The 116,955-nt window shown below is 45.8% G+C and overlaps 2 protein-coding genes across 2 annotated transcripts; one reads left to right on the top strand and one right to left on the bottom strand.

The window, feature by feature from the left end:
• Positions 1-8,704: 8,704 nt before the first annotated feature.
• LOC122924046 (TAR DNA-binding protein 43-like) lies at positions 8,705-55,488 on the bottom strand. Its single transcript, XM_044274962.1, has 6 exons — positions 55,456-55,488; positions 22,209-22,311; positions 21,956-22,098; positions 21,731-21,871; positions 13,328-13,498; positions 8,705-9,157 (listed from the first exon to the last, which is right to left on the bottom strand). The coding sequence occupies exons 1-6, from the start codon at positions 55,486-55,488 to the stop codon at positions 8,705-8,707; spliced, it is 1,044 nt and encodes a 347-aa protein (XP_044130897.1).
• On the top strand, positions 48,334-99,083 carry LOC122924048 (E3 ubiquitin-protein ligase Mdm2-like). Its single transcript, XM_044274963.1, has 11 exons — positions 48,334-48,365; positions 57,020-57,104; positions 60,831-60,905; positions 60,992-61,125; positions 62,418-62,467; positions 76,048-76,178; positions 83,859-83,918; positions 89,769-89,828; positions 96,376-96,498; positions 96,668-96,742; positions 98,565-99,083. The coding sequence occupies exons 2-11, from the start codon at positions 57,033-57,035 to the stop codon at positions 99,081-99,083; spliced, it is 1,299 nt and encodes a 432-aa protein (XP_044130898.1). The 5' UTR covers positions 48,334-48,365; positions 57,020-57,032.
• Positions 99,084-116,955: the final 17,872 nt, after the last annotated feature.

Below are 116,955 nucleotides of genomic sequence, written 5' to 3'. Positions count from 1 at the left end.
CAGTGTCTGTGAGGCCCCTCCCCCTACTGGGGAACAATCAGAGAGCGGTGATAAGTGAGCTCAGTGTACAGAAACATGTGACTGTTTTGCAGTGTGTGTGAGGCCCCTTCCCCTGCTGGGGAATCATCAGAGAGCTGTGATAAGTGAGCTCAGTGTACAGTAACGTGTGGCTGTCCTGCAGTGTGTGAGAGGCCCCTCCCCTTACTGGGGAACAATCAGAGAGCTGTGATAAGTGAGCTCAGTGTACAGGAAAATGTGGCTGTCCTGCAGTGTGTGTGAGGCCCCTCCCCCCCCCTGCTGGGGTATCAGAGAGCGGTGATAAGTGAGCTGTGTACAGGAACATGTGGCTGTCCTACAGTGTGTGTGAGGCCCCTCCCCCTGCTGGGGAATCATCAGAGAGCTGTGATAAGTGAGCTCAGTGTACAGGAACATGTGGCTGTTCTGCAGTGTGTGTGAGGCCCCTCCCCCTGCTGGGGAATCATCAGAGAGCTGTGATAAGTGAGCTCAGTGTACAGGAACATGTGGCTGTTCTGCAGTGTGTGTGAGGCCCCTCCCCTGCTGGGGAATCATCAGAAAACGGTGATAAGTGAGCTCAGTGTTCAGGAACATGTGGCTGTCCTGCAGTGTCTGTGAGGCCCCTCCCCCTGCTGGGGAATCAGAGCTGTGATAAGTGAGCTCAGTGTACAGGAACATGTGGCTGGTCTGCCCTGATTCGACTCTGCATTGTCCCAGTCTGCTGAGTGAGGGAGCGTCTGCCAAGTGCAGGTTCAGCATTTGGTTGTAGGTGGACTGCCAGACTAACTCAGGTACTGACTGGCATGAGGTCAGGTACCTGGTTAGTCTTCCCTGGCAGGGGGAGATGTGTGGCCAAACTAACCTCACCACTGGGTTTTGGAGGGGCCTGTTTGCTAGCCTCTTGCACCAGGATTATGGTCCCTCTCATCAGCCAGGCTTCCTTTGTACACAAAGGACTTGTACTAACTTGAACACCTGGTCTAATTCGTGCCATTTTGGGATGTTAAATGTCTATGTGTATAGTAAAGGGTGGGACATTGTATACGTTGAGTAGTGAGGTCTGTTCCATTGTCCCTCTGGGTGTATTGGCGATGTCCCTTTGTCCTGAGAGATAATTGAATTACAACTTGATTGTCTCCAGGACAGAGGACATTGTGTATTCTCCTGCCTGTGGTGATTATGTTAACCATGGTGTACCATGATTATATCACAGGCAGAGGGGAGGATTCCATGTGGGTTGTAGCCTTTGTGTTATTGGTAATTGTATTTTGTTGATTGCGTCTCAGACAATGCCAGTGTGTTAGTTAATTGCGTCAAAGACAATGCTCATTGTCTTTTGTTGATTGCGTTACAGACAGAGGGAAGGGGGTTTTGTGGACAATTGCTGGGAAGGTTTCAATACTGTAAATGAATGTGATTGGCTGTTTTTACAAAACCCTGTGGGTGGTAACCTTGTTGGAAGATGTGTATAAATCAATGCTGTGTGTTCAAATAAAGAGTTCCTATTTTACATTCAACATAGAGCCTCGTCTCGTGTGTGGGGATTGCTATACGTGTATACTCCCCTGGCTATTACTCCTAGCTCTTGTAAGAGCTGTTCCTGGTTCCTGTGGTGGTATCGGTGTCAAGTGGAGTGCTTGGAGTCCTCGGGAGGCACTGGGAGCATCCATCAACGGAGGTACGCAGTTGGGGTGCCAGGAGATCCTTTACAACGTGTAATCCCAGACGTGCAGTATATCAGAGACTTTTTTCAGCCCAGTAACCAAAAAGCCGTATTTCTGGCCTAAATGTGTCAGTCACTTATGCTTGTCTAATCCAAGATATGCAGTATATTAGAGGGTTTTTTCAGCCCAGTAACCAAAAAGCCGTATTTCTGGCCTAAATGTGACAGTCACTTATGCATGTGTAATCCCAGATGTGCAGTACATTAGAGGGTTTTTTCACCCCAGTAACCAAAAAGCCGTATTTCTGGCCTAAATGTGACAGTCACTTATGCAAGTCTAATTCCAAATGTGCAGTATATTAGAGGGTGTTTTCACCCCAGTAACCAAAAAGCCGTATTTCTGGCCTAAATGTGACAGTCACTTATACCTGTCTAATCTAAGATGTGCAGTATATTAGAGGGTTTTTTCACCCCAGTAACCAAAAAGCCGTATTTCTGTCCTAAATGTGACAGTCACTTATGCATGTGTAATCCCAGATATGCAGTATATTAGAGGGTTTTTTCACCCCAGTAACCAAAAAGCCGTATTTCTGGCCTAAATGTGACAGTCACTTATGCAAGTCTAATTCCAAATGTGCAGTATATTAGAGGGTGTTTTCACCCCAGTAACCAAAAAGCCGTATTTCTGGCCTAAATGTGACAGTCACTTATACCTGTCTAATCTAAGATGTGCAGTATATTAGAGGGTTTTTTCACCCCAGTAACCAAAAAGCCGTATTTCTGTCCTAAATGTGACAGTCACTTATGCTTGTCTAATTCCAAATGTGCAGTATATTAGAGGGTTTTTTCACCCCAGTAACCAAAAAGCCGTATTTCTGGCCTAAATGTGACAGTCACTTATACCTGTCTAATCCCAGATGTGCAGTATATTAGAGGGTTTTTTCACCCCAGTATGCCAAAGCCGTATTTCTGGCCTAAATGTGACAGTCACTTATGCATGTGTAATTCCAGATATGCAGTATATTAGAAGTTTTTTTCACCCCAGTAACCAAAAAGCCATATTTCTGGATGAAATGTGACAGTCACTTATGCTCATGTGTGTAGGGATTGCTATACGTGTATACTCCCCTGGCTATTACTCCTAGCTCTTGTAAGAGCTGTTCCTGTTTCCTGTGGTGGTATCGGTGTCAAGTGGAGTGCTTGGGGTCCTCGGGAGGCACTGAGAGCATCCATCAACAGAGGTACGCAGTCGGATGGTCAGGAGATACTTTACATTGGTGGCAGCAGTGGGATCGTTCCCACAGCCAGAAGGACAGCTACAGGAGACACCATTCCATGGATTTTACAATTTGAGGGCAACGCATGTCCTAGCACAGCGACCCTGACAGCACCAGAATGGAAACAGCAGTGGAGTACGATGAGGGTGTCATGGATGACCGAGATACAGCCCACAAAGGCATGTGGTATCGGGCACTGGGTATTGTGCAGTATCTGGGAAGGAGAGGCTCCCCACGGAAGACCAGCGGTTGCAGAAGCGAGTAGCCCTGCGGATGCCCTTCCTGGGAGAGCAGCCCCGGGAGGAATGGGTAAAGGAATTGGAACTCCTAGCATGGCAGGAGCTGTGGCTGGAAGATGCCTTCCAGGCGCTCTGGTGGTATGGGGCACAGTACCTACCCAGGACAGCTGAGCATGACAAACCAGAGGGAGAGAAGTTTGATGGTCCTGGTTTGTTATGGGAGACTTTTTCAGAGCCGGAGTTTGGGAGCCCTACACAGTAACCAAAAAGCCGTATTTCTGGCCTAAATGTGACAGTCACTTATGCATGTCTAATCCCAGATATGCAGTATATTAGAGGGTTTTTCACCCCAGTAACCAAAAAGCTGTATTTCTGGCCTAAATGTGACAGTCACATATGCACGCCTAATCCCAGATATGCAGTATATTAGAGGGTTTTTCACCCCAGTAACCAAAAAGCCGCATTTCTGGCCTAAATGTGACAGTCACTTATGCACGTCTAATCCCAGAGCTCACTTATCACCGCTATCTGATGATTCCCCAGCAGGGGGAGGGGCCTCACACACACTGCAGGACAGCCACATGTTCCTGTACACTGAGCTCACTTATCACAGCTCTCTGATGATTCCCCAGCAGGGGGAGGGGCCTCACAGACACTGCAGGACAGCCACATGTTCCTGTACACTGAGCTCACTGATCACAGCTCAATGATTCTCAAGCAGGGAGAGGGGCCTCATAGACACTGCAGGACAGCAACATGTTCCTGTACACTAGGCTCACTTATCACAGTTCTCTGATGATTCCCCAAAAGAGGGAAGAACCTCACAGACACTGCAGGACAGCCATATGTTACTGTACACTGAGCTCACTTATCACAGCTCAATGATTCCCCAGCAGGGGGAGGGGCCTCACAGACACTGCAGGACAGCCACATGTTCCTGTACACTGAGCTCACTTATCACAGCTCTCTGATTCCCCAGCAGGGGGAGGAGCCTCACACACACTGCAAGACAGCCACATGTTCCTGTACACTGAGCTCACTGATCACAGCTCAATAATTCTCAAGCAGGGGGAGGGGCCTCATAGACACTGCAGGACAGCAACATGTTCCTGTACACTAGGCTCACTTATCACAGTTCTCTGATGATTCCCCAGCAGGGGGAGAAGCCTCACAGACACTGCAGGACAGCCACATGTTCCTGTACACTGAGCTCACCTATCACAGCTCTCTGATGATTCCCCAGAAGGGGAAGGGGCCTCACAGACACTGCAGGACAGCCACATTTTCCTGTACACTAAGCTCACTTATCAGAGCTCTCTGATGAATCCCCAGCAGGGGAGGGGCCTCACAGACACTGCAGGACAGCCACATGTTCCTGTACACTGAGCTCACTTATCACAGCTCTCTGATGAATCCCCAGCAGGGGGAGGGGCCTCACAGAAACTGCAGGACAGCCAAATGTTACTGTACACTGAGCTCACTTATCACAGCTCTCTGATGATTCCCCAGCAGGAAGGGGGACTCGCAGACACTGTAGGACAGCCACATTTTACTGTACACTGAGCTCACTTATCACAGCTCTCTGATTATTCCCCAGCAGGGGGAGGGGCCTCACAGACACTGCAGGACAGCCATATGTTCCTGTCCACTGAGCTCACTTATCACCTCTCTCTGATACCCTAGCAGGGGGAGGGGCCTCACAGCCACTACAGGACAGCCACTTGTTACTGTACACTGATCTCACTTATCATAGCTCTCTGATTCCCCAGCAGGGGGAGGGGCCTCACAGACACTGCAGGACAGCCACATGTTCCTGTACACTGAGCTCACTTATCACAGCTCTCTGATTCCCCAGCAGGGGGAGGGGCCTCACACACACTGCAGGACAGCCACATGTTCCTGTACACTGAGCTGACTTATCACAGCTCTCTGATTCCCCAGCAGGGAAAGGGGCCTCATAGACACTACAGGACAGCCACATATTCCTGTACATTGAGCTCTGGTGAAATCAGGCGCAGTGAGGAAGCTGGCAGCCTTCAAGCGTCTTTCCCTCACCACGCCTGCGCCAAATGCTGAACGGCGCCAAATTTCACCAGAGCACAGGGCTGGCAGACAGATGTGAGCGCTGCCTGGCCCTGTCAATCATGACTTGGTGGTAGGCAACAAAGGTGGTAGAACGGAGCCTCTAGGAGCAGGAACAACGCCCCCCCCTGCTCCTAGAGGCTAATTAGCATATTATAAAAGTTAGATTTCTGGGGTAACGGGAGCACTGATAAAAGTAGGAATAGGCTAGTTAGGTTTAGCTGACATTAGCACACCGCTAATGTCAGCTAGCTTAATGGGGTTAAATCTGGTGACAGAAACCCTTTAAGTTTGTGTGAATGGGGCCTAAGCAGGGGCATAGCTATAGGGGGTGCAGAGGTAGCAGTCACTACCGGGCCTAGGAGCCTAAGGGGGCCCAAAGACCCTTGTGCCACATAAGACACTGGCATTACAGATGGTGAATACTGGTCAATTTACACCATTGGCTGGAGGGAAGGGGTTAGGTTAAGAATTTGGCATGAGGGGGTGCCCTTTCAATGTTTGCCTCAGGCAGCAGAAAGGCTATGTGCTCCCCTGCCAACAAGCACTGAGGGACGGGGCCCAAGCTAAACTCTTGCACCAGGGCCCATGAGCTTTTAGCTACGCCCCTGGGCCTAAGCCTTTAGCAGCATGCTGTGAGTGGAGGAAGGCATCCATGCACAGCAATGCTCAAGTTATGCAGGCCATTGCACCTACAGATGACTTGGAGGGAATGCATCTTTTCCACTATAAGGCCACGGAAAGAAACCAAAACGCATTTGTTTAAACAGTTTTATTTAAGAATCCATTGACATCCAAACACAGAAGACATGACTGCAGCAAACACCTTCTGGTTATTACTTACAAACCTAAACAGTCCCAACACTATGAACAGGAGCATGTTTCATTTCACTCCAGAGCGTTTACCACCCGCCGCCACCAGCATCATATGCCGTTCACAAGGACTCATTGGCGTTAAACAGAAAAGAACCAGATGTTTGTCCCTATAGGGCCCTCAGGAGATTGTAACAAAAATCAAACCATGGTCGCCTGACCAAAACTCCTTTTAGGAGTCCTATCTATATGTTAAAACTTTAATCTTTATTATTTACTTTTAAAACTAAAATACTCGGAGAAACCAATACTATAAGGCAATTTAAAAATATCAGGCAGCAGTTTCGGGCTAATCAGTTAATTTATGTCTTTTTTGGGGGCGCTGTCATAGATACTCTGTGGCCATGTATCACCGCAGGTTACCAGGTGTGTTTACAATGGTGAATTATTTGGTGTCCCTATAGGTCCTAAGTATAGGAGCTTCTATTGTACACATGTCACATGTCAATCGCAGCAACACAACTCGATTGGTGGAACCCATAGATTGGGAGGGGATAGATAGTTTAGGCAGGCGAAACAGAGCGTGCCACGCTATTACCCCAACTCACCTGATGAAGCCGCATCGCGGGGTAGGGACAATCTACAATTTTTAGACAGGTTGCAGTATAGGGCAAGATCTACAACCAGTAGGGTCGCAATCATTGTCCAGCTCCATAAATATTGTGCGAATGTCTGGAGGCAAACTGCCTGATCTCCCAGCGTGTGAGATGTGTGAATGAATGATGGAGGTCGTATAGGGATATAGGAATACATCTCATCTATTTACAATAGAAACTCCTATACCTAGGACCTATAAGGACACCAAATAATTCACCATTGAAAACACACCTGGTAACCTGCGGTGATACATGGCCACAGAGTATCCATGAGGTAAACCACCTCTTACCTAGAATGTAGAGCGAGCGACAGCGCCCCCAAAGAAGACATAAACTAACTGATTAGCCCGAAACTGCTACCTGATATTTCTAAATGACCTTGTAGTATTGGTTTCTCCGAGTATTTTAGTTTTAAAAGTCAATAATAAAGGTTAAAGTTTTAACATATCGATAGGACCTCTAAAAGGAGTTTTTGGTCAGGACACAGAAAAGAACGCACACCTCATACAGCATTCACAGCAGTAGACATTTCAAGGAGAGGAAAAGTTATTATATTTGTACACAAACGCATTTCAAACAGTTATAGCTTTTAGGCGGGGAATGAAATAAGCTCCAGTCTTCCAAATGTAGAAGAACATTGGTGCGTTACTTGCTCCCACTGCTCTCTGCACGCGCTCACTATGGCCACTGGCTCGAGAGACACATCTCCAACGTTTAGAAAGAAAAAATCCCAAAATGCACCCCCAGGTCACTGCTCGCTCTCTGGATCTCACTCATACCCCAAGCCTCTCCTGCCTTGGTACCAACAATCCCACAGTTCAAACAGCCTTCCGGTTCCAACTCACAGCCGTGCGTACTCAGGGTTTATTCACACATCGGTTTGTGTTTTGCGGATCCACTAAACACGGACACAGGCAATGTGCGTTTCGTATTTTGCGGACCGCACATCGCCAGCACTTAATAGAAAATGCCTATTCTTGTCCGCAATTGCAGACAAGAATAGGACATGTTCTATTTTATTTGGGATTGAAATTGCGGACCCGGAAGTGTGGGTCTCCATTTCCGGATCACATCGTGCGGCCCCATAGAAATGAATGGGTCTGCAATTCCGTTCCACAAAATGCGGAACGCAATTGCGGACGTGTGTATGAAGCCTCAAAGTGCTGGTACGACTTCCACAAATGAAAGTAGTGGCCAAAAATTGGATCACCCACCGTCTTCAGAACTGCTGTGTACAGCAGAAGATTTCTTGATGGGGATTATTAAGAATGGATTCCAGGGCAGGACATAAAACAGAAGTGGGCGCCAGGTCCCAGAGAGACAAATGTGCGGAGCAGAGATCAGTAGTTGAAGCAGTGAACACAATTTAGGAAGACTGTTCTACACAAGATGTGATTCTCATTTACATCAAAGAGAAAAAACCATGAACTATGTCTATATATTTTCTAAGTTAGTCACCGGCCTATGCCAAACAAAATCAAGTAGTTTTCTTCAACGGGCAGGTAGGGTTCATGAGCTACTTAATCATGGGATCACACCATAAGGCTCCATTCACACCTCCGCAATGCCGTTCCGCATTTCTATGGGGCCACACAATGTGCAGCCCGAATCCGGAAATGCGGACCCAGGTCCACAATTCCGATCCCGAAAAAAATAGAACATGTCCTATAAGTGCCGGCGATGTGCGGTCCGCAAAATGCGTAACGCACATTGCCGGTGTCCGTGTTTTGCGGATCCGCGGATCTGAAAAACACACACAGATGTGTGAATGGACCCTAATTCCTTCATAGAAGATATGCAGCTGAACCACCAGCAAGCTTGAAGAAAACCTCTAGAGAAAAAGTCTGTAAATTACATTTTACACTTGTAATTACTATAAAATTAGGAAATGTTGCCTTACCCACCCCCCTCACTAAGCCATACTATCTACATACCCCAACCAGAGGACGTGGACTCGAGCTAAAGCCCCCAATGAACCCAGTAGCCACCATTAGGAGAACCCCAGCCTATAGCAGAGTTCGAGCCATGAGAATTACTACCTGAGCCAAAACTCTGTGGCCGGTCTCTTGGCTGATTCCCTTGCCACTGATTGATACCCTGTGGACCAGGCTGATTCTGCTGACTAGCAAGCATACCCATCATCCCCCAGCTGCTCTGTACGGCTGCCGGAGCAGCAGCCATCATTGTAGGGTAAATGCTGAATGGCCTAAAGTTCATGCCACCACCATCCCCCATGTCATTAGGCTGGTTGTGCGCAAGGCCTCCATTGTTTGGCCTGTTATTAGGATATCCCCAATTCCCAAAGATTCTGCCACCGCTCTCCAAAGGGCTCTTTCTATTGTGTTTAGCTGCCGATACGTGAACACATAATCCTTTGATAATCACATCTTCTCCACACAAAGACTTGGCAACCTTGGGAAAAAAATAAAGACATTCAGTCACCGAGGTGACATCTACAAATCCAATTCTAGCACCAATGACTGGGACACATTGTACTTCATGACAGTGGGAAATTTCAGTCGATATATTTCACCTTTATTTATACAATTATCCCAAATTAGAATTTCTCTACTTTTAAGACATCTAGTGATGCCTCATAAAATGGTTACCAACCAACATTCCCCATATGTCGGCTTTGTGTTGGCATCATTTTGTAAATGTTCCTTTTATTTTTAGGACATTAGAAGACTTTCAACAAAGTTTCCAAAACCATTTTTTAAGCACCAATTCAGTTATACAGTGATTTTGAGGGGCTTACGTAATAGAAACCCCCCATAAATGACCCCATTTTAGAAACTACACCCCTCAAATTATTCAAAACTGATGTTACAAACTTTGTTAACCCTTGAGGTATTCCTCAAGAATTAAAGGAAAATGGAGGTGAAATGTCTAAATTTCTCTTTTTTGGTAGATTTTTTATATTAATCGATTTTTGCTTGCACACAGCAATGGTTAACAGCAAAATAAACATTTTGGAGGCAGATTTCACAAGATTGGTTATTAGGCACCATTTTGTATTTGAAGAGACCCTGACATACCCCTACAGTGGAAACCCTCAAACAGTGACCCCATTTTGGAAACTACACCCCTTAAAGATTATGTTACGGATGGTATTGAGCACTTTGACCCCCTAAGCCTTTTACGGAATTTGGAAACACTTTGCTGTAAAAATGAAGTTTTGTTTCTTCCAATAAAATGTTGCTTTAGCCCCAAATTTTTTATTTTCACAAGGGGTAACGGGAAAAAGCATCAACTAATTTGTTACCCATTTTCTCCTGAATCGGTAACACCCCATATGTGGTGATAAACTGCTGTGGGGGCTCATGGCAGGACTCAGAACAGAAGGAGCGCCATATGGCTTTTGCAGTGCAGATTTTGATGGATTGGTTTACGGGTGCCATTGGTTTTTATTGTCTTACGTGGGGGCTCATTTTTTGCGGGATGAGGTGACGGCTTAATTGGTATTATTTTGATTGCTTGGTATTAAACTTTGTGAGGCAAGGTGAAAAAACATGTCTGTTTTGGCATAGTTTGGCCACCCCGCAGGATACCACGGTCAGCGCTGACCGAGGCAGTGCAAGGGTTAATGCACCGGGCATCAGCGTTTTCTCCGATGCTGGCTCATACAGCAGGGGTCCGACTATCAGTTACTGCCGGACCACTGCGGCTGATCGGACGGGAGCAGCTCCTGCGCCCGCACAGAGCACCGTAGCCGTATGGTGCTGGGATTTGTGACCCTGATACCAGCGCCGCACAGGTACAGTGCTGGTGTCCTACGGGTTAAAGGGCTTGTCCAGGTTCAGGGCTGAAGCCGGATATAAGCTCCCCTTCACTCCATTACCATGTAGGAGTGCAGCATTTCCTTGCTCCGATGCTCCACTTGTGCAGGGCACGATCTGTTTTACTGCCGGTGACAGATCAGGCTTCACATCAGTATGCTAGGCAGAGACTTCCACCTAGCAGTGAGCCTGGTGACGTCACCAACACAAATGGGTAGTGTATAGCAGTGTTCTGGGCATCAGTGGTACTGTCCTCTAAAACCCCCCAGAACAGCTATCTACACGGCCCATTTGTGCCAGTGGCATCATAGGGTTCCCTGCTAGGCACAAGTCTCTGCCTAGCATACTGATGTGAAGCTCGGCACGTCACCAGCTGACAACAAGCTACACGATGCAAGGAAAGGGGAGCTTCTATCAGGTTCAGCTTTGAACGCAGCCACTCCTTTAATGACTTGTATTAGGAATGTAAGTGAGTGCTCTCATCTGGGGATTAAGGGCATAAACTCTTGGACCCACTACTATCTTGAGAACGGGGCCCTACCTTACCCACAGAGGAGGCTGTGATCGCATGGATCTCCATTCACTTCTATGGAAGTTTCAAATATAGCCAAGCATGAGTCCCCTTTTCAAGATTGTTGTGCTGGTCCCACTTCTGAGACCTGCCTCCATCAGACATTTAGGACATACCAGTGGATGTGCCACAAGTATAGATGGGACAACCCCTTTAAATCCAGACAGCCACATGCCAAAAAGGGGAAAGCTAAGAAAACTGGTGGTCCGTCATATCCACAATTGTCAGTGTGAGCACTTTTCAGAACCTACCCAATGCTCAGGCAAGAACTGGATCCATTAGTATTTTCTCCATAGATGTGCTATGGAAGGTCTGATCTGTGGAAGCCAGAGCTATATTGCCCACATACAGGGGATATGTTTATGTGCTTATATAATAGGAAATGATACAATCCTCTAATATGCATGTATATAAAATTCTGCATACATACCTCTCATATCAGACAGCTGAGCCTATATGAAGAAGAATGGTACAGCCCATGTATCAGTCCTGTGTAATGTATCCATGGCCGTCATGCCACACCCTTCACCGTACAATGTATGACATTACTGACGCCATGTTTAGTCCTAACCAGCCCTCCTACGGATGCATTTTACAGGACTACAATGGACTGTGACAAAGGCCCGGATATAAAAAGGTCCATGAACAGAATTTTAAATAGATGTATATTAGAAAATTGCTCCATAAAACGGGAATACCTGGTTAAGAGGAAGTGAGCGCTTGCACTCAGCCCCCCAGACATCACTGCTTAGTTCTGCAGAAGATTTCATCTACTTAAAGGGAGTGCCCCAAGTCCTCCACAGCCCTGACTCTGCATTCACTCTCCATGGGAGCCTCTGAAGACTTAAAGGGAGTGCCCCAAGTCTTCCACAGCCCTGACTCCGCATTCACTCTCCATGGGGGCCTCTGAAGACTTAAAGGTAGTGCCCTAAGTCCTCCACAGCCCTGACTCTGCATTCACTCTCCATGGGGGCCTCTGAAGTCTTAAAGGGAGTGCCCTAAGTCCTCCACAGCCCTGACTCTGCATTCACTCTCCATGGGAGCCTCTGAAGACTTAAAGGGAGTGCCCCAAGTCTTCCACAGCCCTGACTCTGCATTCACTCTCCATGGGAGCCTCTGAAGACTTAAAGGGAGTGCCCCCAATTCTTTCACAGCCCTAACTCTGCATTCACTCTCCATGGGAGCCTCTGAAGACTTAAAGGGAGTGCCCCAAGTCTTCCACAGCTCTGACTCTGCATTCACTCTCCATGGGAGCCTCTGAAGACTTAAAGGGAGTGCCCCAAGTCTTTCACAGCCCTAACTCTGCAGTCACTCTCCATGGGAGCCTCTGAAGACTTAAAGGGAGTGCCCCAAGTCTTCCATAGCCCTGACTCTGCATTCACTCTCCATGGGAGCCTCTGAAGACTTAAAGGGAGTGCACCAAGTCTTCCACAACCCTGACTCTGCATTCATTCTCCATGGGAGCCTCTGAAGACTTAAAGGGAGTGCACCAAGTCTTCCACAGCCCTGACTCTGCATTCACTCTCCATGGGTGCCTCTGAAGACTTAAAGGGAGTGCCCCAAGTCTTCCACAGCCCTGATTCTGCATTCACTCTCCATGGGAGCCTCTGAAGACTTAAAGGGAGTGCCCCAAGTCTTCCACAGCCCTGAGTCTGAATTCACTCTCCATGGGAGCCTCTGAAGACTTAAAGGGAGTGCCCCAAGTCTTCCACAGCCCTGACTCCGCATTCACTCTCCATGGGGGCCTCTGAAGACTTAAAGGGAGTGCCCCAAGTCTTCCACAGCTCTGACTCTGCATTCACTCTCCATGGGAGCCTCTGAAGACTTAAAGGGAGTGCCCCAAGTCTTCCACAGCCCTGACTCTGAATTCACTCTCCATGGGAGTCTCTGAAGACTTAAAGGGAGTGCCCCAAGTCTTCCACAGCCGTGACTCTGCATTCACTCTCCATGGGAGCCTCTGAAGACTTAAAGGGAGTGCCCCAAGTCTTCCACAGCCCTGACTCTGCATTCACTCTCCATGGGAGCCTCTGAAGACTACAGCAGGATGGGCAGGGTGTATGTGGGAAACTGGACCCCCACCAATCAGGTACTTCGTTATCCCTTATCCTGTGGGCAGGGGACAGCTTGAAAACTTGGCACAACCCCTTTAAAATGTATGAATGAACACGTTAAAAACCATTTACTCATGCAGAACAGATGACAGATACAATATATACCTGAGCTGCCTCTTACCTGCTCATCGGCAAAGGTCACAAAGGCAAACGCTCTAAATGGCTTTGGGACAAACACATCTACAACCTCCCCGTACTGCGTGAAGAAATGGCGAAGCTCCTCCGCTGTCATATCCTCAGTGCACCGGCCAACATATACCTTATGGCTGCACACAGGTTCATCCAAGCTTTGCTGTAGAGAAGCCACAATGAGTGAGAGGCCTAGAAGTATGCATCCCAACGTTGTGACGAATAGTAATAAAGTGACATGGCGGTGTCACGTAAATGGGCACAGCAGAGCTTTTACCATTTCCAGAGAACCCTCATCATACAGCTAATAAGAGAATGCGTAAAAAAAATGCAATTGCTGTCAGACCGCTCAGGCAAGATGGCTGCCTCCACAGTGCGGGTCGGAAGATAGAAGGAACAAAGTCTGCCATGAAACTAGATTAGAACCAAAGGACTTGTGTGTCACTGTCTGGTTTTAACGGGCAGTAAAGACTTCTGTGACATATCCCTTTAAAGAGGACCTTTCCTGGGTGTGTAGTAATTGAGATAAATATCTGTGCTGCCACCCTGCCTGGTTTTTAAAATAGCGCTCCTGCGCCCCGTTTTGGCCCCCCACAAATTCCGCACTCAGTATGCTAATACGGAGCAATGAGGAGGAGACGGAGTCTCTCTGTGGACGTCTCCTTCTCCCTGGCGGTAGAGCTGTCCAATCACAGCGCAGAGCGTCACAGCCAGGGAGAAGGAGACGCCCAGAGAGAAAGACTCCGCCTCCTCCTCATTTCTCCGTATTGGAATACTGAGCGCGGAATTTGTGGGGGCCATAACGAGGCACAGGAGTGCTATTTAAAAAAAATATATATATCGCCAAAGCAATCGTATCCCGATAATCAACGATTGTGATATGGCGAGTTGGCCAACCCAAAAATGCTGTGATAACCTACAATGATACACAGCGCGGTCGGCGGTTGTATGAACAGAGGGAGGAGGGGTTGGGGGCCGGCATCTGGATTAGGAATGACAGTGGGGACCGGTGCAGTCCCTGTATCCTATTGCACCATCCCCGCTCACTGTTGTATAATCTTATCTAACCTGCATTGTTAAGATATAATAATCATGTGTAATCCAGCTGTATTACTTACAGCTAGGTTCCGTAGAAGGGAGGAGGCAGGACGGGAGGACGGGCGGGCGACGCGTCACTCACTACGTCATGCACCTGCGCCGCCCACTTTATGAATGAAGCAGGCAGCGTCCTCCCGTCCTCCCTCCTCCCTGCTACGGAACCTAGTTGTAAGTAATACAGCTGGATTACACATGATTATTATATCTTAGCAATGAAGGTTAGATAAGATTATACAACAGTGAGCGGGGCCGGTGCATTAGAATACAGGGACTGCACCGGTCCCCACGGTCATTCCTAATCCAGATGCCGGCCCCCAGCCCCTGTTTTCAGGGTCATTCACACTGCAGGGACACTGTTATGGGGGGGATCTGTGGATGGCACAAAGCATAAGATGCTATAACAGTGCCATCAACAGATCACCCCATAGCAGTGTCATCCACAGATCCCCCCATAACAGTGCCAAACACAGAGCCCCCCATAACAGTGCCAGCCAGAGATCCCCTCCATAGCAGTGTCATCCGCAGATCCCCCCCATAGCAGTGTCATCCACAGATGCCCCATCACAGTGCCATCCAGAGATCCCCATAACAGTGCCATCCACAGATCCCCCCATAACAGTGCCATCCACAGATCCCCCATAATAGTGTCACCCACAGATCTCCTCCATAACAGTGCCATCCACAGATCCCCCCATAACAGTGTCATCCACAGATCCCCCCATAACAGTGCCATCTAGAGATCCCCCATAATAGTGCCATCCACAGACCCCCCATAACAGTGTCATCCACAGATTCCCTATAATAGTGTCATCCACAGATCCCCCATAACAGTGCCATCCACAGATCCCCCGTAATAGTATCATCCACAGATCCCCCATAATAGTGTCATCCACAGATCCCCCATATTAGTGTCTGTAACGGACCGTTTCAGCAGACAAGGGGTTAAAATCCGTCTAGGCGATATGCCCCTTTCTGAGAGACAGGCACAGCTACTGCAGAACACCAACCTCCCGAACTGGATACAAAATAGCACTCCAAACTGGAACCTCGCAAAAAGCTGCCGGCAGACGAACAGGAAAAGCGTACAGTCAGCTTACACTCCTGGCAATCAGTCTCCAACAGCATACAGGGAATCCCCCCAATAACGAGACAAGGCTCCGTCTTGAGGGTCAGCAGTGATCTGATGTGCTGGCACACCCAGCCTGGTTTTTATTACAGTTTTTCAAATACAGAACAGATACAACATATCCCCACAATGCATCATGGTTTCCTCCTCTCTGTCCCGGAGACGACCGAAGGCAATCCAATTATCTCTCAGGACAAAGGGAGATCACCAATACACATGTGGAGACAACAGGACAGACATCACCACCCAAACACACAATGGCACACCCCCACAGCAAACACAGACATGTAACATATCCCCAGATAGCTCAAGTCTGAGTGCATATCATTAGGTGAATGGCACTCAGAATACACGAATACAATAATATTAGCTATCTGGGTGCCCTCACATAACATTCAATTTAACCGAACGCATAACAACATAAAATACAATTCTACAGACAGATTTAAGCTGTGCGGCCGGCCTGTCTTCTCCTTTACAGTTACTATGGGCCATAATCCTGAGGCAAGAGGCTTTTAAACAGCCCTCTCCAAAACCCAGTGGCGAGGTTGGTTTCGCCACAGTGTCATCCACAGATCCCCCATAACAGTGCCATCCACAGATCTCCCATATTAGTGTCACCCACAGATCTCCTCCATAACAGTGCCATCCACAGATCCCCCCATAACAGTGTCATCCACAGATCCCCCATAACAGTGCCATCCACAGATCTCCTCCATAACAGTGCCATCCACAGATCCCCCCATAACAGTGTCATCCACAGACCCCCCCATAACAGTGCCATCCAGAGATCCCCCATAATAGTGCCATCCACAGACCCCCCATAACAGTGTCATCCACAGATCCCCCATATTAGTGTCATCCACAGATCCCCCATAACAGTGTCATCCACAGATCCCCCATAACAGTGCCATCCACAGATCCCCTCCATAGCAGTGTCATCCACAGATCCCCCCCCATAGCAGTGTCATCCACAGATGCCCCATCACAGTGCCATCCAGAGATCCCCATAACAGTGCCATCCACAGATCCCCCCATAACAGTGCCATCCACAGATCCCCCATAATAGTGTCACCCACAGATCTCCTCCATAACAGTGCCATCCACAGATCCCCCCATAACAGTGTCATCCACAGATCCCCCCATAACAGTGCCATCCAGAGATCCCCCATAATGGTGCCATCCACAGTTCCCCCATAACAGTGTCATCCACAGATCCCCTATAATAGTGTCATCCACAGATCCCCCATAACAGTGCCATCCACAGATCCCCCGTAATAGTATCATCCACAGATCCCCCGTAATAGTATCATCCACAGATCCCCCATAATAGTGTCATCCACAGATCCCCCATATTAGTGTCATCCACAGATCCCCCATATTAGTGTCACCCACAGATCTCCTCCATAACAGTGCCATCCACAGATCCCCCCATAACAGTGTCATCCACAGATCCCCCCATAACAGTGCCATCCAGAGATCCCCCATAATAGTGCCATCCACAGACCCCCCATAACAGTGTCATCCACAGATCCCCTATAATAGTGTCATCCACAGATCCCCCATAACAGTGCCATCCACAGATCTCCCGTAATAGTATCATCCACAGATCCCCCATAATAGTGTCATCCACAGATCCCCTATATTAGTGTCATCCACAGATCCCCCATAACAGTGCCATCCACAGATCCCCTCCATAACAGTGCCATCCACAGATCCCCTCCATAACAGTGTTATCCACAGATCCCCCATAACAGTGTCATCCACAGATCCCCCCATAATAGTATAATCCACAGATCCCCCATAACAGTGCCATCCACAGACCCCCCATAACAGTGCCATCCACAGATCCCCCATAACAGTGCCATCCATAGATCCCCCATAATAGTGTCATCCACAGATCTCCTCCATAACAGTGACATCCACAGATCCCCCATAACAGTGTCATTCACAGATCTCCTCGTAGACAGTGTCATTCAGAGATCCCCCATAACAGTGCCATCCACAGATTCCCCCCTAACAGTGCCATCTAGAGATCCGCATAACAGTGCCATCCACAGACCCCCCATAATAGTGTCATCCACAAATCTCCTCCATAACAGTGCCATCCACAGATCCCCCATAACAGTGTAATCCACAGATCCCCCCATAACAGTGCAATCCAGAGATCCCCCATAATAGTTTCATGCACAGACCCCCCATAACAGTGCCATCCACAGATCCCCCATAATAGTATCATCCACAGATCCCCCATAATAGTGTCATCCACAGATCCCCCATAATAGTGTCATCCACAGATCCCCCATAATAGTATCATCCACAGATCCCCTATAATAGTGTCATCCACAGATCCCCCATAATAGTATCATCCACAGACCAATATTAGTTCAAAACCCACCAAAAGCACACCTTTTTCAAAATATAATTTTTCTTATTTTCCTACTCAAAAACCTAGGTGCGTCTAATGGGCAGGTGCGTCTTATAGGGTGATAAATCCGGTATATTCCCTTATATTGCTGCTGCTGACTATGGTGCTCTGTAAAACGTTCCTGTTTGTTCGGTGTTTGGAATGATCACATGTTCTTCTCTCTGTTCTATCGGATTTCTCCGTTCTGTGCAGCGCTAGTAAGAAATGGGAAGTTCTGTATTTCGCACTTTTGCAGTAATGAAATATGTTATTCCCTTTAGTAAGAGATGTTTTAGTGTGTAAAGCGCTGTGCGTTTCAGTTCTGGAGTTGGGCATAACTGCATTTCAGCATTACCAGTAATGTGTGTGTGATTGTACCTAGAAAATCCAAGCAAATAGACCTCTAGCGCAATTCCCTTAAAATATCGCATATCGTTATCGCAATTTCTAGGGCCCTAATCGCAATCGCACAAAATTCCCATTTCGTGCAGCCCTAGTGAGATATTTATCTCAGTTACTACAAACCCAGGAAAGGTCCTCGTTACAAGATAGCCGCTTTCTACAGATCCGATCCAAAGCCCATTTACATCAATCTTCCCATAAGAACCGCTACAGCCATCAAATGCATAATGCCATACACGTCCCGCATTATGTTCCAGGGATTGTATAGAGTGGGCTGCAGTGCCGAGCCCACCCCATATGCAGACGTGACGGCTATATAATAAAGCAGGCACCTGGCCACATTGAGCCCCACGGTACAGCTGTAGTTCTCAAGGAGCCCCACAGGTGGCAGCGCTCCATAACAAATATAGCAAATCTCCCGAACCCTGCAGAGCAAGGAACAGGCGATCTGAAGATCACAGAGTATTTTACACTAAAGTTATCCCTCTTTCCCCATAATGAATTCGCCTTTCACATTCACGTTTTGGCTTCTGTCTGCGAGATCCGTTCAGGGCTCAGCGTCCAAAACGATCAGTTTGCATTCTAATGTATTCTGAATGGAAAAGGATCCGCTGAGAATGCACCAGTTCAGTCTCCGTTCCGCTCTGGAGGCCGCAGCGTCTTGTGTCCGTCTGATGGACTGAGCCAAACGTCCTGGCACACAATGTAAGTCAATGGGACGGATCCGTTTTCACTGACACAATCGGGCACAATAGAAAACGGATCCGTCCTCCATTGACTTACATTGTGTGCCAGGACGGATCCGTTTTCACTGACACAGTCTGGCACAATAGAAAACGGATCCGTCCTCCATTGACTTACATTGTGTGCCAGGACGGATCCGTTTTCACTGACACAATCGGGCACAATAGAAAACGGATCCGTCCTCCATTGACTTACATTGTGTGCCAGGACGGATCCGTTTTCACTGACACAATTGGGCACAATAGAAAACGGGTCCGTCCTCCATTGACTTACATTGTGCGCCAGGACGGATCCGTTTTCACTGACACAGTCTGGCACAATAGAAAACGGATCCGTCCTCCATTGACTTACATTGTGTGCCAGGACGGATCCGTTTTCACTGACACAATCTGGCACAATAGAAAACGGATCCGTCCTCCATTGACTTTCAATGGTGTTGAAGACGGATCCATCTTGGCCATGTTAAAGTAATATAAATGGATCCGTTCTGAACAGATGCAGACGGTTGTATTATCTGAATGGAACCGTCCATGATGGATCCGCACAAAACGCGAGTGTGAAAGTAGCCTTATATGCATAGCCACGCATCAAAATATAGATGCATTTATCCCACACTGAAGACAAAAGAGAAATTCCAGACAGCCGATTTGCCGTTTTTCCTCAGTCCACCTTGCACAAACACGGCCTGGTCAGTGACTAGCGGTGTGACTGACAGCTGCAGGTTGTGCATCCCAAACTCACAGCAGCCTAGGATCACTATGATGCTGCGAGTTCAGCTCACATGGCCTGTAGTCAGGAAAGGCCATGGTCACAGGACACACGCAGCCACGTGGCGTGTTACCGCGGGGCAGCATTGCACTTTTTACACTGCAGGTTGTGTTAGTTTTTGGGGCATATACAGTGGGATGCGAAAGTTTGGGCAACGTTGTTAATGGTCATGATTTTCCTGTATAAATCGCTGGTTGTTACGATGTCAGGTAAATCTATCATATCGGAGACGCACACAGTGATATCTGAGAAGGGAAATGAAGTTTATTGGATTTACAGAAAGTGCTATAATTGTTTAAACACAATGAGGCAGGTGCATAAATTTGGGCACCACAAAAAATAAATGAAATCAATATTTAGTAGATCCTCCTTTTGCAGAAATTCCAGCCTCTAAACGCCTCCTGTAGGTTCCAATGAGAGTCTGGATTCCGGCTGAAGGTATTTTGGACCATTCCTCTTTACAAAACATCTTTAGTTCATTCAGGTTTGATGGCTTCCGAGCATGGACAGCTCTCTGTAAGTCACACCACAGATTTCCCATGATATTCAGGTCTGGGGACTGAGATGGCCATTCCAGAACGTTGTACTTGTTCCTCTGCATAAAGGCCTTAGTGGATTTTGAGCAGTGTTTAGGGTCGTTGTCTTGTTGTAGATCCAGCCCCGGCGCAGCTTCAGCTTTGTCGCTGATTCCTGGACATTGGACTCCAGAATCTGCTGATACTGAGTGGAATCCATGCGTCCCTCAACTTTGACAAGATTCCCAGTCCCTGCACTGGCCACACAGCCCACAGCATGATGGAACCACCACCATATGTTACTGTAGGTAGCAGGTGTTTTTCTTGGAATGCTGTGTTCTTTTTCCTCCATGCATAACGCCCCTTGTTATGGCCAAATAACTCAATTTTAGTTTCATCAGTCCACAGCACCTTATTCCAAAATGAAGCTGGCTTGTCCCAATGTGCTTTAGTCCACCTCAAGCGGCAGTTTTTATGCTGTGGGCGGAGAAAAGGCTTCCTCTGCATCACTCTCACATACAGCATCATCTTCTGTAAAGTGCGCCCAATGGTTGAACGATGCACAGTGACTCCATCTGCAGTAAGAGGATGTTGTAGGTCTTTGGTGCTGGTCTGTGGGTTGACTCTGACTGTTCTCACCATTCGTCTCTTCTCTCTAGCCGAGGTTTTTCTTGGTCGGCCACTTCGAGCCTTAACTTGAACTGAGCCTGTGGTCTTCCATTTCCTCAATATGTTCCTGACTGTGGAGACAGACGGCGGGAATCTCTGAGACAGCTTTCTGTGTCCTTCCCCTAAACCATGAGGGTGGACAATCTGTGTCTTCAGGTCATTTGAGAGTTGTTTTGAGACCCCCATGTTGCTACTCTTCAGAGAAAATTAAAAGAGGAGGAAAACTTACAATTGACCCCCTTAAATACTCTTTCTCATAATTGGATTCACCTGTGTATGTAGGTCAGGGGTCACTGAGCTTACCAAGCCAATTTGAGTTCCAATAATTAGTTCTAAAGGTTTTGGAATCAATAAAATGACAACAACAGAGACCACATGTAGCACCGGCCTGATTGTGTGTAAACAGTTATAGCACTTACTGTAAATCCAATAAACTTCATTTCACTTCTCAGATATCACTGTGTGCGTCTCCGATATTGATAGATTTAACTGACATTTTTTATCGTAACAACCAATGATTTATACAGGAAAATCATGATGATTAACAAGGTTGCCCAAACTTTTGCATCCCACTGTATAATGTCCTAGTGGAGAAGGGTCTTCACTACCGACCACTTCATCATAACAGATGTGAACACATACACCAAAGTCTGAACATGGCTTTACCGTGGAATTAGCCAGCCTACAACGGCACCATCTTCCATCTATCTTGTGACGCAGGGACATCACCTTCACTTGGGTTTCATATTCCGTAAACCTTATGAAGCCAAAACCTCTGGAACTGCCGGTGTGGGCATCTTTTTTAACCTGGCAAAATATTAAGAAAAAGCGTTAAGTGGCAAGAACCATGAAACCACAGCAGGCACTGGGGGACTTTAGCAACATCAATACCTGGGCCTTAATGAGTTCCCCGTAGGTGCTGAAGTAGTCCTTTAGATCCTGCTCTGTTGTTTTCCATGGTAAGCCAAGCACAATGAGATTAGAGGTTTTTGGCGCAGATCGCTTGGTTTTTACAGCAGAAGATGCATCAGTTTCTGCAACATAAAAAATAAAATTTAAAATGAATTAGAAAACTTCCTTAAAACTAGAGGGAGCGGCGGCTGCTGCAGAGCCCAACCAGGAGACTGCTAGGACTGCCTCTCACCGCACAGGGCAGGGGGTCGGGAAGTCTCCAGGTTAGAATCCAACTCAGGACTAAATGTCCTCCCCACAATTGCATAGGTTTCCTCCCACAGTCCAAAGACTCTCTAATAAGGAACTTATACTAGGAATCGTTTTACAAAGCACAACATCCTTGTAAGTAGAGGTAATGTCCCCCCACGCCCCTCTGCTTCCTCTCACACGTCCACCTGGTCAATACACATCAGACAGCCCCTGTAATAGGACAACACGTAAGGGGTATGCTGCACAGTGGCATTTTCAGGTCAGCTGTAAAGTCGTACGGGCTTCTGTTGGAACACCTCACATGATATGTTGAAGTTCACAACATAACCTGTCAGACCATCCTATGGAGGGATGGCACACTGCTCGGACATGGTTCAGGGGCCAAGCAATATGCCATCACTCCATGGGACGGGTGCTTTAACCCCCTCAGCCCCGCTAGCGGAAACCCCCTTAATGACCAGGCCACTTTTTACACTTCTGCACTACACTACTTTCACCGTTTATTGCTCGGTCATACAACTTACCACCCAAATGAATTTTACCTCCTTTTCTTCTCACTAATAGAGCTTTCATTTGGTGGTATTTCATTGCTGCTGACATTTCAACTTTTTTTTATATTAATCGAAAATTACCGAAATTTTTGCAAAAAAACAATTTTTCACTTTCGGTTGTAAAATGTTTCAATTAACCCCTTAAGGACACAGCCTTTTTACACCTTAGGACCAGGCCATTTTTTGCAAATCTGACCAGTGTCACTTTAAGTGCTGATAACTTTAAAACGCTTTGACTTATCCAGGCCATTCTGACATTGTTTTTTCGTCACATATTGTACTTCATGACACTAGTAAAATTAAGTCAAAAAAATATTTTTTTTTGCACCAAAAAATACCAAATTTATCAAAAATTTTGAAAAATTTGCAAATTTCAAAGTTTCAGTTTCTCTACTTCTGTAATACATAGTAATACCCCCAAAAATTGTGATGACTTTACATTCCCCATATGTCTACTTCATGTGTGAATTATTTTGGGAATGATATTTTATTTTTTGGGGATGTTATAAGGCTTAGAAGTTTAGGAGCAAATCTTGAAATTTTTCAGAAATTTACAAAAACTAAATTTTTAGGAACCAGTTCAGGTCTGAAGTCGCTTTGCGAGGCTTACATAATAGAAACCACCCAAAAATGACCCCATCTAAGAAACTACACCCCTCAAGGTATTCAAAAGTGATTTTACATATGTTGTTAACCCTTTAGGTGTTGCACAAGAGTTATTGGCAAATGGGGATGAAATTTGAGAATTTCATTTTTCTGTCTAATATTTCATTTTAACCCATTTTTTCCACTAACAAAGCAAGGGTTAACAGCCAAACAAGACTGTATCTTTATTGCCCTGACTCCGCCGTTTACAGAAACACCCAATATATGGCGGTACACTACTGTACGGCCACACAGCGGGGCGTAGAGTGAAAGGTGCGCCGTTTGGTTTTTGGAGGGCTGATTTTTATGGACCGGTTTATTTACACCGTGTCCTGTTTCAACCCCCCTGATGCACCCCTGCAGTAGAAACTCCCTAAAAGTGACCCCATTTTGGAAACTACGGGATAAGGTGGCATTTTTTGGGGGAGTATTTTTAGGGCAAATATAATTTTTGGTTGCTCTATATTACATTTTTGTGAGGCAAGGTTACCAAAAATTGAAATTCTGATATTTCATCTCCATTTGCCATTAACTGTTGAGGAACACCTAAAGGGTTAATAAAGTTTGTATAATCAGTTTTGAATACCTTGGGGGGTGTAGTTTCTTAGATGGGGTCACTTTTAGGGAGTTTTTACTCTAGGGGGGCATCAGGGGGGGCTTCAAAAGGGATATGGTGTCAATAAAAAAGGCCATCAAAATCGGCCTTCCAGAAACCATGTCGGTCCTTTCCTTTTGCGGCCTCCCTTTTACGGATACAGCAGTTTACGACCACAAATGTGGCGTTTCTGTAAACTGCAGTATCAGGGTAATAAATTTAAACTTTTGTTTGGTTGTTAACCCTTGTTTTGTTACCGGAAAAAACGGACTGAAATGGAAAAGTGCCAAAAATAGCGGTTTTGGCACTGTTTTTTTTTGTTTTTTTTTTAACCGTGTTAATCTGGGTAGTTAGGTCATGGGATATTGTTATAGAGGAGATTCTTACGGACGCGGCAATATCTAATAAGTCTACTTTTTTTTTAACAATTATTTAGGTTTTTGACTATATTATCTTTTTTGATACAACATTTTTTTTGGGTATCTCTAAAGTCTAAGTGTCATTTTTTTTATTTTCTTTTAGCCAATTATCTTATGTGGGGGCTCATTTTTTGCGGGATGAGCGGACGGTTTTATTGGCACTATTTTGGGGGCTATATGACTTTTTGATCGCTTGCTATTAAACTTTTTGTTATGTAAGGTGACAAAAAAAATATTTTTTTGCACCTTTTTTTTTTTTTTTTACTGTGTTAATCTGGGGGGTTGGGTCATGGGGTATTTTTATAGAGGAGATTCTTACGGACGCGGCGATACCTAATAAGTCAACTTTTTTTTTACAATTATTTAGGTTTTAGACTATATTATCCTTTTTGATACCCTAAAAAAAAAAATTGTATCTCTAAAGTCTAAGAGTCATTTTCTATTTTTTTTTTTATCTGATTATCTTATGTGGGGGCTCATTTTTTGCGGGATGAGATGACGGTTTTATTGGCACTAATTTGGGGGCTATATGACTTTTTGATCGCTTGCTATTAAACTTTTTATTATGTAAGGTGACAAAAAAAACTTTTTTTGCACCTTTTTTTTTTTTTTCTGGACCGTGTTAATCTGGGGGGTTAGGTCATGGGGCATTTTTATAGAGGAGATTATTACCGACGCGGCAATACCTATGTCTACTTTTAATAAATTATTTTAGTTTTTTTGGGTGTCTCAAGTCTGAGAACCATTTTTTTTTATCCGATGTCAGTGCTAAATTGGGATATAAATTTAGTACTCCATGGAAGTGCGATACTCCCTGAAGTAATCGATAATGCAGAGGCCCGGATGATCGGGGCACGTGTCACATTGAGTGGTGGTGTCCTTCCGTATCCCCCTCTTGTGACACACTCTGCATCTTTTTTGGGTTCGTCCCTTCTTTCCAGTATGGGGGACCACACCTGGAAAGTGTTGGCCAGGGACGATCCGGGCGCCTCCAGTTCCCGAGGTACTCCGGCCTGCTCTTTCCCGGTCAGAAAAGATCAGGGCCTTGAGGACTGCCTCATAGAACTGGAGGAATGTCCCTGTGCTGCCAGCGCTTCTGGATAGTACAAAAGAGTTGTACATGGCAACCTGTACCAAGTAGACCGCAACTTTTTTGTACCATGCCCGGGTTTTGCGCATGGCATTATATGGCTTGAGGACTTGATCCGAGAGATCAACTCCTCCCATATACCGATTGTAGTCGACGATACAATCGGGCTTGAGGACCGTTGCCGCGGTACCTCGCACAGGGACAGGGGTGATGCCGTTACCATGAATTGTGGACAGCATAAGGACATCCCTCTTGTCCTTATACCTGACCAGCAACAGGTTTCCAGTGGTAAGGGCACGGGTCTCACCCCTGGGGATAGGTACCTGGAGGGGGTGGGCAGGGAGGCTGCGTTGATTTTTCCGCACGGTCCCACAAGCGGACGTGGATCTGGCGGCAAGGGACTGGAACAAGGGGATACTGGTATAAAAGTTATCCACGTAAAAGGTGGTAACCCTTATCCAGCAGTGGGTACATAAGGTCCCACACAAGTTTCCCGGTAACACCCAGAGTGGGGGGACATTCTGGGGGTTGAATCCGGGAATCTCGCCCCTCGTATACACGAAATTTGTAAGTGTACCCTGAGGTACTCTCACAAATTTTGTATAGCTTCACGCCATACCTCGCCCGCTTGGAAGGCACATACTGGCGGAAAATGAGTCTCCCCTTGAACGCAATGAGAGACTCATCAACCACGACCTCCCTTCCAGGTACATAGGCCTCCATGAATTTGGCCCCAAAGTGATCGATGACCGGCCGTATCTTGTACAGACGGTCATGGGCAGGATCACCTTGGGGTGGACATGCTGCATTATCGGAATAATGCTGACATTTCCGGATGGCCTCAAACCGGGAGCGTGTCATAACCGTACTGTAAAGTGGGGTCTGATATAGGACGTCCCCACTCCAGTACAGCCTGGCACTGGGTTTCTTGACCAGGCCCATATGCAGCACGAGGCCCCAAAATGTCCTCATTTCGGCTGCACTGACCGGCGTCCAGCCACCGGGCCTGGCCGAAAAGGAGCCCGGGTGTTGAGCGACGAACTGTTGGGCGTACAGATTCGTCTGCTCCACCATCAGATTTACCAGTGGGTCACTGAAAAAATGACAAAAAAAGTCATATTCAGTGTAGCCCACTGTGGAAATCTGGATTCCTGATTGGCCTACGAAATCGGGAATCACGGGCTCGTATCGCTCTGGGCTACACCAGACAAGTTCACCGGCAGGGTGCTCCGGTGGATTTAACTGGTGGGCCGGGAAACCAGTACGAGCCCCAGAGCTGCTCGTACTAGTGTGGGCCACAGGGTCCCTAACATGGCGGTCCCCTTGCTCCGCCTGGCGGCGTCTCCGCCGCCTTGGGGGCTCATCATCATCGCTAGATGATGAGGAGGATGCGGATGATAACAGGAATGTGGGATCATCCTCATCCTCACTGGGACTCTCTGACTCGGAGGCAAGCTGGGCGTATGCCTCCTCGGCCGAGAACGTCCGGCGGGCCATAGGGGAGTGTGTGTCTGCGTGTATATGTGCGTGTGTGTAACTCTTTATTTGGTGTGCGTGTGTGAGGGGGCACGGGTGTTCACGAACTCACCCTAAAACGAACAGAAAAAATAAATAAACTAACTAAAAAAAGGGCAAAAAATGTGGGGAAAAAAAAATTCAAAACTGCTGATCAACCGTCCGAAGTTGATCAGCGGTGGGGTGTGCGATGCGCTAACAGTGGCAGGGGGAGGGGGGCAAGTGGCAGCACCCCTGGGGGGTCTAGGGTCACACAGCTGTGCTGTGGACCCCAGACACCCTAACTGGGGTGATGCAATAAAAGTTCAAAAAAACTACCTTTCCCTTTTTTTTTCCCTGCCTAAGGCCCCATGCACACGGCCGTTGTTCACGGCCGTGTGCGGGCCGTGGAACCGCGGCCTGGATCCCTTCCTGAGAGCAGGAGCGCACGGCGTCACTGGTTGCTATGACGCCGTGCGCTCCCTGCTGCCGGCACAGAACAGTAATACACTGGTACGATCTATACCAGTGTATTACTGTACTGTGCCGGCAGCAGGGGGCGCACGGCGTCCTAGCAACCAGTGACGCCGTGCGCTCCAGCTCACAGGAAGGGATCCAGGCCGCGGTTCCACGGCCCGCACACGGCCGTGAACAACGGCCGTGTGCATGGGGCCTTAACCAAACTTTCCCTAGCTGTCCCTATGTACCTGATGGGGTGCTGGGGGCAGAGATCGGGTCCTGGGGGGGCACAGATCGGGTGCAGGCAGCGGTGCAGCGGTGGCAGCAGACACGTGCAGGCAGCTCCTCTCTCCTCCGGCTCCGGAACACAAAAGGAGGAGGAGAGGAGCGCCTGCCTCTTTTGAATCTGCCGCCGGACCGCCCACAGACCAATCAGAAAGCGATCCTGAGTGGTGATGTCACCATCACCACTCAGGATCGCTGGATGGTGATTGGTGGAGTGAAATCACACCACCATCACCATCCTGTTCCGGGTTATCGGGTCTTCAGAGACCCGAATAACCCGGAAACGCAGAAAACCGCAGGTCTGAATTGACCTGCGGTTTTCTGCGATCGCATACATGGGGGGGTCACCGGACCCCCCGACGCATTTGCCCCAAGTGCCTGCTCAATGATTTGAGCAGGCACGGGGTTCCGATCGCCGCCGGCCGCGCGGCGGTGATTGAAAATGCACAGGGCGTACATGTACGCCCTGTGTCCTTAAGTACCAGGGCACAAGGGCGTACCTGTACGCCCTGTGTCCTTAAGGGGTTAAAACTACATTTCTATATACATTTTTCTCTAAATTTATTGTTCTACATGTCTTTGTTTAAAAAAATGCAATAAGTGTATATTTATTGGTTTGGGTAAAAGTTATAGCGTTTACAAACTATGGTGCAAAAATGTGAATTTCTGCATTTTGAAGCAGCTCTGACTTTCTGAGCACCTGTCATGTTTCCTGAGGTTCTACAATGCCCAGACAGTAGAAACACCCCACAAATGACCCCATTTCGGAAAGTAGACACCCTAAGGTATTCGCTGATGGGCATAGTGAGTTCATGGCAGTTTTTATTTTTTGTCACAAGTTAGCGGAAAATTATTATTATTATTTTTTTTTTACAAAGTCTCATATTCCACTAACTTGTGACAAAAAATAAAATTTAACATGAATTAAACATACCCCTCATGGAATACCTTGGGGTGTCTTCTTTCCAAAATGGGGTCACATGTGGGGTATTTATACTTCCCTGGCATTTTAGGGTCCCTAAAGCGTAAGAAGTAGAATGCCCTGTGAAATCCTGAAAGTACTCATTGGAATTTGGGCCCCTTTGCGCATCTTGGCTGCAAAAAAGGTGTGACACATCTGGTATCGCCGTACTCAGGAGAAGTTGGGCAATGTGTTTTGGGGTGTCTTTTTACATATACCCATGCTGGGTGAGAGAAATATCTCTCTAAAAGACAACTTTTCCCCTTTGTATAAAAAAATAAAATAAAAAAAAAGTTGTCATTTTACAGAGATATTTTTCTCACCCAGCATGGGTATATGTAAAATGACACCGCAAAACACATTCCCCAGCTTCTCCTGAGTACGGCAATACCACATGTGTGACACTTTTTTTGCAGCCAAGATGCGCAAAGGGGCCCAAATTCTATTATGGTATCTATTAAGGCCTCATGCACGACCGTTGTGTTCATCCGTGGCCGTTGTGCCGTTTTCCTTTTTTTTCGCGGACCCATTGAATTTCAATGGGTCCGTGGAAAAATCGGAAAATGCACTGTTTTGCAGCCGAGACCGTGATCCGTGTTTCCTGTCCGTCAAAAAAATAAGACCTGTCCTATTTTTTTTGACGAACAACGGTTCACGGACCCATTCAAGTCAATGGGTCCGTGAAAGAACACGGATGCACACAAGATTGGCATCCGTGTCCGTGATCCGTGGCCGTAGGTTGCTTTCATACAGACGGATCCGAAGATCCGTCTGCATAAAAGCTTTTTCAGAGGCGAGTTTTCACTTCTGAAAACTCAGATCCGACAGTATATTCTAACACAGAGGCGTTCCCATGGTGATGGGGACGCTTCAGGTTAGAATATACTGAAAAACTGTGTACATGACTGCCCCCTGCTGCCTGGCAGACCCCCCCCCCCCCCGTTTTTAACTCATTGGTGGCCAGTGGGGCCGCCCTCCCCTGTAGTTAACTCATTGGTGTCCAGTGGGCCCCCCCCCTCCCTCCCCTGTAGTTAACTCATTGGTGTCCAGTGATCCCCCCCTCCCTCCCCTGTAGTTAACTCATTGGTGTCCCGGTTGCCATGGTTACCGATCGGAGCCCCAGCGATTACACTGGGACTCCGATCGGTACTCTCCACTGCCACCAATGATAGGGGGGGCGATTTTAATTAGGAGGGGGAGGGAGGGGAGAGGGCCCACTGGCCACCAATGAGTTATCTACAGGGGAGGGAGGGGGGCCCACTGGACACCAATGAGTTAAAAACAGGGGGGAGGGGGGGGTCTGCCCCCTGCTGCCTGGCAGCACCTGTCAGGCAGCAAGGGGCAGTCATGTACACAGTTTTTCAGTATATTCTAACCTGAAGCGTCCCCATCACCATGGGAACGCCTCTGTGTTAGAATATACTGTTGGATCTGAGTTTCACGATCTAGCTCATATCCGACAGTATATTCTAACATAGAGGCGTTCCCATGGTGATGGGGACGCTTCAAGTTAAAATATACCATCGGATTGGAGAAAACTCCAATCCGATGGTATAAAAGAACTCCAGACTTTACAGTGAAAGTCAATGGGGACGGATCCGTTTGGAAATGCACCATATTGTGTCAACGTCAAACGGATCCGTCCCCATTGACTTGCATTGTAATTCAGGACGGATCCGTTTGGCTCCGCACGGCCAGGCGGACACCAAAACGACTTTTTTGTCATGTCCGTGGATCCTCCAAAAATCAAGGAAGACCCACGGACGAAAAAACGGTCACGGATCACGGACCTACGGACCCCGTTTTTGCGGACCATGAAAAAAAAATGTTGTGTGCATGAGGCCTAAGAGGGCATTTTTAGGCATTTGGATTCTCACGCTTTAGGGCCCCTAAAATGCCAGGGTAGTATAAATACCCCACAAGTGACCCCATTTTGGAAAGAAGACACCCCAAGGTATTCCGTGAGGGACATGGCGAGTTCCTAGATAAAAATATTTTTTTATTTTTTTTTGGGCACAAGTTAATGGAAAATGATTTTGTAAGAGAAAAAAACAAAAAAATTATTCTATGAACTCGCCATGCCCCTCAAAAGTGATCTTTTTATAGCGCCACAGCGATTTTACGGTGTTTTTGCAGTGATCAGAATAAAAAAATTCAGTCACTGCGGTGGGGCTGAACTGAATAATTTAGGAGCCAAATCAAATTTTTAGTCACCGAATCAAAATGTTGGTATCGTGACAAAGCTACGCCGATCAGATCGGCATAGGGTTGTTTTGATACCAAAATTTTGATTCGCTTTCGTCACCATAAAAAAAGTATTGTGATACTCAAGACCGCGCAAAAAAAAACACCAAAAAAAGCCGCGTGCATTTCGCATTTTATAAAACATTCGGCCCATAATAGAACAGTCCTATCCTATTTTTTGGGGTGACAAGGTGACTAAAAAATGGCGATTGCTCACCGCATAGGAGATATTTTTTAATAATTTAATAGTTTGGACTTTTCGGATGCAGCGCTATGTAATATGTTTATTTATTTATTGTTTATATATTTTATATGTAAAATTGGGAAAGGGGGGATTTAACCTTAATATTTTAGGGTACTTTCACACTAGTGTTTTTCTTTTCCGGCATAGAGTTCCGTCCTAGGGGCTCAATATCAGAAAAGAACTGATCAGGCATATCCCCATGGATTCTGACTGGAGAGCGATCCGTTCAGGATGCATCAGGACGTCTTCAGTTCAGTCATTAGGACTGTTCAGGTAAAATATAAAAACGCAGCATGCTACGGTTTTATCTCCGGCGGAAAAAAACCTGAAGATTTGCCTGAATGCCGGAACCAGCATTTTTTCCCATAGGAATGTATTAGTGCCGGATCTGGCATTCAAAATACCGGAATGCACCCGCACTGAATCCGGACCCATTCACTTCTATGAGGCTGTGCACATGAGCGGTGATTTTCACACATCACTTGTGCGTTGCGTGAAAATCGCAGCATGCTCTATGTTGTGCGTTTTTCACGCAATGCAGGCCCCATAGAAGCTAATGGGGCTGCGTGAAAATCGCAAGCAAGTGCGGATGCGGTACGATTTTCACTCATGGTTGCTAGGAGACAGTCTATTCACTGTGTTATTTTCCCTTATAACAGGGTTATGAATACAGACTGCAAAGTAGAAGGTCAATATAATAAACATTGGCGCAGTGCGCCCCCCAACACCCCAGTATGATAACCATTGGTGGCGCAGTGTGCTCCCCCAATATAATTAACATTGGCGCAGTGCGCCCCCCCATCACCCCAGTATGATAAGCATTGGTGGCGCAGTGTGCCCCCCAATATAATAAACATTGGTGGCGTAGTGCGCCCCCAACACCCCAGTATAATAAACATTGGTGGCGCAGTGTGCCCCCCTCAATATAATAAACATTGGTGGCGCAGTGTGCCCCCTCAATATAATAAACATTGGTGGCGTAATGCGCCCCCCCAACACCCCAGTTTGATAAACATTGGTGGCGCAGTGCGCCCCCCTCAATATAATAAACATTGGTGGCGCAGTGCGCACCCCTCAATATAATAAACATTGGTGGCGCAGTGCGCCCCCCTCAATATAATAAACATTGGTGGCGCAGTGCACCCCCCTCAATATAATAAACATTGGTGGCGCAGTGCGCCCCCCTCAATATAATAAACATTGGTGGCGCAGTGCACCCCCCTCAATATAATAAACATTGGTGGCGCAGTGCGCCCCCCTCAATATAATAAACATTGGTGGCGCAGTGCGCCCCCCTCAATATAATAAACATTGGTGGCGCAGTGTGCCCCCCTCAATATAATAAACATTGGTGGCACAGTGTGCCCCCCTCAATATAATAAACATTGGTGGCGCAGTGTGCCCCCTCAATATAATAAACATTGGTGGCGCAGTGTGCCCCCTCAATATAATAAACATTGGTGGCGCAGTGTGCCCCCCTCAATATAATAAACATTGGTGGCGCAGTGCGCCCCCCTCAATATAATAAACATTGGTGGCGCAGTGCGCCCCCCTCAATATAATAAACATTGGTGGCGCAGTGTGCCCCCCTCAATATAATAAACATTGGTGGCGCAGTGCGCCCCCCTCAATATAATAAACATTGGTGGCGCAGTGCCCCCCCCCTCAATATAATAAACATTGGTGGCGCAGTGTGCCCCCCTCAATATAATAAAGTAGATCCGGCAGCACTACTATTTTTCAAAGAGAAAGCCAATTTGGAAAGTCCATATATTGTACCTTGTATCCCGGCAATGTTGGTGCCAGCAGATCGGGATCCTGGCCGATGATCCACAGTCAAAATAGTAAAATATAAAGAAATCCGCAGCACTCTTCAGATAATGGTGAATAAAGTGGATTTATTCCATACAACAGCAAGGACTTGCGACGTTTCGACCGCTGAGAAGGACTTGCTTGAGAAAGACCGGGAGCGGTCGAAACGTCGCAAGTCCTTGCTGTTGTATGGAATAAATCCACTTTATTCACCATTATCTGAAGAGTGCTGCGGATTTCTTTATATTTTACCCCCTCAATATAATAAACATTGGTGGCGCAGTGTGCCCCCCTCAATATAATAAACATTGGTGGCGCAGTGTGCCCCCCTCAATATAATAAACATTGGTGGCGCAGTGTGCCCCCCTCAATATAATAAACATTGGTGGCGCAGTGTGCCCCCCTCAATATAATAAACATTGGTGGCGCAGTGTGCCCCCTCAATATAATAAACATTGGTGGCGCAGTGTGCCCCCCTCAATATAATAAACATTGGTGGCGCAGTGTGCCCCCCTCAATATAATAAACATTGGTGGCGCAATGCGCCCCCCCCTCAATATAATGAACATTGGTGGCGTAGTGGGCAGTGCCAATGAGGGTTAAAAAAAATAATAATAATTAACTCACCTCCTCCAATTGATCGTCTCCTGTTCTTTCTTCGGGACCTGTCAAAGGACCTGTGGTGACATCACTGTGCTCATCACATGATACATCACATGATTCATCACCATGGTAATGGACCATGTGATGAGCTCAGTGACATCACCACAGGTCCTGAAGAAAGAACAGGAGACCGGCAGCTACGCAATCAACTGGAGGAGGTGAGTTAATTTAAAAAAAAAAAAATGTAACCCTCATTGGCACTTCCCACTGAGCCACCAATGTTTCTTATACTGGGGGGGGGCACACTGTGCCACCAATGTTTCTTATACTGGGGTGTGGGGGGCACACTGTGCCACCAATGTTTCTTATACTGGGGTGTGGGGGGCACACTGTGCCACCAATGTTTCTTATACTGGGGTGTGGGGGGCACACTGTGCCACCAATGTTTCTTATACTGGGGTGTTGGGGGGCACACTGTGCCACCAATGTTTCTTATACTGGGGTGTTGGGGGGGCGGCACTGCGCCACCAATGTTTCTTATACTGGGGTGTTGGGGGGGGCACACTGTACAGGGAGTCTAAGAAAGAATCGAATGAGTCACTAACTAAGTCGGATCTTTAGATTCTTTTCACCTGCGACTCATTCGATTCTTTCATCCTGTACTTGTCAGTGACTCAGAGCTGCTAGTGCTTGCCTTGCCTCAGCTCTGATTGGTTGGTGGGGCGGGAAGGGGAGGGGCTGGCAGCAGCAGCTTCCACTCTAGGATCAGATTACACTCCTCCCGAGCCCCTCCCCTCCCTGCTGCCAGCGGCTCTGCTATTGTGTGCTGTGACTCACTGCCTCGGCTCTGATTGGTTGGTGGGGTGGAGGGGCTGGCAGCAGCAGCTTCCACTCTAGGACCAGATTACACTCCTCCCGAGCCCCTCCCCTCCTTGCTGCCAGCGGCTCTGCTATTGTGTGCTGTGACTCACTGCCTCGGCTCTGATTGGTTGGTGGGGTGGAGGGGGGGGGCTGGCAGAAGCAGCTTCCACTCTAGGATCAGATTACACTCCTCCCGAGCCCCTCCCCTCCCTGCTGCCAGCGGCTCTGCTATTGTGCGCTGTGACTCACTGCCTCAGCTCTGATTGGTTGGTGGGCGGGGAGGGGCTGGCAGAAGCAGCTTCCACTCTAGGATCAGATTACACTCCTCCCGAGCCCCTCCCCTCCCTGCTGCCAGCGGCTCTGCTATTGTGTGCTGTGACTCACTGCCTCAGCTCTGATTGGTTGGTGGGCGGGGAGGGGCTGGCAGCAGCAGCTTCCACTCTAGGATCAGATTACACTCCTCCCGAGCCCCTCCCCTCCCTGCTGCCAGCGGCTCTGCTATTGTGTGCTGTGACTCACTGCCTCAGCTCTGATTGGTTGGTGGGCGGGGAGGGGAGGGGCTGGCAGCAGCAGCTTCCACTCTAAGAACATCGGCGGCGGCAGAGAACTATCAGCTCCTGTGCCCGTCGCTGTTCTACTGCAGAGCTGCCGCGGAGGGTCTAGTCGCAAATGGCGACAAGACTAAAAAGTCTTGTCGCCATTTGTGAATTCTAAGTCGCATTGGCGACCATTTTGGTCGCCATCTGGAGCCCTGAAGTGTGCGCACAAGATCAGGCCTGATCGGGTGAACACTGATTTTTTTGTAGAGCCTATAGAACATGTCCTATTCTTCTCCGCAATTGCGGACAAGAAAAGGCATTTTCTATATAGTTCTGGCAATGTGCGGATCCGCAAAATGCAGAAAGCACATTGCTGGTGTCCGTGTTTTGTGGATCCGCAAAACACATACAGACGTCTGAATGGAGCCTGACAGGGGGGTGATCAGGGAGTTAATTAGTGACGGGGGGTGTAGGGTGGCGCTTGGTGCTACTTACTGAGCTGCCTGTGTCATCTGGTGGTCGATCCAAACAAAAGGGACACCAGAGGACCAGGTAGCGGAATATCAGACGCGGTTATCAAAACAGCATCTGATATACCTTTCAAGGGTTAAAAAATAAATAAATCGCATCTACAGCCTGCCAGCACGTGATCGCCGCTGGCAGGCTGTAGACGCACTCGTTTACCTGACGTTTTCTGTGAACGCGCGCTCCTGCGTTCACAGGAAATCTCGCATCTCGCGCCGAAGATAAACAAACCGGCCGCCTCCGGACCGCAATCCTGCGTTAGGCGGTTAACCAGTAATCGTCCAGCTTTCTGTCGCACCACCATCTTCCTGGGGGATTTCACGTGGTTGTAACTGGGGATGAGCACATTTCATATTTTGACATTCGTTTTTCGGTTCGGGTTGTGGTATTTACTGAATTGCGTTATGGATTCCGGTACCACGCACCCTAATGCAATCCCATAACGGAAAGCCTTTAGAGGCATTCCGTTATTCATTCCGTCATAATAGAAGTCTATGGCCTGTATAGCGGATCCGTCCGGTTTACGTTACGCTGGAGTCCTCTCCTGCATAAGGGCACTTTCACACTGGCGTTTTTCTTTTCCGGCGCTGAGTTCCGTCCTTGGGGCTCTATACCGGAAAAGAACTGATCAGTTTCATCCCCAGGCATTCTGAATGGAGAGCGATCCGCTCAGGAAGCATCAGGACGTCTTCAGTTCAGCGCGCTACGGTTTTCTCTCCGGCGAAAAAAACTGAAGACTTGCCTGAACGCCAGATCCGGCATTTTTTCCCATAGGAATGTATTAGCGCCGGATCTGGCATTCAGAATACCGGAATGCCGGATCCGTTGTTCCGGCATGCGCATGCGCAGATCAGTAAAAATGAGAAAAAATGTACAAGACGGATCTGTCGGTCCGCATGACAAGCGGAGAGACGGATCCGTCCTTGCAATGCATTTGTGAGACGGATCCGGATCCGTCTCACAAATGCTTTCAGTCAGCGGCAGATCGGCGGATCCGGTGGCCAGTTCCGACGACGGAACTGCCCGCCAGATCACACTGCCGCTAGTGTGAAAGTAGCCTAACATAAACCGGACGGATCTGTTATGCAGGCCATAGACTTTTATTATGACGGAATGAATAATTGAATGCCTCTAAAGGCTTTCCGCTATGGGATTGCATTAGGGCGCGTGGTACCGGAATCCATAACGCAATTCACATTATACCACAACCCGGAAACAAATGTCTAAATATGGAATTCGCTCATCCCTAGTTGTATCTGCAATGTCTCCCCCCGATCACTGCTTCCTCATAGACCTTGGTGGTGCAGTGGCATCATACTGATGACCTACTACCCTCAGGACAGGTTAATATCCTGCGACGGATCTCAATAGCGGAAAGGGAAAGCGCAGGTGTGAGACTAGCCTAAGCCAGTTTTCCTCCACACCAGTTTGGATTAATCTCCCCAGGGCCGTCTTTGCCGCAGGGCAAAAGGGGCAGCTGCCCTGGGCCCAGTTGCTCCTGGGGGCCCTCGCGACTCCCATCCACTGACTCTGACTGTCTATGCAGCAGTCTTCTTCACTAGAACAACTTGACCTTACAAGCGAAGCACTTCGGCGCCCGTCACGTGATAGAAGGGGGTGTCCCTCACCTCAGCCTGGTGAGTGGTGCCACGGCTGAGCAGCCAGCAGCAGGACTAAGTCCCCGCCTCCGGTCCGGAGCTAAAGGGGTTGGGTGGCGGTGGTGACCACTGCCAGAACCAGACCGGGGACTCACTCACATGATGTCACCGTCCTGACCTAATAGTAGTAGTACCAGTACCTTAAGGTAGTCAGCCAGCCAGACCTGCAGCCTGCCACTGCCGCGCCAGGAGGGGAGGACCGAGGTGAGGTAAAGCAACTGCTGCGCTTATATATATTGACTTTATTTGATATCTGAATGTGGTTTAATAATTAACCCCAGATCCGACCATTCATAAATTAGTGGGGGATAAGGGATTATTATAGAGACAGACGGCCCCAGGAGACATAAGGGGTTGTGTTGGGTAAGGGTTCTTCTCTCTGTCTGACTGTGGCCTGGGGCCACCACCGGCCACATTTACTAATCTTTACTCAGGGGGGGCCTGGGGGGCCCTCATGGTGTGGACTGGTCATTTTCACTAAGGAATATAGTTTAACCATTTATGTGCCAAAGAGAAATAAGAAGTCAGCTCCAATCAGATATCTGCACATAGACCAAGACGCTGGGTCCGTGCAGAGAACCCAGCTCCTTTGTCTCCCGTCTCTAATAATCCCCCACTAATGGGGTTATTTAAATTACTGGGGGATTATTAGAGACGGGAGACAAAAGAGTTGGGTTCTGTCTGCTGAACTGGGGCCTGGGGCCACCACCGGCCACATTTACTAATCTTTACTCAGGGGGGGCCCTCATGGTGTGGACTGGACATTTTCACTAAGGAATATAGTTTAACCATTTATGTGCAAAAGAGGAAGTCCGCTCCAATCAGATATCTGCACATAGACCAAGACGCTGGGTCTTGGAGATTGGAGCTGACTTAGTGACTTATTTTTTTCTCTTTTGCACATAAACGGTTAAACTATATTCCTTTGAAAAAATGACCAGTCCACACCATGAGGGCCCCCCCTGAGCAGCGGGTGACACCAGCCATAGCAACGCCGCTGCCTCTATGCCCGATGCCCCAAGAAGTACATGAGCTTCTTTGGGGCGTCTTGTCGCGCGTTCCCGTCCATAGACTTCAGCGGGAACACGCGACAATGGGCGTTCGCTTGTCTCTGTATGCGCGATTGCAAACGCCGGTACAATGGCACATACAGAGCGCTCCACCGCGAACGCTCAGGTCTGAACCCGCTGCAGTGCACGGCAGGCTCGCTTTTCTGAAGGAAGGTGAACTGTCTGAACTCTGAACGGCTGCTCAGTCAGTAGTGGCATGTGACACATGTGGCAATAATAGTGTGTCTGGTAAAGACCTGTGTCACGTCATGTGTGATGTGCATCCCAATGATGCCATACATACGTGTGCAGATACGGGTCCTGAACTCCTGTGAGGCTGCAGGGCAGGGGGTGGTGTGGACCACTCCTGAGACTGCATGTGCTTAGGACTCATTCACACGGCCGTTGTTTGGGTCCGCATCCGAGCCGATGTGGACCCATTCACTGTGTGTTGTGGTGGAGGCGTGATTGCATGCTAGGGTGTGTGAAGGCGGGATCCAGGGGGCCAGTGGCATAGGGATCGCCATAGCAACCATAGCAGTGGCTATGGGGCCCTACGCCACTGGGGGCCCACCCGTCCAGACCGCATCATTTTTATTTTATTTTTTATACATCACAGCACTCACAGGCAGCCAGGGCCGACCGCCCGCCCAGTGTAGTGGGCGGGGCGCGGGCGGTCCAACATGAGGTAGGCCGGCGGATGCGGTGGAGGGGGCCGGAACGGGGGCGTAGCGGAGGCGGAGCCAGGCTGGCACCGGCGCCGCCCGCAGTGCAGGAAAGGAATGAATTTCCCCGCCCCCTCCACCGCCTGAGTCCGCCTCCTGAGTCCTCCCACCCAGTCTCTCTAGTTAGTAGGAGGCGGACTCAGGTGGTGGAGGGGGCGGGGCCAGGCCGGGGGGGGGGGGGGGGGGGTTGTTACCTGTCCTGCTGTGGGGAGGAGGGACTGGGAGTGGGACTATGGAGGGAGACTGGTCCCGCCTAAAACCTACTACTGCTGTCACTGGATGGCACAGAGGGGTGATGGCACCTACTTCTCCAGGCTGCCTGTGAGGACCAGACATCAGCTGTCTACAGGAAAGGTAAGTGTCTGTCTGTAGAAATAGGTGTATAACTACTTGTAAGTTCATGTGTATGTAATGTGTGTGTGTGTGTCCATATATGTGGTGAGTGCGTATGTGAGTCTGTCCATGTATGTGGTGAGTGCCTGTATGAGTGAGTCCATGTATGTGGTGAGTGCGTGTATGAGTGCGTATGTGAGTCTGTCCATGTATGTGGTGAGTGCCTGTATGAGTGCGTCCATGTATGTGGTGAGTGCGTGTATGAGTGCGTCCATGTATGTGGTGAGTGCGTATGTGAGTCTGTCCATGTATGTGGTGAGTGCGTGTATGAGTGCGTCCATGTATGTGGTGAGTGCGTGTATGAGTGAGTCCATGTATGTGGTGAGTGCGTGTATGAGTGAGTCCATGTATGTGGTGAGTGCGTATGTGAGTCTGTCCATGTATGTGGTGAGTGCCTGTATGAGTGAGTCCATGTATGTGGTGAGTGCCTGTATGAGTGAGTCCATGTATGTGGTGAGTGCATGTATGAGTGAGTCCATGTATGTGGTGAGTGCGTATGTGAGTCTGTCCATGTATGTGGTGAGTGCCTGTATGAGTGAGTCCATGTATGTGGTGAGTGCGTATGTGAGTCTGTCCATGTATGTGGTGAGTGCCTGTATGAGTGCGTCCATGTATGTAGTGAGTGCGTGTATGAGTGAGTCCATGTATGTGGTGAGTGCGTGTATGAGTGAGTCCATGTATGTGGTGAGTGCGTGTATGAGTGAGTCCATGTATGTGGTGAGTGCGTATGTGAGTCTGTCCATGTATGTGGTGAGTGCCTGTATGAGTGAGTCCATGTATGTGGTGAGTGCCTGTATGAGTGAGTCCATGTATGTGGTGAGTGCCTGTATGAGTGAGTCCATGTATGTGGTGAGTGCATGTATGAGTGAGTCCATGTATGTGGTGAGTGCGTATGTGAGTCTGTCCATGTATGTGGTGAGTGCCTGTATGAGTGAGTCCATGTATGTGGTGAGTGCCTGTATGAGTGAGTCCATGTATGTGGTGAGTGCGTATGTGAGTCTGTCCATGTATGTGGTGAGTGCCTGTATGAGTGAGTCCATGTATGTGGTGAATGCGTGTATGAGTGAGTCCATGTATGTGGTGAGTGCCTGTATGAGTGCGTCCATGTATATGGTGAGTGTATGAGTGCATCCATGTATGTGGTGAATGCGTGTATGAGTGCGTCCATGTATATGGTGAGTGTATGAGTGCATCCATGTATGTGGTGAATGCGTGTATGAGTGTGTCCATGTATATGGTGAATGCGTGTATGAGTCCATGTATGTGGTGAGTGCGTGTATGAGTGAGTCCATGTATGTAGTGAGTGCCTGTATACGTGCGTCCATGTATGTAGTGAGTGCCTGTATAAGAGCGTCCATATATGTGGTGAGTGTGTATGTGAGTCTGTCCATATATGTGGTGAGTGCCTGTATGAGTGCGTCCATGTATGTGGTGAGTGCGTGTATGAGTGAGTCCATGTATGTGGTGAGTGCGTGTATGAGTGAGTCCATGTATGTGGTGAGTGCGTGTATGAGTGAGTCCATGTATGTGGTGAGTGCCTGTATGAGTGCGTCCATGTATATGGTGAGTGCGTGTATGAGTGAGTCCATGTATGTGGTGAGTGCCTGTATGAGAGCGTCCATGTATGTGGTGAGTGCCTGTATGAGAGCGTCCATGTATGTAGTGAGTGCCTGTATATGTGCGTCCATGTATGTAGTGAGTGCCTGTATGAGTGCATCCATGTATGTGCCGAGTGCGTCCATGTATGTGGCGAGTGTGTGTATGAGTGCGTCCATATATGTGGTGAGTGTGTCCATGTATGTGGTGAGTGCGTATGTGAGTCTGTCCATGTATGTGGTGAGTGCGTCCATGTATGTGGCGAGTGCGTCCATGTATGTGGCGAGTGCGTCCATGTATGTGGCGAGTGCGTCCATGTATGTGGCGAGTGTGTGTATGAGTGCGTCCATGTATGTGGTGAGTGCCTGTATGAGTGCGTCCATGTATGTGGTGAGTGCGTGTATGAGTGCATCCATGTATGTGGTGAGTGCGTGTATGAGTGCGTCCATGTATGTGGTGAGTGCGTCCATGTATGTGGTGAGTGCGTCCATGTATGTGGCGAGTGCGTCCATGTATGTGGCGAGTGCGTCCATGTATGTGGCGAGTGTGTGTATGAGTGCGTCCATGTATGTGGTGAGTGCCTGTATGAGTGCGTCCATGTATGTGGTGAGTGCGTGTATGAGTGCATCCATGTATGTGGTGAGTGCCTGTATGAGTGCATCCATGTATGTGGTGAGTGTGTGTATGAGTGAGTCCATGTATATGGTGAGTGTATGAGTGCGTCCATGTATGTGGTGAGTGCCTGTATGAGTGCATCCATGTATGTGGTGAGTGTGTGTATGAGTGAGTCCATGTATGTGGTGAGTGCGTCCATGTATGTGGTGAGTGCGTCCATGTATGTGGTGAGTGTGTCCATGTATGTGGTGAGTGCGTATGTGAGTCTGTCCATGTATGTGGTGAGTGCGTCCATGTATGTGGTGAGTGCGTCCATGTATGTGGCGAGTGTGTGTATGAGTGCGTCCATGTATGTGGTGAGTGCCTGTATGAGTGTGTCCATGTATGTGGTGAGTGTGTGTATGAGTGCATCCATGTATGTGGTGAGTGCCTGTATGAGTGCATCCATGTATGTGGTGAGTGTGTGTATGAGTGCGTCCATGTATGTGGTGAGTGCGTCCATGTATGTGGTGAGTGTGTCCATGTATGTGGTGAGTGCGTATGTGAGTCTGTCCATGTATGTGGTGAGTGCGTCCATGTATGTGGTGAGTGCGTCCATGTATGTGGCGAGTGCGTGTATGACTGCGTCCATGTATGTGGTGAGTGCCTGTATGAGTGCGTCCATGTATGTGGTGAGTGCGTCCATGTATGTGGTGAGTGCGTCCATGTATGTGGCGAGTGCGTGTATGAGTGCGTCCATGTATGTGGTGAGTGCCTGTATGAGTGTGTCCATGTATGTGGTGAGTGCGTGTATGAGTGCATCCATGTATGTGGTGAGTGCCTGTATGAGTGCATCCATGTATGTGGTGAGTGTGTGTATGAGTGCGTCCATGTATGTGGTGAGTGCGTCCATGTATGTGGTGAGTGTGTCCATGTATGTGGTGAGTGCGTATGCGAGTCTGTCCATGTATGTGGTGAGTGCGTCCATGTATGTGGTGAGTGCGTCCATGTATGTGGCGAGTGTGTGTATGAGTGCGTCCATGTATGTGGTGAGTGCCTGTATAAGTGCGTCCATGTATGTGGTGAGTGCCTGTATGAGTGTGTCCATGTATGTGGTGAGTGCGTGTATGAGTGCATCCATGTATGTGGTGAGTGCCTGTATGAGTGCATCCATGTATGTGGTGAGTGTGTGTATGAGTGCGTCCATGTATGTGGTGAGTGCGTCCATGTATGTGGTGAGTGTGTCCATGTATGTGGTGAGTGCGTATGTGAGTCTGTCCATGTATGTGGTGAGTGCGTCCATGTATGTGGTGAGTGCGTATGTGAGTCTGTCCATGTATGTGGTGAGTGCGTCCATGTATGTGGTGAGTGCGTCCATGTATGTGGTGAATGCGTCCATGTATGTGGTGAGTGCCTGTATGAGTGCGTCCATGTATGTGGTGAGTGCGTCCATGTATGCGCGTCCATGTATGTGGTGAGTGCGTCCATGTATGTGGCGAGTGTGTGTATGAGTGCGTCCATGTATGTGGTGAGTGCGTCCATGTATGTGGCGAGTGTGTGTATGAGTGCGTCCATGTATGTGGTGAGTGCGTCCATGTATGTGGTGAATGCGTGTATGAGTGCATCCATGTATGTGGTGAATGCCTGTATGAGTGCGTCCATGTATGTGGTGAGTGCGTCCATGTATGCGCGTCCATGTATGTGGTGAGTGCGTCCATGTATGTGGCGAGTGTGTGTATGAGTGCGTCCATGTACGTGCAGAGTGTGTGTATGAGTGCGTCCATGTATGTGGTGAGTGTATGAGTGCGTCCATGTATGTGGTGAATGCGTGTATGAGTGAGTCCATGTATGTGGTGAGTGCGTGTATGAGTGAGTCCATGTATGTAGTGAGTGCCTGTATGAGTGCGTCCATGTATGTGGTGAATGCGTGTATGAGTGCGTCCATGTATGTAGTGAGTGCCTGTATGAGTGCGTCCATGTATGTGGTGAGTGCGTCCATGTATATGGTGAATGCGTGTATGAGTGCGTCCATGTATGTAGTGAGTGCCTGTATGAGTGCGTCCATGTATGTGGTGAGTGCCTGTATGAGTGCGTCCATGTATGTGGTGAGTGCGTGTATGAGTGCATCCATGTATGTGGTGAGTGCCTGTATGAGTGCATCCATGTATGTGGTGAGTGCCTGTATGAGTGCATCCATGTATGTGGTGAGTGCCTGTATGAGTGCGTCCATGTATGTGGTGAGTGCGTCCATGTATGTGGCGAGTGTGTGTATGAGTGCGTCCATGTATGTGGTGAGTGCGTCCATGTATGTGGTGAGTGCCTGTATGAGTGCGTCCATGTATGTGGTGAGTGCGTCCATGTATGTGGTGAGTGCCTGTATGAGTGCGTCCATGTATGTGGTGAGTGCGTCCATGTATGTGGTGAGTGCGTCCATGTATGTGGCGAGTGTGTGTATGAGTGCGTCCATGTATGTGGCGAGTGTGTGTATGAGTGCGTCCATGTATGTGGTGAGTGCGTCCATGTATGTGGTGAGTGCGTCCATGTATGTGGTGAGTGCGTCCATGTATGTGGCGAGTGTGTGTATGAGTGCGTCCATGTATGTGGTGAGTGCCTGTATGAGTGCGTCCATGTATGTGGTGAGTGCGTCCATGTATGTGGTGAGTGCCTGTATGAGTGCGTCCATGTATGTGGTGAATGCGTGTATGAGTGCGTCCATGTATGTGGTGAGTGCGTATGTGAGTCTGTCCATGTATGTGGTGAATGCGTGTATGAGTGCGTCCATGTATGTGGTGAGTGCGTATGTGAGTCTGTCCATGTATGTGGTGAGTGCGTGTATGAGTGCATCCATGTATGTGGTGAGTGTATGAGTGCGTCCATGTATGTGGTGAGTGCGTCCATGTATGTGGCGAGTGTGTGTATGAGTGCGTCCATGTATGTGGTGAGTGCATCCATGTATGTGGTGAGTGCGTCCATGTATGTGGTGAGTGCGTCCATGTATGTGGTGAGTGCGTCCATGTATGTGGCGAGTGTGTGTATGAGTGCGTCCATGTATGTGGTGAGTGCCTGTATGAGTGCGTCCATGTATGTGGTGAATGCGTGTATGAGTGCGTCCATGTATGTGGTGAGTGCGTATGTGAGTCTGTCCATGTATGTGGTGAATGCGTGTATGAGTGCGTCCATGTATGTGGTGAGTGCGTATGTGAGTCTGTCCATGTATGTGGTGAGTGCGTGTATGAGTGCATCCATGTATGTGGTGAGTGTATGAGTGCGTCCATGTATGTGGTGAGTGCGTCCATGTATGTGGTGAGTGTGTCCATGTATGTGGTGAGTGCGTATGTGAGTCTGTCCATGTATGTGGTGAGTGCGTCCATGTATGTGGTGAGTGCGTATGTGAGTCTGTCCATGTATGTGGTGAGTGCGTCCATGTATGTGGTGAGTGCGTCCATGTATGTGGTGAATGCGTCCATGTATGTGGTGAGTGCCTGTATGAGTGCGTCCATGTATGTGGTGAGTGCGTCCATGTATGCGCGTCCATGTATGTGGTGAGTGCGTCCATGTATGTGGCGAGTGTGTGTATGAGTGCGTCCATGTATGTGGTGAGTGCGTCCATGTATGTGGCGAGTGTGTGTATGAGTGCGTCCATGTATGTGGTGAGTGCGTCCATGTATGTGGTGAATGCGTGTATGAGTGCATCCATGTATGTGGTGAATGCCTGTATGAGTGCGTCCATGTATGTGGTGAGTGCGTCCATGTATGCGCGTCCATGTATGTGGTGAGTGCGTCCATGTATGTGGCGAGTGTGTGTATGAGTGCGTCCATGTACGTGCAGAGTGTGTGTATGAGTGCGTCCATGTATGTGGTGAGTGTATGAGTGCGTCCATGTATGTGGTGAATGCGTGTATGAGTGAGTCCATGTATGTGGTGAGTGCGTGTATGAGTGAGTCCATGTATGTAGTGAGTGCCTGTATGAGTGCGTCCATGTATGTGGTGAATGCGTGTATGAGTGCGTCCATGTATGTAGTGAGTGCCTGTATGAGTGCGTCCATGTATGTGGTGAGTGCGTCCATGTATATGGTGAATGCGTGTATGAGTGCGTCCATGTATGTAGTGAGTGCCTGTATGAGTGCGTCCATGTATGTGGTGAGTGCCTGTATGAGTGCGTCCATGTATGTGGTGAGTGCGTGTATGAGTGCATCCATGTATGTGGTGAGTGCCTGTATGAGTGCATCCATGTATGTGGTGAGTGCCTGTATGAGTGCATCCATGTATGTGGTGAGTGCCTGTATGAGTGCGTCCATGTATGTGGTGAGTGCGTCCATGTATGTGGCGAGTGTGTGTATGAGTGCGTCCATGTATGTGGTGAGTGCGTCCATGTATGTGGTGAGTGCCTGTATGAGTGCGTCCATGTATGTGGTGAGTGCGTCCATGTATGTGGTGAGTGCCTGTATGAGTGCGTCCATGTATGTGGTGAGTGCGTCCATGTATGTGGTGAGTGCGTCCATGTATGTGGCGAGTGTGTGTATGAGTGCGTCCATGTATGTGGTGAGTGTGTGTATGAGTGCGTCCATGTATGTGGTGAGTGCGTCCATGTATGTGGTGAGTGCGTCCATGTATGTGGTGAGTGCGTCCATGTATGTGGCGAGTGTGTGTATGAGTGCGTCCATGTATGTGGTGAGTGCCTGTATGAGTGCGTCCATGTATGTGGTGAGTGCGTCCATGTATGTGGTGAGTGCCTGTATGAGTGCGTCCATGTATGTGGTGAATGCGTGTATGAGTGCGTCCATGTATGTGGTGAGTGCGTATGTGAGTCTGTCCATGTATGTGGTGAATGCGTGTATGAGTGCGTCCATGTATGTGGTGAGTGCGTATGTGAGTCTGTCCATGTATGTGGTGAGTGCGTGTATGAGTGCATCCATGTATGTGGTGAGTGTATGAGTGCGTCCATGTATGTGGTGAGTGCGTCCATGTATGTGGCGAGTGTGTGTATGAGTGCGTCCATGTATGTGGTGAGTGCATCCATGTATGTGGTGAGTGCGTCCATGTATGTGGTGAGTGCGTCCATGTATGTGGTGAGTGCGTCCATGTATGTGGCGAGTGTGTGTATGAGTGCGTCCATGTATGTGGTGAGTGCCTGTATGAGTGCGTCCATGTATGTGGTGAATGCGTGTATGAGTGCGTCCATGTATGTGGTGAGTGCGTATGTGAGTCTGTCCATGTATGTGGTGAATGCGTGTATGAGTGCGTCCATGTATGTGGTGAGTGCGTATGTGAGTCTGTCCATGTATGTGGTGAATGCGTGTATGAGTGCGTCCATGTATGTGGTGAGTGCGTATGTGAGTCTGTCCATGTATGTGGTGAATGCGTGTATGAGTGCGTCCATGTATGTGGTGAGTGCGTATGTGAGTCTGTCCATGTATGTGGTGAATGCGTGTATGAGTGCGTCCATGTATGTGGTGAGTGCGTATGTGAGTCTGTCCATGTATGTGGTGAGTGCGTGTATGAGTGCATCCATGTATGTGGTGAGTGTATGAGTGCGTCCATGTATGTGGTGAGTGCGTCCATGTATGTGGTGAGTGCGTCCATGTATGTGGTGAGTGCGTCCATGTATGTGGTGAGTGAGTCCATGTATGTGGTGAGTGCGTCCATGTATGTGGCGAGTGTGTGTATGAGTGCGTCCATTAAGTTTGGGAGGGGCCCAGTACAAAAGTTTGCTGTGGGGCCCAGTCAGTTCTAGCTACGCCCCTGCAGGGGGCCCAAGTAAATTCTTGCCTCCAATCAATATTAAAGACGGCCCTGAATCTCCCCCATTGTGTGCCCTAACAGCTTGTGCCCATCACTGGGCTCCGCAGCCAATTCCTACAGATGCCCCAGAGCGGGTGGTACAGTTAGTTTACCTCCTGCTTCCCATCGCTCCGCTCCAGGGCTGATCTTCCGGGGCAGGGTCTGTTCACCTCTGGTCACGTGGCCGCTGCACTGGCCTCCGCAGTGATGTCACCTAGCAGTGACATTGTCATTGGCTGCAGCAGTGCACATCAACCTGTCAGTTTGGAAGTTTACATTCGGGTGTTTTCACACACACTGGATTTTCTGGCAGAAAATGTTCTACAAGTGAAAATCATTTCCATTCAGCTGAATGGGTCTTCCATGGAGCCGCGTGCTCCCGCCAAAAGCAGCCCATTCAGGCAGTGATTGTCCCCTTATAGGACATCCTTGTAGGAACCTTGGGCTGGTGTGTCTTCCTGAGACGACCGCCCCTTTAACAGGAGGTCCCCCCATTAAAGGGGTCCATACAAATAACATGTTCAGGCAGCGCTCCCGCTCACACGGCTATAAAGTGCCCACCTGGACACCGGGATCTGGGCGGATCTAGGCCGCGGCGGATGGATCCGGAGGAGCGCAGAGCTACAGTGCTGGACGTCAGCAGCAGCGCGCTCAGCCAATGGGAGGAGCCGCCGCTACACACGTGACTGCTGACGTGATTGCCCAGCGCTCCGCACAGACGTGCCTGCCGGAGTGCACAGAGCTTCCGGAGAGCAGGTGGGGGCAACAGGGGCTCCTATATGAGGGGGCAGCAGGCGGGGCACTCAGGGGCAGCAGGTGGGGCACTCAGGGGCAATAGTACAGATCCGGGACGCAGCAGGCAGTGGAATAGGAGCCGCCGACAGTGGACGCTAGCCCCGCCCCTCCCCGCCCTCCAACCAATCACAGCACAGGGGGAGTCGCAGGGACTCAGAGACTCATTTGAGTCTTTGAGTTAAAAGAAGCGCGAGTCCCCGAGTCCCTGCCAGGCTCCATGTAAGTCCGTCCGGGGGGAGGGGCATTAATCTAGCATGTAGCAGAGCTGTGTGTGTACAGGGTGCATCATGCTACACTGCTACATGCACCCTGTACAACCCCCAGCATGTCCAGCTTATTATGTACTATCAGAGTTATAGTCCTCTCTATACCTCCTCTTATAATGTACTCTGATATTATATAAGAACGGCTTGGACATGCTGGGAGTTGTAATCCCATCCTCTTACTTGTCCCCCTGTAATGTGTTCTGATGTTAAATATGCTGGGAGTTGTAGTCCTCTCCTGTTATACCTCCTGCGGTAATGAGCTCTGCATTAAGGCCAGGATGATGGATAGGTGAGGGTAGTCATCCACCTAGGGCGCCACTTGGCTACCCATAGAGGGAGGCGCAGATAACACTGTGGTCTGCATAGGGCTGAGCGATATACCGCTATCCACGATATACCGCAATAGTAAAACACGGCGATGTCACCGTTTCCGAATAACCGCGGTATGAAGATATGTAAATGTCATCTAGAACTGATCATGGAGGACACGGACAGTACAGACCAAAGGGTTGGACACCTTCTCATTCCAAGAGTTTCCTTCATCTTCATGACCGATGTAGATTCGCACTGAAGGCCTCAAAACTATGAATTATCACATGTGGAATTATCTACAGAACAAAAAGTGTGAAACCACTGAAAATAGGTCATATTCTAGGGTCTCACAGGAGCCGCCTTCTGCTCTGATTACTGCTTTGCACACTCTTGGCATTCTCTTGATGAGCTTCGTAGTCACCTGAGATGGTCCTCACTTCACAGGTGTGCCCTGTCAGGTGTGATACGGGGGATTTCTGGCCTTATAGATGGGGTTGGGACCATCAGTGGTGGAGAAGTCAGGTGGACGCACAGCTGATAGTCCTACTGAATAGACTGTTAGAATGTGTATTATGGCGAGAAAAAAGCAGCTAAGTAAAGACAAGCGAGCGGCCATCATTACTTTAACCACCTCCCGACCGCTGTACGCAGATCTGCGTCCGGGAGGTGGTTGCTTTACTCCTCCTGGACGCATATACGCGTCCTCCCGCGAGAGCCGTGACTTCCTGTGAACGCGCGCACACAGGAACGGAAGGTAAGCGAGTGGATCTCCAGCCTGCCAGCGGCGATCGCTCACGGGCAGCTGGAGATCCGAATTTATTAACCCCTAACAGGTATATTAGACGCTGTTCTGATAACCGCGTCTGATATTCCGCTACCTGGTCCTCTGGTGTCCCTTCTGTTAGGATCGACCACCAGATGACACAGGTAGGTCAGTAATAAGTAGCACCAAACACCACACTACACTACACCCCCCCTGTCACTTATTAACCCCTTATGAACCCCTGATCACCCCATATAGACTCCCTGATCACCCCCTGTCATTGATCACCCCCTGTCAGGCTCCATTCAGACGTCGGTGTGTGTTTTGCGGATCCGATCCATGGATCCGTAAAAATTATACGGAAGTCTGAATGGAGCCTGACAGGGGGTGATCAGGGAGTCTATATGGGTGATCACCCCCCTTGTCATTGATCACCCCCTGTAAGGCTCCATTTAGACATTTTTTTTGGGCACAAGTTAGCGGAAATTATTTGTTTGTTTTGTTTTTTCTTACAAAGTCTCATATTCCACTAACTTGTGTCAAAAAATAAAATCTCACATGGACTCGCCGTACCCCTCACGGAATCCAAATGCGGAACATTTATTAGACATTTATATTCCAGACTTTTTCTCACGCTTTAGGGCCCTAAAAAGCCAGGGCAGTATAAATACCCCACATGTGACCCCATTTTGGAAAGAAGACACCCCAAGGTATTCCGTGAGGGGCATATTGAGTCCATGAAAGTTTGACATTTTTGTCCCAAGTTAGCGGAAAGGGAGACTTTGTGAGAAAAAAAAATAAAAAATTTCTATGAACTCGCCAGGCCCCTCATTGAATACCTTGGGGTGTCTTCTTTCCAAAGTGGGGTCACTTGTGGGGTATTTATACTGCCCTGGCTTTTTAGGGGCCCTAAAGTGTGAGAAGAAGTCTGGGATCCAAATGTCTAAAAATGCCCTCCTAAAAGGAATTTGGGCCCCTTTGCGCATCTAGGCTGCAAAAAAGTGTGACACATCTGGTATCGCCGTACTCAGGAGAAGTTGGGCAATGTGTTTTGGGGTGTCATTTTACATATACCCATGCTGGGTGAGATAATATCTTGGTCAAATGCCAACTTTGTATAAAAAAATGGGAAAAGTTGTCTTTTGCCAAGATATTTTTATCACCCAGCATGGGTATATGTAAAATGACACCCCAAAACACATTCCCCAACTTCTCCTGAGTACGGCGATACCACATGTGTGACACTTTTTTGCAGCCAAGGTGGGCAAAGGGGCACATATTCCAAAGAGCACCTTTCGGATTTCACCGGGCATTTTTTACACATTTTGATTGCAAAGTACTTCTTACACATATGGGCCCCTAGAATGCCAGGGCAGTATAACTACCCCACAAGTGACCCCATTTTGGAAAGAAGACACCCCAAGGTATTCTGTGAGGGGCATGGCGAGTTCCTAGAATTTTTTATTTTTTGTCGCAAGTTAGTGGAATATGAGACTTTGTAAGGAAAAATAAAAATAAAAAATCATCATCATTTTCCGCTAACTTGTGACAAAAAATAAAAACTTCTATGAATTCACTATGCCCATCAGCGAATACCTTAGGGTGTCTACTTTCCGAAATGGGGTCATTTGTGGGGTGTTTCTACTGTCTGGGCATTGTAGAACCTCAGGAAACATGACAGGTGCTCAGAAAGTCAGAGCTGCTTCAAAAAGCGGAAATTCACATTTTTGTACCATAGTTTGTAAACGCTATGACTTTTACCCAAACCATTTATTTTTTTTGCCCAAACATTTTTTTTTTATCAAAGACATGTAGAACAATAAAGTTAGCAAAAAATTTATATATGGATGTCGTTATTGTTTTTTTGCAAAATTTTACAGCTGAAAGTGAAAAATGTCATTTTTTTGCAAAAAAATCGTTAAATTTCGATTAATAACAAAAAAGTAAAAATGTCAGCAGCAATGAAATCCCACCAAATGAAAGCTCTATTAGTGAGAAAAAAAGGAGGTAAAATTCATTTGGGTGGTAAGTTGCATGACCGAGCGATAGAAGTGTAAAAAGTGCTCTGGTCATGAAGGGGGTTTCAGCTAGCGGGGCTGAGGGGGTTAATACTGATGTGATCTAGAACTAATCATAGAGGACTTATACATATATTTATACTGATGTGATCTAGAACTGATCAGGGATGACATGTACATATCTTTATACTGATGTGCTCTAGAACCGATCAGGGATGACATGTACATATATTTATACTGATGTGCTCTAGAACCCATCATGGAGGACATGTATATATCTTTATACTGATGTGATCTAGAACTGATCAGGGATGACATGTACATATATTTATACTGATGTGATCTAGAACTAATCATGGAGGACATGTACATATCTCTATACTGATGTGATCTAGAACTGATCAGGGATGACATGTACATATCTTTATACTGATGTGCTCTAGAACCGATCAGGGATGACATTTACATATCTTTATACTGATGTGCTCTAGAACCCATCATGGAGGACATGTATATATCTCTATACTGATGTGATCTAGAACCCATCATGGAGGACATGTATATATCTCTATACTGATGTGATCTAGAACTGATCAGGGATGACATTTACATATCTCTATACTGATGTGATCTAGAACTGATCAGGGATGACATTTACATATCTTTATACTGATGTGCTCTAGAACCCATCATGGAGGACATGTATATATCTCTATACTGATGTGATCTAGAACTGATCAGGGATGACATTTACATATCTTTATACTGATGTGCTCTAGAACTGATCAGGGAGGACTTATACATATCTTTATACTGATGTGATCTAGAACCCATCATGGAGGACATGTATATATCTCTATACTGATGTGATCTAGAACCCATCATGGAGGACATGTATATATCTTTATACTGATGTGATCTAGAACCCATCATGGAGGACATGTACATATCTTTATACTGATGTGCTCTAGAACCGATCAGGGATGACATTTACATATCTTTATACTGATGTGCTCTAGAACCCATCATGGAGGACATGTATATATCTCTATACTGATGTGATCTAGAACTGATCAGGGATGACATTTACATATCTTTATACTGATGTGCTCTAGAACCCATCATGGAGGACTTGTATATATCTTTATACTGATGTGATCTAGAACTGATCAGTGATGACATTTACATATCTTTATACTGATGTGATCTAGAACTGATCAGGGATGACATTTACATATCTTTATACTGATGTGCTCTAGAACCCATCATGGAGGACATGTACATATCTTTATACTGATGTGCTCTAGAACCGATCAGGGATGACATGTACATATATTTATACTGATGTGCTCTAGAACCCATCATGGAGGACATGTATATATCTTTATACTGATGTGATCTAGAACTGATCAGGGATGACATTTACATATCTTTATACTGATGTGATCTAGAACTGATCAGGGATGACATGTACATATATTTATACTGATGTGATCTAGAACCCATCATGGAGGACATGTATATATCTCTATACTGATGTGATCTAGAACTGATCAGGGATGACATTTACATATCTTTATACTGATGTGCTCTAGAACCCATCATGGAGGACATGTATATATCTTTATACTGATGTGATCTAGAACCCATCATGGAGGACATGTACATATCTTTATACTGATGTGATCTAGAACCCATCATGGAGGACATGTATATATCTCTATACTGATGTGATCTAGAACTGATCAGGGATGACATTTACATATCTTTATACTGATGTGCTCTAGAACCCATCATGGAGGACATGTATATATCTTTATACTGATGTGATCTAGAACCCATCATGGAGGACATGTATATATCTTTATACTGATGTGATCTAGAACTGATCAGGGATGACATTTACATATCTTTATACTGATGTGCTCTAGAACCCATCATGGAGGACATGTATATATCTTTATACTGATGTGATCTAGAACCCATCATGGAGGACATGTATATATCTCTATACTGATGTGATCTAGAACTGATCAGGGATGACATTTACATATCTTTATACTGATGTGCTCTAGATCTTGGAGGACATGTATATATCTTTATACTGATGTGATCTAGAACCCATCATGGAGGACATGTATATATCTCTATACTGATGTGATCTAGAACTGATCAGGGATGACATTTACATATCTTTATACTGATGTGCTCTAGAACCCATCATGGAGGACATGTATATATCTTTATACTGATGTGCTCTAGAACCCATCATGGAGGACATGTACATATCTTTATACTGATGTGATCTAGAACCCATCATGGAGGACATGTATATATCTCTATACTGATGTGATCTAGAACTGATCAGGGATGACATTTACATATCTTTATACTGATGTGCTCTAGAACCCATCATGGAGGACATGTATATATCTTTATACTGATGTGATCTAGAACCCATCATGGAGGACATGTACATATCTTTATACTGATGTGATCTAGAACCCATCATGGAGGACATGTATATATCTCTATACTGATGTGATCTAGAACTGATCAGGGATGACATTTACATATCTTTATACTGATGTGCTCTAGATCTTGGAGGACATGTATATATCTTTATACTGATGTGATCTAGAACCCATCATGGAGGACATGTATATATCTCTATACTGATGTGATCTAGAACCCATCATGGAGGACATGTATATATCTCTATACTGATGTGATCTAGAACTGATCAGGGATGACATTTACATATCTTTATACTGATGTGCTCTAGATCATGGAGGACATGTATATATCTTTATACCAGGGCTCGACAAATTTCCTTTGAATCTAGGAGCCAGCTAAAAAGGTTAGGAGCCAGGTTTTTTTTTTAACCTCATAAGGCTGCATTCACACGTCCGTGGTGTGTTGCGGACCAGCGAATTGCAGGTCCGCAACACACCAGCCCGTCACCCCCATAGAAATGCCTATTCTTGTCCGCAAGCTACGGACAAGAATAGGACATGCTCTATCTTTTTGCGGAGTTGCAGACCGCAAATTCGGATGCGGACAGCACACTGTGTGCTGTCCGCATCCATTCCGTCCCCATAAAGAATGAATGGGTCTGCACCTGTTCCACAAAATTGCGGAACGGATGCGGACACATTTTGCGGACGTGTGAATGGAGCCTAAAGCTGTATGGGAGGGAAGGCGGCTATGGTGTCACACTATATAATAGGCAGCACAGCGGCAAGCACAGTTCATAAGGAGGTGCCACCATAGCCCCCCTTTATGAACTGTGCCAGTGCCACCTTAGCCCCTCCATACGGACTGTGCCTGCTGTCTGCCCCCAACTCTGAACTTTGGCATTTCAGTGCACACTGCTGCTAACTTACTGTGCACTTGCTGTCACTGTGTGGCATAGCGGCAGGCAGAGTAGATCTTCAAACAAACTGAATCCTGGAGGAGACGATAAGTCACTCTCTCTGCAGGATGACTGGTGTCTGGAGGGTGATGCTGGTTCGCGGTCAGGTCAGGTCACAGCAAGGCCAGCAGCAACAATAGTCCCGCAGCACAGCCGGCTCAAGTTCCTCTGCTGGGTGCACGGCTAGCTAGCAAATCAACCAGCACCCAGCGGACAGAAGCGCTCTAGGCTGCAAGCAGGGACTGTGACTGCCAGCGGAACATGGACTGTGTAAGGGGCCCATTAGAACACAGGGGAAGCGGTAAGGAAGGACCAGGACAGACTGTGCGAGTAGCGGTCCTCTTAACTGCAGTGAGCCTGAGGCAGTAGCGATCCTCTTTACTGTTGTCTGTGGCGGGAAGCGGGAGGGGCGGACCTACCAGACGCGGACTCGTGCGTGACACCGCGTCTACTGTGAACTTAGAGATACTGCGCCCGTCTGGCTGCTGGAGTGCTGGGCCTATTTTGCATTATATTTTCATGCCATGGCAAATACCCAAGGCGCCAGGACCAAATTCCTGGTCACCATGGCGACCTGGCGCCCGGGATTTGTCGAGCCCTGCTTTATACTGATGTGATCTAGAACCCATCATGGAGGACATGTATATATATTTATACTGATGTGATCTAGAACTGATCAGGGATGACATTTACATATATTTATACTGATGTGATCTAGAACCGATCATGGAGGACATGTATATATCTTTATACTGATGTAATCTAGAACCGATCATGGAGGACATGTAGATATATTTATACTGATGTGCTCTAGAACCCATCATGGAGGACATGTATATATCTCTATACTGATGTGATCAGGGATGACATTTACATATCTTTATACTGATGTGATATAGAACCCATCATGAAGGACATGTACATATATTTATACTAATGTGATCTAGAACTGATCATGGAGGACATGTATATATCTTTATACTAATGTGATCTAGAACCCATCATGGATGACATTTACATATCTTTATACTGATGTGATCTAGAACTAATCATAGAGGACTTATACATATCTTTATACTGATGTGATCTAGAACCCATCATGGAGGACATGTAGATATATTTATACTGATCTGATCGAGAACTGATCAGGGATGACATTTACATATCTCTATACTGATGTGATCTAGAACCCATCATGGAGGACATGTAGATATATTTATACTGATATGATCGAGAACTGATCAGGGATGACATTTACATATCTTTATACTGATGTGATATAGAACCCATCATGAAGGACATGTACATATATTTATACTAATGTGATCTAGAACTGATCATGGAGGACATGTATATATCTTTATACGGATGTGATCTAGAACCCATCATGGAGGACATGTATATATCTTTATACTGATGTGATCTAGAACCCATCATGGAGGACATGTATATATCTTTATACTGATGTGATCTAGAACCCATCATGGATGACATTTACATATCTTTATACTGATGTGATCTAGAACTAATCATAGAGGACTTATACATATCTTTATACTGATGTGATCTAGAACCCATCATGGAGGACATGTACATATCTTTATACTGATGTGATCTAGAACTGATCAGGGGTGACATGTACATATCTTTATACTGATGTGATCTAGAACTGATCAGGGATGACATGTACATATCTTTATACTGATGTGATCTAGAACCCATCATGGAGGACATGTATATATCTTTATACTGATGTGCTCTAGAACCCATCATGGAGGACATGTACATATCTTTATACTGATGTGATCTAGAAATGATCAGGGAGGACTTGTACATATCTTTATACTGATGTGATCTAGAACCCATCATGGAGGACATGTACATATCTTTATACTGATGTGATCTAGAACTGATCAGGGAGGACTTGTACATATATTTATACTGATGTGCTCTAGAACTCATCATGGAGGACATGTACATATCTTTATACTGATGTGATCTAGAACTGATCATGGAGGACTTGTACATATATTTATACTGATGTGATCTAGAATTGAACAGACATTAACCCTATTTTTTTCTGGGGGGGGGCTTTCCAGGCAAGCGTGATATATGGAGAGCTCCTCATCGCACACACATAGTTTGGCGCAGTCTTCCGTCATGACAACAGATGAAGTGACGCTGGTGAGTGACGTATCACATGGTTGATGTTATAATCTGAAATACTAAAAGCCCCTTTAGGTCTCCCGCACACATAACCTTTGGCGGTCCACAAACTGTAGATCCACAAAGTACAGATACCGGATATGCGCTATCCATCACTTTTTCGCTCCCTTCACTAGAACAAGCCTATTCTTGTCCACAAAACAGACAGGTATAGGACATATTCGATAATTTTCGGGACTGCCATATGGATGCTGACGGCACATTTTTGCAGACCCATAGAATTGAAATTGGTCGACGTGTCATCCGCAAAAAATGCGGATCAGACCCAGACCAAAACTAGGGTGATGTGCGTGAGGCCTTCGGCACCTGGAGGTGACGCATCATTTCTATATTAGGTTATTATGTATAAAACTACTTCTAAATGTGATGGGAAAGGTGCGTCTCAATAATCCCGCTGCACCTCCTGCTGCTGCTAAGCAGAACTAGTCTGGCGGTATAAACTCTGCCATTTCTTTACCAAAACCTGAGAAGCTAAAGCCAAGTTATTTCTGACGTGTGTGCAGCCTGTCAGTCGGTATTCGTAGTCTTTTACAGTAACTTGGGTGTAAAACGGAGCCGTCATCACAAAATGCAGTGCAATCTGTATGCAGCAGGCTACAGAGCAGGAGGAGCTGGGCAGACGGATGCAGACTTCTGTGGACAAAGATTCAATACAACTTGTAATTTATAAATCTCTGCTTTCTCTTACTATAGCTGTACATGAGGGCTGTCTCATCAGTGATTGATAGTCATCTCTGTGTAAGTGTGTATACAGAGATAGCTGTCAGTCCCTGATATCTGTACACAGGGAGGTGTTATCAGTGATAGTATTCTCTGTGTAAGTGTGTATACAGAGATAGCTGTCAGTCCCTGATATCTGTACACAGGGGAGGTGTTATCAGTGATAGTAATCTCTGTGTAAGTGTGTATACAGAGATAGCTGTCAGTCCCTGATATCTGTACACAGGGGAGGTGTTATCAGTGATAGTAATCTCTGTGTAAGTGTGTATACATAAATAGCTGTCAACACCTCCCCTGTGTACAGATATCAGGGACTGACAGCTATTTATGTATACACACTTACACAGAGATTACTATCACTGATAACACCTCCCCTGTGTACAGATATCAGTGACTGACAGCTATCTCTGTATACACACTTACACAGAGAATACTATCACTGATAACACCTCCCCTGTGTACAGATACCAGGGACTATCAGTGATAGTATTCTCTGTGTAAGTGTGTATACAGAGATAGCTGTCAGTCACTGATATCTGTACACAGGGGAGGTGTTATCAGTGATAGTATTCTCTGTGTAAGTGTGTATACAGAGATAGCTGTCAGTCACTGATATCTGTACACAGGGGAGGTGTTATCAGTGATAGTAATCTCTGTGTAAGTGTGTATACAGAGATAGCTGTCAGTCACTGATATCTGTACACAGGGGAGGTGTTATCAGTGATAGTAATCTCTGTGTAAGTGTGTATACAGAGATAGCTGTCAGTCCCTGATATCTGTACATAGGGAGGTGTTATCAGTGATAGTATTCTCTGTGTAAGTGTGTATACAGAGATAGCTGTCGGTCCCTGATATCTGTACACAGGGGAGGTGTTATCAGTGATGGTATTCTCTGTGTAAGTGTGTATACAGAGATAGCTGTCAGTCACTGATATCTGTACACAGGGGAGGTGTTATCAGTGATGGTATTCTCTGTGTAAGTGTGTATACAGAGATAGCTGTCAGTCACTGATATCTGTACACAGGGAGGTGTTATCAGTGATAGTATTCTCTGTGTAAGTGTGTATACAGAGATAGCTGTCAGTCACTGATATCTGTACACAGGGAAGGTGTTATCAGTGATAGTATTCTCTGTGTAAGTGTGTATACAGAGATAGCTGTCGGTCCCTGATATCTGTACACAGGGGAGGTGTTATCAGTGATGGTATTCTCTGTGTAAGTGTGTATACAGAGATAGCTGTCAGTCACTGATATCTGTACACAGGGGAGGTGTTATCAGTGATAGTATTCTCTGTGTAAGTGTGTATACAGAGATAGCTGTCAGTCCCTGATATCTGTACACAGGGGAGGTGTTATCAGTGATAGTATTCTCTGTGTAAGTGTGTATACAGAGATAGCTGTCAGTCCCTGATATCTGTACACAGGGGAGGTGTTATCAGTGATAGTATTCTCTGTGTAAGTGTGTATACAGAGATAGCTGTCAGTCACTGATATCTGTACACAGGGGAGGTGTTATCAGCGATAGTATTCTCTGTGTAAGTGTGTATACAGAGACAGCTGTCAGTCACTGATATCTGTACACAGGGAGGTGTTATCAGTGATAGTAATCTCTGTGTAAGTGTGTATACAGAGATAGCGGCCAGTCCCTGATAGCTGTACACAGGGGAGGTGTTATCAGTGATAGTATTCTCTGTGTAAGTGTGTATACAGAGATAGCTGTCAGTCCCTGATATCTGTACACAGGGAGGTGTTATCAGTGATAGTAATCTCTGTGTAAGTGTGTATACAGAGATAGCTGTCAGTCCCTGATATCTGTACACAGGGAGGTGTTATCAGTGATAGTAATCTCTGTGTAAGTGTGTATACAGAGATAGCTGTCAGTCACTGGTATCTGTACACAGGGAGGTGTTATCAGTGATAGTATTCTCTGTGTAAGTGTGTATACAGAGATAGCTGTCAGTCACTGATATCTGTACACAGGGAGGTGTTATCAGTGATAGTAATCTATGTGTAAGTGTGTATACAGAGATAGCTGTCAGTCCCTGATATCCGTACACAGGGGAGGTGTTATCAGTGATGGTAATCTCTGTGTAAGTGTGTATACAGAGATAGCTGTCAGTCCCTGATATCTGTACACAGGAAGGTGTTATCAGTGATAGTATTCTCTGTGTAAGTGTGTATACAGAGATAGCTGTCAGTCCCTGATATCTGTACACAGGGAGGTGTTATCAGTGATAGTAATCTCTGTGTAAGTGTGTATACAGAGATAGCTGTCGGTCCCTGATATCTGTACACAGGGGAGGTGTTATCAGTGATAGTAATCTCTGTGTAAGTGTGTATACAGAGATAGCGGCCAGTCCCTGATAGCTGTACACAGGGGAGGTGTTATCAGTGATAGTATTCTCTGTGTAAGTGTGTATACAGAGATAGCTGTCAGTCCCTGATATCTGTACACAGGGAGGTGTTATCAGTGATAGTATTCTCTGTGTAAGTGTGTATACAGAGATAGCTGTCAGTCCCTGATATCTGTACACAGGGGAGGTGTTATCAGTGATAGTATTCTCTGTGTAAGTGTGTATACAGAGATAGCTGTCAGTCCCTGATATCTGTACACAGGGGAGGTGTTATCAGTGATAGTATTCTCTGTGTAAGTGTGTATACAGAGATAGCTGTCAGTCCCTGATATCTGTACACAGGGGAGGTGTTATCAGTGAGTCATAGCATTCTCTGTGTAAGTGTGTATACAGAGATAGCTGTCAGTCCCTGATATCTGTACACAGGGGAGGTGTTATCAGTGATAGTATTCTCTGTGTAAGTGTGTATACAGAGATAGCGGCCAGTCCCTGATAGCTGTACACAGGGGAGGTGTTATCAGTGAGTCATAGCATTCTCTGTGTAAGTCTGTAAACCTACACTTCAGTCTTGGCATTATATGTTCATATGCAACATTTTCTTTATTTTTAGGTAAGACCAAATGCTCTTCTGCTAAATCTGTTACAATCTGGTGGTGCCAAGAAGGAAACCTTTACAATGAAAGAGGTGGGTGCACAATCCCTGATGATGATGTATGATGCTGTGATATTCTGTATGCTGGTTATTGCTGTGTCTTTGTACTTGCTCTGTAGGTAATTCACCATCTTGGTCAGTACATTATGGCCAAGCAGTTGTATGACAAGAAGCAGCAGCACATTGTCCACTGCTCTAATGATCCTCTCGGAGAACTATTTGGGGTACAGAGCTTCTCTGTTAAAGAACCCAGGTAACTGATGGGCTTCTAACAATCAATGTTTGATGTCATTTTCCAGAAGGGATTTTTTCAGTCTGTAGAATAGAATTGACCCCAATATTATTTTGGGTGTCCCGTTATCTTCCTTTACCCCCTTCCACTTAAAGTGGTTATCCCAGGACAAATCTAAACATTGAAAACCAGACATCGTATAGGACATGACAACCTCTTTCTAACAAAGCCAGAGCCAGTCCTGGACCTCACATGGATCCAGAGATCTCCCCATTCATTGCTCTGCTAGATTTATCTCCAGCTGACAGCTCAAGGGCAGTGTCCTTTCTGCTGCAGCTCAGGGGGCGTGTCCGTGCTCTGCGTATCACAGCTCAGGAGGCAGAGGAAGGATGACACTGAGCATGTGCGACCTTCTCAGTGAGCAGGACAAAGAAATAAGAATAACAGCCGGTGGTGCTATACAAATGCATTGTATTGAGTAACTCGGGGGCTATGCTACATTGTGTATTACCTGCAATTACAATAGTATTCAGATTAGGGTTGTTTCAGGTATCCAGATATGGATATTGACATGTGCTGATACTAGCCATATCGGATCAGTGGCGGTCCTGCACCTGGCACCCCCTCTGATGAGCTGTTTTGGGTGGCTGCGGCACTGGATTAAACTAAACAGTGTATGAATGTAGAATAAGACAGCTGTGCAGTGGGCATGCTGGGTACTGCAGTGCAGCTCCTATTCAAGTGCAGAGCTCCTGAAATACAGTGTGCAGACCCTTCTGCTTCCGCTCCGCTAATCGCTGGAGGTGCCGGACCCCACCCATCTGATACTGATGACTATCCTGAGGATACCTCATCAGTAGCCTGGACAACCCCTTTAAGTAATTGCACATCTATATCATGATGTAATAGGTGGGCACTAGAGCTTAGTCATCCTCTTAGTACAGTACAAACAGCCTGAATAATGGGGGCCACCTGATTATTGGGGGCTCATTGGCCTTAGCTCGTATTTCGGCTGCTATATTGGGGTAAATGTACCCATGCACATTACACTAAAGTTGATCAAAATGGATGATTTCCACAAAACAATCCGGTGAGATTTAGGTTGTGGAGGTTTCCTGTAAATGATGGAATAAATCTGGACCGTGCGGTCGGTGTTTCCTATGTTTTCCGTGTATATATTCGGACAGAGGATGAAACGCTGCACAGGTATCTGGGGTGGGATGCACGGACATGTTTATGGTATTACTGCAAATGGAGCTCGGAACCCTGTCGGAAAGTCCATCTAGATGTAAATTATCATCTCTCTGTTTCAGGAGACTGTATGCAATGATTTTCAGAAATCTGCTAACTACTGATCCAGAAGGTAACATTTTGTAGAAATAACCGTTTTAGCGCCGTGTGGCCCCAATCTTATGGGATTTCTAATGTCTGACAAGTGAGGGATGCAGTGAGAGAGTAACACCTGAAATGATTGTCTGCGATGCCAGTGTTACTATCCCCTGCGATGCTGGTGGGTGCGCCTAATCTGGGACAAGGCTCAGGCCTCATCACACATGTGGTGCCTCCTCCGGCAGTCCATGTTCCTAAACAGAAATCTTACATCTCTGGCTTCACTGACGCCTGAAAACTGGTGTAAATGAAGATAAAACCATTACGGTTACTGTCCATGCCCCGTCCCACCCTTACCAAGCCCCCCCTCCCTTCCTGAAAACTGGTGTAAATGAAGATAAAACCGTCACGGTTACTGCCCATGCCCCGTCCCACCCTTGCCAAGCCCCCCCTCCCTTCCTGGAAACTGGTGTAAATGAAGATAAAACCGTTACGGTTGCTGCCCATGCCCCGTCCCACCCTTACCAAGCCCCCCCTCCCTTCCTGAAAACTGGTGTAAATGAAGATAAAACCGTTGCGGTTGCTGTCCATGCCCCGTCCCACCCTTGCCAAGCCCCCCCCCCTCCCTTCCTGGAAAGTGGTGTAAATGAAGATAAAACCATTACGGTTGCTGTCCCTGCCCCGTCCCACCCTTGCCAAGCCCCCCCTCCCTTCCTGGAAAGTGGTGTAAATGAAGATAAAACCGTTACGGTTGCTGCCCATGCCCCTTCCCACCCTTACCAAGCCCCCCCACCCTTCCTGGAAAGTGGTGTAAATGAAGATAAAACCGTTACAGTTACTGTCCATGCCCCGTCCCACCCTTACCAAGCCCCCCCCTCCCTTTCTGGAAACTGGTGTAAATGAAGATAAAACCGTTGCGGTTGCTGTCCATGCCCCGTCCCACCCTTACCAAGCCCCCCCTCCCTTCCTGAAAAGTGGTGTAAATGAAGATAAAACCGTTACGGTTGCTGTCCATGCCCCGTCCCACCCTTGCCAAGCCCCCCCTCCCTTCCTGAAAACTGGTGTAAATGAAGATAAAACCGTTACGGTTGCTGCCCATGCCCCGTCCCACCCTTACCAAGCCCCCCCTCCCTTCCTGAAAAGTGGTGTAAATGAAGATAAAACCGTTACGGTTGCTGTCCATGCCCCTTCCCACCCTTACCAAGCCCCCCCTCCCTTCCTGAAAAGTGGTGTAAATGAAGATAAAACCATTACGGTTGCTGTCCCTGCCCCGTCCCACCCTTACCAAGCCCCCCCTCCCTTTCTGAAAACTGGTGTAAATGAAGATAAAACCGTTACGGTTACTGTCCATGCCCCGTCCCACCCTTGCCAAGCCCCCCCTCCCTTTCTGGAAACTGGTGTAAATGAAGATAAAACCGTTACGGTTGCTGCCCATGCCCCGTCCCACCCTTGCCAAGCCCCCCCTCCCTTCCTGGAAACTGGTGTAAATGAAGATAAAACCGTTACGGTTGCTGTCCATGCCCCTTCCCACCCTTACCAAGCCCCCCCTCCCTTCCTGGAAACTGGTGTAAATGAAGATAAAACCGTTACGGTTGCTGTCCATGCCCCGTCCCACCCTTGCCAAGCCCCCCCTCCCTTCCTGAAAAGTGGTGTAAATGAAGATAAAACCGTTACGGTTGCTGCCCATGCCCCGTCCCACCCTTGCCAAGCCCCCCCTCCCTTTCTGGAAAGTGGTGTAAATGAAGATAAAACCGTTACGGGTGCTGTCCATGCCCCGTCCCACCCTTACCAAGCCCCCCCTCCCTTTCTGAAAAGTGGTGTAAATGAAGATAAAACCGTTACGGTTGCTGTCCATGCCCCGTCCCACCCTTGCCAAGCCCCCCCCTCGCTTCCTGAAAACTGGTGTAAATGAAGATAAAACCGTTACGGTTGCTGTCCATGCCCCGTCCCACCCTTGCCAAGCCCCCCCTCCCTTCCTGAAAAGTGGTGTAAATGAAGATAAAACCGTTACGGTTGCTGCCCCTGCCCCGTCCCACCCTTACCAAGCCCCCCCCTCCCTTTCTGGAAACTGGTGTAAATGAAGATAAAACCGTTACGGTTGCTGTCAATGCCCCTTCCCACCCTTGCCAAGCCCCCCCTCCCTTCCTGAAAACTGGTGTAAATGAAGATAAAACCGTTACGGTTGCTGTCAATGCCCCTTCCCACCCTTGCCAAGCCCCCCCTCCCTTTCTGGAAAGTGGTGTAAATGAAGATAAAACCGTTACGGTTACTGTCCATGCCCCGTCCCACCCTTGCCAAGCCCCCCCCTCCCTTTCTGGAAACTGGTGTAAATGAAGATAAAACCGTTGCGGTTGCTGTCCATGCCCCGTCCCACCCTTGCCAAGCCCCCCCTCCCTTCCTGAAAAGTGGTGTAAATGAAGATAAAACCGTTACGGTTGCTGTCCATGCCCCGTCCCACCCTTACCAAGCCCCCCCTCCCTTCCTGGAAACTGGTGTAAATGAAGATAAAACCGTTGCGGTTGCTGTCCATGCCCCGTCCCACCCTTACCAAGCCCCCCCTCCCTTCCTGGAAACTGGTGTAAATGAAGATAAAACCGTTACGGTTGCTGTCCATGCTCCGTCCCACCCTTACCAAGCCCCCCCTCCCTTCCTGGAAACTGGTGTAAATGAAGATAAAACCGTTACGGTTGCTGTCCATGCCCCGTCCCACCCTTACCAAGCCCCCCCCTCCCTTCCTGAAAAGTGGTGTAAATGAAGATAAAACCGTTACGGTTGCTGCCCCGTCCCACCCTTACCAAGCCCCCCCTCCCTTCCTGGAAACTGGTGTAAATGAAGATAAAACCGTTACGGTTGCTGTCAATGCCCCTTCCCACCCTTACCAAGCCCCCCCTCCCTTCCTGAAAAGTGGTGTAAATGAAGATAAAACCGTTACGGTTGCTGCCCCGTCCCACCCTTGCCAAGCCCCCCCTCCCTTCCTGAAAACTGGTGTAAATGAAGATAAAACCGTTACGGTTGCTGTCCATGCCCCGTCCCACCCTTGCCAAGCCCCCCCTCCCTTCCTGAAAAGTGGTGTAAATGAAGATAAAACCGTTACGGTTACTGTCCATGCCCCGTCCCACCCTTGCCAAGCCCCCCCCCCCCCTTCCTGAAAAGTGGTGAGGGTGGCCTACAAAGTGATAGATGCAACAATAAAAAACATTGCAAACACATAAGAAGCCCCCATAAGAAGTATCCCCCCCCCCCCCAAAAGTGGGGGAAATGCCCCTGCGTCTTATGGGGTGAGTACTAACGAGCTCTGCCATTATGGAAGTCTAAAGCCTAACGAGGCAGTGAGAGCTCTCCGGACCCCGGTGTAGTATAAAGCGTCACTGCTATTACTATAGGTACTAAACCTGAATGTCAGCAGACGGGGGAAGGTACTGCTTATCTTTACTAATTGTTCCTACAAACCAGATTACACTGAGCGTCCCCACTTCAGCAGGAGTTGGGGTACTAGACGGTGAGGAGGACGCGGGAGACGGCACTAACTGCCACCCTCTCACTAGGTATACAAGATACTACAGTGTACCTGGCTATTACTAGCTCTATGCTGCTGGCAGTTTGGCAGTGTAAAGCAGTGGGGACCTAAAGGCCTTTCCCCACTGTCAAGGAAGTGCAAGTTGCACCCATACACACAGCGGATCGGCTGGAGGCTGACAGGCTAGAAGCACTACACACTATAGTGATCACTGATAGATGACGTGTATGAATGATCGCACTATTGGTGATCACTGATAGATGACGTGTATGAATGATCACACTATTGGTGATCACTGGTAGATGACGTGTATGAATGATCACACTATTGGTGATCACTGATAGATGACGTGGATGAATGATCGCACTATTGGTGATCACTGATAGATGACGTGTATGAATGATCACACTATTGGTGATCACTGATAGATGACGTGTATGAATGATCGCACTATTAGTAATCACTGATTGATGACGTGTATGAATGATCACACTATTAGTGATCACTGATAGATGACGTGTATGAATGATCACACTATTGGTGATCACTGATAGATGACGTGTATGAATGATCACACTATTAGTAATCACTGATAGATGACGTGTATGAATGATCGCACTATTGGTGATCACTGATAGATGACGTGTATGAATGATCACACTATTGGTGATCACTGATGGATGACGTGTATGAATGATCACACTATTGGTGATCACTGATAGATGACGTGTATGAATGATCGCACTATTAGTAATCACTGATTGATGACGTGTATGAATGATCACACTATTAGTGATCACTGATAGATGACGTGTATGAATGATCACACTATTGGTGATCACTGATAGATGACGTGTATGAATGATCACACTATTAGTAATCACTGATAGATGACGTGTATGAATGATTGCACTATTGGTGATCACTGATAGATGACGTGTATGAATGATCACACTATTGGTGATCACTGATAGATGACGTGTATGAATGATCGCACTATTAGTAATCACTGATAGATGATGTGTATGAATGATCACACTATTAGTGATCACTGATAGATGACGTGTATGAATGATCACACTATTGGTGATCACTGATGGATGACGTGTATGAATGATCACACTATAAGTAATCACTGATAGATGACGTGTATGAATGATCACACTATTGGTGATCACTGATAGATGACGTGTATGAATGATCGCACTATTGGTGATCACTGATAGATGACGTGTATGAATGATCGCACTATTGGTGATCACTGATAGATGACGTGTATGAATGATCACACTATAGTGATCACTGATAGATGACGTGTATGAATGATCGCACTATTGGTGATCACTGATGGATGACGTGTATGAATGATCCCACTATTGGTGATCACTGATAGAAGACGTGTATGAATGATCACACTATTGGTGATCACTGATAGATGACGTGTATGAATGATCGCACTATTGGTGATCACTGATGGATGACGTGTATGAATGATCGCACTATTGGTGATCACTGATGGATGACGTGTATGAATGATCCCACTATTGGTGATCACTGATGGATGACATGTATGAATGATCGCACTATTGGTGATCACTGATAGATGACGTGTATGAATGATCGCACTATTGGTGATCACTGATAGATGACGTGTATGAATGATCGCACTATTGGTGATCACTGATGGATGACGTGTATGAATGATCGCACTATTGGTGATCACTGATGGATGACGTGTATGAATGATCGCACTATTGGTGATCACTGATGGATGACGTGTATGAATGATCACACTATAGTGATCACTGATAGATGACGTGTATGAATGATCACACTATTGGTGATCACTGATAGATGACGTGTATGAATGATCGCACTATTGGTGATCACTGATAGATGACGTGTATGAATGATCGCACTATTGGTGATCACTGATGGATGACGTATATGAATGATCGCACTATTGGTGATCACTGATGGATGACGTGTATGAATGATCGCACTATTGGTAATCACTGATGGATGACGTGTATGAATGATCACACTATTGGTGATCACTGATAGATGACGTGGATGAATGATCGCACTATTAGTGATCACTGATAGATGACGTGTATGAATGATCGCACTATTGGTGATCACTGATAGATGACGTGGATGAATGATCGCACTATTGGTGATCACTGATGGATGACGTGTATGAATGATCGCACTATTGGTGATCACTGATAGATGACGTGGATGAATGATCGCACTATTGGTGATCACTGATGGATGACGTGGATGAATGATCGCACTATTGGTGATCACTGATGGATGACGTGTATGAATGATCGCACTATTGGTGATCACTGATAGATGACGTATATGAATGATCGCACTATTGGTGATCACTGATAGATGACGTGTATGAATGATCGCACTATTGAAATCTCCGCTAACCACCGCTTGTTCACTGGGAAGGAGGAGACTGACATTAGAAACTACAACTGCCCCCGACATGTTTCGCCAGTATTCTGGCTTCTTCAGGGGAAATGGGCAGCAATGGGTGTAGCCACAGCACTGGGGGTAAATGCTGAAATTACTGATTGGCAGGACGATCGCCCGCTCATAGTGTTATTCTGCATCGGCGCTGGCCTATTACCTGTAACTAGAAGCACCCACAGGGCAGGCCGCCATACTCCGGTGCCAGTCGCCTCCTGAATGCGTCATCAGGACGGGGCGCAAACACTTAGGCCAGATCGGACCCGAGTATTAGCAGTGCGCTGCGCCGGAATGTGCACACACTGCACCCCAGGCCGGACCACGGTGCACCGGTGGACGCTGCGCCGGAATGTGCACACACTGCACCCCAGGCTGGACCACGGTGCACCGGTGGACGCTGCGCCTACACATTAAGTGGATAGTGTGATCATTCATACACGTCATCTATCAGTGATCACCAATAGTGCGATCATTCATACACGTCATCTATCAGTGATCACCAATAGTGCGATCATTCATACACGTAATCTATCAGTGATCACCAATAGTGCGATCATTCATACATGTCATCTATCAGTGATCACCAATAGTGCGATCATTCATACACGTAATCTATCAGTGATCACCAATAGTATGATCATTCATACACGTCATCTATCAGTGATCACCAATAGTTCGATCATTCATCCACGTCATCTATCAGTGATCACCAATAGTGTGATCATTCATACACGTCATCTATCAGTGATCACCAATAGTGTGATCATTCATACACGTCATCTATCAGTGATCACCAATAGTGTGATCATTCATACACGTCATCTATCAGTGATCACCAATAGTGCGATCATTCATACACGTCATCTATCAGTGATCTCCAATAGTGTGATCATTCATACACGTCATCTATCAGTGATCACCAATAGTGTGATCATTCATACACGTCATCTATCAGTGATCACCAATAGTGCGATCATTCATACACGTCATCTATCAGTGATCACCAATAGTATGATCATTCATACACGTCATCTATCAGTGATCACCAATAGTGCGATCATTCATACACGTCATTATCAGTGATCACCAATAGTGTGATCATTCATACATGTCATCCATCAGTGATCACCAATAGTGCGATCATTCATACACGTCATCTATCAGTGATCACCAATAGTGTGATCATTCATACACGTCATCTATCAGTGATCACTAATAGTATGATCATTCATACACGTCATCTATCAGTGATCACCAATAGTGTGATCATTCATACACGTCATCTATCAGTGATCACTATAGTGTGTAGTGCTTCTAGCCTGTCAGCCTCCAGCCGATCCGCTGTGTGTATGGGTGCAACTTGCACTTCCTTGACAGTGGGGAAAGGCCTTTAGGTCCCCACTGCTTTACACTGCCAAACTGCCAGCAGCATAGAGCTAGTAATAGCCAGGTACACTGTAGTATCTTGTATACCTAGTGAGAGGGTGGCAGTTAGTGCCCTCTCCCGGGTCCTCCTCCCCGTCTAGTACCCCAACTCCTGCTGAAGTGGGGACGCTCAGTGTAATCTGGTTTGTAGGAACAATTAGTAAAGATAAGCAGTACCTTCCCCCGTCTGCTGACATTCAGGTTTAGTACCTATAGTAATAGCAGTGACGCTTTATACTACACCGGGGTCCGGAGAGCTCTTACTGCCGCGTTAGGCTTTAGTTAATATAGTTGTTAAAATACCTTACCCAGGTTAGGTCCTAAATATGACTCCATTATAGAAGATGCTGGAGGCTGATCTCTGGTAATATGGAGATGCTGGAGGCTGATCTCTGGTAATATGGAGATGCTGGAGGCTGATCTCTGGTAATATGGAGATGCTGGAGGCTGATATCTGGTAATATGGAGATGCTGGGGGCTGATCTCTGGTAATATGGAGATGCTGGGGGCTGATCTCTGGTAATATGGAGATGCTGGAGGCTGATCTCTGGTAATATGGAGATGCTGGAGGCTGATCTCTGGTAATATGGAGATGCTGGAGGCTGATCTCTGGTAATATGGAGATGCTGGAGGCTGATCTCTGGTAATATGGAGATGCTGGAGGCTGATCTCTGGTAATATGGAGATGCTGGAGGCTGATCTCTGGTAATATGGAGATGCTGGAGGCTGATCTCTGGTAATATGGAGATGCTGGAGGCTGATCTCTGGTAATATGGAGATGCTGGAGGCGATCTCTGGTAATATGGAGATGCTGGAGGCTGATCTCTGGTAATATGGAGATGCTGGAGGCTGATCTCTGGTAATATGGAGATGCTGGAGGCTGATCTCTGGTAATATGGAGATGCTGGAGGCTGATCTCTGGTAATATGGAGATGCTGGAGGCTGATCTCTGGTAATATGGAGATGCTGGAGGCTGATCTCTGGTAATATGGAGATGCTGGAGGCTGATCTCTGGTAATATGGAGATGCTGGAGGCTGATCTCTGGTAATATGGAGATGCTGGAGGCTGATCTCTGGTAATATGGAGATGCTGGAGGCTGATCTCTGGTAATATGGAGATGCTGGAGGCTGATCTCTGGTAATATGGAGATGCTTGAGGCTGATCTCTGGTAATATGGAGATGCTGGGGCTGATCTCTGGTAATATGGAGATGCTGGGGGCTGGTCTCTGGTAATATGGAGATGCTGGAGGCTGATCTCTGGTAATATGGAGATGCTTGAGGCTGATCTCTGGTAATATGGAGATGCTGGGGGCTGATCTCTGGTAATATGGAGATGCTGGAGGCTGATCTCTGGTAATATGGAGATGCTGGAGGCTGATCTCTGGTAATATGGAGATGCTGGAGGCTGATCTCTGGTAATATGGAGATGCTGGGGGCTGATCTCTGGTAATATGGAGATGCTTGAGGCTGATCTCTGGTAATATGGAGATGCTGGGGGCTGATCTCTGGTAATATGGAGATGCTGGAGGCTGATCTCTGGTAATATGGAGATGCTGGAGGCTGATCTCTGGTAATATGGAGATGCTGGAGGCTGATATCTGGTAATATGGAGATGCTGGGGGCTGATCTCTGGTAATATGGAGATGCTGGGGGCTGATCTCTGGTAATATGGAGATGCTGGAGGCTGATCTCTGGTAATATGGAGATGCTGGAGGCTGATCTCTGGTAATATGGAGATGCTGGAGGCTGATCTCTGGTAATATGGAGATGCTGGAGGCTGATCTCTGGTAATATGGAGATGCTGGAGGCTGATCTCTGGTAATATGGAGATGCTGGAGGCTGATCTCTGGTAATATGGAGATGCTGGAGGCTGATCTCTGGTAATATGGAGATGCTGGAGGCTGATCTCTGGTAATATGGAGATGCTGGAGGCTGATCTCTGGTAATATGGAGATGCTGGAGGCTGATCTCTGGTAATATGGAGATGCTGGAGGCTGATCTCTGGTAATATGGAGATGCTGGAGGCTGATCTCTGGTAATATGGAGATGCTGGAGGCTGATCTCTGGTAATATGGAGATGCTGGGGGCTGATCTCTGGTAATATGGAGATGCTGGAGGCTGATCTCTGGTAATATGGAGATGCTGGAGGCTGATCTCTGGTAATATGGAGATGCTGGAGGCTGATCTCTGGTAATATGGAGATGCTTGAGGCTGATCTCTGGTAATATGGAGATGCTGGGGGCTGATCTCTGGTAATATGGAGATGCTGGAGGCTGATCTCTGGTAATATGGAGATGCTGGGGGCTGATCTCTGGTAATATGGAGATGCTGGGGGCTGATCTCTGGTAATATGGAGATGCTGGAGGCTGATCTCTGATAATATGGAGATGCAGGAGGCTGATCTCTGGCAATATGGAGATGCTGGAGGCTGATCTCTGGTAATATGGAGATGCTGGAGGCTGATCTCTGGTAATATGGAGATGCTGGGGGCTGATCTCTGGTAATATGGAGATGCTTGAGGCTGATCTCTGGTAATATGGAGATGCTGGGGGCTGATCTCTGGTAATATGGAGATGCTAGAGGCTGATCTCTGGTAATATGGAGATGCTGGAGGCTGATCTCTGGTAATATGGAGATGCTGGAGGCTGATCTCTGGTAATATGGAGATGCTGGAGGCTGATCTCTGGTAACATGGAGATGCTGGAGGCTGATCTCTGGTAACATGGAGATGCTGGAGGCTGATCTCTGGTAATATGGAGACGCTGGAGGCTTATCTCTGGTAATATGGAGACGCTGGAGGCTGATCTCTGGTAATATGGAGATGCTGGGGGCTGATCTCTGGTAATATGGAGATGCTGTAGGCTGATCTCTGGTAACCGGGAGATGGTGGAGGCTGATCTCTGGAAATATGGAGATGCTGGAGGCTGATCTCTGGTAATATGGAGATGCTGGAGGCTGATCTCTGGTAATATGGAGATGCTGGAGGCTGATCTCTGGTAATATGGAGATGCTGGAGGCTGATCTCTGGTAACATGGAGATGCTGGAGGCTGATCTCTGGTAACATGGAGATGCTGGAGGCTGATCTCTGGTAATATGGAGACGCTGGAGGCTTATCTCTGGTAATATGGAGACGCTGGAGGCTGATCTCTGGTAATATGGAGATGCTGGGGGCTGATCTCTGGTAATATGGAGATGCTGGAGGCTGATCTCTGGTAATATGGAGATGCTGGAGGCTGATCTCTGGTAATATGGAGATGCTGGAGGCTGATCTCTGGTAATATGGAGATGCTTGAGGCTGATCTCTGGTAATATGGAGATGCTGGGGGCTGATCTCTGGTAATATGGAGATGCTGGAGGCTGGTCTCTGGTAATATGGAGATGCTGGAGGCTGATCTCTGGTAATATGGAGATGCTTGAGGCTGATCTCTGGTAATATGGAGATGCTGGGGGCTGATCTCTGGTAATATGGAGATGCTGGAGGCTGATCTCTGGTAATATGGAGATGCTGGAGGCTGATCTCTGGTAATATGGAGATGCTGGAGGCTGATCTCTGGTAATATGGAGATGCTGGAGGCTGATCTCTGGTAACATGGAGATGCTGGAGGCTGATCTCTGGTAACATGGAGATGCTGGAGGCTGATCTCTGGTAATATGGAGACGCTGGAGGCTTATCTCTGGTAATATGGAGATGCTGGAGGCTGATCTCTGGTAATATGGAGATGGTGGAGGCTGATCTCTGGAAATATGGAGATGCTGGAGGCTGATCTCTGGTAATATGGAGATGCTGGAGGCTGATCTGAGGCAATGGGGCTCTTATGTGAGGTCTGATATTGGGGGTCTGATCTGAGGTCTTATTAACGTTGGGGGTCTGGTTACTGGTCGGACCTGAGTTCTAATGAAAAACATTTTTTTCTTATCGTCCTCCTCTAAAACCTTGGGCGAAAAATACGGTGATTAGCGACTTCTTAATGCCACTTTTTAGGTGCAAGGGAGAGGATAAATCTTCCCCTTTGTGTTAGAGAAGAATCCAGTTTTGTTATTTCTGGACTTCGTTGGGGCGACCTGTACAGTGGCTGCTGTGAATTATTTTTTATTGCTTCTGTGCTAGAAATGTGATTAATTCCTGGAAATCGGAGGACAAGGTTAGCGCACTAAAGGGGTTTAGTTAAAGGGGTTGTCTGAGATCATAAAAAATCTGGGACAACATCCTAAAATAAAAAATGCTGATATCCTCTCTCTTTGCTGTGTGGTGCTGGTCCGGTCCTCTTACTGCAGTGGTGATGTGTCAGTACAGCGCCGCTGCAGCCAATCACTGGCCGCAGCACGTCACCGCTGCATTAGTAAGCAAGCAGGGGCAGGAGGACCGGACCGGCACCACAGGGAACGGAGCTGAGGTGGGAGTGTAATGTTTTTTATTTTAGGTTTTTAATTAGACTTGAGAACCCCTTTAATTTGCATTTATCTTTAAAATGTATCACTGTAGGTAATCAACTTTTTAAAGTGGTTATCCAGGAAATAACGATGACCTATCCTCGGGAGGGGTCGTCATTACCGGATTGACGGGCGTCTGAGTCCCAGCACCCCAGCCGGTCCAGTGAATAACACAAGTCATTTTGAAGAGGAAGCAGTGCTTGCACAAACACAGCTGCCCCTTTGATTGGCTGATCGGCAGGGGCGCCAGGAGTCCGAGCTCTACCCATCTGATATTGATGACCTATCCGTCAGTTTTAAGCCACTGCACAATCGCTTTACTTCACCATGATCAGTCCTGCCATGCAGTAGGTCTGGCCTAATTGGGTTGATCATGGGGACTAGAGAGGAGCACATTTCTGATTTTTACATTTTGTTCACACTTCATTTGGTGGTAAAAGGTGAATTGCGTTATGGATTACATTACCACGGGCCATAACGCAATTCTATGACGGAATGCATAACGGAATGCCTTTAGAGGCAAAATAGAAGTCTATGGGCTGCCAAACGGATCCGTCCCATTTCCGTTATGCAGGGGAGTCCTTTAAAGGCTTCCCGTTATGCATTCCGTCATATAGTGGCGTTATGGTCCGTGGTAACGACGTGCTCTATAAAAATGTCACATCATCTACCACCTCAGGTGAATGGCACCTTACATCACTAAAAGTGGAATACCAAGCGATGAAAAAAACATATGTACCCCAAAATATTACCAACACAACTGTCACCTCATCCCGTAGTTTACAGATTGGGGTCACTTTTTGGAGTTTCTACTCTAGGGCTGCATCAGGGGGGCTTCAAATGTGACATGGCAAGTTAAAATTATTCCAGTGAAATCTGCCTTCCAAAAACCATATAGCGTTCCTTCCCTCCTGCGCCCTGCCGCGTGCCCATACAGCAGTTTACGACCACATATGGGGTGTTTCTGTAAACTGCAGAATCAGGGTAATAAATATTGAGTTTTCTTTGGCTGTTAACCCTTGCTGTGTTACAGAGAAAAATAGATTAAAATGGAAAATCTCCTCCACCTCCATTTTCCTTTCATTCTTGTGGAACACCTAAAGGGTTAACAAAGTTTATAAAATCTGTGTTGAATAACCTGAAGGGTGTAGTTTCCAAAATGGTCATTTTTGGGGGGTTTCTACTATGTAAGCTTCACAAAGTGACTTCATAACTGAACTGGTCCTTAAAAAGTGGGTTTTGGAAATTTTAAGAATTGCATGTAAACTTCTAAGCCTTGTAACATCCTAAAAAATAAAATGATGTTTGATAAAAGATGGCAACACGGAGTAGACATCTGGGAGATGCACAGTAACAACTGTTTTATGAGGTATCACAATCTGCTTTAAAAGCAGAGACATTCCAATTTCAGCAATGATCCATTTTTCTAAATTTTCAGTAAATTTTTGAATTTTTAATAAATAAAGGTGAAACGTATTGACTCCGTTAGGTACCACTAACACGAAGTACAATGTGTCACGAGAAAACACTCAGAATGGCTTATATAAGTAATAGCGGTCCAGAGTTATCACCACATAAAGTGAAACATGTCAGATTTGCTAAATGTGGCTTGGTCCTGAAGGTACAAACGAGCCTGGTCCTGAAGGGGTTAAACTTATGGGTACGGCGCCAGTGGCGGTGCACTACAGAGGTGCGTTATTTCAACAATTGCCTGCTGAGTATTTTATTGTATATTTTTTTTACTTTGCTTAGAAGAAAGTTCTTCAAATGGTCAACCATCAGAACCTCAGAGAGAGGGCCAGAAGTCAGACGGTGTCTCTTTAACCCTAGATGAGAGCCTTTCATGGTCGGTGATAAGTGACTCTACAGACACCTCTTCTAATGCAGTAAGTAAGGCTCCTAGATGACACCATTCTGACCACAGAGAGGAACAACGTCCAGTCAGGCCACATGAGCGTAATGGACGGAATGTACTATTACTGGAGAAAAGATTTCATTCTCACTCCCAATAATGGTCTTCCATACATCTTCATTATTGGTGACTGCTCCTGATGAAGGGGGATTAATGTACCCCCGAAACGCCTTGAGCCCGACCTGTGTTACCGATGGAAGTCCCAGCTGTGGACACTACGAGCCATCCAGGCGAGGGAGGTTGGATTTGTGGGGGTCTTGAGTTTTATCCCACAAAACACCTCCCCGGTGAAGTGAGTCTTTGATCACCATTTGTATCATATTGTGTTCATTCTATTATTTTCAGTGACACTTCCTACGGACTGTAGGTGGGTTTATAATAAGTGGTACATATAGCTCTATCCATGCTTTTATTGCCCTCCGCTAGTCCTACCGTCAGTGGATTGGCGCCTTTACTGTGGTTATCTTCTCCCTTTTCCTCTCCTGTCACAGTCAGGTATGTAGTAGTGCACTCCCCATATACAACCACTGCCGGCAGCCTATCCGCTCTATGCTATAGCCACCATCCTTCCTTCCTTTGGTGCCCTGCCGTTATTCTTTCACCTTTTGGAGACACATCCAAGAGGTTCCTTGACTGACACTCTGTTTTGGGAATTTTTTCCTCACCCCTGTTCCAGGGACCATAACATGTTTACTCTTCCCGCTCGCTCCGCCGTATGAGGGCTTGTTTTTTGCAGGACAAGTTGCACTTTCTAATTTCATCATACATGATGTGGTGGGAAGCTGGAAAGGAATTCCAAATGGGGGGAACCTGGAGTAAAAAAACACAATTCCCCAACAGATACCAGATGTGTAGAGTTTTTCTTCAGTATTAATACAAATAAAATCTTGAAAAAAATTACTTTTTTTCTATTTGTGGCCACATTCTGACCCTATAGCTGCAGTTATGTGTCTTGCGGGGCAGTCCGGATTGTATCCGCAATTGTAGGAGATGAATACAAATTGTTCCCACTAATGTATTACCTTGTATCCTCTGGAATACTTTCCTTCTCTGAGTGCGAACGGCTCTTGGAAACGGTGACAAATGTCACTTAGGCTACTTTCACACTGGCGTTTTCTGCGGATCCATCATGGACCTGCAAAAACGCTTCCGCTTTGATAATACAACCGCCTGCATCCGTCATGTAATGAACTTCACTTCATGTCAATGGAGGACGGATCCGTTCCCTTTGACTTACATTGTGGGCCAGGACGGATCCGTTTCTAGTGTGCCAGACTGCGTCAGAGAAAACGGATCCGTCCCCAGTGACTTACATTGTGGGCCAGGACGGATCCGTTTCTAGTGTGCCAGACTGCATCAGAGAAAACGGATCCGTCCCCAGTGACTTACATTGTGGGCCAGGACGGATCCGTTTCTAGTGTGCCAGACTGCATCAGAGAAAACGGATCCGTCCCCAGTGACTTACATTGTGCGCCAGGACGGATCCGTTTTGGAGCGCTGAGCCCATGACGGATCTCACAAACAGGAAGCCAAAACGCCAGTGTGAGAGTAGCCTTATCTTAGATGGATATGTTTCCGTTATACAATGGTTAAGACTTATTGGCAGAATCCAGAGAATCCTTTAGGTGTTGAAGCGACTGCAGAAATGTTAGAACTGAAGCACCACCTTAGAGCCACTTCTAAAATGTATTAACCCTTTTGCTACCACTGCCGTACGAGTACGGAGGTGGAGCGATAGGCAAACATGGCGTGCAGCGGGCGTCATGGCCGGCAGGACTCTGCTGTTTCAATTAAAGGCTTTAGATGCCGTGATCAAGTGAGATTGCGGCATCTAAGTGCGCAACCGGCATCGCCTGTGGCCAATGGGGAGGCTGGTAATTGATTTGAATGGGCTCAGTCTAAAGAGGCTGAGAACATTCAGAGTGCAATTCCTGTTTTGGCCACCAGGTGACAGGCCAACATAAGAAATGAGCAATTCTCAATAATGAGTCCAGTTTAAAAATACGGGATTGTTCAAAAACTAGATGTTGTCGGCTCATATATGGGCTTCAAAATCAGTCCAAATTTTTTAGAACTGTTAAATATATAAAAGAAATAAAAAAAATAAAAAAAGTTGAAATCACCCCCCCCCCCCCTTTCCGTATAATAAAAATATAAATATCTGATACCAAGGATATATCTAAGGTATTTCACGAGTACTATCAGGACTTGTATAATATAAGGAAGGGGGACTCTAGAGAAGTACACAAGGACCGTCAGGACAAGACAGCTTCATTCTTGCAAAAACGTAACTTGCCAGCCCTGCCAGACACAGGCAAGGAGGCGCTAGTGGCTCCAGTGACCTTGGAGGAGGTTAAGAAAGCCCTAAAGTCGACCCCTAAAGGCAAGAGTCCGGGACCGGATGTCTTGACTGTTGCCTACTATAAAAAGTTTTTCACTATATTGGGCCCGCATCTGGTCTTTGTTCAATTCCTTGCTGAATGGGACTGCTCTCCCCAAACAGTCGATAGAGGCTCACATCACTGTCCTGCCTAAGCCTGGGAAGGACTTAAATCTCCCATCGAATTATCGTCCAATTTCCTTGCTCAACGCGGACATCAAGCTATGGGCAAAGATTTTGGCATATCGCATAGCAACTTGGTTGGGGGACCTGGTCTCACCGGAACAGTCCGGGTTTGTAGGGGGGAGGGAGTGCAGGGACAGCACATTTCGGGTAATACAGGCACAGCAGTATGCTTTGAACCATGGTCAGAAGCTTACCCTGTTGAGTACGGATGCCGAAAAGGCATTCGACAGAGTCGATTGGCACTTTATGGAAGCTACCTTACACAAATTTGGGTTTCCCTCTCAATTTGTGGCCGCTGTGCTGTCCCTGTACTCCTGCCCCACGGCAAGAATTCGCATAAATGGCGTTCTCACGCCTCATTTCGAAATAAGGATTGGGACCCGACAAGGTTGTCCACTCTCCCCTACCCTCTTCATTCTCTGTTTGGAGACCCTATTGCAGGCCATTAGGCAGGATAAGGACATACAAGGACTAAGTATTGGGTCCCAGCCACACACTATAGCCGCATTCGCGGACGATATGCTCTTTTTACTCTCAGACCCGAAAGTAGCATTTCCTGCTTTGTTGAGGCAACTAGATGACTTCGGTTTTGTATCCAATTTTAAAATAAATTTGGCCAAATGTGTGGGTCTGGGAATTAACACCCCTCAGACGACAATCGCCCACCTCAAAAAGAGTTATCCCTTCCAATGGGAAAGTGATCACATCAAATACTTAGGGGTACAAATCACCAGAGACCCGGATAAACTTTCTCCCAGAACTATCCCCAACTTTTAGCTGATATTAGAATCCAACTGAAAGAGTTGAAAATCCCTTTCCTGACTTGGTTGGGGAGGAAGAACGTCCTCAAAACTTACATACTCCCAAATTGCTGTATTTAATGCAGGCATTACCAGTGCATCTCCCCCACCACTTCTTAACACAGATCAGGAAAACATTTTCAGCATTTATATGGAATCAGGCTCGACCTAGACTCGCCTACCGGAGACTCCCTAGATCCAAGGGAGGTCTTAGCTTACCCGATATAAGTATATAATATATAAATATCTAAATAACAAAAACTATAAACCTCATAGTTATCACCGTGACCTAAAACGCCCGTACTATTAAAATATAAAAATATTTTTCCAACACGACCAATGGCGGAACGAAAAAGGAAGATGGGGAAGAAAAATGAAAAGGCCAAAACGAAAAGGGTTAAGAGCGGGGGAGATGCGTGGAGCCATCTAGTGGCCACTTATCCCGGGCCCCAGCATTTTGGATAGAGCATAGTTCTTTGTGTTCCCCTGCCAGGATGTCATGCTGCCCCTGGTCTCATATACCTTCTATATAAAAAGAATCTTCATATAAAAGAGGGGATTAAAAAAACATAAAGATGATCTTCTCCTTCGGGCGGACATAATCGCCTCTAAGTTCTTTTATCCAGTATCTTAATCTGATCTGTGCGAGCAGTGAAACAACGGGACAGTTGTATGTGCAAAAATATATAATCGTTTTTATAAAAGAATATAAAATCAATACAATTGCAAAACAAATGATGAAGTTACAAATTAATACCCAAAATGTACCACACGGTGGCGCTAACACACCCCTATCTGACCAGCACAGTGTGACTTAGTGATTTATGACGACCAGTGTCGTACCTTCAACCCCCTCAGCCCCGCTAGCTGAAACCCCCTGAATGACCAGGCCACTTTTTACACTTCTGCACTGCACTACTTTCACCGTTTATTGCTCGGTCATACAACTTACCACCCAAATAAATTTTACCTCCTTTTCTTCTCACTAATAGAGCTTTCATTTGTTGGTATTTCATTGCTGCTGACAATTTTACTTTTTTTGTTATAAATAGAAATTTAACGATTTTTTTGCAAAAAAATGACATTTTTCACTTTCAGTTGTAAAATTTTGCAAAAAAAACAACATCCATATATAAATTTTTCGCTAAATTTATTGTTCTACATGTCTTTGATAAAAAAAAAATGTTTGGGTAAAAAAAAAATGGTTTGGGTAAAAGTTATAGCATTTACAAACTATGGTACAAAAATGTGAATTTCCGCTTTTTGAAGCAGCTCTGACTTTCTGAGCACCTGTCATGTTTCCTGAGGTTCTACAATGCCCAGACAGTAGAAACACCCCACAAATGACCCCATTTCGGAAAGAAGACACCCTAAGGTATTCGCTGATGGGCATAGTGAGTTCATAGAAGTTTTTTTTTTTTGTCACAAGTTAGCGGAAAATGATGATTTATTTTTATTTTTACAAAGTCTCATATTCCACTAACTTGTGACAAAAAATAAAAACTTCCATGAACTCACTATGCCCATCACAAAATACCTTGGGGTGTCTTCTTTCCAAAATGGGGTCACTTGTGGGGTAGTTATACTGCCCTGGCATTTTAGGGGCCCAGATGCGTAAGAAGAAGTTTGAAATCAAAATCTGTAAAAAATGACCGGTGAAATCCGAAAGGTGCTCTTTGGAATGTGGGCCCCTTTGCCCACCTAGGCTGCAAAAAAGTGTCACACATCTGGTATCGCCGTACTCAGGAGAAGTTGGGCAATGTATTTTGGGGTATCATTTTACATATACCCATGCTGGGTGAGAGAAATATCTTGGCAAAAGACAACTTTTCCCATTTTTTTATACAAAGTTGGCATTTGACCAAGATATTTATCTCACCCAGCATGGGTATATGTAAAATGATAGAAAAAGTATAAGGCTGGCACTCAAGTATGTGATATCAATTGAGATGACAATTTATTAGACATGAAATTAAAAATCAATATGATGTACACAATAAAATACAATCAATTAAAATCTGTGGAAATATAAATGGAATGTAAAAAATGCAGGATGAATATACACTGAAGATTACCACAATCACAATCAATGGATCTTTGCAAATTCTCTAGAGGGTTCAAAAATATAAAGAAATCCTTTTGGGCAACTTCTCTATAATATAAAATGGTGTCCTCCTTGAAATAGTCCTCTGATTAGGATATCAAGTATTCCGGAATCGGCACTATGGCCGAGTGATGATGTCAATACAGGAGGAAGATATACAGTTCCAACTGGTGTTTATACACCGCAAGATAAGTATAAAGCTGCAGGTGAGGAGTAAAGCGGGACCGTTTTTCTTACCCTATGATTCGGGGCCGGTAGCTGGAAAGTCTCTTTCCAGTTTTGACTACTTGCGGCAGCAGTGCGTTTTTCATGCGGTATTTCTAGAACATATGCGTTTTTTCTTATATTCTTTCCTTCTTATTATAATAAGATTATACAATGAAGGAAATCCTTCCACAACATTGCTATGACTCTAAAAAATATATATATATATGTATATATTGTCAACTGTATTTAATTATAAAAACGATGTTCCTGCAGTCTTATATATAACCACAAAATAAATATGTTAAAATATAAAACATATAAAAGAAGGATAATAAGACAATATCTGAAAACAATAATGACGGATAATATCACATGGGAAAGGGTACACAGTTCCTGGATTGCTCACATGTGTAAAGTTCGATTCCCTAGAGTCCAATAGAGATTGTACTGTTCATAACTTTGATAGTTGGTTCATGTAGTAGAGGGTATGTGTGCCTCCCTCCAAGGGGGGGGGGGGTCACAGCACCGATAAACGGCCAGACATGTGATCCCCCATTGGACGAGAGGCACACAACCCAAGATCTACAGGAAACCTAAAATCTCGAGTTCGGCATTTAGGCCTGCTGGAATCAGGCTCCCAAAATCGTATATACGTCGGGATTCTGCCCGAGACATTCGTTCTACATGTTTCCCCCCTCTCCAATGTGTATCTATTTTTTCCAGGGCCATAAATATCAGTCCCCTAGGGTCTTGATTGTGGGCTTCTTTAAAGTGCTTTGAAAGTGAGTGTTTCAAATATCCCTTTCTGATATTAGAAACATGTTCAGATATCCTCACCTTCAAAGTTCTCTTTGTTCTTCCAATATATTGCCTGGAACAGGGGCACTGGACAAGATATATCACGCTAGTTGAATTACAAGTCAGGAAATGTTTAATCTCCCATCAAAAACTGTTTTGTGTCGAGTCAATCTGTTTAATACTTTTTGGGGCTTTTGTGACTTTACAGCCGGCACAATGGCCGCATCCATAAAGCCCCTTTAGGCTCATCCAACTTCCAGTATTTGGGGATTTTCTCAATTAGTTTTTCACTGACGGGGCTATTTTTATTCCCAGATTTGGTGCCCTTGTAAAGGTGATCTGTGGTGTCACTGGAATAAGTGAGCCCAGAATTTTATCTTGCAATAGGTGAGGCCAATGTTTTCTAATTATCTCTTTAATTCTCCTATATTGGACAGTATAAGGGAGGATTATACGAAATTGTGATTCTTGTTGTAATTCTTGGGGAGCTTTATCTATTAGTAGGCTACTTCTAGGTATTTTCCTCACGTTCTCCAGAGCGTCCTCCAATATTGCCCTTGGGTATTGCTTCGAAATGAATTTATTCCTCATATCCAGTGCCTCTAGTTCAAACTGGGAGTCCTCGGTACAGTTCCGTTTCAGTCGTCGGAACTGTCCGAAAGGAACATTTAATAACCAATTTGGTAGATGATAACTGGAATGCAGGATAAAAGCATTTCTAGCTGAGGGTTTTTGATATGTCTGACATACATATTTGTTATCCCTCTTAGTTATTAACAAATCCAGGAACTCTGTACCCCTGGTCCAATCTTAGTAGTGAACACTAGATTAAAAACATTATCATTCAATGTTGCTATAAACGAACGTAAAGCTTCTTCTTTTCCTTTCCAAATTAAAATCACGTCGTCTATATAACGCTGCCAGAGCACCAGGTCGCCCCCACGATGCGGATCTATCGCAGCCTGCTCCCATTGAGCTAGGAACAGGTTTGCGTAGCTGGGGGCGAACCTGGTGCCCATGGCAGTCCCTCTAGTCTGTAAATAAAAATCCTTCTCAAAATAAAAATAGTTGTGCTATAAAATATGTCTAATTCCTTCTAGTATATATTCTATTTGATCCAGCTTCATTTCGCTATCTTCCTGTAATTGTCTACTAATTGCATCTATCCCTTGTTCGTAGTTTATAGCCGTATACAACGACTGGATATCGAGTGTAGCCATGATCCAATCTGATTCAACAGTAAGTCCTTCTAATATATCAATGATTTGAGTTGTATCTTTTAGATAGGACGATGTTGTTTTCACCAGAGGTTGTAGCCAAGTATCTATATATCTCGAAAGATTAGATGTCGGGGATCCTATGCCTGATACTATGGGGCGGCCCGGAGGGCTCTCCATATCCTTATGTACCTTAGGAAGGCAGTAAAAGACTGGGAGCCGTCCGGTCGTCCCCATAATAAACTTGTATTCTTGATTGGATAGGATTCCCATCTGTGACCCCTTATCACAATATTTACGTAGATTCTCACAGAATTTCAAAGTTGGATCACATTCCAATTTTTTATATGTTGAAACATCGGAGAGTTGTCTTAGACATTCATCTGTGTAGTTGGTTGTCTCTAAGATTACGATTGCTCCGCCTTTATCTGCGGGGCGGATCGTTATATCTTCCTTTTTCTGCAATTCTTTTATAGCCGCTATCTCTTTATTTGATAGTTTTTTTCTGTGGAATGTTTTTTCTTTAATTCTTCTAAGATCTATTTCCACATTCTTCTAAGAGCTGCTCATTTCCGGGCCTATCTCATTCCGAGGGAATTTTTTTAACGTAGTATGCCTAAAACCATTTGTTTCAAGACAGCTCATCATTATTGGATTTTTAATGAAATATTTTTTCAAACACATATTTTTAATAAACTTCTGGATCCCTATATAGGTATTAAATTTATCCAACTCGGCACTAGGAGCAAATTTCAACCCTTTATTTAGCAAGGATATTTGGGATGGTGTCAACGTTGTGTTGCTCAAATTAATAATGTTATTATCGTGATCAGTGTCTGGTGTTATTATCGGTGATTCCTTCTTCTTTCTTCCCCTTCGTGTCTTCTTGTTCCTGTTTGGTGATTGTGATATGACGTGCTCTGAGTTTCTCTCGATTTGTGTATTACCGGGGTTAATTGATAATCCCTCTGTCTTAGAGGACACGTTCGTGTGGGAGAGTGTTGCTGATATATCTCTTGACTGATTTGTGAATTGTTGTGTCTCAAATTGTATGGGTGTCGCTGTGGAGTTTTTACTCTCCTGTTGTGATTTGGGGACCGTGATTGTCTGTGTTTGACTCGTGGTGAGTGATGTGGGGAAGTCCTGTCTAAAAAAGGCTGCTGTGCAAGTGTTTCGAATCTATTTCTAATGGGTATAATGGATCCTATGTGTTCTATAGGAGTCTCAATAACTACCTAATTTCTCTCCAGATGGTTTTCATTTCTATTATATGTTTTTATTAAATTAGTATGTTTATTGCTCTTCTTTGAAATTATTTCCGATTCGGTTTTATCAAGGCTCTTGCAAATTTGCTCTTGCCACAAGTTGAATATACTATCCTTGGGTAATTTCTCTATTTTAATTTTCATTTGGGTAATATTTTCTGTTAGGGATCCCAGAATTTGTGTTCTTCTCTTAATGATGAGTTCTATGAGAATGCGGGACTGTGTGTGGAGAAGGTTTTCCCATTCCAGGTTAAACTCTTCTCCATACAGGTCCTGGGCAGGTGTTTTATTTAATTTGAGGCCCTTAGGGATTTTGTTCTGTGCCAAATACTGGCGTAATGATCTAATCTCCCAATGTTGTCTAAGCTGTTTTAACACAAGGTTTTCTAATTCCCTAAATAGCTCATTAGTCGAGCTAGTCTCAGTAGTAGACATCTCCGATGATTCAAATATAAAGGAATCTACTTTAAGCTTTTTCAATTCAATATGATTCCACATATCCATATTGGAGGAGGGAGGAGCTAAATCCACAAATGGGTGATAGCAGAAAAATTAGTGACACAATAGTGGATAGCTCACCTCCTCTCCCAAACGGAACTGGTGCTCTAGCCTAAAAACTGATCAGTCAAAGGGTAGTGTAATAGAAAAAGTATAAGGCTGGCACTCAAGTATGTGATATCAATTGAGATGACAATTTATTAGACATGAAATTAAAAATCACAATAAAATACAATCAATTAAAATCTGTGGAAATATAAATGGAATGTAAAAAACGCAGGATGAATATACACTGAAGATTACCACAATCACAATCAATGGATCTTTGCAAATTCTCTAGAGGGTTCAAAAATATAAAGAAATCCTTTTGGGCGACTTCTCTATAATATAAAATTGTGTCCTCCTTTGAAATAGTCCTCTGATTAGGATATCAAGTATTCCGGAATCGGCACTATGGCCGAGTGATGATGTCAATACAGGAGGAAGATATACAGTTCCAACTGGTGTTTATACACCGCAAGATAAGTATAAAGCTGCAGGTGAGGAGTAAAGCGGGACCGTTTTTCTTACCCTATGATTCGGGGCCGGTAGCTGGAAAGTCTCTTTCCAGTTTTGACTACTTGCGGCAGCAGTGCGTTTTTCATGCGGTATTTCTAGAACATATGCGTTTTTTCTTATATTCTATCCTTCTTATTATAATAAGATTATACAATGAAGGAAATCCTTCCACAACATTGCTATGACTCTAAAAAATATATATATAAATATGTATATATTGTCAACTGTATTTAATTATAAAAACTATGTTCCTGCAGTCTTATATATAACCACAATATAAATATGTTAAAATATAAAACATATAAAAGAAGGATAATAAGACAATATCTGAAAACAATAATGACGGATAATATCACATGGGAAAGGGTACACAGTTCCTGGATTGCTCCCATGTGTAAAGTTCGATTCCCTAGAGTCCAATAGAGATTGTACTGTTCATAACTTTGATAGTTGGTTCATGTAGTAGAGGGTATGTGTGCCTCCCTCCAAGGGGGGGGGTCACAGCGCCGATAAACGGCCAGACATGTGATCCCCCATTGGACGAGAGGCACACAACCCAAGATCTACAGGAAACCGAAAATCTCGAGTTCGGCATTTAGGCCTGCTGGAATCAGGGTCCCAAAATCGTATATACGTCGGGATTCTGCCCGAGACATTCGTTCTACATGTTTCCCCCCTCTCCAATGTGTATCTATTTTTTCCAGGGCCATAAATATCAGTCCCCTAGGGTCTTGATTGTGGGCTTCTTTAAAGTGCTTTGAAAGTGAGTGTTTCAAATATCCCTTTCTGATATTAGAAACATGTTCAGATATCCTCACCTTCAAAGTTCTCTTTGTTCTTCCAATATATTGCCTGGAACAGGGGCACTGGACAAGATATATCACGCTAGTTGAATTACAAGTCAGGAAATGTTTAATCTCCCATCAAAAACTGTTTTGTTTCGAGTCAATATTAAGTACAAACCGGATTCCCAAAAAGTTGGGACACTATACAAATGGTGAATAAAAACTGAATGCAATGATGTGGAGGCGCCAACTTCTAATATTTTATTCATAATAGAACATAAATCACGGAACAAAAGTTTAAACTGAGAAAATGTACCATTTTAAAGGGAAAAATATGTTGAATCAGAATTTCATGGTGTCAACAAATCCCCAAAAATTTGGGACAAGGCCATTTTCACCACTGTGTGGCATCTCCCCTTCTTCTTACAACACTCAGACGTCTGGGGACCGAGGAGACCAGTTTCTCAAGTTTAGAAATAGGAATGCTCTCCCATTCTTGTCTAATACAGGCCTCTAACTGTTCAATCGTCTTGGGCCTTCTTTGTTGCACCTTCCTCTTTATGATGCGCCAAATGTTCTCTATAGGTGAATGATCTGGACTGCAGACCGGCCATTTCAGTACCCGGATCCTTCTCCTACGCAGCCATGATGTTGTGATTGATGCAGAATGTGGTCTGGCATTATCTTGTTGAAAGATGCAGGGTCTTCCCTGAAAGAGATGACGTCTGGATGGGAGCAGATGTTGTTCTAGAACCTGAATATATTTTTCTGCATTGATGGTGCCTTTCCAGACATGCAAGCTGCCCATGCCACACGCACTCATGCAACCCCATACCATCAGAGATGCAGGCTTCTGAACTGAGCATTGATAACAACTTGGGTTGTCCTTGTCCTCTTTGGTCCGGATGACATGACGTCCCAGATTTCCAAAAAGAACTTTGAATCGTGACTCGTCTGACCACAGAACCGTCTTCCATTTTGCCACACTCCATTGTAAATGATCCCTGGCCCAGTGAAAACGCCTGAGCTTGTGGATCTTGCTTAGAAATGGCTTCTTCTTTGCCCTGTAGAGTTTCAGCTGGCAGCGGCGGATGGCACGGTGGATTGTGGTCACTGACAATGGTTTCTGGAAGTATTCCTGAGCCCATTCTGTGATTTCCTTTACAGTAGCATTCCTGTTTGTGGTGCAGTGTCGTGTAAGGGCCCGGAGATCACGGGCATCCAGTATGGTTTTCCGGCCTTGACCCTTACGCACAGAGATTGTTCCAGATTCTCGGAAGCTTCGGATGATGTGATGCACAGTTGATGATGATAGATGCAAAGTCTTTGCAATTTTTCGCTGGGTAACACCTTTCTGATATTGCTCCACTATCTTTCTGCGCAACATTGTGGGAATTGGTGATCCTCTACCCATCTTGGCTTCTGAGAGACACGGCCACTCTGAGAAGCTCTTTTTATACCCAATCATGTTGCCAATTGGCCTAATTAGTGTTAATTGGTCTTCCAGCTCTTCGTTATGCTCAAATTTACTTTTTCCAGCCTCTTATTGCTACTTGTCCCAACTTTTTTGGAATTTGTTGACACCGTGAAAATTTGAATCAACGTATTTTTCCTTTAAAATGATACATTTACTCGGATTAAACGTTTGATCTGTCATCTACGTTCTATTACAAATAAAATATTGACATTTGCCATCTCCACATCATTGCATTCAGTTTTTATTCACAATTTGTTTAGTGTCCCAACTTTTTTGGAATCCGGTTTGTACTTTTTGGGGCTTTTGTGACTTTACAGCCGGCACAATGGCCGCATCTATAAAACCCCTTTAGGCTCATCCAACTTCCAGTATTTGGGGATTTTCTCAATTTGTTTTTCACTGACGGGGCTATTTTTATTCCCAGATTTGGTGCCCTTGTAAAGGTGATCTGTGGTCTCACTGGAATAAGTGAGCCCAGAATTTTATCTTGCAATAGGTGAGGCCAATGTTTTCTAATTATCTCTTTAATTCTCCTATATTGGACAGTATAAGGGAGGATTATACGAAATTGTGATTCTTGTTGTAATTCTTGGGGAGCTTTATCTATTAGTAGGCTACTTCTAGGTATTTTCCTCACGTTCTCCAGAGCGTCCTCCAATATTGCCCTTGGGTATTGCTTCGAAATAAATTTATTCCTCATATCCAGTGCCTCTAGTTCAAACTGGGAGTCCTCGGTACAGTTCCGTTTCAGTCGTCGGAACTGTCCGAAAGGAACATTTAATAACCAATTTGGTAGATGACAACTGGAATGCAGGATAAAAGCATTTCTAGCTGAGGGTTTTTGATATGTCTGACATACATATTTGTTATCCCTCTTAGTTATTAACAAATCCAGGAACTCTGTACCCCCTGGTCCAATCTTAGTAGTGAACACTAGATTAAAAACATTATCATTCAATGTTGCTATAAACGAACGTAAAGCTTCTTCTTTTCCTTTCCAAATTAAAATCACGTCGTCTATATAACGCTGCCAGAGCACCAGGTCGCCCCCACGATGCGGATCTATCGCAGCCTGCTCCCATTGAGCTAGGAACAGGTTTGCGTAGCTGGGGGCGAACCTGGTGCCCATGGCAGTCCCTCTAGTCTGTAAATAAAAATCCTTCTCAAAATAAAAATAGTTGTGCTATAAAATATGTCTAATTCCTTCTAGTATATATTCTATTTGATCCAGCTTCATTTCGCTATCTTCCTGTAATTGTCTACTAATTGCATCTATCCCTTGTTCGTAGTTTATAACCGTATACAACGACTGGATATCGAGTGTAGCCATGATCCAATCTGATTCAACAGTAAGTCCTTCTAATATATCAATGATTTGAGTTGTATCTTTTAGATAGGACGGTGTTGTTTTCACCAGAGGTTGTAGCCAAGTATCTATATATCTCGAAAGATTAGATGTCGGGGATCCTATGCCTGATACTATGGGGCGGCCCGGAGGGCTCTCCATATCCTTATGTACCTTAGGAAGGCAGTAAAAGACTGGGAGCCGTCCGGGCGTCCCCATAATGAACTTGTATTCTTGATTGGATAGGATTCCCATCTGTGACCCCTTATCACAATATTTACGTAGATTCTCACAGAATTTCAAAGTTGGATCACATTCCAATTTTTTATATGTTGAAACATCGGAGAGTTGTCTTAGACATTCATCTGTGTATTTGGTTGTCTCTAAGATTACGATTGCTCTGCCTTTATCTGCGGGGCGGATCGTTATATCTTCCTTTTTCTGCAATTCTTTTATAGCCGCTATCTCTTTATTTGATTTTTTCTGTGGAATGTTTTTTCTTTAATTCTTCTAAGATCTATTTCCACATTCTTCTGAAAGCTGCTCATTTCCGGGCCTATCTCATTCCGAGGGAATTTTTTGGACTTATTTTTTAACGTAGTATGCCTAAAACCATTTGTTTCTTGACAGCTCATCATTATTGGATTTTTAATGAAATATTTTTTCAAACACATATTTTTAATAAACTTCTGGATCCCTATATAGGTATTACATTTATCCAACTGGGCACTAGGAGCAAATTTTAACCCTTTATTTAGCAAGGAAATTTGGGATGGTGTTTTATTAAATTAGTATGTTTATTGCTCTTCTTTGAAATTATTTCCGATTCGGTTTTATCAAGGCTCTTGCATATTCGCTCTTGCCACAAGTTGAATATACTATCCTTGGGTAATTTCTCTATTTTAATTTTCATTTGGGTAATATTTTCTGTTAGGGATCCCAGAATTTGTGTTCTTCTCTTAATGATGAGTTCTATGAGAATGCGGGACTGTGTGTGGAGAAGGTTTTCCCATTCCAGGTTAAACTCTTCTCCATACAGGTCCTGGGCAGGTGTTTTATTTAATTTGAGGCCCTTAGGGATTTTGTTCTGTGCCAAATACTGGCGTAATGATCTAATCTCCCAATGTTGTCTAAGCTGTTTTAACACAAGGTTTTCTAATTCCCTAAATAGCTCATTAGTCGAGCTAGTCTCAGTAGTAGACATCTCCGATGATTCAAATATAAAGGAATCTACTTTAAGCTTTTTCAATTCAATATGATTCCACATATCCATATTGGAGGAGGGAGGAGCTAAATCCACAAATGGGTGATAGTGGATAGCTCACCTCCTCTCCCAAACGGAACTGGTGCTCTAGCCTAAAAACTGATCACCCAATCAGTCAAAGGATAGTGTAATAGAAAAAGTATAAGGCTGGCACTCAAGTATGTGATATCAATTGAGATGACAATTTATTAGACATGAAATTAAAAATCAATATGATGTACACAATAAAATACAATCAATTAAACGAGGACGCCAAACAGCGTGAGAAGAAGCTGGCGCAGCGTGGTGAGTAGCGGCAAGAGAAAGAGACTTTCCAGCTACCGGCCCCGAATCATAGGGTAAGAAAAACGGTCCCGCTTTACTCCTCACCTGCAGCTTTATACTTATCTTGCGGTGTATAAACACCAGTTGGAACTGTATATCTTCCTCCTGTATTGACATCATCACTCGGCCATAGTGCCGATTCCAGAATACTTATACTTGATATCCTAATCAGAGGACTATTTCAAGGAGGACACAATTTTATATTATAGAGAAGTCGCCCAAAAGGATTTCTTTATATTTTTGAACCCTCTAGAGAATTTGCAAAGATCCATTGATTGTGATTGTGGTAATCTTCAGTGTATATTCATCCTGCGTTTTTTACATTCCATTTATATTTCCACAGATTTTAATTGATTGTATTTTATTGTGTACATCATATTGATTTTTAATTTCATGTCTAATAAATTGTCATCTCAATTGATATCACATACTTGAGTGCCAGCCTTATACTTTTTCAATTACACTATCCTTTGACTGATTGGGTGATCAGTTTTTAGGCTAGAGCACCAGTTCCGTTTGGGAGAGTAGGTGAGCTATCCACTATTGTGTCACTATATGTAAAATGACACCCCAAAACACATTTCCCAACTTCTCCTGAGTACGGCGATACCAGATGTGTGACACTTTTTTGCAGCCTAGGTGGGCGAAGGGGCCCACATTCCAAAGAGCACCTTTAGGATTTCACCGGCCATTTTTTACAGATTTTGATTTCAAACTACTTTGCACACATTAGGGCCCCTAAATTGCCAGGGCAGTATAACTACGCCACAAGTGACCCCATTTTGGAAAGAAGACACCCCAAGGTATTCCGTGAGGGGCATGGCGAGTTCCTAGAATTTTTTATTTTTTGTCACAAGTTAGTGGAATATGAGACTTTGTAAGAAAAAAAAAATAAAAAAATCATCATTTTCCGCTAACTTGTGACAAAAAATAAAAAATTCTAGGAACTCGCCATGCCCCTCACGGAATACCTTGGGGTGTCTTCTTTTCAAAATGGGGTCACTTGTGGGGTAGTTATACTGCCCTGGCATTCTAGGGGCCCTATTGTGTGGTAAGTAGTTTGAAATCAAAATGTGTAAAAAATGACCTGTGAAATCCTAAAGGTGCACTTTGTAATGTGTGCCCCTTTGCCCACCTTGGCGGCAAAAAAGTGTCACACATCAGGTATCGTCGTACTCAGGAGAAGTTGGGGAATGTGTTTTGGGGTGTTATTTTACATATACCCATGCTGGGTGAGAGAAATATCTTGGCAAAAGACAACTTTTCCCATTTTTTTATACAAAGTTGGCATTTGACCAAGATATTTCTCTCACCCAGCATGGGTATATGTAAAATGACACCCCAAAACACATTCCCCAACTTCTCCTGAGTACGGCGATACGACAAGTGTGACAATTTTTTGCAGCCTATATGCGCAAAGCGGCCCAAATTCCTTTTAGGAGGGCATTTTTAGACATTTGGATCCCAGACTTCTTCTCACGCTTTCAGGCCCCTAAAATGCCAGGGCAGTATAAATACCCCACATGTGACCCCATTTTGGAAAGAAGACACCCCAAGGTATTCCGTGAGAGGCATGGCGAGTTCCTAGAATATTTTTCTTTTTGCACAAGTTAGCGGAAAATGATTTTATTTTTATTTTTTTTCTCTTACAAAATCATTTTCCGCTAACTTGTGTAAAAAAAAAAAAAATTCTAGAAACTCGCGATGCCCTTCACGGAATACCTTGGGGTGTCTTCTTCCCAAAATGGGGTCACATGTGGGGTATTTATACTGCCCTGGCATTTTAGGGGCCCTAAAGCGTGAGAAGAAGTCTGGAATATAAATGTCTAAAAAATTTTACGCATTTACGTGAGAGGTATGGTGAGGTCATGTGAGATTTTATTTTTTGACACAAGTTAGTAGAATATGAGACTTAGTAAGAAAGAAAAAAAAAAAAAAGAAAAAATTTCCGCTATCTTGGGCCAAAAAAAATGTCTGAATGGAGCCTTACAGGGGGGTGATCAATGACAGGGGGGTGATCAGGGAGTCTATATGGGTGATCACCCCCCTGTCATTGATCACCCCCCTGTAAGGCTCCATTCAGACGTCCGTATGTGTTTTGCGGATCCGATCCATGTATCCGTGGATCCGTAAAAATCATACGGACGTCTGAATGGAGCCTTACAGGGGGGTGATCAATGACAGGGGGGTGATCAATGACACGGGGGTGATCAGGAAGTCTATATGGGTGATCACCCCCTTGTCATTGATCACCCCCCTGTAAGGCTCCATTCAGACGTCCGTATGTGTTTTGCGGATCCGATCCATGTATCTGTGGATCCGTAAAAATCATACGGACGTCTGAATGGAGCCTTACAGGGGGTGATCAATGACAGGGGGGTGATCAGGGAGTCTATATGGGTGATCACCCCCCTGTCATTGATCACCCCCCTGTAAGGCTCCATTCAGACGTCCGTATGTGTTTTGCGGATCCGATCCATGTATCCTTGGATCCGTAAAAATCATACGGACGTCTGAATGGAGCCTTACAGGGGGGTGATCAATGACAGGGGGGTGATCAATGACAGGGGGGTGATCAATGACACGGGGGTGATCAGGGAGTCTATATGCGTGATCACCCCCTTGTCATTGATCACCCCCCTGTAAGGCTCCATTCAGACGTCCGTATGTGTTTTGCGGATCCGATCCATGTATCTGTGGATCCGTAAAAATCATACGGACGTCTGAATGGAGCCTTACAGGGGGGTGATTAATGACAGGGAAGTGATCAGGAAGTCTATATGGGTGATCACCCCCTTGTCTTTGATCACCCCCCTGTAAGGCTCCATTCAGACGTCCGTATGTGTTTTGCGGATCCGATCCATGTATCCATGGATCCGTAAAAATCATACGGACGTCTGAATGGAGCCTTACAGGGGGGTGATCAATGACAGGGGGGTGATCAATGACGGGGGGGGGGTGATCAGGGAGTCTATATGAAGTGATCAGGGGTTAATAAGTGACAGGGGGGGTGTAGTGTAGTGTAGGTGGTGTTTGGTGCTACTTTACACAGCTACCTGTGTCCTCTGGTGGTTGATCCAAACAAAAGGGACACCAGAGGACCAGGTAGCAGGTATATTAGACGCTGTTATCAAAACAGCGTCTAATATACCTGTTAGGGGTTAAAAAAATCGCATCTCCAGCCTGCCAGCGAACGATCGCCGCTGGCAGGCTGGAGATCCACTCGCTTACCTTCCGATACTGTGAACGCGCGCGCCTGTGTGCGCGCGTTCACAGGAAATCTCGGCTATCGCGAGATGACGCGTATATGCGTCGTTGAGCGCACAGCTGCCGCCTCCGGACCGCAGATCTGCGTTAGGCAGTCCGGAGGCGGTTAACAAACAGACTCATATACCAAGAGAAACTTAGGATCTTCTGTTATCAAACAGGCTATAACAATAAAACACGGATTATACAGGAATATGATAAAATATTCAGCTCGGCAATCAGACTATGGACAATAACTCTCCAAGGGTTTAGTCCTCTCTTCAAACAATGTCAGATCTTCCAGTAACAATATGCATCTTTGCTAAGAGTATAGTCAGCATTATGGAGGCACCTAACACTATATATTCCCACAGTATGGGGACTCTTGGCTATATACCGAGAGAAATATCTTATTAATATCACGAGCAGTAAACAAAATATGCGTTACCGGGTCAAAGGTAGACAGAGTTCAGATGGGACCAGTTCTCAGGAACTTTCCTAGTAATCCCAAAATAATAATCCAAGTTTCTTCTGGTAAAGTTTTCTTTTTGATTGGATGGATGGATGGATCTATGTATCTCTCTTGCTGCTCCGCACACGAGTAATTATTCCCCTCTTATCTAAGAATCATCCCCTTTTAGATTAGGGATTTCCAATCAGGTAAGGTGGGTGTATTCGCATGCTAATACAACCATGATGTCATATTAAGTCCTAATATGGCATAGAACAAATAATGAAATAATATAATATTGTCCATCTGCCTCCAGATGGCACTGTGGTACTGCAGATGAACATCACAACTTTTAAGCATTTAAAACTAAATATCTAATGATACGTTCACAGGACCTTCTTGACCTTTTAATATACATCATTGAGGAAGGCGATTTCCTGACACTTTTAATTACCTATATCCTGGACTTGTTGGAGTCGGATGTCTTCTCCTATCTTTTTGAAATATGTGTTAACTTGATGAAAATTTTATATAATGGCTTTGATGCTTGGCATTGAACTTGTACATTTCACTTATCTATATCCATGAATAACTATTGTTTTGAAATAACATTTACTCTTCTCAGAAATCCAATTAACATAAACTTGCTTCAATGTTTCTGTACCTTCTACAATACCTTCTAAATAATAAATACATGGTATAACATATATATAAATCGATACATTGTTACACATGGATAACACATTATATGAATTATTGATTAAAATATGTTGTAATCTAAATATGCCATACAGAGCTGTATATAATATAATTATGAATATATAAATTGAACCTCATACAGCAGGTGTGCCTCAAGGATAGGAATCCTTATCACGTCATGGCTTATCCATGAAACAACCTTGTTCCCTTCAGACAGACATGTCTGGGGAAGCTAGTTTACTCCCCATAGATAATCCCATATCTTTAGTAATAACTTTTAAATACAATATCCGTTCATGTTCACAATTATTTTTATATAAACTGAATTTGCCATGAACTTGTCTTGGCTTCCTCAGCCACATAATAGAACTTTGGTTCAGGCTGATTTTATTCTTAAAGTCAATGAGATGAGCATTCATTTTGGTTATAATGTCATTAGATAATATTGTATACGTATGAAAATGCACAACACTGGTGAGGACAGCACAGAACTGATGACGGGTGCCCTTGACTGGCATCGTAGGAAGTCTTAATCCTGTTGGATCTTTTTTTTCCTGTTCCCTTTAGGACCATGAGGCAGGTTCTGTCTCTGATCAGTTCAGTGTTGAGTTTGAGGTGGAGTCTGTATATTCCGAACATTATAGTCCTAGTGGAGGAGAAGAAAGTCTGTCAGATGACCTGGATGATGAGGTAAGACTGTTAGAAGCATGGATGTCACTGGCACCATGCAGAATCTAGATTTGCACTGGTGCCTGGAGGGAACTATTGGCTACAGTTTAGTGTGACCTCACTCTAGTGTTGCTTTACAATCTGCCTTCTATCAATACTTTCACCTTCTCATTGTCTTCTCGGGCCTCAGGTTTACCAGGTGACTATGTACCAAGATGAAGAATCAGGAGACTCTTTGGACGAGGAGATGGACATTTCTGAAGCTGTAAGTATGACCTTGCTGAGCTTACACAGAAGAAAGATGGAATCTGATATTAACCCCTTAAGGGCTCTGCCTATTTCACCGTAAGGACTTGCCCATTTTTTGCAAATCTGACCAGTGTCACTTTAAGTGCTGATAACTTTAAAATGCTTTTACTTACCCAGGCCGTTCTGAGATTGTTTTTTCGTCACATATTGTACTTCATGACACTGCTAAAATTGGGTCAAAAAAGTTTTGCAAATTTCAAAGTTTCAGTTTCTCTGCTTCTGTAATACATAGTAATACCCCCAAAAATTGTGATGACTTTACATTCCCCATATGTCCACTTCATGTTTGTATCATTTTTTTGAATGATATTTTTTTTTTGGGGGGGATGTTACATAGCTGATAGGACCTCCTCCTCATAGAGGGAAGGCTGTCAGTCACTGATAGGACCTCCTCCTCATAGAGGGAAGGCTGTCAGTCACTGATAGGACCTCCTCCTCCTCATAGAGGGAAGGCTGTCAGTCACTGATAGGACCTCCTCCTCCTCATAGAGGGAAGGCTGTCAGTCACTGATAGGACCTCCTCCTCATAGAGGGAAGGCTGTCAGTCACTGATAGGACCTCCTCCTCATAGAGGGAAGGCTGTCAGTCACTGATAGGACCTCCTCCTCATAGAGGGAAGGCTGTCAGTCACTGATAGGACCTCCTCCTCATAGAGGGAAGGCTGTCAGTCACTGATAGGACCTCCTCCTCATAGAGGGAAGGCTGTCAGTCACTGATAGGACCTCCTCCTCATAGAGGGAAGGCTGTCAGTCACTGATAGGACCTCCTCCTCATAGAGGGAAGGCTGTCAGTCACTGATAGGACCTCCTCCTCATAGAGGGAAGGCTGTCAGTCACTGATAGGACCTCCTCCTCATAGAGGGAAGGCTGTCAGTCACTGATAGGACCTCCTCCTCATAGAGGGAAGGCTGTCAGTCACTGATAGGACCTCCTCCTCATAGAGGGAAGGCTGTCAGTCACTGATAGGACCTCCTCCTCATAGAGGGAAGGCTGTCAGTCACTGATAGGACCTCCTCCTCATAGAGGGAAGGCTGTCAGTCACTGATAGGACCTCCTCCTCATAGAGGGAAGACTGTCAGTCACTGATAGGACCTCCTCCTCATAGAGGGAAGGCTGTCAGTCACTGATAGGACCTCCTCCTCATAGAGGGAAGGCTGTCAGTCACTGATAGGACCTCCTCCTCATAGAGGGAAGGCTGTCAGTCACTGATAGGACCTCCTCCTCATAGAGGGAAGGCTGTCAGTCACTGATAGGACCTCCTCCTCATAGAGGGAAGGCTGTCAGTCACTGATAGGACCTCCTCCTCATAGAGGGAAGGCTGTCAGTCACTGATAGGACCTCCTCCTCATAGAGGGAAGGCTGTCAGTCACTGATAGGACCTCCTCCTCATAGAGGGAAGGCTGTCAGTCACTGATAGGACCTCCTCCTCATAGAGGGAAGGCTGTCAGTCACTGATAGGACCTCCTCCTCATAGAGGGAAGGCTGTCAGTCACTGATAGGACCTCCATCTCATAGAGGGAAGGCTGTCAGTCACTGTTAGGACCTCCATCCCACAAGTGGTACCTTGGAACTGAACCTGAGTTTGGGAAGTTTTTTTTTTGTTTTTTTTATAGTAGAAGTCAATTTATGAAGTTATTGCTCTTGCTGCGTACAGTATTGAAATGAAGTTTTATGTGAATAGACTTTGGATGTTTCAGCTGAAGTTGATTCGCTCATCCCTAGTCATCAGTATGAAAATGTCTGAAAATCCCTTTAATGTTTTTTGAAATCTCATTACAGGATTACTGGAAGTGTTCACAGTGTGATGAGATGAATCCTCCTATTCCAAGATACTGTAAAAGATGTAGGTCTCTTCGTAAAGACTGTCTCCCAGACCAAAGTGAAAAGAAGAATTTCCCCTTGAAAAGAAAAGATATGGAAGTTTCCCTGGAAGATGTGGGCATTGATGTCCTAGATGGCAAAAAGCCAAAACTGACAGATATGCAAGATTCAGTTCTCGCAAGAAAAGATGATGAGGGAATCCAGAGCTTTTCTCAGCCCTCCACATCTTGTAGTCAGGAGGAGTACAGAGATGGTGACCAAGCTCACCAGGAAAGTTTAGAAGGGAGCCTTCCACTCTCTAGTGTTGGACCTTGCGTAATCTGCCAGACTAGGCTGAAGAATGGCTGCATTGTCCATGGCAGAACAGGGCATCTCATGGCATGTTATACATGCGCGAAAAAGCTTCAGAAGAGGAACAAGCCTTGCCCTGTATGCAGACAACCAATTCAAATGATCGTATTAACCTATGTCAGCTAGAAGGCATTACAGATGAATAAACACAGCATGAAGATGCAAGACCAAAACATTGGACTCTAGAATATATGACTGGTAGAGGAGGGACTGTTAGAGCCTAAATAAGCTTCCGTTATACGGAAATAACTTACTACATTACTTTATTTAAGCACTTGCACATAAATGAACAGTTTATGCAGGTTATTTTTAAGTGGACCGCTTACTTTAAATTTAAAGGGAACCTGTCACCTGGATTTTGGGTATAGAGCTGAGGACATGGGTTGCTAGATCGCCGCTAGCACATCCGTAATACCCAGTCCCTATAGCTCTATGTGCTTTTATTGTGTCAAAAACCGATTGAATAGATATGTAAATGACCCTTAGATGAGTCCTGTCTCCTCCATGCTTCAGAGATGAGTCCAGCGTTCTCGGACTCTGAGCCCAGCCACGCCCACTGTGAAGGAGTCCAGCACCGTCCGAATCTCCTCCTTGCTCCCCAATGTCACAAACCTAGAGCGCCGTAATCTTGCGATGTGCGAGCTAGCGCATGCGCAGTTCATTCCCTGAGGCTGATGCCAGCACAGGGAAGCAACACTATGCCGACACTGCGCATGCGCTAGCTCACGCATTGCGAGATTACGGCGCACTAGCTTTGTGATGTCGGGGAGGAAGGAGGAGATTCGGAGTATGCAGAGCGGTGCTGGGCTCCTTCACAGTGCGCGTGGCTGGGCTTCGGAAACGTTAGTAACAGCTCCTGGGGCGTCTTACTTGCCTCATTTACATAGATATAAAATCTTCTTTTTTGTTTTACACAATAAAAGCACACAGAGCTACGGGGAATGGATATTGCGGATGTGCTAGCAGCCCATGTCCTCAGCTCTGTACCCAAAATCCAGGTGACAGGATCCCTTTAAGGAGTCAATTCCATCAGTGTGGCAGTCAGACAGTAAAGACCTCCATAGAAAGTTCTAGGTGTGGTAAGCCCTAGCCTACAGTGTATTAGATGGGCATTTGAAGTTCCCTAGCAGGGACCTGTCACACGAGGCCAGTATAAAATCTGTTGAAAGGTTATCCTCCTTATGGTATGCCGTGCCTTCTTCTAAATCTTATGTACTCCTGGCTTTCGTGCTGCTAGGAATCCGTATTTAGATTGCGTCCTAGCAGTATGTGCGCTGTTGACTCCAATAGGATCCTGCAACAATCATCCTTGGACCAAATACTCATTTGTCTAGTCATCAGTAACGTGACTGTTGGAATTATTTGGGTACTGCCAAGGTATTTCTAATAGAAAGAAGCTCCAAATTCGTGAGTAGGGGCAGGAGGACCTAAACAGCAGGAAGTCGTTTGGGTTTTAGTTATCACTTAGAACAGGATTAAAGGCCCCTTTACACGGCTCAAGAAAGCGGTATTTACATGCAGAGACCCCCACCCACCCCACAATTTGAGGAGTGATTGCTGATGCCATTTAGGTTCTAACAGTCCCTTCTCTACCCTTCATAGATTCCCATACAGAGTGGTTGTTTGCCCGCAGCGGAGTGCTGTTTAGACGGCAAGATGTGCTGCCGGCAAATGATCTTATTAGCAGATGAATAGCGTTTGGCTTATTCGTGGGGTAATGATGGCGCCTTTACACCTGCAGTTCATGGCTAACGGACATTCCTACGAATGCTAGCTAGCAGTTATGTGCCTGATGCTAAGCTAGTGTAACAGGTCCTTTAGGCCCCTTACAGACGAGCGTTTGTCACACTACTACGAGTCCGCAGCGCAGCTCCCGGCCTGACCTCCCAGCACGGACCGGGTCACATAGCATTCTATTCATTTATGGTGCTATGTAACCCTTACAATTCTGGAATGTATTAGATGACACTGACATAATGCTGTCAGTGTTCTACAATACTTTCCAGAACTGTAAGGGTTACATAGCATCCTAAATCAATAGAATGCTATGTGGCCCCCGGCAGCGCCGGGAGGTGAGGCCGGGAGCTGCGGACAAACGCTCGTCTGCAAGGGGCCTTGTTCTTTAAATGGATTTTCAGAGAAAACACGTTGATGCCCATCTTTACCATTGGTGCCGGACTGGTGGTCAGCTGATCAGCAGATGCGGCTGCTGCCTTCCAGAGCGCCACTTGATTCGAGGCTGAGTCGTAGTACCGGTCACAGCCAAATGTACCGACGTCTGAATGTCTGTCCAGTTAGGGGGATACCCTCACACCCCATACAGTCGGCTGTTCACATCTTACTCTGGTTAAACCATGTGATGCCAGGTAGGTGACCTTCAGATGCTCATGTGGCACAACTGTAAGTAGGTTGTGCCTGGTCATCGTGAAAGGTTGCTTCTTCTGAAAAAACACAATTTCATAGTAGACGGCTAGTTATGGAGAAATAACTGGCTTCAAATGCAAAGTAAGGTAAAATATACATCCATTACCTAGCTTCTAGGATTGGTAACGCTTTGCTAAACATGTCCTTCCTCAGCTTATCCAGTGACGCTAAAGGCTTGTGTCACATTAAAGGTGTTGTCCAGGATCAGAAAAAGATGGCCACGTTCTTTCAGAAAGGGCACCGCAGGTTCAGCCCCATTCAGTTCAGTGGAGCTGTGCTACAATAGCAGACATTTCAGACTTGGAGCTCACATATAACATCTTGTAGCTGGGGAAAGTAAGACTTCTTAGGACACAGCCAAGGAAATTGTCCAATCTGAGCTCTAATCAGGTCAGGATACATTGCAAATGGACTTGGCCGCTTACTGTCCTATTTGCACGCCCCTGTAGGGTGACATAAATTATATTGCTACTTCTAAGAGGTTTTTTCTTTATACTATACAGACAATATTATTTGGGGGAAAAACAATGTAATGTTCTCCTGTGTTACTGAAATCGGAGATAATTCAGAAAAGTTTCTCCCGTGAAGTAGTTTTCTTGTGTGTTTTCTGTTTGGTGGTGGAGCGTGTATTGAATTACCAAAGTTTTTGATTGAAGTTTTCCATATTCAGGTTTACATAAAATACCAATTTGAAGGGGTTGTCTGGGTTCAGAGCTGAACCTGGACATACCCCCATTTTCTCCCGGGCAGCCCCCTGACTTGAACTGCTCCGATGCTCTCCTTTGCCCTGCGCTAAATTGAGCAGAGCAAAGGCTTTTGTTTACAATAACACACTGCCGGACGGAAACTTCCCCCCAGCAGTGTGTCCGGTGACGTCACCGGCTCTAATGGGTGGGCTTTAGTGCTGCCCTAGCCGTTTTACCGGCCACAACAGTGCTAAAGCCCACCCATCAGTGCCAGTGACGTCACCGGGCTTCCTGCCATCCTGATGCAGAGCCCGGTTTGTCACCAGAACTCCAGAAAATGCCTTTGTCCTGCGCGATTCAGCATGAACTGCTCCGATGCTCAGTCAGGGGGGCGGCCTGGGTGACAATAGGGGCATCTCCGGGTTCAGCTCTGAACCACGACAACCCCCGTTAAGCAGTTTTCTAAAGAATTATTTCTGATAGAGCTGTATAAACATAGTTATGTTACAAAAAGAAAATGTGTAGAAGATATATACAGGTATACAGGTATATATAAATGTGTAGAAGATATATACAGATATACAGGTATATATAAATGTGTAGAAGATATATACAGATATACAGGTATATATAAATGTGTAGAAGATATATACAGGTATATATAAATGTGTAGAAGATATATACAGGTATATATAAATGTGTAGAAGATATATACAGGTATATATAAATGTGTAGAAGATATATACAGATATACAGGTATATATAAATGTGTAGAAGATATATACAGATATACAGGTATATATAAATGTGTAAAAGATATATACAGATATACAGGTATATATAAATGTGTAGAAGATATATACAGGTATACAGGTATATATAAATGTGTAGAAGATATATACAGATATACAGGTATATATAAAGTTTCATGTTACCAGAGTTATTGGTAGACACTTATTTACAACATGTTTTCCCCTCCCTCATCTCAGTTGTATTCATTGGTGTATGTGGACCAATATCCATTCTCTGTTATTTTGTGTGTAATAAAGGATTTTTTTTGGGCTTACATTTTGTGTTGAGTCTTTTTTTATAATTTTTTTTTGTTGAATCGTTAATTTCTAACGATAATTTGTTTTCCCTTAGTCCTAACAGCAGCACAGATGGGGGGTTAACTGCCCCCCGTGGACTGGTAGGACCGGCGGAATTTTTAATGAGCCCAAAGATTAAACCAATAAAAGAACTCCAGCTCCTTTAAAGGGAGGGGTTCATCCCCCAGCCCACCGTGTGTGTCACAAGAAAAAAGTACTTTAGGGCGGGAAATTTGTGTGCTGCTGTTAGGACTAAGGGAAAACAAATTATCGTTAGAAATTAACGATTCCCTTACGTCCTACCAGCAGCACAGATGGGGAGATAGCAAGAAGAATCCCCTAGGGAGGGTCCTCATGCTCGGCAGAAGTAAGGACTGTCTGCCCAAAGGCCGAGAACTCCGATATCCTAGCATCAATCCTATAATGGGAGATGAAGGTAGACTCAGAGCTCCAGGAAGCTGCCTTACAGATCAACTCTAGGGGGAGAAGATTTCTCTCCGCAACAGAGGTAGCTACGGCCCTTGTAGAATGGGCCTTCACAAACTCCGGAGGATCTAAGGCTTGGGAAATGAAAGCTTCCCTAATGGCTTCCTTAACCCAGCGACTAATAGTCGTTTTAGACGCTTTACGGCCTTTTGACTTACCGGCAAACAGGATAAAGAGATTTTCATCCATCCTGAAGTCTTTGGATCTATCCACATAGATCTGAAGGCATCTAGCTATATCCAGTGGATGTCGGACTGGAACATCAGAGGAGGAGGCAGAGAGCAATACAGGTAGAGAGACTACCTGATTAATATTTTGAAAGGTAGAAACCTTAGGTCTGAAATAAGGTAGAAATTTCAGAAGGACCCTATCTTGTAGAAACATGGTATAAGGGTATGACGCGGAGAAAGCTTGAAGCTCCGAAACTCTTTTGGCCGAAGTTATGGCCAGAAGAAAAACCAACTTAAGTGTTAAGAGTTTAAAACTTGCCTCCTCCAAGGGTTCAAAGGGGGGAGATGCTAGCCCCCTAAGAACAACTGACAAATCCCATTGAGGAACGGGTCTCAGTATTGTAGGCTTCAATCTTTCCGCTCCTTTAAGGAAGCGCTTGATGAGCGGGTCCCGAGAATATGGTCTGTTAAGACAGGCCGAGATGGCAAACACTTGGACCTTCAGGGTAGAAGGGGAGAGACCTCTGTCTATCCCATCCTGAAGGAACTGTAAGATCGCTGCGAGGGGCGGATCTGCAAACGCCACCTGGTTGGAGCTACACCAAGAGGTGAAGATCCTCATAATCCGGGAGTAGGCCTTTCTGGTAGACTCTGCTCTAGAATGCGATAATGTTCTCAGGACCGACTCAGAGAGCCCTTCCACTCTGGGAAGGGACTGGTCAACCTCCAGGCTGTCAGATTAAATCTGTGCAGATCTGGGCAGAGATGAGTGTCCCACGACACCAGGGTCTGCTCCGGGGGGAGTCTCCAATATTGTCCCCGACTCATCTGAATGAGCTGGGTAAACCAGGATCTCCTGGGCCAAAACGGTATGATGGCTATTACCGAGGCCTGATCCTGACGGATTTTCATCAATACCCTCGGGATCATGGAAAAAGGAGGGAAGATGTACGCCAGCCTGAACCTCCACGGTATTGTCAGAGCATCTATCGCCAGGGGGTTGTCCTCCCTGTATAGGGAACAGAACCTCTGTACCTTGGCGTTGAACTTGGTTGCCATGAGATCCACCTCTGGCACCCCCCACCTGAGGACTAATTGTTTGAAGATCTCCGGATGTAATGACCATTCCATGGTCGGTAGGCCGCGACTTAGGCGGTCCGCAATGACATTGAGGGAGCCTCTGATGTGAGTGGCGGATAGATGGGATAAGTTCAGCTCTGCCCACCAAAGAATTACCCCAATCTCTAAAAGAAGGGGTATGGATCTTGTGCCTCCCTGCTTGTTTATGTAAAGCACTGTCGTGCATTTTCATAAATGTACAATCTTATCTGAAGATATTATAGTCTAAATATCAATGCCCATTGCCTTTAAGTGTAATCACAGATTGAACTAGAGTCTGATATTTCTCTATAGGGTTGAAACAGGCCGAGATGAGGTTATGCTGAGTTCAATTTGGGTAACATGTTTGTAGGGACATAGAGTGTATTGTCTTTTAAAATTAGTGTGAGCAGATGTAGTGTATCTTTTAATACTATAATGGGTCCTACAGACATATATCTGTGGAAGACAACCATTTGAATAGCAATGTATTATTTTACTTCATTACAAAATCATTAGGGAAGTCTAGGGAAGTATTGGGTATATGAATGTCCCATTCATGTCTTCATAATTATATTCTATATATTCCTGTGTGGTGTATTTAAATTTGCAACATATCTTAACCAATAACTTATATAATATGTCATCTATGTATAACAGTGTGTCTATATGTGTGTATATATATATATATATATATATATATATATATACGCATTATTTAGAATATATATTTTATGCCGTGTATATCCCACTGACCATATAGACTTTTAATATTTAGAAAAGTATTGAAGCTATCGTCTTACTAATTGTATTTCATGAGGAAAGCTGAATATTATTAGCCAGCCATGTGGGCAAGTTAATGAATCCGGATGTTAAGTAAAAGGAACCATTGTCCCTAAGAAGACAGTAGGAGATGGTGACTCCAACGTGTCTAGATTAGGGGTAATTAAAATGTCAGGAAGAAACCCTTAATATTGATGCATATTTGGAAGGTCAATGAGGTCATCTGCATATATTATTAGGTATTTAGAGTTAATGTTGAAATTGTCATGTGGTACAACAGTGCCATCTAGAGGTAAATTAATAATAGTATGTCATTTTCATCAGTATTCCAAGGGTTAAAATGACATCATTGGTATCTGCATACGAATACACCCACCTTGTCTGATTGGAGATCCCTAATTTGGAAGGGGATGAGTTTTAGATAACATGGGGTATAAAGTATGCATGTAAAAACATTGGGGGAGGCTATCTATAGGAAGCTATCTATGAATCTACACTCTTCAACTTAAATAACTGCAACTAAGAATTTACTTCAACAACAAAAAGAAACTTGGATTAATTTTTGTCTACTGGAAGAGTTTTAAGAAACCTGTCCATCCTTGACTTGGTAACGTATGTTATATTTTGCTTGTGATATTATTAAGATATTCCTCTCAGCATATAGTCAAGAGTTCCCATATTGTGGGAACGTATAGTGTTAATCACCTCCCTAATGCTAGTTATCCTCTTAGCAAAGATGCATATTGCTAATGGGAGATTAGACATTGTCTGAGTAGAGGAAAACTCTGGGAAATTATATTTCCATAGTCTGGTTGCTGAGTGGGATATAATATCATATTAATATCATTTATATTTTTGATTGTCATAGGCTGAGACAGAGTCAAGGGACAACATTTATTGTTCTTGTATTAATCTGTATTTTGTCATGTTATAACCTGTTGATAAACAGAAAATCCTGAACTTCTCTTGATGTATTAATTATTGGTCTGTTGGATAAAGATATAGCATTTATTTCTTATCATATGTTATTTTTAATAATTCTGTGCTGATGAGAAAGTGATAGTGGATTACACCTCCATCTAGTGGTGGTTTGTTGGTACTGCGTCAATTTGTCTATCCATTGATCTCATGTCAGTTTTGTATTGGTTTTATACTCATTAAATTATTACATATATTTTGCATAATTGGTTGCCCCTTTGTTTTCATTAATTGCATAAATTAAATTTAGAAATATCTCAAGATCTCACTGAGGCCTCCATATATGTCAAATATATCTTTTATATAAAATATAAATATTTTATATAAAAAAAAATAATTTTTTAATAAAATAATAAAATATGGAAATCAGTCAGGAAATCCACTAGGCGGACATATAAACGCCTTTTCTTTTATCTTGAGACTCTAAATTTAATTTATGCAATTAATGAAAACAAAGGGGCAACCAATTATGCAAAATATATGTAATAATTTAATGAGTATAAAACCAATACAAAACTGACATGAGATCAATGGATAGACAAATTGACGCAGTACCAACAAACCACCACTAGATGGAGGTGTAATCCACTATCACTTTCTCATCAGCACAGAATTATTAAAAATAACATATGATAAGAAATAAATGCTATATCTTTATCAAACAGACCAATAATTAATACATCAAGAGAAGCTCAGGATTTTCTGTTTATCAACAGGTTATAACATGACAAAATACAGATTAATACAAGAACAATAAATGTTGTCCCTTGACTCTGTCTCAGCCTATGACAATCAAAAATATAAATGATATTAATATGATATTATATCCCACTCAGCAACCAGACTATGGAAATATAATTTCCCAGAGTTTTCCTCTACTCAGACAATGTCTAATCTCCCATTAGCAATATGCATCTTTGCTAAGAGGACAACTAGCATTAGGGAGGTGATTAACACTATACGTTCCCACAATATGGGAACTCTTGACTATATGCTGAGAGGAATATCTTAATAATATCACAAGCAAAATATAACATACGTTACCAAGTCAAGGATGGACAGGTTTCTTAAAACTCTTCCAGTAGACAAAAATTAATCCAAGTTTCTTTTTGTTGTTGAAGTAAATTCTTAGTTGCAGTTATTTAAGTTGAAGAGTGTAGATTCATAGATAGCTTCCTATAGATAGCCTCCCCCAATGTTTTTACATGCATACTTTATACCCCATGTTATCTAAAACTCATCCCCTTCCAAATTAGGGATCTCCAATCAGACAAGGTGGGTGTATTCGTATGCAGATACCAATGATGTCATTTTAACCCTTGGAATACTGATGAAAATGACATACTATTATTAATTTACCTCTAGATGGCACTGTTGTACCACATGACAATTTCAACATTAACTCTAAATACCTAATAATATATGCAGATGACCTCATTGACCTTCCAAATATGCATCAATATTAAGGGTTTCTTCCTGACATTTTAATTACCCCTAATCTAGACACGTTGGAGTCACCATCTCCTACTGTCTTCTTAGGGACAATGGTTCCTTTTACTTAACATCCGGATTCATTAACTTGCCCACATGGCTGGCTAATAATATTCAGCTTTCCTCATGAAATACAATTAGTAAGACGATAGCTTCAATACTTTTCTAAATATTAAAAGTCTATATGGTCAGTGGGATATACACGGCATAAAATATATATTCTAAATAATGCGTATATATATATATATATATATATATACACACATATAGACACACTGTTATACATAGATGACATATTATATAAGTTATTGGTTAAGATATGTTGCAAATTTAAATACACCACACAGGAATATATAGAATATAATTATGAAGACATGAATGGGACATTCATATACCCAATACTTCCCTAGACTTCCCTAATGATTTTGTAATGAAGTAAAATAATACATTGCTATTCAAATGGTTGTCTTCCACAGATATATGTCTGTAGGACCCATTATAGTATTAAAAGATACACTACATCTGCTCACACTAATTTTAAAAGACAATACATTCTATGTCCCTACAAACATGTTACCCAAATTGAACTCAGCATAACCTCATCTCGGCCTGTTTCAACCCTATAGAGAAATATCAGACTCTGGTTCAATCTGTGATTACACTTAAAGGCAATGGGCATTGATATTTAGACTATAATATCTTCAGATAAGATTGTACATTTATGAAAATGCACGACAGCACGGCAGTCATGTTGTCTGACTGGACTTTCACTGCTTTGCCCCGAATCCGAGGGGCGAAGTGAAGGAGGGCTAGCCGGATAGCACGCATCTCGCGGAGGGACGGCTAGGTTCAAAGGGGAGCCCACAGAGATTATATTTGGACGCGTTATCCGCATTCCAAGGTTTGAGCCACAGAGGTCTCCTGGCGGCAGACACTAAAGCCATAGTCTTGGACGCCAACTTTAATTGGAGTTGGGCTGTGTCGCAAAGAAAATCCATGGCTAAATTGACGGATTTAAAGGCAGCGAGAATATCGTCACGAGAGACACTCTGGTCAACATCCGTCTGGATCTGGTTCAGCTTGGTTCTGAGGAAGAAGGAGACCTCTGTGGCAGCAATGGAAGTCGAGGCCGAGGCTGCGGCCGCCGAGTAACCTCTTCTGAGGGTGCACTCTGCCCTCCTATCTAGAGGGTCCTGCAGGCTAGACCCATCGTCTGCAGGGACCAGAGTGCGCCTGGACAACTTGGCAATCGCCATGTCCACCTTAGGAATGGAACCCCATGATTCCACTAAGGGTCTAGCCATAGGAAACATTAGTTTAAACTTCCTGGTAAGGACTGGACCTTTTTCTGGCTTTTTCCACTCCGTGCGCATCACGGAGAGAAGGGTCTCATCTGCCCTAAAGACCCGCTGGGTCCGGCAGGCGGGATCGGAAGACTCCCCGTCGTCAACATCATGGTCCCCCGACCTGATGGACCTTAGAAGCTTCTGGGTTTTTTCCCGCTGGAAAGAAGCCAGAAGTCGATTCTTCCTCATCCGAGGAAGATGACCCCACAGAAAGGGGCATAGGCCTATCGGTGGGGGCGGCCACCTCCATAGGCGTTTGGGAGGGAATGGGTAGTCTCTCGTTAAGGAGACTTACGACCCCCTTAATGGAGTCGTCGACATAAGTCTTAGCCCACTGGTACATGTCCTGCATTGAAGGCTCTGTAGCAGTGGCGGAACGACAGCTGTTGCACCTAGAAAACGGGCAGCTGTCCTCAAGAGGCGTATTGCAATCATAGCAAGCCAGGTGTCTCCTCTTGGTGGCTGATTTCCGTGGCTGATCGGGCTCTCTGGGAGAGGCCATAGCTGAAAAGGAACAAAAGGAAAAGAATTTAAAACATCATAGAATGGAAATAAGGGAAATCCCTCCAGATTTTAGAGCACGAACCAGAGGAGAGAACACAGATAGCTGAACAGCAAAAAAAGACCGGTCTGAAAGCAATGTCTCACAAATGACAGGAGACTCTGGAGCTAGCTTGTTAAAGCAGCGCAACCAGAGACCGACTGAGGGAATCGGGGAGCTTAAATAGAGTAGCTCCGCCCAGGGGAGTGGTGAAGACCAGGTCTAAACCTCCCCCTTAATACAGCTATACAACAGTCTTCCCTTGCAAAGAAAGGGGAAAGAAAGGCCTAAGCCTAAGTGAGAGTGTCCCACACATCCACCTATTCCCCCCCGCGAAAGAAAAAACGGCCGGAAAAAACCGGCCGGCTGAGGCCGGGGAAACCGGAAGTGACGCCGCGGCTAGGCCCGCGTCACTTCCGGTCATGGCGGCGCCCAGGTTCAAACTTAACAGCGGAGCTGCCGAACTATCGCAGGGGAGATGACGGAGGGAAGGACCTGCGAGCATGTGGAGAAAACCACTGCTGCAATGGGGCGCAAATATAAGCGCATTCAGATAAAAAAAGGGGCTAAAGGAGACCTTCTCAGGTCAGTCACGATAACATCCCTAACTCCCTATTTAAAAAATAAACCAGGGAGAGAAAAGACTCGCCAGTCCACCTGTCCAAAGGACAGAAAAAAACACGGTGGGCTGGGGGATGAACCCCTCCCTTTAAGGGAGCTGGAGTTCTTTTATTGGTTTAATCTTTGGGCTCATTAAAAATTCCGCCGGTCCTACCAGTCCACGGGGGGCAGTTAACCCCCCATCTGTGCTGCTGGTAGGACGTAAGGGAATGTGCATTTTGTACTAAGGGTCTGAGATTCCCAGTTTGAGAAACCAGTCGGTATGTAGAAAAGGACGAATAGTTGCCAATATTTCTTCCTTGGTGAAGAAGGCTGATATATATGGTTTCCAGTTTGTAAAGAAGGAGTCGTCTCGAGTTACAGTATTCCGTCTCTAGACGTTCCGGTGTCAGACACTCATTTATTACATTGATGGAGTTTCTGATTTAGGCCAGTGATTTCAGAGACCTCTTAGCTGCTAAGATTAATACATGGAAGGCTGCTGGTATTTTGGGTTTAGTGGTTTCCCTCCCTATATGAAATAGAAGGATCACTGGATCCATTGGGATTTTTATGGGACTCTTGGTTTCTATCATAATTAGGAAGTTTTGCCAAAAATCTTGTACCCTTGGACAGGACCATAGTCCATGAGTAATGTCTGTGTTAGGGCAGTGGGTTATTCTACCTTCAGGTTTTTTGTTAGGGTCCCTAGGAGTATGGAAGCCATATAAAGCCCTGTGGGTTATCATAAACGGTGTCTCCCTCCAGATTTCACTACAAACATGTCTTCGAATTAAAGTCCAACCTTCCATTAACTGGTCTGGGGTAGTCAGGTTTGGGAATTCTTCAGGTCTTAGCGATTCCGTCACCTCTTTTTACTGTATAGAGATGCGGACATGCACGGCTAGATCGCCGCTAGCATGTCCGCAATATACCTGTCCCATAGCTCTGTGTGGTTTTATTGAGTGCAAAAAATGATTTTATATATATATATGTAAATCAGCCTGGTAAGGAGCCCAAGGGGCTGTACTAACCGTTCCGGAGCCCAGCACCGCCTGTAACCGGGAATCTCCTCCTTGCTCACAAAGTCAGATCGCCGTAATCTCACGATGCACGAGCGCGCGCATTCACAGTTCCTTCCCTGAGGCTGATGCCAGCACAGGGAAGGAACACTATGCCAGCACTGCGCATGCGCGAGCTCGCACATTCACAGTTCCTTCCCTGAGGCTGATGCCAGCACAGGGAAGGAACACTATGCCAGCACTGCGCATTGCGAGATTACGGCGATTTGACTTCGTGAGCAAGGAGGAGATAATATGGCACCTAGTCGGGCGGAGCGCGCTGCTGGAAATCACACCGGCACAAACAGACTACTACTAAATCAGCGGGAGAGAGAGGAGCGCACTGCTCCCGCTCCCCGCTATCTAGCTCCATATTCCGCCCATCAGGAGCGGGCGCCAAGCGTGCCGCTCCGACACGGTTAATGGTGGACAAGACAGTCTTGGACGCCTCGTGCGCCGCACAGCTCTTGCGGCATGGGGGACTCCGGCTGCGAGGGTGAGTACTCTGCCCGACCTGCATCCAGGCAGTGTCTGTTTCGGGCAATGCGCAATCTGCTCTGCTCCAGGCCCCCTTTTGACCCGGACCGTCTGGCAGTGCTCCCAGCGGCCGGGTGTTAATTTAGGCCCCGGGTTTTGTGGCAGACTAGGCCACAACTCTTCCCGTTTGGGGGAGGGGGCGGCGAGCTGGCGCAAATTTTTTCCGCCTAGCTGTTCCCCTCCCCAGAAGCCAGCTGAGCACTGCCCCTGCTCTCTGCATTTTTAACCCTTCCTGGCCAGCCATTTCTTTTGGCCAGCGCTGGGTCTTTAAGGAGTTAAAACAGTGCGGCTACTTATGAAGTAACGCTCCGACTCCCAGTATTATAAACAAAAAAAGCATTTAGTACGGGCCCCGGTCCCCTTAGCACACATTCTGGGAAAGTGGTTATGCATAATCGTGCGGTAACAGACTGGGCCCGTACCCTGTCCTGGTCACAGGAGGACCTCTCATAGTCCCAATCCGCCCTACACGGCCGCCTGGTTGATACTTCTGCATACACCTGCGCAATACAGCGAACCCTGAAGGATTCCCTATACTCCCTCCGGGGCCATTGGCTGACAATCCTCCACCTGCGCATCCAAGAAGGACCTCTGACATTCCCAATCATGCTCAGACAGACCTTCCCTCCCCGGAGAGGGTCAGACCCTGACATGAATCCGAAGCAATCTCCCAAGATTGCGTCTACGGTGGCCAGCAGTACTTGTCGTATGCATTGCCCCCTTCCTTTGGCGGAGTAATTGCACTACTTTGGGATACAGTACTGGCCTTATACATTGTGTAACACGCCAGACCTGCGGGGTATAGCGAAGTGAGGTCACGGTTATGGGCAGTCGAGGGTTGCTCACTGTATTGGAGAACCCTGGGCAGGCACGTGGCAGTGAAGGAGAGGTAGACACGGTTCCTCTGGGGCACACTCTGTATGGAGGGACCAGGCCTGATGGTGGATGAGGTGCCCTGGATGTTACGGGTATTTTGAGTGCCTGGGGCAAGGTCCCTTTAAGATACGTGACGCCAGTGCCTGTGACGGTGGCACACCGGTTTGTAGTTGGAATAAGTGAGGTACACAGGTGGTATAGTGAACCAAACGTTGCTTTACTTAACAGTCCAACTTTGTACAGCAGATGGTGACACAGTCTCTTAGTTCACAGATTTACAAGCAGGCTTATTCCACAAGATGGCAGGTATTGATTATGATACTCAGAGGGTAAATCCACAATGGTAATGGCTAAATACTATATTCGGGAAGGACCTGCTGACGTCATAACATCACGTGGCTCTCCTAGATCACGTGGATCGGAAATAGGAGAGCCGCGCTCTTTTTTACATGCATCATGGAGCTCGCTCGGGTCAGCAGTGCGGGGAGTGAACTAAAAAACGCCTCCAGCGATGTAGAAGTCCGCGGAGCCTACTGATGGAGTAACTGATTTTGTATTGAAACTGTTGGTGATGTGCAGTGAGGGGGGGGGGGGGCAGCTGCGTTGATGCTGGGGGGGGGTATATCTTGAATGGGGGGGCAGCTGCGTTGATGCTGGGGGGGGGTATATCTTGTATGGGGGGGCAGCTGCATTGATGCTGAGGGGGTATATCTTGTATGGGGGGGCAGCTGCGTTGATACTGAGGGGGGTATATCTTGTATGGGGGGGCAGCTGCGTTGATGCTGAGGGAGGTGTATATCTTGTATGGGGGGGTATATCTTGTATGGGGGGGAGTATATCTTGCATGGGGGAAGCAGCTGTGTTGATGCTGGGGGGGGCAGTATATCTTGTGTGGGGGGGGCAGCTGCGTTGATGCTGAGGGGGGTATATCTTGTATGGGGGGGGCAGCTGCGTTGATGCTGAGGGAGGTGTATATCTTGTATTGGGGGTATATCTTGTATTGGGGGGGTATATCTTGTATTGGGGGTATATCTTGTATTGGGGGTATATCTTGTATTGGGGGTATATCTTGTATGGGGGGGTATATCTTGTATGGGGGGGTATGTCTTGTATGGGGGGGCAGCTGCGTTGATGCTGGGGGGGAGTATATCTTGTATGGGGGGGCAGCTGCGTTGATGCTGAGGGAGGTGTATGTCTTGTATGGGGGGTATATCTTGTATGGGGGGGGAGTATATCTTGTATGGAAGGGGCAGTTGTGTTGATGCTGGGGGGGGCAGTATATCTTGTGTGGGGGGGGCAGCTGCGTTGAGGCTGAGGGGGGCAGCTGCGTTGATGCTGAGGGGGGTATATCTTGTATGGGGGGGCAGCTGCGTTGATGCTGAGGGAGGTGTATATCTTGTATTGGGGGGGTATATCTTGTATGGGGGGTATATCTTGTATTAGGGGTGGTATATCTTGTATTGGGGGGTATATCTTGTATGGGGGGTATATCTTGTATGGGGGAGGCAGCTGCGTTGATGCTGGGGGGTATATCTTGTAAGGGGGGGCAGCTGCGTTGATGCTGGGGGGGTATATCTTGTATGGGGGGGCAGCTGCGTTGATGCTGGGGGGGTATATCTTGTATGGGGGGGCAGCTGCGTTGATGCTGGGGGGGTATATCTTGTATGGGGGGGTATATCTTGTATGGGGGGGCAGCTGCGTTGATGCTGGGGGGGTATATCTTGTATGGGGGGGTATATCTTGTATGGGGGGGCAGCTGCGTTGATGGTGGGGGGGTATATCTTGCATGGGGGGGCAGCTGCGTTGATGGTGGGGGGGGTATATCTTGTATGGGGGGGCAGCTGCGTTGATGCTGGCGGGGCATATCTTGTATGGGGGGGGCAGCTGCGTTGATGCTGGGGGGGTATATCTTGTATGGGGTGCAGCTGCGTTGATGCTGGGGGGGTATATCTTGTATGGGGGGGTATATCTTGTATGGGGGGGCAGCTGAGTTGATGGTGGTGGGGGTATATCTTGTATGGGGGGCAGCTGCGTTGATGGTGGGGGGGTATATCTTGTATGGGAGGGGCAGCTGCGTTGATGCTGGGGGGGTATAACTTGTATGGGGGGGCAGCTGCGTTGATGCTGGGGGGGTATATCTTGTATGGGGGGGCAGCTGCGTTGATGCTGGGGGGGTATATCTTGTATGGGGTGCAGCTGCGTTGATGCTGGGGGGGTATATCTTGTATGAGGGGGTATATCTTGTATGGGGGGGCAGCTGCGTTGATGGTGGGGGGGTATATCTTGTATGGGGGGGCAGCTGCGTTGATGCTGGGGGGGTATATCTTGTATGGGGGGGCAGCTGCGTTGATGCTGGAGGGGTATATCTTGTATGAGGGGGCAGCTGCGTTGATGCTGAGGGGGGGTATATCTTGTATGGGGGGGTATATCTTGTATGGGGGGGCAGCTGCGTTGATGGTGGGGGGGTATATCTTGTATGGGGGGGGCAGCTGCGTTGATGCTGGGGGGGTATATCTTATATGGGGGGGCAGCTGCGTTGATGCTGGGGGGGTATATCTTGTATGGGGGGGGCAGCTGCGTTGATGCTGGGGGGGTATATCTAGTATGGGGGGTATATCTTGTATGGGGGGGTATATCTTGTATGGGGGGATATATCTTGTATGGGGGGGTATATCTTGTATGGGGGGGCAGCTGCGTTGATGCTGGGGGGGTATATCTTGTATGGGGGGGTATATCCCCCCTCAGTATATCCCCCCCTCAGCATCAACGCAGCTGCCCCCCCATACAAGATATACCCCCCCCCCTCAGCATCAAAGCAGCTGCCCCCCATACAAGATATACCCCCCTCAGCATCAACGCAGCTGCCCCCCATACAAGATATACCCCCCCTCAGCATCAACGCAGCTGCCCCCCCATACAAGATATACCCCCCATACAAGATATAGCCTGCATTCTCTACATGCATCTCACACACATCAGCGTGTGTGAGGTACGTGTGGTATTAGAAGCGTGTGGGGCAGTGTGAGCTGCGTGTGGTATTAGAAGCGTGTGGGGCAGTGTGAGCTGCGTGTGGTATTAGAAGCGTGTGGGGCAGTGTGAGGTGTGTGTGGTATTAGAAGCGTGTGGGGCAGTGTGAGCTGCGTGTGGTATTAGAAGCGTGTGGGCAGTGTGAGGTGTGTGGTATTAGAAGCGTGTGGGGCAGTGTGAGGTGAGGGTGGTATTAGAAGCGTGTGGGCAGTGTGAGTGTGTGTGGTATTAGAAGCGTGGGGCAGTGTGAGGTGTGTGTGTATTAGAAGCGTGTGGGGCAGTGTGAGCTGCCGTGGTATTAGAAGCGTGTGGGGCAGTGTGAGGTGTGTGTGGTATTAGAAGCGTGGGCAGTGTGAGCTGCGTGTGGTATTAGAAGCGTGTGGGGCAGTGTGAGGTGTGTGTGGTATTAGAAGCGTGTGGGCAGTGTGAGGTGTGTGTGGTATTAGAAGCGTGTGGGCAGTGTGAGGTGTGTGTGGTATTAGAAGCGTGGGGGCAGTGTAGGTGTGTGTGGTATTAGAAGGTTGGGCAGTGTGAGGTGTGTGTGGTATTAGAAGCGTGTGGGCAGTGTGAGGTGCGGGTGGATTAGAAGCGTGTGGGGCAGTGTGAGGTGCGCGTGGTATTAGAAGCGTGTGGGGCAGTTGAGGTGCGTGTGGTATTAGAAGCGTGTGGGGCATGTGAGTGTGTGTGGTATTAGAAGCGTGTGGGGCAGTGTGAGGTGCGTGTGGTATTAGAAGCGTGTGGGGCAGTGTGAGGTGCGTGTGGTATTAGAAGCGTGTGGCGCAGTGTGAGGTGTGCGTGGTATTAGA

The sequence above is a fragment of the Bufo gargarizans genome, unplaced genomic scaffold (assembly GCF_014858855.1).
Source record: "Bufo gargarizans isolate SCDJY-AF-19 unplaced genomic scaffold, ASM1485885v1 original_scaffold_2172_pilon, whole genome shotgun sequence".
Classification (NCBI taxonomy): domain Eukaryota; kingdom Metazoa; phylum Chordata; class Amphibia; order Anura; family Bufonidae; genus Bufo; species Bufo gargarizans.
This window is presented reverse-complemented; position numbering and strand designations above follow the sequence as displayed.

Bases quoted from the DNA above. Each gene is read 5' to 3' on its own strand.
- LOC122924046 (XM_044274962.1), bottom strand. From the start codon at position 55,488: ATGGTGACCAGGAATTTGGTCCTGGCGCCTTGG. The intron at 22,312-55,455 runs GTATTTGCCATG...GTTCCTTATTAG, and splicing joins ATTTGGTCCTGGCGCCTTGG to AGAGTCTTTGGACTGTGGGA. The intron at 22,099-22,208 runs GTGAGAGGCAGT...TTTATGTTGCAG, and splicing joins CCGACCCCCTGCCCTGTGCG to AAACTGATGCATCTTCTGCT.
- LOC122924048 (XM_044274963.1), top strand. From the start codon at position 57,033: ATGGAGAGCTCCTCATCGCACACACATAGTTTGGCGCAGTCTTCCGTC. The intron at 62,468-76,047 runs GTAACATTTTGT...TTTGCTTAGAAG, and splicing joins GCTAACTACTGATCCAGAAG to AAAGTTCTTCAAATGGTCAA. The intron at 96,743-98,564 runs GTAAGTATGACC...ATCTCATTACAG, and splicing joins AGATGGACATTTCTGAAGCT to GATTACTGGAAGTGTTCACA.